General features: G+C 42.8%; 1 protein-coding gene across 4 annotated transcripts; it reads right to left on the bottom strand.

The window, feature by feature from the left end:
• Positions 1-3,757: 3,757 nt before the first annotated feature.
• On the bottom strand, positions 3,758-115,469 carry rxraa (retinoid X receptor, alpha a). 4 transcript variants are annotated; one of them, XM_085793872.1, is made up of 11 exons: positions 115,149-115,469; positions 86,571-86,684; positions 47,247-47,485; positions 30,766-30,916; positions 27,645-27,824; positions 19,737-19,921; positions 12,399-12,528; positions 10,951-11,083; positions 8,978-9,069; positions 6,018-6,123; positions 3,758-4,387 (listed from the first exon to the last, which is right to left on the bottom strand). In XM_085793872.1, exons 1-11 carry the CDS (start codon positions 115,174-115,176, stop codon positions 4,240-4,242), a joined length of 1,506 nt encoding a protein of 501 aa, XP_085649998.1. In that variant the 5' UTR covers positions 115,177-115,469; the 3' UTR covers positions 3,758-4,239. The 4 variants fall into 4 exon arrangements, with proteins under 4 accessions (XP_085649998.1, XP_085650000.1, XP_085649997.1 ...); XM_085793874.1 differs by having other exon boundaries at positions 19,737-19,906; XM_085793871.1 differs by having other exon boundaries at positions 47,238-47,485; positions 115,149-115,464.
• Positions 115,470-123,229: the final 7,760 nt, after the last annotated feature.

Genomic DNA, 123,229 nt, shown 5'->3' with positions numbered 1-123,229 from the left:
GTTTTTTTTCCTTTTCTTTTTTTTTTTTTTAAACTTGAACATTTTACTGTCTATGCAACAAAGAAAGCAGTGATTGTGTCACAAGCTCAGCTTTTCCTGATTACATTTTTTTGAACATACAATTGCCAAGCAACACATATTTTGGAGGGTTTAAAGACTCAACCTTTTTGTTTTCTCTTTCACTGGTTTTTTTTTCTTTTTTGAGGTCCCATGAACTGCTGAGGAGCTGGTTCGTTTTGAGTTTGGAGGTGCTGTGAATCTGCTGGTTGATCTAGAGTAATTTCACAAAGTCGAGGTCGAAATGAAAAACAAAAACAAAACAAAACAAAAAGATATCTGTGAAAAAGAAAACACCATAAAACTCTGAGTTGAAGAACACCTGGTGTGGAACAGTTTGGTCTGAGAGACTTGTCCCCTCTTTCAATGTCGGAAATACTCAAGGAACAGATCTTTTGTTATATATTTATAAATATATACACATATACATATTAACAAAATATAGCTTTATGTTATAAAGCATTCATGTAGGTTCTCATTCTGTGTGGGTGATCGTTTCTGTTATCTCGCCCAGAAGATCCTTGTCTGTCCATGTCCTGCAGGGGAGTGGGCTCCCACATCATCCACTTTATGGCTTAAGATACCTGCAGTAACCAATCACAGTAAACTGAGAGCAGGAGACCTCGTCACACTAAACACAACAGGAGGATTCTCATTTGAAACTCGGGTCACCCTGTTGGAAACAAGAAACATTTAATTGCTTAGTATCTGCTTTTTTTTTTCTTCTCTTTTTTGATTAAGAAACGTTGCCTGGTGTTAGCTGTGCTGAGCTGAATGCGAGCAGAGCTTCTCTTTGCTTCAATTGATTTACTTTTTTCTTCTTTTAACAGACAAACAAGAATCGTTTTCCAGAATATAAATACTGTAAACTGAGCTCAAGCTGGCAGTCAATACTGTCACCTGGATAGTTAGTAATAACACAGACCACCTCATGGAAACTGTAGTAACAATAAAACAATGAGCCCAGAGGTCACACTGAAGTTATTGCTACTTTTGTTTTCAGACGCTGAGGTTTCCGTCTGATCCAAAAGAACATCGATGATAATAACACTGTGAGAAAGTGCCATCTTGTTGTCTGATTAAATACTTGTAGAAAAAAAAAAATTCAAGTAATGTTGCAGTGCTGCTTCTCTTCCACTAGAGGGAGCTCACAGCTCTTAAATCTCACACCAAATACCCCACATACACTCTCTCTCTCTGTCTTATCCAAACTGCTCTGAGACTGAAAGTAAAGGTCGTACTCCTGCTTGAAGTATACAGTATCTGACATTTCAATGCTGGCATCTGAACCGGCTCTTTGCTTTTTCTTCATAAGGAAAAAGATCAGCGGATGTCTGGGGATCAGTTTCTCAGAGGTGGATTAACGCCCCACTGGAGGCCCGTCTGTGATGCACGTCTGTGAGACCAGCCCCCAAATCACCCTGAAAAATTGACATATGGTCACTGCTTCATCAGTGTTTTGGCCCGAGACACAACTTCTATGGAGTCCTGAGAGTGACAACAGATACTTTTTCAGACTTTTCCTTTTCTCTTCTGCAGAAATGATGTTCAATTATTAAAGTTGGCAAACTGACACAAAAAAAAAAATATATATATATATATTAATCAGAAACCGACAGCTGTTCTGTACCAGCTCCTGTTACTGCTCTGTAGGATGGCTGCCACTTGATGATTCAAATGCTTTCAGTGAAAGATGGGAACTGAAAATGCTAAAGAAGTAGAGATAAAAAACACACACACACAAAAGCACATGGAACAGAGATTCTAAAAGTCTGCCTTAAAATCAATATTATTTTTCATTCTTAAAATCCAATTAATAATAACCCAGTTAAAATTTGAATTGATTAATTTTATGTTCATGAAGTTTAATTTAAAAGAAATGTTTTTTATGTGGCACTGTCAAGACTCCATACACTGAATCAGACCATTAACCAATGTAGAATATCAATGAAATCCTTGAGTTGAACTGTTGAAGTCATTATCTCACATCTTGCTGTTATTATCTGGCATGTCCTTTACCTCCTGCTGCTCCACTGTACCACAAAACACTGTCAACTGAGGCTGATGGCCGTTTGTTTTCTGTGTCACAGCTAAATAAACCAGTCATATCTGAAAAGTGGGGGGTGGGGGGTAACCTCAATAAGATTTCTGCACCAGGAAAGGATTGCAGTGTGGACCCACACCTCACAAACACTTGTTTTAAAAGGACTCAGACCTTCCTAAGCCGAAGCAACGTGCACCCACTCTGTGGACAATCTTTGGAAATGCACTTGATGCATAGTTTTGCAGCAGCTGCAGCATTTAGAGAAAAGGAGAAAAAAAAAGCAGAATATGGGCATAAAGCATATTTATACATAACATGGAGACATTTAACATTTCAACTTGAGTGACACTTGGTTGTCCAGAGAAGTGCAGAGAGAGCGAGTGCGTGCGTGCGTTCCCTCTGAGGAGGATGACCACCAGGGGGTTTTTTCTGGGGGGGGGGGGGCAAATTCCACCTCAGAGGTTTCGATCACATCAGCGTCAGCTCTCCGTTTAGGAACCCGACTCCACTGTCATGAGGTTAAGTGCCAAGTAACAAACAAATAAACAAAAAAAAATGGCTCTGCTGCAACAACACGCACTTCTCCCACATCACGGTTAAATGAGTGTCGAACTGAAGGTCTGAGGGATGGAAACAGAGGTAATTGTGCATTTACTGTTGTTAAAATGAAAACTGAAAAATAGCATCAATACTGTCTACGGCTGTAACTTTCTGTACTGGTAGATATATGAGGTGTTTTACCAAAAAAGAAAAAAAAAGAAAGAAGCTGAGCCCCGCTGCTGCTTGGAGCAGGGGGCCGTCTCTGAGTGTGGAGGTGTAAAATGGTGTGCTCAAATTCACATGAAATGACGTGAGGAGGATGGACGAGAGACGGAGAAGGAGCTCAGGGGGCTGACGGAACAACAACACCTACTCCCACCCCCCACCCCCCCACAGATGAGAGTTTCCAGAACATCTGAGTTGGACGTGATCACTCGGTGAAGGCCAAATGTTTAAAATAGGATGATAAAAAAGTTGTTCCGAGCTGCTGCTGGTCGCCTCTCACCGCCTCCAGTGAGGCTCATGTAGCCTAAAGCTGGTGTGAGGCTAATTTAACAACAGCCAACGTTTTTGTTTTTGTTTTTTTCCCTCACGTGCAGGAAAAGAACAGCGTCGATTGTACATAACGAGCTCTCCCAACTGTTTATCCATCAATAACTGAAGGGCTGATTAGTGGACTAATAGAAGTCGTCCTCCCCCGATGCTGCACAGTGCTAATAGAGTAAGACATGTTGTATTTGTTGGAATTGGGCAGAGACCTGAGGTTTGTGAACACTTCCAGTCTTGTTGAGCGACCTCTGAGTTCTACTCGTCCAGAAAAGCTCACACTTCAAAAGAAAAACAAAAAAAAACAGCTAGTGCAAGACCTGATGTGTTCAGTCGAGTCAGGCAGTTCCTTTAAGCAGACCAACCCCCCACCCCGCCCCCCCACCGCTGTCCCTCCCCCCCCACCGCTGTCCCTCCCCAAAAGTAAGTTCAGTCCTGAAAGACGGAGAGGGCTCAGGTCCAAGTCTAGACAGCCCCAGGCTCTCCGAGTCCACGATTGTCCCGATCACAACGTTGAGTGTCCAAGTATGACATCATCACCTTTTTCTTTTCTTTTCTTTTTTTTTCAATTATACCTGGAAGCATAATCGTTGGTGTTTAAAACCTGATCATCTCTGCGTTTGCTCATCAAGGTGTAGGAACAGCAGAGATGAAAACGATGGCTCAATACGTTTCTTGTGTCCTCCGTTCTTCCTCATTTTCAGTCCCACTGTCGTCACTCGTGATGTCGTGTGAATTTCATATATATATTTCTTATTTATATATTTTTACAAAGTATAAAACAGACCCATTGACATGATGATTTCATTGTTGTCGAAACACATCGAAAGGGAGGAGAGAGAAAGAGAGAGAGAGGGGAGGGAGGAGGGGAGGCGAGGTTCTCCGTCCAAATTGTCACATGATCTGTCCCTTGCTGGAGACAGGATTTGTCTTTTTCTTTTTTTAAAAAAAGGACCCTGCTCCGTATCCATGGATGGTGGGAGATGTCGGAGGAGAGGGAGGAGGACGGGGGAGTGGGGAGGGGGGCGTGGAGGGCTCAGCCCCTCATGCTATTATGTCATTTGATGTGGAGCCTCTAGCATCTCCATGAGGAAGGTGTCGATGGGCGTGTCGCCGATGAGCTTGAAGAAGAACAAGTGCTCCAGACACTTGAGGCCTATGGAGCGCAGCGCCGGTAACCGCAGCAACAGCTTGGCGAACCTGTCACAACAGAAGAGCAAAAAACAAAACAAACTAAAAACACCGGACTGACACAGAACATCGGCGTGATGCGTCTGACGGGGGAGAGGGGAGGACGAGGAGATGATCCCCAAGCAACAACCAGTCTGGGTGCAGACTACATGACTACACACCACACACACACACAGCCAGTGTCATCAGAGTAATGTGCAGCTGTCACATGCTGGGCCTCGTGCAACAGCCACTCATATGAACACAAAGCTCTACCTGCAAGTTTGTTAAAGGGATAGTTCACCCAAAATTCAAATTTCACTCATTATCTACTCACCCTCATGTCGACTAAGGGCTGGGAGAAGTTTCAGAGTCCTCCGTGCCTTCTCTGAGTTACGGGGGGGGGTCCGCGCAGCAGTATTTGTCCATATAATGGTTGTCAATGGATACCAACTTTCTTTGTGCAAAAAGACACACCAAAAAACATCCAAATACCTCCATACTGCTCGTCTGTAATGTCCCTCTTGTATTGAAGCCCCAACATGAGAAATTGTTCCGCCGGTCAGTGGCACTGACACAGGAAGAGCAGTGAACTGAGACACTGGGAGCTTCCGCTACAAACAAGCTTAAAATATAGACTTATTTAATTTTTTTCGGAACAATTTCTCATATCGGGGCTTCAATACAAGAGGGGCATTACACACGAGCAGTATGGAGGTATTTGGATGTTTTGTGGTGTGTCTTTTTGGACGAAGAAAGTTGGTATCCATACACAACCATTATAACTCAGAGAAGGGACGGAGGACTCTGAAAATTCTCACAGCTCTTAGTTGACATGAGAGTGAGTAGATAATGATAATGATAGAAATTTGAATTTTGGGTGAACTATCCCTTTGAGAGAGGCATTAATTTGACTCATAATTGAGATTTTCAGTTTGTTCAGGCTTTGTTTGCTGATCTTTTTTTAACATTTGTGTTCATTTTTGTGAATGAAATTTCGCCCACAAACACAGTGGAGCGGCTCCTGGGGAGCGGCTGGCATCCATCAGGCTAAAACGATCAATTTGTGCAGTTTGGGAGAGTTTGACGACTCCAATTTGGAAGTTAAATACAAGCGAGCCTCCTGGAAAAGGTAAAAAAAGATACTGAGGGCACGAAGAGAAAAAAAAAATCCCACTTATGACAGAGCTTTAGAACTTATTTTCATTCTGAGATTTACAACACATAACAAACAAATAAATAGGTATAGTTAGGGGAAAAAATCAATTGATAAAACCACAACATCTGGGCAGGAGAAAGTGTGTATTAGGAGAGAGTTTGCTAGAAACAGCTGAGCTTTGTGGAATTTAAAATGATTTGAATCCACACCACAGCTACAGTAATGCACTGCATGTAGCTACACAAGCACTCAGCCACATGATAAGAGGACTGAACTAAAAGCTACTGTATTGATCAGAATGATTGTGTGGATACTGTATGTAGCAGCTGCAATCTCTCTCTCATAAAAGGCTTGTGTGCACTGAAGCTCAGGGTAAATAAAAGCTGTGTGCCCTGCCTCTCTTTTCATTTCTCTGTCTCTCTACCTGAGGACTGCACGCTTTCCATCAGCAGCAGAGTGTTGGGGATGTGTGCATCATCATGTCTGTGTTGGTCTTCATACCTGCCAGGCTGCTCGGGGTATTTCTGTTTGCAGTAGGCCTCTAACGACGCGTAGACTTTCTCTCTCAGGGCTTCTACCTCACCCGGGTTGGATAAACCTTTAGAGTCTGTGGAGACGCAGAAATAAAACATAAACAAGAATAAGAAGGAGATTTGAGCATGGTTTTTTTTGTGTTGTGAACAACTCAACCGGTGTAGCTGGGAGCTGAGTGCCTTGCTCAGCGGCTCCTTGCAGGACTTCATGAAGGAACACGAGACTAAACTGACAAGTTGAGTTTTAACCTCACAGCCTCATTGTGGACGTCTGTCATCTCATCCAATTAGGACTGTGATTTCAAAGCTGCACTAATATAAAGCTTCACCGGACGACTCATCTGTGATTAACAACACAAACACGTCACTGATTAACATTTCTGATGAACAAAGCTCCGCACAATTGATCAACACTGAATGAACATTTGTTGTTAATGGCCGGACCAGATGACACAGTGTGGGAAAAGGGAGGACTGAGGGCCTTTTTAGCCTCAACGTCCCCTTCTCCTCGGCCCCCGCCGGTGCTCTCTCTCCCTCTCTCTCCCTCTCCTCGCGGACCCTAATTAACAGGGAATAAAGCTGAGAAGTGAACCGGGGCCAGTGGGTCTGGACGCGGCCTGAACAAAATGTGGAGCACAGAAGATCAGTGTGCGGGGGCGGCGGTGGTTGTGTGGGACAGAGGGAGGCTCCCACACCGGGTCATTAAAAACCGGGGTCACACTGTTTAGTAAACTTTGGTGCCGTGTGGAGGAGATTTAAATACAGAGCAGAAACACTGACAGCAGGAGTGACATGCCACTGCACAGCCTGCTGCCAGTGTTTGGACTGATTTTGGAAAGATGACATGACATGTATATATATACCGTATATATACACACACACTATATATAAAACTGAATCAACGTATCTCAATGAATATGTCTAGAAGCCTTTTAGACATTGTGTTTCATAATGACTGTACTTGTTTTCCCTGATTGTGTGATTATTACTTATGTGCTGTTTTCCCTCGTGTCTGCTTTATTTGCTGTGTGACATTGTTTTACTGACTTTATGTGCTGTGTTGCCAATGTTATGATTTTATTATGTAATTAGTATGAAGGTGTTTTTTTTAATCTTGTAATCAGGGTGCTATTGAAAAAGAGACTGGCTTCCTTGAATAAATAAAGGTCTGTCTATCTATCTATCTATCTATCTATCTATCTATCTATCTATCTATCTATCTATCTATCTATCTATCTATCTATCTATCTATCTATCTATCTATCTATCTATCTATCTATCTATCTATCTATCCATCCATCCATCCATCCATCCATCCATCCATCCATCCATCCATCCATCCATCCTTCCACCCACCCACCCACCCACCCGTCCGTCCGTCCGTCCGTCCATCCGTCCATCCGTCCATCCATCCAATACATGACCCTTACATGACCCGTTCAGCTGAATTGCTGCTACTCAAAGTTCCTCAAGTCTGTACATGTATTGGTGAGACTGCCTTTTGTTATGATGCCCCTAGCTCTTGGAACTCACTACAACACATCCTGAAATTAGACACACTCCCTTCACTCACTCACTCACTCACTCACTCACTCACTCACTCACTCACTCACTCACTCACTCACTCACTCACTCACTCACTCACTCACTCACTCACTCACTCACTCACTCACTCACTCACTCACTCACTCACTCACTCACTCGTCACAGGACTTTAATCATAGATAACCGTGTTTCTAATTGTAATTGTTTCAGATGACTGTCTTGGTCTTTCTTGATAAATGTATATAGTTGTGTGCAATCAGTGTCAATATGTTTATGGCTTGTCAACTTGATGGCATTGAAAATGAGGGTAACCTCAATGTCTCCCGAGAATAAATAAAGGTTATAACTCTCTCTCTCTCTCTCTCTCTCTCTCTATATATATATATATATATATACACACACATATAGATAGATAGATAGATAGATAGATAGATAGATAGATAGATAGATAGATATTGATGGAGAATATAAATGTATATATAATCTCTGCTGCATAGAGGTGGTTTTACAAGTCATATGCAAGTTTCAATTCTAACATCCTCAAGTCCAACATCAAATCCAGGTCCTTGTTGCATAAATGAGGTTGAGCTGAGTCACCGTCACTAAAACCTAAACTCATACTCCACCCAGCATCTCAAATTTGAGCATCAATACACTTTATAAGGGCTGGAAATTTCATGTAAAACATTTGCAGTTCCCTCACTCTTGACATCACCTTCGATTCAGTGCTGCACAAAGGATCCCAGTGGTGACATGTTTTTATTTATTTATTTTTCTACTGCAGCATAATCCTCTTCTCCATCCATATGCTCAGTCTGTTCCAAACATATGGCTGAATACGCTGCCTCTGTGTCCTGCTATCATCCTTTCTGAAGCTATAAACCTCCACCTGAAGATCCACATTTCGGCAAAAATATGTTTTTTGGAAAAAAAAAAAAAAAAGTACCAATGTGCAGTAGGGAAGTGGATTAAGCTGCAGGTAAAGTTTGAGAAGTTTCTGTGGATGTCTTGGTTCTAACTGTGAAAAGTTGTCACCACTGGAATCAACTGTGAATAAATTCAAGGTGAGTCAATGAGGAAGCAACACCATTTTCCAGTCCCATTTCATATGCAGAGAGTTTGTGCTGAGGATCATTTCAGGCTTAATAAGTCATCTTTTACTCAAGTAACATTAAGATCAGTTGAATGCTGCTATAACTACTCAGAGGGATCTTTGAACTTTATAATAAAAGCTCTACTTGTGCTGTGTTCTGATAAGCAGATGATTCTTTTAGCTCAAAGTGGAATAAAAAGAGCGTTTTCAACAGTGTGTGCTCTTCTAAAACCCACACATCTTCCAAAACACCTCATTTGCACTTTCACAGCAAATCAAAATGTACATACCTGGATTGAAAAGGACTATAGCTCGAAGGCACCCCAGTTCTGTCTTATCCATCTGCATGTCCCTCATTTTAGACACCAGCTCTGTGAGCACTCTGCAGGAAGAAGACACACACACAAAACAAACACCCACAAAGTTAGAGTTAGAGATTTGCCTCATTTAAAATCAGATGTAGTATACAGTCACAAGTGTGTTTAATCCTTCTCTGCTGCTAGACTACGAAAAGAAAAGTTTACAGGAAACCATTTGAGTTGAACTGGTAAGTTTTTTTGTAAATGACACACCAGAGTTCATATAAATTATCCACATCTAGACAAGGACATTAAAAATATGCTTTAACTACCATCCAGCTCACGTCTATTTAAAAACAAATAGTACACACAAGCGTCCCCTCAGCCCACAGAGGCACCGTTAGATCAGTGGAAAAGTTTACAACCCTGCAAAGTAATTATATTTAGTACATGGTTTTCATAAAAGGAAAGCCACAGAGTAAACACAAGCTGTAATCTAACACCCGCACTCCCACTGTCTGCGTGTGACATCACTGGTGGGAGGGTCGGTGCGCCGAGTCGCTCGAACTCCTCACCCCTCTTTGACTCGGTCACACCCTCTCCCCGGCGCTCTTTATTTTCCCTCACACTCCGTTTCTTTCTCCACCCCCCAACCCCCCCCTCGCCCTTGGATAGTAAAGTCAATTGTGGCTCTTAGCTCATTCTAATTCAATTTGCTCTGAGGAGGAACAACAGGGCTAGAAAAAAAGAAAAAAAAAAAAAACAGAAAAGGAGACGACTCAAGTGTTTAAGTTAATCAGCCTCTTCATTTGTATGGTGAAGAGAGAGGGGAGTAGATAAAATAACATTATCAGTTCTCTGTATCTTAATGCTTGCCACAGTTAATGCAGAGAGTGAATATGTCCTGTGGCTGTGAGCGCTGATGAGCCAGCACAGAAACAGAAGCTGCTGATTGGACGAGCAGAGGCACGGGAGAAGATATTCAAAGATACACAACAGTTAGAGTGGCTCTAATGAAAGCACCTGCAGCTTGTGTTGCCAACGTGAATTAATTAATTCAGAATAGTTGAGAAATATTACTGAACACTAACAACATTTAATAAATAATATACAGTTTGCTTGTTGTATCTTTTATAACTTTCTGTATGTGAGCTCAGCTCCTGGTGTAACGCTGCAGACTGCAGTGTCAGACAGCTCGCTGCCCTGGAACGTCAATAGCAGTCACCAGGGTGGTTCCTACTTCCTACACACACATACATACACACACACATCTGACTTCACTGTGACTGGCTTGTCTGTGTTTGCTTTTTTTTTTGTTTCATATTTTTTGAGCAGTTCAGTATTCCTGTGTGACCCCTGATGCGTACAGGTGTACATATTTAATATACTGGAGCCAATCAATAGTTCCTGCGCTGCTTTGCCTTTCATGAGGCAGGCATGGGACTTTTCAGACTAGGTGTAACATTTCAGCCAAAAAAACTTTAATATGCTGTGAAAGATTAAACCACTTTTTAATAAAGAATTTCTGATGTTGTAACTAATGTGTTATTAGTAGTTAATACATTTTCATAGGTCAGTAATAAGGCATTAATAAAACCTAAACAAGACAAAAAAATATGAATGTGGTCAAACAAAAGGTGTCATTATTAATTGATTCTTACTGATTGATAAAATATTAATTAACCATTAACTAATTAAATCAAAACAACTTATGAAATACAGTGAATGATTACATCACACTAAAATACAACTCTCTTTCAATGGGTTATGTAAGTTTATAATAAATAATTCATACTTTAAAAAGCAAGCAGTTATATGGCTTCAACAAGAGTGCAATTGGATCATACATTGCGAACAAGCTAACAGCTAACATACAGTCCACCTCACTCAAACACTAGCTGCTGTACTTTGCATTTACATTAGGACATCAGTGGAGGAATGTTAAGAAATATAGTAATGATGACCTGTCAAAGATGGCTCCCACTCCGGCACTATGAGCGCTGTTGCGGTGTACATGCAGCCCGGTTGCCAACAGAATTCCGTCTTTAACCGCTATCGAACGGTGCGAAAATGATGCAATGAGGAGCTCATTCCAACCTGAGGGAGAGAGAGAGAGAGAGAGAGAGAGAGAGAGAGAGGGGGATCGAGGAAAAGTATGAGAGAAAAAAAAAAACTCCAAGCAAATCCCTGTACAGAAGTTCACACAGCATTCAAGCAAAATGAAACTGACAACAAAGGGAGAATTTCAATGAATCAATTAAGCTGTGCGGCAAAAAGCGTGCAGCTTTCTCAAGCACAGGCATCAGGTTATTACTAAGACATTCGAGTCATGCTTTCTGAGGGACAAGCGTGTAAAAGGGATGAACTGCGCCTGCCATCACAATAAAGACAACAGCCTTGATGTGCCAAAGCAGGGGCTTGACACAGAGAGCACTGAAGACACAAGACGCTGCCTTTTGAGTGACAGGGCTCCTTTAACTGTTCTGCCTGGCAACACTTGCCTCTTCTCCCCAGAGTTGAGTTGGGTATGAGAGGAGCTGGGATGCTTTTATCTGTGATACAGCAGAACTAAAGCGGTTATTTATAGAAAACCTGAGAGCCGAGAAGAGACGAGCTCTCCAGAATAATGTCTCTCTCTGCTTTGCTGAAGTCTCTCCATCAGTGTATGAGCGAAAGATAAGGAACGATGGGAGGATCTCTCTATTTTTTCAGGGTAAGGAATGGGTGTGTAATAGCTTTTTTTTTTTTTTTTCCCAGAGGTGGATTTAGAATATAATGGCGTAATTAGGAGTGACAGGCAGGCAACAAGGGCAATGTGTTGGGAGAACCCAAAAGACCTTCCTGCATGTGATGTTGGTGAATATAACAGAAGTGACAGATGATTCACTCTCTGTTTTACGTTGCTGCTTCTGTGATCCTGAGCGGTTAACTTGCTTTTTCCCATACAGCAGATACGCACAATGAGCCCATCTGACCTTGATGCGTCTGACGTTTGTTTCAGTCACATGACCCACAGAGTTATTCAGCACATTAGTCTATTCAAGTTCTATTTCCCTTACATTTTTCTACCCAGATACAGAGAGCTAGCATTCACTCATGTCTGTTTTCTCATACTGTGGGAGTTTTTTTTATTCTTTATCAAATTCTTCTATTTTCTTCCCACTGACATTCTAACATAAATGTGCATCCAATGTTTTGCAGGATTGTACCATTTGAGCATAAAATAGAAGTTATATAGCATTTAGCTTTTCAGTCCCTGTTCAGTTGTGCATTATTGTATGTCAACTCCTGGTGCCAGGTGCTTTGTATTCATTTATCTTGTAGTGGGGGTCTTTTTAAGACAGAGTCTTGGGTGTCAGTGTCTATTTATGTACACCAGTTCTTTATGTTGTTGAAGCCCTTCGTGACTGACCTGCTCTTAGAAGGATGACCTGGTCGTCCAGCGGCAGCTCAGAGAAGTGGGGGATCCTCTTGGCCCACTCCACCAGGGTGAAGAGTTGTTTGTCGGCCGCCTGACAGATGTTTGTCACTGGGTCGTTGGGCTGCAGGGAAACAGACAAACACACGCAAATCTGGATCTTAGAACCTGAGGTTGAAATGAATAGGTGTCATATTCTTGTTTTAGCCTGTTTCTCTTGGCTGAGGTTTCAGGCTGAACACATTCTGACACACGCACGCACACACACACACACACACACACACACACACACACACACACACACACACACACACACACACACACACACACACACACACACACACACACACACACACACACACACACACACACACACACACTTTAGCCAACCTGAGTACTACGCTGTGAATAATTTCCTCTGAAGAGGAGCAAGTGGGAAGACAAAACAAACAGTGATTCTGTCCCAGTTCGTGGAGGAAATACCTGCAGAGAGCTGCTGGTGAAAAAACAACTTTCACTGTGCAGACTCTTTCTTTGGGGACCTTTTAGCCGACACACAAATCAGCCTTTTGGACAGCTTGGGGAGCTCAAGAGGCCCCTCTTGACACTCCTCTGACACTTCACCACAGAACAAGCTCTTAGGAGCTTGAATGGGACAATTACCAGACCAAGCAAGGCTTTGTAAAACTGGGAAATTATTGCGTACAATGAATATTCATATTTACTCAAGGTAATTGTTACAATAATCACTGTGCAGCTATTCTCCAGGTCATGTTACAGATACTAGACTCAACTAATTAGCTAGTTTTGAGCTAGTTTTCTACTAAAAACTTAAAAGTTCATATATTTTATGGTGTTTTTCAAAAGATTCATTGTCGTAATTGAAGGTCAACATTTCCAGTTAAGTCAAAGAAACCATTAGTTTCTGCTAAATGTTAAAAACAAGCTTTTCTTGGTAGAGGAGGCTGGCTAATACACGTTGTAGTACATCGTCCATTTAGTGCCTAAAATAGGAACACTAACTAGTTCCCCAGTGATATAAAAGGTCCAGGTGAATTAAGGAAAGCTACACTCTTTTATTGATTCCACTTCATTAGACCTACTTAAGCCTCGGAGAGAGGAGAGCATAAAAGCAGGAAGGAAGGCTGTGTGCGGATCTTACAGCTCTTAGACTTGGACATATCTATTATTATGGCCATTATGGTCTGAAACATATTTCTAAGAACTCTTCCTATTTCACCAGCAGATGAACAGTTGTGAAACTGCCTACTGCTTTTTCTTTTCTAGTGCATTTCTTTTTATCTTTTTTTTACGTTCCCGTTGTGTATGAAGTGAGATTTCCTTATTGTCTCAGAACTAGGTCTGTTTATCAATTGTTCTATCAAATCTGCTTTAATTATTTTATTACATATTATTTTATCTTTTATTCATCACTCAGAAAACAGCCAGCCAATCAGAGGAGAGGCTCAGAGTCTCCTCTTTTCTGATTGGCTCACTGACCTGTTGTTACTAGAGCTCCACAGAGAAGAGAGAAAGACAGAGAGAGAGAGAGGAGATGCAAAGCTACACTGAGATCGTTTTTGATTCCTCAACAACAATCTCTAAGAAAACATTTTGTCCACTCTCCTCTAATAAGCAGGCATATTTGTCTTATGGATCAAAATATGAGAGAGTTAACAACAGTGGTGTCACGTAAGAGAAACTGCTAATTTGTCAAACATGAAATATAGCTACATATAAACACCCTGGCTTTAATATATGCACTGAGTGCCTCTCATGTAACTGATCATTTCTATGTGCAATCACAGAACTAGTTCAAATACAAGGACTGCCTGTCCTTAACTGTCCTCATTCATCAGATTGGGAGGCAATATTCCTTAACCCACAGGGAGTTTATGAAGAGTGGTGAAATACTAATGCAACAGACACACTGACTGTGTGACTGACTCAAAACAATGCAAATCCATCTGGGCAGAGGGGGGAGAAAAGAAATCCAAAACAATACTGTCAATCTCCAACGAGTAATTTATCATCATCCCAGGAGTGCATACCCCTGACATGTAAGTGAGTCAACAAAGACTCCATGCACACGCGTTTGTGCATAATTTTAAATCAAGTAAACATCCTTAAATTCCAAGTATCCCTGTGTGAACTCGCACTCTGACAAAAACTCAAGCAAGTTCTCCCCAACTTCCTTTGCCAAATCCCACAGATCGATGGTAAAAGCTCAGAGGATCCCAACATCAACTGCAGCTCTCCAGAGAAGATTAGTTCAAGATGAAGGAGAAAACATCCCTCCACTCACACTCTCCTTTAATAATAGGCAGGCCAGAGACTCTCCCATCCTCTCCTCCACGTTCCCTCCCTGCGGTTTGAACCTCACGCTGACTGCCGAGTATCACAGATATGCAGCTGAAATATGAAAAAAAACTTAAACCAGACACAAAGACTACACTGTTTTTTGAAAACTGAAAGTTGTCTCTTTTTTTTCTTCAGGGGAAGAAAGAAAACAGGCAACTTATGAATATTTCAGCATCTGATCTCCGTGGGAGACGTGGACGGCACAGCTCAGCGCGACAGTTTTTCGTGAGCCGTGCTTCCTCTAAAAAACACATAAACAGATTCGGCTAATTCATTCCAAAGGGCAGCCTGAGCCAAAACAAAGAAAAACAAAAGGGGGCTTCAGTGTGCGCCACGGTCGAGCCACCCTTCTTCATAAGAATACAAGTCCCAGGGTTCTCGTTAAACACGACAAGCCTCATGAATGTTGTATGACTATCTTAGCCGTGTTTACACTGACCTGGTTTCTTTGCCTCTGTCTGTGGAGATGACAGGGGAGAGGAGCTTACACTTCCCTGCAACAATCCTTGGGCATCGCATTACTGTACTTACTGTGAGTCACAGAGCAGCATTTAGGATGTTATCGAGCCACAATGGAGCAGCCCACTGTGACCTGTGAGGGGAATAACATTAACCCCCGTGTATGAGAGTACAAAACTCCACCTGGGAATACAGTATATCACACCTCAACTGAAAGAGCTGCTTCTTCTTATTCTACTGTGAAAATAACTCTGGATAGCGGAGACTACATACAAAAAACAAAACAAAAAAACATGTGAGACGAAAAGTAAGAGAAGAAATTTTAAGTTGCTCGATCTCAGGCTGTGGGAGCTGATTGTCTTCACTCCCAGCAAATCAAAGGATTTGTAGTACACTCCACTGACGTGGTCGACCATCCCAACTTAGAGAAAATGCCAGGCTTGCATACTGTCCTATGAAATTTTCATCACTTGAGGAGGGGAGACGAAAGATTTGCCTTTCAATTTTTCATTATTCCGCTTGAACCAGACCATACTAGCGTGACAACAGAGAGAAAATTGGGTACTCATACCGATCAGCATGAAAATGAATTACTCAAGTGCTCCACTTTTTTTAAACTGGAAAAAAAAAAGAAAGTGTCCTCGTGTGTCGGCATGGGGATGAATCATCAGCTAATTATCATCTAAATAACAGCAATGTCTCCTGTCTTAGGTTCAACAGAATTATGAAAACAAACCAGAAATAACACAAAAACACATCAGGAAAGAAATCAAAGTCAAAGTCAATAGACCCCCCCACCCCCACCCCCCCAGGATTAGTGAGTGATAGCATCTTTTCCTCTCCCCTCTCTCCTTAAGAGAAGACCTCTAGTGTGATTGAAGGCACATTACTGACGCTTGTTTAACTCCTGTTCTAGGTCACCATGAGATAAACACACTTTATTCAGCCTGGCCAGACCCCGGTCATTAGACAGTGGCGGTGGCCTATTCATGGTGTACACTCATGGCCTGGGCCCTGTGATTAATTATAGCACGGGGCAGCGCCTTTCAATGGAGACCTGGCAGAGGGGGAGGCAGGGGGAGGACTCAGAGCGGGGGAGTCCTTGTGGTCAGGAAGGCCTGAATGCCTTGATCTGGCACCATACTGGACTCAAAGTCAAGTTCAATATTCAAAAGGTTTTAGAAAAATCAAAAAAACAAAAACCAACAACAATCAAAATGTCTGGTTGGTATCTTTCCTTCATTTTACTTTATTTCCCCAGGTTTTAGATACAGTGTGTTTCATGAACTTCTTCCTACTGGCAGACTAACTGCCCCCATGACACATGATACAGCCCACCCCTTTCCAGCTGCCAGTGATGGACATCGGCAGGAAGGCGTAACCAACCAGCAAGTGCGTCAACACTAGTAGCAGCCCTTCCTGACTTCCTAACACCACTAACTCTGCTTGTACCAGTACCGAGATCCAAACAGCCCTTCTTTGTTGAAGTGGATGGAAACATTACCTGCGCACCACCTGCGCTCCTCCTGAGCCTCTTGAGATCTCTTCTACACAATAAAGATGAACAGTGGTTTGTTTGTGCAACCAACAGCACTCTAAATTTCACTTTAAAAAACTTGAAACCCAATTTCTCTCAGCTCTGTTGTGTTGGGACGGCAGCCAGCGGCCGAGGAGCGAATATCTTAAAAGCTTGGCACAAAAACTTTAAGTATGTGGACTTGTAGATTATGGACCTTAAAGCGTCAAGAAAGGAAAATGCTCTGAATATGGTAAATTGACCTTTAAAATATTTAAAAGCAAAAGTCTTGGCAGCAGAAACAGGTATAAAGCAAGGCACATAACTTGAATAATGCTCAAAAAGACACGCTGTGGAACCTTGAGAAATAAAATCATGATGTTATTACCAACAGGTTGGTGAACCACACAACTGAGAGGGTTGATACGGCTGAAATCAATATTAAAATATGACTGGAGATAAATTCTTACATCAATACGCAAAGTATTCACAGCCCTTTAGTTGTTACACACGCGATGGATAAATTTAACACTTTTGCCAATAAAAAGACAGGTTTTTAAATTCTTTTGGGGGGGAGTTTAGGTATCTTACATCTCTTAACAAGTTTTTTAATTTTTTTTTTAAATAAATTCCAGTCAGATTTTTTTTTTAAATGAAGTGCACAGAAATCCTACATACAGTACTCCACTTCATCACAATACATTTGGAAAACTGTTAATAAAACTTCATAATGAAACTAATCTAATCCCATATATTTCACATTTTCAAAACTTAATTAATATAATGAAAATGTAACTGAAATTACAACTTGTTCAGCATCAATGTTGATAACATGACATGACACAAAACTTCTCCACATCTGTGCTGTTTTCATCTTGTCTACCTTCAGACAACCTCGTCTCCTTGGTGTGGGGCAGACAGTGGGCATCGAGGGACCCACCGGAGCTGAGCCCAAACACACTCAGTGCATTAGTGTGTCTGAGCTGCCGGCCGCTCCCCTGCGAATCCCCCACTCCCTTCTCCCTCTCCCTTCTCCCTCTCCCTAATGTCAATGCTCATCTCCTACATTTCCATCTGGCCCCCAAAATAGCTCCCATTTACTCACATAACAGCCTTCACATTTCTACCTTTACTTCACAGGACATTTCCCTCCCCTGAAGCAGACGGATCCCAGAAGAAGCCCGTCCTCTCTCTCCCGCTCCCTCTCTCCCCTCCTCCTTCAGTCTCACCCTGTCACCCCCCCCCCCCCCCCCCCCACCCACCCACCCCCACCCCTGCCTCCCTCCTCTCCTCCCTCCTCCTCCTTTTGGTAGACTGATGCAGAGCTCCTCTGTTTCTCATGTTCCAGCAGAATTCCTGAGAAAGCTGAGGCTTTGTGGGATGCTTTCAGGAATAGTCTGCTTGTTGCATTATTCATCACTCTTAGTCTCCTCTGTGTCAAAGACAGCCCACAGTGCCCAGATGACACTGAGGGGATAGATGAGGAAACTCACAGCTCAGAGGGGGAGCCAATGCCAGATGAATAGGTAAACCAGCACTTTACACCAGGAGCAGTCCCATCCAAAACAAAGGGGGGGGGGGGGGCTCTTCTCAAATCTGATGTTCATTAACATCTCTACCAGCAGACAGCGGGGTGTCAGCGGTTTATTATACTGGAAACTGAAACAATAAAAATTCTTTAAAGAAAAATTTTTAAATTAAAAATGACTAAAGTATTATTTTCTTTTTCTTTCTGGACTGGATTCTAGTGTTTAACACTAATACAATAACTCTGGACTATTACTTTGAAAAAATGACATACGATGTAGGAGCAGCTGGAACTAAAGAAAATAAAATGTGGATGAGAGTGGGACTGCTCCAGGAAGAGTTCGGAGCCATAAATCTGGAAAAGGTTTTGTTTTTTCTTCAGTATGCTCGACTGGCAGCAGCTTTACACGCAGTCAGAGTTTGATTGGTCATTAACACAAAAGGCAATAGATTATTTCATATCATGTGCATAATACAACACTGCAGATTGGTATTAGTAAACATTTTAAGGACGCTTGTAACATACAAGTTAAAGCTTGTTTCTGTCTCTGTGACCTCAATGACACATTTCAGATCCCTGCGTTTATTGGGAAATGGTAAAAGAGAGAAACAGAGGAAGTAGTGTATATTTTACACTCAAATCTTTCTGTTTCTTCTACTTTCTTACTTTGTGTCTGTTTTCCAAATGCAGCACACCATAAAAACGTGCACTACCATATATGCAATAATTCACAATGAGCCGCTCTGACGTAATAAAAAGGTGATAATGAAAGAGAGCCAGTTGTTTTCTCTACCTGGACACCTCAAACGTGTTGTTTTTTACCTTAAGGCCTAAAATGACCACTTCATTGGGGAAAACTGAAAATGTAGAGTATTTTTCACACAGAGTGGAACAACAATCAACACAACATCTGCAGATTAAAATCTTTTTTCAACAGCATTCTGTTGAACTATGTGTGTGCGTGTGTCCATGTGTGGTTGTGTGGGTGGGTGCACATGTGTGAGTTTAAGTGTGTAGACTATGTGGTAAAGATGGCATACATGTTTACTTGCACTTGCACTCTTCGATTGATTTCTAATTGATTTTTATATCACTGTTTTTACTGGATACCTGTTGTGAAGCACGTTGAGTCTGCCTTGTGCGTGAAATATGCTTTATGCACTTAAACAGACCTTTTTATACTGACTCAGTCACAGCAGTGAAATTATTTCCAGACAATTTCTGAAGTGACCTATGCTGTTTGAGCTGTTTACAACTTAAATAAATGAAAATGGAGAATAGTGGGCAGTTTGTCAAAGAGCTACAGGAGTAAAACAAAACTGTCCACCGGGGTCATTTTAGACAGATAAGCCACTGTGTGTATCCGTGTGTGTAAATGGGCATTGACATTACACAAAGTCATGACAGTCTGGAGAATGACACGGTGTGTAAGTGTTTGCCAAGGAACATAATAAAAACACCAACTCACCGAGTTAGATGGCACACCAAGGTTGGTCTCGATGTAGGTCTCTGTTTTGGGTTCCACCGCCTGTTCTGCTTCCAGGATCTTCTCCACGGGCATGTCCTCGTTGGCACAGCTGGTGGACTCCACCTCGCTCTCACTTCTCTCCTTGGCTCGCTGGCGCTCCTCCTGAACGGCTGCATGTAACAAAACTGGTTCCGGTCACTACTGCTGTTTTTTCGTTTAGTTTTTTACACTGTTAATGTGCTCATGAAGATGTGTGTGTGTGTGTGTGTGTGTGTGTGTGTGTGATTTAAAGGTACATTGTGTAGGAATTACTCCCATCTAGTATTGCGGTTGTATATTGCAAGCAACTTAATCGTATTTTTCTTGCTGCATTCACGTGAAATTGGGCAGATGGCCGCTGCACGTAACGGCATAAACAAGCCTCTATGTAAACAAGTGGTCCGTCAGCACGAGGCAAAACAATACACGTGACAATATGTTGTCATGGCGATGTGGTATTATTTCTCTGGACTTCTGTGACTAAAATGACATCTGGTTTGTTAGCGACGGCCGTCTGCCCGACTGCAGGTGAATGCAGCATCAGTGTAACGCTCCATTCCTCCTCACTGCGTTACCACGGTGACTTTTCACAGACGCCACCTCCACCTGAGCTGACAGCTCCGGTGTCTCTGCTGAGTTTCCGTGGTTTCCTACCGTCACGCTGCCACTGAACGTAAAAACATGGAGACACCACATGGCAGCAGCACCGAGCTTACCCGCTCCATGGAGATATGAATGATATGAACGGCTCATTCAGAGCTGAAAGGAACACTTCACTTTGTTGATGGGGGGATTACTGATGAATGAAAAACATACTTTTGAACCAAATAATCGATTTTCGTGAATAGATAACAGGAGAAGTTACACAATGTCCCTTTAAGATTGTTAAGACTGTGTGGCTGCAGTTACTGAGCAAGTTAATCATTGTGGTTATGGATGTTAAGTCTGTCTTGAAACAAATAAACAAATGATTAGTGGTAAGTGACAATTACAATAATGTTGCTCTGTTCATTAACATGTTAGTAATAAAACCCTGCAGCCTCCTCTCCTGGGTAACCAACATATCCCAAAACTCACTGTGCACTGGTAATGAAAGCAACCAACAGTATTTGGTCTCAGCTCAGACTACAGGATTTTTTTTTTGGTGATAGAAAGTTGTGTTGTCCCGGTTGCTAGACAACAGCAGCTTCGCTCTGTGGCACAAACTGTAAGGACGGGCACAGCTGGTGAAAATCCACCGTGGACCATTTCAGTTTGACCCCTGATGTGGCCCCTGAATAGAGAGACAGCTTATGTCAATGCTGCGCTCATCTTCTTCGAAATCCACTTTAAATGAAACCATGCGCACTTCCATATTTTTAAAAGAAATCCTCGACAGAATGACTGAAGACTTAACAATAATCCTTGTGTTTCCTCGAAACAATAGAAACGTCAGAGCTGTGTGTGCGCACTTGTTCACAGTTTGCAGTACTTTGTTTTTTCTAGAAACAATTTCAAACAATGGTAAGTGCACTGAGACCCACAACACCAGATTATATTTTCTACTCTGAAGAAAAATAAATAACACTGGATGAACATGGCGTGAAATTCTGTTCTGCAATACAAATGTAATCATATATGTCACCGCTTGAATTCTTGCTGATTTTGTGAGGAGAATTCGGGTACACATCACCAGTAGCAAAACAAACACACCACTTGGCCTTGTTTGTATCCGCACACATGTACGTCACATGTGTGTGTGTGTGTGTGTGCATGCACGTATCGAGTGTCTGCACGCGCGAGTGGCTGCTTCGGTCTGTGTGTCTTAGTAAGCCAGTGAATAGTGCATGACCCTGTATGTATTATGCCAGTAAACATATCCAAGAGAGTTCAATCATCAATAATTGCTTTGACAATGCAGATGGAATATATTTGGGACCTTAGACCTACATTATGCACGACGCAGCAGCGTGGAAATGTTCAAGGACTTCTCTCCGCTTCCTTATCAAAGAGATGTGTTTTTCATGTAGTGTTCAATGACAAACAGCCGGCTCCATTTTATACACAAATCATTTACAGACGCATAAATAATGTATGGGCCTGTCACTCCTTCATTACATTACGTGTGGTCACCCAAACAGCTTAAACTAGAATTACTGCCTCGTGGTAGTGTTCCTCTGCCAACCAGCCAACTTTAAATCAATGTCTGTCCTGCTGTAGTGTATTTTTGGTCAGAACATTATGATGTCACCGTGAAGTTGACCTTTTTTTTAGACATTTGCGCAATTTTTAGTCATAATTAGCATATATTCTTGAATTACAGCCAAAAAACTGTGACCTTTTATCTTTAACCACCAAATTCCAATCAGCTCATCCTTGCCTTGTGTGTATGTTTGTGTCTGATGTAATGAAATTCCCTGAAACATTGCTTTCAAAAGAACGGCATGGATAAGAGGTCACAGTGACCTTGACCTTTCACATTTCACTACTAAAATCTAATCAGTCCTCCCTTTAGTCCAAGTGGATATTTATGCCACACTTGAAGACATTTCCTCAAGGCGTGCAAGAGATATCTCATTTACTAGAGTGGGATGGATGGGATGAAAAGAAACCCTGAAAACACAGTGCCTCCAGCCACAGTTGTCGCCAGAGTGGAGGCATAGTAAAAAAGCCTGACCGCAAATGAATAAAGACTTTGTCCCGTACATTTTTTTCCGTGTCTTGTATAAAAACTGATTGAAGCAGAACTGTGTTGGTTTTGTCACCTGATTGGCTTGGCGGAGGAAACACAGGAAATGGTTTATGTGCTGCGCAGACATGGAGACTCACTGTGGCCGAGGCAAGAAGAGAAAAACCGCACCCCCACCCTCCCTCACGTTGGGATGGAAAAGATGCATGTGTATGTGTTTTGTCTTTTTCAACAGGCTATAATTTACATAATTCAAGACACCACCACCAAAAAATAAAAAAATTAAAAAAAGGACTACTGCTTTGTGCAAGTTTCTCTTCCCGCGCGTAGATTAATAAAAAGTTTTCATCTCGACGTGTTGTGTGATGGAGGGTTTTTGGAAATTCAGTGTCAGCATGGAAGCTTTCATATGCACCTGGAGAACCACCCAGCCACACACACACACACACATCACACATACTGGGTATGCAGAATGATCTGTCTCCTCATGTTTCCCCTACTCTGGTTTCTTTTCCAAGCCCTGAATCAGAGAGGCCGTGGTCTTGTTGGAGGGGGGGTGGGGGGGTTATTAGACGAGGAGAGGGAAAGGGGCCCCACTTTAGAGGAACTGCTGTCTGGTGGTGGAGGTCAGCCCAAGGGTAGAATACTTGTGTTGGAGTCAGGGAGAGGTGAGGAGGGCTGAAATCATGTTAGCTTTATCCCCCCCCCCCCCCCTCTCTCTCTCTCTCCTCCTCCTTCTTTCCTCTCCTGACTGGGAGAGCATAAATTCATTTAATCCTGTTTTTCTGTGGATTCGCTTAGCCTTTTGGGCTACTGCTGCCTTGTTCTCTAACCGCAGCCCTCGGGGTGCAGGGGGAGGCTTAGGCAGCGCTGTGAGTGAGGCGAAAGGCAGTAAATGATAATATCCTTGAAAGGAGTAAAGAGCCCAACAATGATATAAATAAAAGCAAGAGAGAGGGGAGGGGAGGCCATGTAAAGGTCAAGACAAACTGGCCTCCGATAGAATAGCGACCAAAATGTATTTGTCCAAAAGACATGTATTCTTCTTGTTCACGCAGGCCTATGTCCAACAAACACACCTGCACACACACACACACACACACACACACACACACACACACACACCTGGCTAACACCTGCTAACACCTTTGTTTTCTCTGGCTGTAATGCACATAGCGGTGTATGATCTATGTTCTGTACATCTACATTCTGTAACCACATTGACCATAATTCCGAGAGGCAGTGATTGATTTATTCAATGTGCGAAAGACTGCTTAATGGCACTGCTGAGAGTGCTAATATTCCTAACACCCCCATAGAGTGTTAAAATTCACACCTCACTGACAGTTTTTTTTTTTCTCTCTCTACCTCTCACACAACTTGACTATCTGCTCTGTAATCTCTCCTCTGACGTGTTTAAATACACAGCCCCGCCATGAATCACACACTCGCCGACTCAATATTTACAATCCAGGGTCACTCTCAAAGACTGGGGAGCGATGAGTGTGGCATCAAACGGCAGCATCCCTTTTTAACAATGGAGGTTCTCAAGAGCCCATCTCATTGACTGTGGGAATATAAAGAGGATGCAATCATTCAAACAACCCATTAAAAGGGAAGGTATGAAGGAAACTGCTGCAGTCTTTACATGCACGGTGCAGTGTGCCCCGTTTCAATGCAGATAGACAGCTAGAGCCTTATTCATAATTTTTTCCCTTTTCCTATGTATTTCCTAGTAGCCAGGAAAGTGTTAGTAGTGATCCAGTGGAGCAATGCACCTCTGATGTCAGAAAAACCTAAGATTTACACTTACACCTGCTCAGGTTTTTAATAAAACTGTCCAATCCTGAACCACATCCATCACCGACTGTGCTCCAATCACAGATCAGAGAAAAACTTGGTCGTTCATGGAAAACTTTCCACGAGTGCGTATAAGCCTGAAAACCAGATCAACAGAGGAAAAAAGACCTTGAATATGACAAACAGACTGCACATGTCTGATGGACAGGTAAAGCTGCTTATAACGCTGCAACATCTGGCGCTGATTTAAACTGTCTCTACTTCATCAGTCAGTCACCGGCTCAAACTGTTGTGTTTGGTTTGACAACCTCTTTGCATCAAAGTTATTACTCTGCAATAGGGGTGTAACGGTACATGTATTTGTATTGAACCGATTCGGTACGGGGCGTTCGGTTCGGCACAGCGCTGTGAACGAGTGAGTTTCGGTACAGAAGTTGTGTGTGTTTACAGTCCGCCTGCAGCTACACGTGCAGCCCGTTTACGTCGTGGCTATCGCTAATGCTACTGCTAATGCTACCGCTAGCGAGAAAACAGAGGCTTGAAGACCCTCCTGCTTGTGGGAGGAGTGGAGGTGGAGGTGGGGGCTGTGGCTCCTATCTCCTCTCTGTCTGTCTGCCTGCCTGTCCCTCTGTCCGTCCGTCCCTCCGTCTGTCTGTCTCTCTCTGTGTCTGTGTTGCGCACAAGCTCCAGCAGCTGTGGATCTGCTGCAGATGCGCCCAGAGCAGGCGCCGCGCACGTCGCTGCTGTGTTGACACTACGCACTGTGCCGTCGTGATGACCCGCGTTATTCATTCATTCATTCATTCATTCATTCATTCATTTATTTATTTATTTGCGGCCGAACGGTTGCATCGTTAGGCAGCCGTTGTGGCATTTGCCCACATTGCCCTATGGTCAGTCCGTCACTGGCTCGAACTGTTAGTGCTGCACTTTACATGTAAGAAAAAAAAAATCATTGTAAGGCTGTATGTTTTGTTATTTTGAGAATAATTTATTGAACTTATTAGGCAGCACTTTACAACAGTAGCCTTTTATATTTTTTTCATATTTTGTATAATGGCTTGGTTTAGTTTAATAAGTTTATTTGTATCAGGGACAGAATGTACCTACAACATAGCATTAGTAGGTGAGTAAAATAATTACATTTGACTAAAACATGTAAATTTGGTTTAGAAAAATTCCTAATAAACAACAAGCAAATTTATGTTTTGCATTTTGTTCTCTTACCGAAAATGAACCGAACCGAGACCTCAAAACCGAGGTACATACCGAACCGTGATTTATGTGTATCGTTACACCCCTACTCTGCAATCGTTTGTGTGGTATAAAACAACTCGACGATGCTGATTCAGAGTGGTCAGCTGAGCGGTAAGATTCTGTGTTGAGAGACTTGTGAATTCAACTGTGCGGTAACAGTCAGTGCTAGATTAAAAAACGCTTCAAGATAACTCATCTAACAATTATTTTGCCACTGGGATGACTAATTATAAGATAGAAGAAACTAAACTGTTGAGAAATATGAGCTAATCTGCCAGGCAGTATTTGTCATCAGGCTCAAACTTGTTTTCTTTGACTAACTTAATGACTGAAATGAGTATTTTGTAACTTACAAGGTGAGATTAGTATTTCTTGAGAATACAAACCACAGCTTTAAATGTCACAACTGTAGAAGATAACATTAGTTGCAGTTGTTGCTGGGATGAGTTTCAGTTTGACAACTGTGAAATGTAACCAACTGTGAAATGTAACCATGTACATGTTACTTTAATTTCTTTTTATATTTTACAGTTTCTACTAAAAGAGGACAGGGCTGCATCTATGCTGGGGGTGGAATCATTTAAGTGTGACTGTTGGATCTTGAATACACATTCTGTCCACATCTGGATGTGGACTTAAAGCTTTAAGGAGGAGACATTAAACATGAAATGTTGTTGCCAGGAGCCTGTCCAAAGCAGCATCAGAAAGTAACACTCAGCTTGTGATTTGTCAGTTGTGCTGTGTGCTGTAGAGGAGGTGCACTGATACAGACCATAAGAGACATTCACATATTAGCCTGGTTATATTTAACCCCTTAACAAAATACACATAAACATTTAAAAATATAATTTCAAAGGGAAAGTTTGATCAACAGTCTCTCCTCCGCAACCACACGGACCATCTGTGGCTCTCTGTACGGCTGATTAAATCCCTGTATCCATCTAAACAGGACAGGAGCAGTATGTGCATTCCATTAGAAGTCTGTAATTTGAGGAATGCAGTGCACATTTTCACTGTGCCGTGCAATTACAAGCCATTATCCAATTTTAGTATTTTGATCAAATTTTGAGCCTTGCGTATCGTGCAAATTAAGCACATAAACCTTGTGTTTGTGAAAACAAGCTGGTGCTCAATGACTCGGCAGGCTGTTCCACATAAACTCTGAGGTTGATGCTAATTATTAAGAGCACGTATGGTGACATCCAGAGGATGCATGGGGAGCAGAGCTTCACACAGCTCCGTGGTTGTGTTTTTATTACTCCAGTCTACATCAGTGATCTCCCTCAGGACTGCCTGTTCTCACAAACCCTCGCTCTGTTTCCACAACCAGTAATGCTGAGTTCCTGGGGCTGCAACAGCTGAATGCATTATTTCCCCAAACGTAGAGTGCGAAACAGAACATTTTTAATACGGCCAAGCTTATGGCTGCGATGCACAGCATGATGTAGAGCAGAATCCCAGCAGCCACTGCCTCTGCAAGGTTTGACACAGGCAGGTAAGAGGAGACTCAAACATCCACCGTAAAAGTCAAACTGTATCTTGAGTGCTGTATTTCTTTCTTTTGCAACTCGATCTTACCTTTGTAGTTTAAATTAAACAATATGAAGTTGTGGGTTTGCTAGAGAAAGCACTATATTTTGTTGTCATTACCAAATTCTTTGACTTACAAGCTTTTCCCATGCCTCTATCTGACGTTAACACTTTTAAATGAATGCTCCTATAGTAACAGGGAGTATACTGGCGTCTGCTCAGAGCGTCTGATCCACAGCAGGTTGAGAACCACACACCAAATCAGATTGGATTAGTTTGGAGTATACGGCCAAGTGAAGTCAGTCTGGACAGTCTTGTCAGTATAATACCAGAGAAAGTGCACTAAAAAGGGAATGAGATTATGTGATTTAACTGGCTGTGCTGGGCATATGACACCCTCTGAAAAATAGGTCATTATCAATTATTATGCAGGCGTTCAACATGTTCATGAAATATAATATATGAAATATACTTAACACATTTAAATACATGTTCATGATGTGTGTGACAGCTTTAAACATGTCTATTAGTGTCTTAATATGTATCTGTGTGGATTAGTACAGATTTGAGGAAATGGGTAAGTTGGACTTTATCCTCAACGGTATGTGCTGTACCTTCTCTCTTCATGCCCATGGCTAAACACTTCTGGTAGCGGCAGTACTGGCAGCGGTTCCTCTGGCGTTTGTCGATGACACAGTCCTTGTTATCGCGACAGGTGTAGGTCAGATCTTTGCGCACAGTCCTTTTGAAAAACCCTTTGCAGCCCTCACAGCTGTACACCCCATAGTGTTTACCTGTGGGGGAGAGAGAGAGAGAGAGAGGGAGAGGGAGAGGGAGAGAGTTGCTTCATCCAGTAAGAACTATAAACTTCATATTAAACAGTCAAATTTGACTTTTTGTCTGATTGACACATGAGCGTATCAGGTTTGGTGGAAGGAGCAGAGTCTGATAGTGGAACTTATCTGCTTCTCGATGACATCGAGGTTTATTTTTCTAGAACGATCTGAGGACAGAAACCTTTTCACTGATTCTAGACAACCACCTGCTTCTAAGGTAGCTAAAGAACTGTTAAACATTAAAATGAGCAGTGTGTATTTTGAGGTTACGCTGAGGTGGTCGGGGAAGAAATGAGAGGCACACTGAAGGCAAATTGCATTACAGCACTGTTCTCACATAATGTGGTCTTACCCCCCATTCCTAACAGCTCCTTCTCTTTATTAATGACAGATGAAGTCCATTTGCATTCTCCAGTAAACCAAGTCTTTCTCAGCACTCTGAATACATAAAGCCTCCAAGTTGAATGAAGCATGACTTGCTATTAAATATTGTTTTTTCTCCCCCATGGGTCTATGTAGGACTGATGACGCAGGATGACACTCAAAGTGTCGAATGAATTACATATCCAGCTAAGCTTCTTCCTGGGGCAGAAAAACCTCTCAAGCTTGTCCACATAAAAACATTTCAACACAGGCTTATTTGTTAACTATGTGAGAAAAAAAAGATAGGCAACTGCAAAGAAGACCATGTTAGTCATTAGCTTTGGGCTAACAGTTAGCCATAGGCTACATGTTCTAGTGGTTAAAGTGGTTGAGCTTGTTCTTGACCAAAATGATAGCCCTGATTAGAAGAGCCCTCTGGTGAGAATGTGGTGTTCGAAAAGGTCACAAACCGTCCAGGGCAGAACACTAATAATGCCACCTCTGTCACAGCTACTTGAGAAACTACTTGAGAGTGTGGGAACAACTTTTCCAACTTTTTCGAAGGTAAAGCAGCAATTTGGATGGAAAAACTGTGACAACTGGCAACATAAAATCTGCATCAGCAGTATCAGCACAAAAGTAGAGTACGGTAATATTAAATGTAGTGGGTTTATTCCACTTTCAAATAACAACATTATGTGGATGGATATTTTGCTGCTTTTAATGCGTTTTTGCTGGTTTTACATCATGTAAGGCCCAGTTGGGCAGGAAAAAGGTTTGAAAGGGTTTACTGTGTCAGTGTTTTAATTCACACAACAAAACACTCAACGCTGCTAAATATATCTTTATTTCCTGATCTAAAGGCCCTCCGGTAGGCTATGTGATGTGGCAGCATTTGTGCTATCAGCTGTTGTGTAACCACAGTTTGTTCTCTAAATCTGCCAGTATTTATTTACTAAGAGGAGACACAGCTGCAGAAACAAATAAATAAATAAATAAATGGATAAACACACACCCACACCACGCCAATGCTGGTGGCACCGTGTTCCATGGTAGGGAGGGACGCTATGAGACGATGAGTGATGGTTTGCGTCTGGTTTCCCTGAAGACACAGCGCTTCTCTATTTCAGTCCAAGTTGAATTGAGGTTTGGTTTCATCAGACCGTATTGCCTCATAATTTCATGCGCTTTTAAGCTGCATGTGCTCGCGTGCATTTTTGTCAGGAGTGGCTCCTCTCTGGCCTCGCTGCCATTTAGCCCAGATTTGTGAAGAATTCACCGACTGTTGTCCTTCCAGGAAAGATCTCCCACTGCAAGACGCTGCAGTATGTAGTTCTGCCAAAGCGGCCCATGGGGCTTGTTCTCCGAGCATAGTTCATCTTTGGATCTTCTTTGGAGGTTTCCCAGTGCGGTCAGAACACTAGTTTTAGTAATACTCTGGGTAGTCTTATTTTATTTTTTTTTCCATTTGGTGATGGAGTATCGTGTAATCTCAGCTGCAGAGATATTATTTTTATACAACTTCCCAGATCAGTGGCCTCCCACAATTCTTCCCTTAATTATACACAAAGTTCCCTTGGCTTAAGTTTGATTCATGTGCATTTTCAAACTGCAATTTCCAACCAATTCAACCATGATAATTAACTCTTACTAATGTTGATATAGTTGATAAACCTTACATTAAGGGGAGACACTACAGGTGAATAGGGTAAACATTTTAAATAACAGATATCACCATGAAACTTACCAAGTTTATCACTTACATTAAGACAAATATGTTTTATATTACAAGTTTTGTCAAATCTTATGTTTAAATATGTAAATGAGGCAATATCTGATGAAATATGCACTAATTTATATTTCCAGAACTGAAATCTGAAAAATGGATAAAGCGCCTTTCAAAATCCTTGTTTTATTTTGTTGACATATTAGAGTCAGAAGTTTTTACAGAGGGGATTTTGGATTTCTCTTTTTATCACTCTGTAAATGAGAAAACACTTTCACCAGCCCTGAAAAATCCAATTTTGCATGTTTTTAGGTATAAAGGAGGAATAAATCTGGAAGGTTTGGTGTCTCTAAGTGCTGCTGAAGTGAGCAGAGTCTGAGGAAAATCTCATTTTGAGAAAACGGCCTTTAAAGACTGTAAAATTCCATAGATTGTTCATGTAAACCATACTTTACGATTGGTTGCGGATACGGAGGAGGTGACAGTTTTTGGAGCCACATCATTGTTCAGGAGAGAGAGAGCTTTACAATGATACCTGACATGACATGGGTCAGACAACAGGCAACAGGGACAGTATGTCACAGTAGCTGTTCACTTTTGGTGAATTTAGGAGAAATCTACCAACAAAAGAGACAAAATGAAGTAAAATAAAAACTTAATGTGGATTTTCTACCATTTCTTTTGACTTTTCTGAGTGAATACATGTTAAGGAAGAAAAATAGCCCAAAATCTCCAAATTGATCAGTGCGTGAAAAACCTGTGTGTGTTTTGTGTTCCACAGGGTGCTGATCCCAGTCTGCCGTCACTCACCTGAGGAGCGGTCACCACAGATGGCGCAGATGTGTTTTGTCATGGACAGGGCTGTGCCTGAGGGCTGGGCTGGCACCTTCATCACACCGTTGAGGCCCAGCGGGGGCTTAATGTCCTCCGTACTGCTGACCGAGTTCATTGGAGAGTTCAGCTGGAACATCAACACACACAAACACACATGCCGACAGGTCACAAAACAGCCCGCCAGAAAAAAATCAACACACCTCCATAACACAAGCCCCCCCCCCTCACATAGCTCAGCTGACGCGGCATGCTTAGTTGATGACATTAACTATTGAACAAGGGCCAGGTCTGCAAAAAAAAAAAAAAAAGGGGGAGGGGAGGGGAGGGGAGGGGAGGGGAGGGTTTGGTTACACATACACACAGAGATATCAAATCTGAGTACAGTTACGTCACACAGATTGTCCTGAACAATTTGCTAAATTCAGAGAGTGAGAAGGATATTATGACTTGTGACACTCAGTACAGATGGTCTGAGGTCCAAGCAGCAGCTCTTTCTGCCCTCTTTCACTACCCCCCCCCCCCCATCCTCCCTCCTGTTCCCCTCTGTTCCCGATCTAAATCTGGCGCAGCAGGATCCTGCACCACTCCACCCCAGGAACTCTTTTATTCATGCTCTCAACAAGCCCCGCTGGCTCCCAAATGTTCAGCACTAGCATAACTCCACTGCAAAATTTAACAGTACAGAGGAATAAAGAGACAGCATTTGTTTTAGCAGCAGTGCAACCGCAGCCTTAAGTCTTACTTCAATTGCCGCCTGCCTCCCTTCCTGAAAAAGATGAGATTCATCTCAAAGTGACCTCCATTTGCCTTTTGATAGAAGTGGAGAGCAAGGGGAGACTAATTATTCTAACTAGCAACATGCTGTTTCCAGAGGAGATAAACGTTAGGGGGGGGTGGATATAATTTATCCTAAAACAGTAAATTTAAAGGATGGAGCAGATGCTAGCTACCCATTAGCACCATGTGAGAGAAAAAAAAGGAAAAGTGCAACTGTGCTTGACTAGGCTAATGAAAAAATGACATTACGCCGAGGGAAGAAAAGGATGAAGAAATGTAATATATTCAGACAAGTGGATCTCTAACAAACACACCCACAACAGAGCGGTGAGAGACGGGACAGAGTTGGCAGAGCAGCCACACAGACTCATATAGCCAGACGTGTTTTCATTAAGTTGCCGCGTATGAGACGTCTGACAGCACACAACACTTTTTGGCTCTAAATTTAGCTTACTCTCCAGCAGAGAATCCCCGTCTCTGTCTGTAGGGATCGGTCAAGACAGGAAAAACCATTTTGTTCTCATAATGATGAGACAAACATGACAGTCTGAGCGAGTGAATACATTAGCTACACAGTGGAAGAACATGGAGTTGTACACAGTGCTGAAAACAATGCCCTCTCATTGTGTCAAACATGATCTCTAACCCAAACAGGGATGCTGACACATGTTTCAACACCTCTGTGTTTAGTGCAGGAATTCTGCGACAGAAACTATGAATTATTTTCAGAATTGAGTATGATACCAAAAATTCCCATGACTTACTTGGTACATAAATCTCTTTTTTTGGGGGCGTAATGAGACGTGACACAAATAATAAAGTGTTGCTGAAACAATTAGTTATGCAAACAAACACACATAGGATTGTAATGGTTTTTTTCCACTATTTACTGAGTTTCTGTAACACATCAGTTCAATAAAAAAAAAAAAATCTTTGAAAAGAAAATGAGATATGCGATATGAAGGACTTTTTCATAGAGCTGTGAATACATATATTTTAATATGAACAGTGATGGTCTGCTTTGTATGGGTAAAGCTCCCAACAGGCCTTGATAGCGTTTTATGTTAGACCATCCTCAAGTAAAATGTCCCTTTCATCTATGTATGCCACTTCTGTTAAGACTCTTGAACAACACTTGCTGTTTAGCTCATTGCCCTGCAGCTAATGCAGCGGCTCGGCTTCTTTGAAAGTAAAATGTGCTCGACTACACGTTTCTTCTTTTCACGCTCTCCTGTTCCCTAACTTGCACAGTCAATACACAGCATCATATTATTATGAGATTAATGTCGTGTCACTTGAGGAAAGTATTAATAAAACGCAATAAACAGAGGTTCTACTACATTGAGACATCAGAGTAAATTTAAAAATCTGTTATATTATAATCATGTGCTGTCTCCATCACCCTTCACCCCTGACTTTTCTAGTGGAGCAGTTATCTGATGACTCTGCAGTGTTTGGGTTTGTAACTGATTTTGTGGAGGGACGTATCATCTGGTTCTGAATGAGGCCAACATCAAAAGGCACGGTGATTTCAGGAGGAGGAGGACAGCCACACAGCCCCAGTGTATGCTGGGAGAGGACATTAACATGATGGAGGACATCAAATACCTGAGTGTCTGCACTGCCCTGCACTGCACTTCCCATAATCCCTATAGTTTTAGGAGTAGGTTCGTTATTTGTCGGTGCAAGCCATTTTTAGAACGGCGGAGCAGAGCCGCGAGCTGCTCAGAGCTATGCTGCGGAGGCTAATGGGATTTCTTGGTTTCCCTCATCAAACTCATCAAATACACAATCCAACAACTCCAAAACGCTCTGGTGGACAAGTTGTGACCTGCACATTCACCACGCTATGAGATAATAACAGAACATTATGAGACAGAGTTGTTTTGGAGGTAAATGCAGAGACTGCTTGTCGATAAACTGCCCCTGCCGGGAATGCGCATCAGCGGTTTTGCATGAATTTACCTCGAAAACAACTCCAAGTCAGTTGTGGCTAGTTGACTGTACGCTGTGGTCTGCTGGAAGAGCAGAGACTCCACTGATGGAGAAGGTTGTCTCTGTAACCGGCTGCAGACCAGGGAGCTTTGAAGTAGCGGTGATGAGGAGGGCACTGTACTGAACTAACTGTTATCCATTAAGGATAATCCTGAACCCCCCCAACGATTTCCACCACCTACTGGGCTGCAGCACAGCACTTTCTCAAGCAGACTGGTTCAGCTTTGCTGTCACAAGGACCGAGGCACGACATGCTTCCTGCCCACAGAAAGAACTATTTCAACTCGACACCTCAGTCTGACCACAAACTCTCAGCGCAAGTGTTTCTGGTCAAACCAAAACTCCAATCTGTTTGCACAACTTTGTACGCTGTATGTTGAGCCATTTCATTTTGCAATTTGCTGTGTTGCAAATACAACAGACACATGGAACCATAAGCGCAGGCATAGGACAGAGTAGAGTACACATAAGCGTGTCCGCAAGGTCTTACTGCTGCTCACTGGGCTGCTGTGGCTCCTGGCTTCTCATTTCACCTTTGGAAAAACTCTAATATTTGATTCTTCTTAAATAGCTTCAAAGTTAGAAAAATGTCAGCAATACCATATACAGCACATTTTGGCTCGGAGCTACAATATATCATGCTTACGCTGAGTGAATATTACAGGCCCAGGCGCTTTACCATCACATCAAATAGAAAATTCTAGATGTCCACTGCATCATTTTATACACACTGCTGCTGAATTTAGCATGACATATGTGGTGTCATGGGAACTTGACTCGAGAGCCTGACTAGAATTTCAAAAAAAGAAAGCTTATGGCTTTGAATGTTTGCCTGCGTGTAAATGATGGATGCAGCGGTGGCTTTTCTGTGGGTTGAAAAGGTTAAAGCCCCCCCCTCTACATGAAAATGTTCAATTGGCACCCTGACACCCACCTCTGGCCTGTTCTTCACACCTTATTGATATAAATACACACTGAATGCCACATGCACACAAAGCCTAAGCTTTACGAAAATATATAAATAAATACACAGATTATTCTTTAGTTATTATCCAGCAGAGCTTTACTTGTAGAATTTTATATATAATTTCATTATTAATAGGGGGAATAGGAATCTTCTGCAGAATATCAAGTCAGCATAGTTTACATTAAAGTGATACTGCTATGTGCTATTGAAATAAAACAGGTATCACTTGCGTTATTTCAATTATTATCATTAATAATTAGTAATAATAGTAAGCACAAAAACAGTTATTTATTGTCGGCTTTTTGTTGTTGGAATACGGCTTTGTGCTGAAAAAGCCTTTCTTAGTGGAAAGAAGATGGTTTTTAATTGAGCGTCTCAGTGACACAAAGAGACCGACAAAGCTACATCATTTGTGTTGAACCAGATTTGGCGGCATGTGCACACACCCACATCTTTGTATGCGCGCTCATACACACACACACACACCCAACGCTAGGTCTTACCTCAGTGAAAGTGCTGAATCTAGTCTTCCTCTCCTGCAGCGTGGCTCTAACACAGCTGTCTTCTCAGCTGAGATCGTCTTTATCAAACTCTCTGTCTGCCTGACAGAAAAGACTCTTCCACTCACAATCTATTTTCAGTAAAACTGCAACTCAATCTCGGAGACATCGCTCCCCCACGGTGGGGTGGGGTGGGCAGACCGGGGGGCCTTTCTTTCTCTTCTGCCCATGGCGATGGAGGCAAGGCGGGGGGATTAAAGGGGCTCAGGACTGGTTCTGGAAATAGAACACATGTGCCTTCCCCTACAACACATACATGTGACCCTTCCATAGAGTGGCACGCCAGCTGTGTGTGTATACAGCCATGTCGTCTCAGGAAACCCCTCGACAATCCTGTCCTCACACACACACACACCGCCTATGACTATTTTCTTTTTAACGAGGAGAGTTCCCTTCAAACTTTTACAGGCTGAGGGAGAGAGAGACAAACGGGGGGATATTTAACATCAAGGAGTAGAAATGTAGGACATAAGATTCCCTGCAGAACAATGTCCAACATGAGCGCCTGGAATGCTACAGCTGAATAACAGCGCTTCATGTGCTGCAGGTGTTACGTAACATGTTGTGGAGGGACATTCGATTGGTACATCCAGTACAGCGGTGGTCTCTGTCTGCTTGTGGGTGTCAGATTCTGCACAGAACTGATATATGTGATTATAATGTCCTGTACTACCCGCCGGCTTCAGCACACCGATGGGACATTCAAACATGTACAGGTGAAGAATTAGTAGTTCACCAAAAAAAGCTGTGTTGATCCCAGAGAGCTGTGGTTTGTAGCTACAGGTTCTCAGATACTGAAGGTTGCTGTATTCATAATGCATGAATTGTGAAGCTACTGTTAGAAGATATACTCTCAGAAAAAGAAGAAGAAATGCACGCTGCACTTAATGTTCTGCACTGAATGTTTTTTGCCAGTTTTGTTAAAACACAGTAAAAGTGAACTACAAATTGTTTTTAATAGTGAGACATAATAGCTAGTTACATTAGCCTTTTGCAAAATAAAAACTTGCAAATCAAAACTACTCATTAATAATGAACTTTTAAAAACATTACCAAATTAATATGGAATATGAAAATGGTAGAAAGAAAGATGGAAAAGATGGAACCATTGTAAATTGTCATTTTCATTATAAATCAGTCTGCTCTGCTTTGTACTACACCTACAAAGTCTATTGGGTGTTGGAATCAATGAATTCAAGTCACTTATTGCCCTAAAATGTATAAACTGTGTTTAATACTCTACAGCCGATCTCAGTATTGGCAATAAAAAAAAATGAGATCAGTGTATCCCTGAATCAATCAGCAGTGAGATGTATAATGAAAAAAGTCATAGTATTCTTCCTCAACTTCAATTTGTTTTAATAGAACGAAGCATGATGGCGGTGGAGCAGGTCCTGTAAACTATTAGTATGCTGTGACAACACACATGGTGGTGAAATGAAAAGAAAGGAGCCGTCCCTCGAGTGAACAGAGGAGAAAAGGAAAGCAGACAGTGGAGGCCTCTGCTTAAGACGGGCTTAGCTCCATTTCAGAGAGTCAGAGCACAGACTTTGCCCATAAAGACACTTCAAAAGGAGACATCAAATCCTACAGCGAGCGCACCACTCCTCAATGCACAACCCTCGTGTGGAACTTCAGTTGCTTTTCCAGTTCAAGGGCACCTTTTCTTAACACAGAGAAAGTTATCTTCACAAGTCTTCTTTCAAAAAAAAAAACACGCCCTCACAGAGTTCCCTCAGAAATCTAGGCAGTGGCACGACGTGGCCAAGAATAGAGCTGTACAGTGGATCAAAAGTCTAGGAAAGTCTATCAGTCGCTAAACTGTTAAGAAACATTCACTTTGCTCTTGTTTCCAAGTCAAGAAATAAATGATGTCCAAAGGCTAGAACATGAGGTATAAGAGAAAGGGAGTATGTGTGTGTTTATGTGTGTGTGTGGGGGCAGGATACAAATCTCCTGTTGACAGGAGACGACACCTCACCAACGGCCTCCAGAGAGGTGAGGACAGGGATCAGATCATGATGTCACCTATTGATAACCCTGTGTGACCTTTCACCTCTGACACCTCATGACAATCACTTCCTTCTAAAAGCACACTTATCTCAGCAGACAGCACCAAGTATGAGAGGAATGAATCTCCCCTCGTCCTTCTGCTGTGTGTGTGTGTGTGTGTGTGTGTGTGTGTGTATGTGTGTGTCTCTTATCTGGACACGTATCAGCAAAGACTGCATCAGGTTTCACATATGGGGTGTGTAATGGCGCTGCTCTTCTGTGGCCTTCAGGGTACATTCACAGTAAGGCGCCCTTTGGGATCAATTACGGCACTGTTACGACTTTGAAAGACACCTGTTTCAACACATAGGCTAGTTCACAAACAAGCGCAAATCAACAACACACGCACACACGTGGGCGTGAGCACGCAACACAATACACTCAATAGTTCATCCTGCACCACCTCAGCTATTTGTGGATGAACTTGGGGGTCATCCGCTATGCGTCCGTCATGAAACTGTAAATTTAAACTCAGGATATGGAAACAGGATGGACGGATGAATTCTATCTAGCAACTACAACATGCTGAGTGACAATTCACACCTCTGCAACATTAAGAGATTGAAAGAACTCATCTGCAGCCCTAATGATTATTGAAAAGAAGAGGTTAATATGTAATTTGTATTCCTCAAAGCATTTCAATAAAGCATTTCAAGTTTGAAATGCATTGAGGAGAGTCTAACAAGCATAGCGATACAGATTTCTTTGGTGCCCACTGTACAATTATCTCAGTGGAATCATAAAGCAAAGTTCAACATACTTTCAAATGTTTTCGGAACTGGAAATTGTGACGGCCACATTCCCTCACCCGATCTGCATTTCAAAGGGCATTTAAATCCAATTCAAAACATGATTTTTACAACAACAAGAAAAAGCCAAGATCAAACGCTCTGGTACCTTTTGAAATAAAAAGAATATTAAATGATTCTATTAGCAGAACAGTAATGAATGCTTCACTGATGACTTCATTCATGGTTAACCACTCTTGCAACAATTTTTACAGATCAATAATACGATGTTGTGTGCCCTGTAGGGTTGCCAGGTTGTGTGTTTTTGCAGCCTTGAGGACTTATTTGATGTGGAAAAGAACACAAGTTTTATTTATAAAGGCGTCTACACTTGTAAATGTTATTAGACCATTAATAAACTGTTGTTGATGTTGTGCAGCTTTTGTCCAGAGTCTTTCTGGATTAAATCAAGATAATACGACAAAACATTTTAATTTATTTGAATGGCTTATTAATGACCTGTGAGTGAATACAGTAAATTATTTATTGACCATTAATAACGCTTTTAGTGACAACACACAAATCCTTCCAGAGAATGCCCCAATCTCAACACAACGCGCTCTCTGCTCTCTCCCAGTGGGTAGAATTTAGGAGAGGCAGACATTATTCTCGACAGCTCAGGGGTTCCCAACACTCACCCCATGCTGCGCCGCAACAGATAAAATGAATCATCTCAAGCACTGCTGGCACTCGTGTGTGTGTTTTGACAGAAACTTTTGTTAAAGCGGGGAAAAAAAACGGATATTAGACGATCAGTGGCATGAAAGGCAGCGAGCCTCGTGGTGATACGCCGAGTGACTCTCAGCTGTTGTCTCACCTCAGAATGCCAGCGTCTGTGTGCGTGTTTGTCTAAGTGTTTCTGACATCCGTGGGAGCGTGTGCGCACAAAGGAGTGGGTCCACCGCATGCATACATGTATTTTTAATTTTTGTTTGTGCCAGTTGTGTACTGTACTGTGTGCGTGTTTGTGTCTGCATGTATGTGTTTTCTAGATTACTGAATGCATGAGCATGTGTTGCTGTTTTGTCTGGGTGCATGTGTAGAACTGTGCCCTTTTAGCTTTGTGTGTGTGCATGTCTGTGTGTTTTGTGTGTGTATGAGTTCCAGACCGACTGTTTTTATAAGAAACAGTGCTGCTGTGGGCACTGACATCTCCACTGACACCAGCTCTCTCCAACTTCTCTGCCTTTTTTCAATCTCCCCCTCACTATAAGAATTCTTGCTGAATTGTAACAACTTTCTTTTCCTCTGAGCGCACACTAATGATACATTTTATGGTGGATTTTTTTTTGTTTGATTTAAACAAACAGGGAAACATGTTCATGTTTGGTCTTCAAACCTGATTCAACAACAAGAACAAGAAAGCATGAACATGACATTATGTATGTATGGTCTCCTTTGAAGCAGCGTGGCTCATTTGTGGGGTAGAAAACACAGGAATACTGTATTTTATAATAGCAAATAAGTGATTGTAGCGCAAATTCAATATTTCAACTTTTATCAAATCAGTGTTCTAACAAGAAAGAGACCTCTCAATCCGTATAACTGACTTTTGTATTCAGGCAAAACATAGTCACCATGGTACTGTAGCGTGTATGCACATCATAATCAGGGACTTTCCCTGATCCACTTTAAAGTGAAAGGGTGTGTTGTGTTCATGTCCTCCTCTGTATATTTGGCTGTTCCTTATTCAAAATTGAAATGAAATATCATGACCGCACAATATCTATCTCATCTTATCTCTCCCATAAAGTTATCATCATAAGAAACATGTACAACTTCCAGCACGGCACTGTGTGATGATCACCAAACTATTTGGCTCATGCACCTTATAATTTAGGCAGCACTGACCACTGCACTTTAAGGAATGAACACCCAGTTTCCATCCTTATCAGGGAAAAATGTACAATTACTCATGTGGTGCATGACTCACTGTGCACTGATACCATATGCATGGATATCTTTTATTAAGCAGAGTGCATTATATTCTGCATTACAATGATTGTGACTCAGAGTGTGATATCATGCATAATATGACAACCATATGACAATACACTGTTACATTATTAAGAACTTTACTAGAAACATATGCGTTTCCACTTCTTTTGCCAACTTCACAATAAACCACTGCAGTAAGTTATGAAAGCTGTGATAATGGCTGGTTGATACAGAATTATAGATATTTATCATAATATAACAGTTACACAGCCTTGACATTTTAACTGTGTGGTTATTTTAAATAATGCACACCCTACAATTAATTAACTGTTTTCAGACAGCTTTCTAGTCAGTTGTGCATAAATAAATTAAAAGTCAACCCAAGCCTGTTTTCCTAAATGTGCTTTGCCTGAATTTGTCTGCAGTTCGTGTTGCTTGGTGTACAGAGAACAGTCTGCATGGTTATGTTAAAAAAAAAAAAAATCCAAAAGTTCCAACTGCAGTGAAGCATCTGTAATATTGAGTTATAAGCCTGTATACATACAGTATATGGGACTATGGCTCTGTTATTCACTGACAAATTGGCAAGTGATTCATCTGTCCATTAGTCTTCCAAGCAATTAACTGACCATCCACTTCCATTGTCAAATAAGCGATTAGTATTTCCATTTTCCAACGCTAAATCAACTGTCAGTATTCCGCCAGTGTTTCTACTGTCCACTGGTGTGTCCTCCAGCAAGTCATTGAAGACTGTTCATTGTTTAACATCACTCGCAGATGGATCAAGAAGTATTTTCAGTGTCAAGAAGAGAGCCAATCCAGAGATTAATTCTCTAGTACGTCCATTATCAGCAAGTCATTCATCATGGTTTTCCCAGTGTTCTGTGTTATGCTACATGAAAATTAAATGGTACTTTTTTTTCTATCAAACAGCACATAATCCAACAGTAATTCAAATAGTATTTCAGTGTCAAGCCACCAGTGATATTTAGCAGTAGTCAGATTGATTGCATCCTGCAAGTGATTCCGTATTTCCATTGTCTACCATCCAGCAGATAATGGACTGATAAATCCACTGGCACGTCATTGAGTGTTAAACAGGCTAATGTTTTACTTAGGTATTAGCATGTCACACAGCCACTGGTTAACTGCTATTTTCCCTGGCTGCTAATGTTTCCATCGGCGTTATCCGCTGGATAATTGATTTGCTTTTCAAACAAGATGCGAGGGGCTGATTTACAGCAAATCTGGCAGAATGCGGTCCCATTGTCGAACACCTACTGTTTAACAGATCAAACTAATCTGGAGCTAAATTTTATGGCCTTTGTATGGGGAAAAGGTCAGTCCGGTGTTATTAGTCTGGAGCTTTTGTTGTAAACGTTTAGTAATGACACAAATTAATCGGTGATGAAAGGAAAAGAGGAAAAACCTTCCCATCATTAATTTGTTGTTGTGAACATCTTCTGTGTGAGAACTTCTTCCACCTACTGACAGAGACAGACCTCCCTCTTTTTTATCTTTCAGCATTAACATGTCAGATTTCAATAATTGCACATTAAACAAAAAATAATGTGGTAAACCCTGAACCCCTCTGGTACCTCAATGATACTTCAAAAATGCTGTTTGACCACTGTTTGACTCCTTCATCCCGTTTTTACAGAGCATAATACTTTTTCAGTGGTTTTTGCTTTCACTGTGTTGAGAGAAAACTGAGTCTATAATGACTTTCTGTACACATTTTACAGGTGTGTGTGCTGTGAAAAAAGGTAGAATTAGTCACACAGAAAGTGTTATTACACTTCACAGACATGCCACAGTGTGGATGTCTGTCCACAGACAGTGTCGTGTTGCTGTAAGATCACACCACCAGATGCAATTAAAGCCCTAAAGGGATTATTTGAAGCTTTAAAATAAATATGTGGCCCTGAGGCATTCAAACCGCAACGTCTCAGGCCTGCATTAGGAGGCTGATCTCTGAAACTCTAACCTAATGTTACCGTTTCTATCCCTTATAGCTGCCACCTCCTAAATGGCTTGTCTCCTGTGTGGCCCCACACAAGTCAGAACACACTGGAGGACTATTATGGTATGTGTGACAAATAAGGATGGCTCAAAATAAAAGCCAAGTACAAAAAAAACTAAAACGTTTCCATTCTTATCCAATTATCATTATTTCAATCAATATAACAAATGCTTTCTCTCATTCGCTAATCGTACTAGTGTGCGGTCGTGATTGTTTTATCTAAACAGCACTTCTGACGCCATTTTCAAAATAAAAGCCTTCCGAGGAATGGAATTTGTCCACTCCACTGAAGGAGCAGTTTTAATATGAAACAGATGTGAGGGAAATGTGTGTTAACAGCAAACAGCAGCAACAGCAACGTCAACGTGGTGAACTGGAAGCTTCTTACTAACATTTTCTAAACTTGAGCGTATTGATGCCACAGAGTAGAGCATGAGGTGAAGGCCTGTCTCTAAGAACAGGGAGGTTGTCTAAGAACTGAAGAACTGTGTACTAAACTTTCAGTGAAGCACAACTTAATTAATTCTACACATTAGTTACACTTCCCTGAACGACCAGTGCAGGGGGGAAAAAAGTGGGCTCTAAAACTGCTTGTAATTGCTACCTGGAGACAGCTTTGGCAAAAAAAAAAAAAAACCCTCCTCCCCCCCAATCCATTTGAGGGTTGATTGACGTTAGAGAGCCTTAACTGTTCCCCTGGGACCCTACACACAGCCCCTTTGTGCAGCCATTAGAGCCATGCAACCATGATGTCATGCAAAGTGACTACAGCAAGGTCCATCAAAGACCAGAGCAGCGGAATGGACCTTTATTACTCCCACACAGGAAAAGGGGCTGAGGTCTATGACTCTCTCTCTCTCTCTCTCTCTCTCTCTCCATTTGTTCCTCCTATGTGTGTGTGTTGTGTTTCAGTCTCCTAGAGACCCTAACCTAAACACAACATACCCAAAAGCGGCGGATGACATCAGCACCGCCGCTCATTTATAACTAATTAAGAACGTGTTCCATTTCTTGTAAAACATTTACACCTTTTTCATATTAGTGTTTCTTCTGAGTCTCACTCCAAAAACACTCCAGCTTTATATGTATTTGTAAGCCATGTCGAGAGACACTGGAGGCCTGTTGTAGGTTTAGGATTCTCAGGGAAGGTTTTTTTTTTTCTCGGTGGGAGCCAGAGGGGTGCAGACGGAACCGCAAAATGGAAAAATGGGAATCGGCAGTGGCGCGGCGATAAAGATCCCCATTTTCTGCGAGACAAAAAAAAAAAACACAACAACAGCCAGACAACTTTGGCCATTGTCATTCAAAGTGTAAAATGTGTTCCAACCTCTCTGTTTAATCTCTTCAAGCTGCTTGAAGAGTTGCGGCGTCTGTGATGGAGGGATGGTCTTCATTGTCAGTGAGTTCAAGCCCGCAGACGTGACCGTCGGTGGGTCTGATCATAGCTGTGGCCTGGCGGCGCCCCCAGATCAGATACCCGGGGAGATGTCTCGCTGTTCCTCCCTTCGTATAACTCATACAACAAGCCTTATAATTGCAAAACCACTGAATGAAAGTATGCATTTTGCATTATGGGTAAATTATTATATATATCCTGTCAAAATGTATTTGCTCAGAGTGTATGCGTGTCCCTCTGTGGAACAATGCAGATGCTTTTCTGCTATTCAACAATATACACATGAGATAACTGGGATGCACAGAATAGATGCAGCTAACTCAAGAATTTCCCAGCGGGTAAAAAAAAAAAAAAAAAAAAAAGAATAAAAGAAAAAGCACAGCCACAGTATGTCAGTGTGTCTGGCTGTTTGGGACTGAACTGAAGGGGAAGCACTGTTGTTGGAGATGTAAGAATTGGCTGATGATAAAGGACCGTCTCCCTCTTTACATGTGGTTTGGCTTTTAGAGGACACAAGATTCCAGTAAGAATAGGACTTTTGTTCATCCCGTCCCCCGGCTTTCATCAACTTGTCATTTACATCTTTGATGTAGAGGATGTTCAAGGCCCATTCTTTTTGGTTTGAACCATTTTTATTGGAAAGTACAGTTTTTATTGTCTTTTTGTGAGAAAACATTTTCACCTCGATTTTTATAATGTTGAGCTCTAAACGTTATGGTTTAAGCTCCATGATGATACTGATTATTGCTGATAGTGGAAAACAAGTTGTTCTAGCGATGAGAACAGCACAACATGTAAGAGAAGAAATAAAAAAAAAAAAGAAACACAAGGAGCAACTATTGTGTTATTTCATGATCATTAGGAAGAAAACCATTTATTATATGCAAAATCTGTGTGGTCACGCGTATGTGAGTTTACAGTGAGCGTGTGTGAGTTCAGATGTGTGTGTGTGTGCGGGGGGTTAGCAAAGGTGGGGGTCTTGTAATGGGCTCTGGGCGGTTAAGTAGGGGAAGCGGCTGAGCTGTGACCTCGTTCCAGTCAACTGCTCATGAAAACAGCAAGTCAGCCGAGTGTTAAGAGCAAGTGGCATACGCCGTCTGACTCAAATCACGTCTCATCAAAAGTGCCGCGCCTCACGACCACAGGGCCCTGCCACCATCTTTAACCTCTTAGCCACACCACTCTCACATCAAACTGCCGTTCTCCACCCTCACTCAGCAACAGTCGGCTCAGTTACGCAAATGTTAATGGTTAAAAGCTCAAATCCTCAGACGTGATGATCTGTCACATTTAGGGCCGGACACTGTTACTGTGTCTGACTTTGAGTCATTTAGATTTGACATTTTAAGAGATATTTTTTCTTGAATAAAATGGCAACACTTCATTTCATATACTGTATATAAACATTTAAACATGCTGCATGAGCAATTGGGTGCCAAGATCATGCATTAATTAACACTTGATCTTAACTACAATGTACTGTGCTATTAACTATTTACTACTTGTTTTAACCAGCTTACTTTATAGGCAGACTTGGAGTTACATGTTATAAATAAAACAAATGTTCATTTCAATTTTGTTTTAATGCAATCAATGCTCATCCTTATTCTGAATGATCATAATGCTGCTTACTTGTGATGTTGCTAAAAGAGGAGTACATGGTCACAGGCTGAACTGTTTTTCTGCACCGGCATTCATCACCAACATCAGACTAAGCTGCTGAATGCTGCGCCACCAGTGAAAGAGAGTTAGTTGTACATGACAGATTTAGTTGTACTCCGGAGCCTTCAGGCCGTACCTGCTCTTACAATTGCCGATATCGGCGAGGACAAAAAAACAAGTATATTTATCCACAAAAACAGTTTCAAGGTCACTAGTGAAACTGCTGCCGCAGATTCAAGACAGACTAAGTTGATTCAACTGCAACGTTTGTTACCTAAACATCCAACCTGCATACAAAGTGTGACGCTCCGGGACAGAAACAGTGGAGAGGAGATGAAAAGTGTGGGAATTAAAAAGTGCAGAAGAATCTGAAAGAGAGGGGGAAGTGGGCTTTCTAGCAATGAAAGATTCTGGCCGCTTTCTGAAAGTGCCCCTAATCCACTCTTAACTCCATTACATGTGGGACACTTTCGTTCAGAAGGCGCTGATAAGCCCAACAATAGTGAGGAGAGCCCATTCCAAATAGCATCACATTGCCAATGCACTTTAACACAATTATTAACAAACACAAAAAAGGGCAACCACTGCATTTTGGGGGGAAACAATTTCAATTTTAGATATGGCTCCAGACGGAAACTGGGACACTGCAGGCTTTGATGTCTTAATTGTGTGAGTGTGTGTGTGTGCGAGTGTGTGTGTGTTGTGTGTATTTAATACCAAAGAAACCAAGGCTTATTGATGGAACAAAACCAACACAGAGAGAGGTAGAGGAAATGGAGACGATGTGAAAGAGACAAGGAATTAAACAACAACAAAAGGGAAAATAAAGAGGGAAATGGGACAGTAACAGAGAGTAGTTGAATGAAGGGACAGAGAAGAAAGCAAGATATGATGGGAGGGAGAGAGAGAGAGAGAGAGAGAGAGAGAGAGAGAGAGAGAGGGGGATAAAATGCCTCAGTTATAGAAGAAAGAGTGACAGAGCTGAAGTGCTGTGGAATCCCAGCTGAATAGGCCTTGATTAACTGTGGCATGAGGTCAAAGCAGGGCCTCAGTGTGCTGGGGCCTGGCAAAGGCAAAAATGTGTGTGTGTGTAATTGTAAGAAACTCTAATTTGCACGTCTTAGACATATGAACATGGAGACATGATACACAGCAGTCTGTGTGGTTGGGTTTTTACTAGGTTGAGAGTAAATCATACAAACGCCTCCTGTTACCAGGCTGCTGAACATGTCTCTGAATGTGACAAGCAGCTTTTTACATTTGTCAGTTATTTAAATGAGTGTTTAAACAGAGAAGTGCACAGCTACTCTCAGGCAGGCACATGCAGGACTGCAACAAGATCAATTAGCCAACAGACATAATTAATGAGCATTAAAGGTACTGATAGGTGTTTTAGTTTTCTCCTTGCTGGCTTTTTCTCCCCTGCCAGTATTTTTGCAAAGCTAAGCTAATTATCTTGTGGCTACACTACATTTTTCATGACCAGACATAGAAACAGTATCGTTCTTCTCATCCAGCTCTCAGTAAATTAGGTTGTTTCCCCAAAAAGTCGAACTATTCCTTCTTCTCAAAATATCGAAATGCAACATCGCAGTGCGGGAGCTGCGACTGTATATATTTGAGTGCAGCTAAAGTGTGTCACAACACACCACAGATGAGGCATTGAGGTGCTGCAGAGTAGAGATGCCTGAGCCAACAGATCATATTCTCCAGATGGAGGGGGACATGCTTGTTTGGTACAAGACCCAACAAAAACATGACTTTTTTTTGGTTTTTTACAGTTTAAATGAAATGCAAAAATGACGATCCCAACTAAAACTTCGACTCATTGCAATTGCAATATCTGCCAAAAATAATTGCAATATGATTTTCATTTTTTTGCATATCGTTCAGCCCTATTAAGCACCGTTACATGAGAAATACATCACAGACGACCCTGTTAAGACTTTGGCTGCCTGGCTTAAATTCAAACAAATCAGACATCAATAATCCACAAATGTAAGGAGAAATGGAAAAATAAATATTGTTGATGCTCACACTCCTGCCACCTGGTGCAAAACTGTAATCTAGATGCTTTACCACGTGAATGCATGACACGTGATAACATCTCTCAAACAAACTTTTGTGTGTTTCCCACAATTGCCTCATTAAATCCAATGTCATGCTCTATACAGAGCAAATAACCTTGAACACATATTTTCGCATGCTGTCATTTCATACAATGGTGCATGCATGTGTGTTCATGTGTGTGTGTGTGTGTGTGCGGCTGCATATTTTTGAAATCTGTCACAGGCCTTACCTGGGGGCTGACACTGGGGCCGTAGCCCATGCCCGGCGAGTTCATGGAGTGAGGGCCCATGGGCGAGCTGATGACGGAGAAGGGCGAGGCCATGCCATTCATGGGTGAACTGAGCGTGCTGATGGGAGAGTGGAGGGAGCCAGAGGGCCCCATGGACGTCGGGCTGAGAAGAGACGGGTGCATTCCCCGGTGGGATGTGGGCGAGCCCAGGGGTGAGGAGGTCATCTGGCCTGAAGAGTCTGTTTAGAGACAGAGAGAGAAAAATATAAAGGGAAGGACGTTAGAATGAAAGGCTATAATCTCAGTGAGGACAGAGTGGCACATTTTGTCACTGGTATCTGTTATGACTCATGACGATAAAATAACAGAGCAAATGTCTCTACCTCATGCACCACAAGACTTCATTTCAACATATAATGTGTGAAACCTTTATTCTTCACGCGCACATTTGAATTTTTAAAAACAAATTCACACTCTTAAGTTTTTCTCGTCCAAATCCGTTGGCACCGAGATTTCAGCACATCTGGCTAAGTGTGAAAGCCGTTGTTGAATCTGAGCTCCGTCCAGGAAAATTGACATTTCAGCAAAAACACATGACACAATTAAATCTGGTGATAGCTTGAGGAAAAAAAAAAGACACAAGAGTGAATAGAGGCTTTCTATCTCATGGGTCTGTCGCTCAAACTGAAGAGTTAACCTCTTCACAAGTGCTTCCCTACGGGATCTACCAGCACAGGATGTATATCTATAATGCATGTGGCTGATGAGTGGGGTTATTGGCTCAGGAAGTAACTGTACTTTCCTAGAAGTGACGTTACTATACAGCTAAACTGCAAATCCGCTCTATAGGAAACATTATTGCTGGCTGGATTATGTAAAGAGGCAACATTTTTTTTTAATGAATAAAGCACCGGAATTGCTTGGAGGTGGATTGAGGTGGATGGCAGGGTGCAACGTGCACAACTGTCACACCAGAGACCAGGGTTCGCTCCCAGAGTCTCAGCTGCCGTTTAGACAACAGGAGCATTTTAGTTCAATCGTAGGAAAAGACTGTTTTTTGGTAAATGTAAATAAACACGTTGTGTCTGACGTCACTGAACTATTTCTGTAAGAAAACCCTCACATCACATCTTTCCTCGGCTTTAACCAGGAGCTGTGAGGAGTCTAAACAGAGGAATATTGTACTGTAAAAACTCACTGTTCACTGATGCTGTGGTCATTACATAAGGAATATTAATGTTTAATATGCAACTGTCACACTTTTGCTGCTGAATTTTAATTGTCTATGAATTAATTTTCTAGGAGAGAGGCCGACAAATTCTAAAAAGCGAGAATGAAGTCAGAGAGTGTGATAAAGGATAAAGTCGTGTGTAGAGGCGCTCGCGTTCCTTCTCCCTGTGACTCCCAGTCTCTCTACTCTTTACCTCGTATGAGCGGGCCATCTTCCCATCAGCTGTCAACGCAGAGGATATGAGACGGACGGGAGTGAGAGCGGAGACGGAGGATACTGCAGTGTGTCGCTGAGAATCTGGCACCGGGGTTGTGTCTGCGCTCATAACAACTCCCTCGCTCCTGTCCCGCCTTTCAACGCCGCCCTTTCATAGCCTTCATTTATGATCATGTCTGTCTTTGCTGCCGCTGTCCCTCTGCTACTTCCATCTAATCTGTATATCACAGGAAGGACTGATCCACTCGCCTCACACCTGCGTTTCAAACTTTACTTCCAAAGAGAGAAGAGTTGCAAACTGACCAGATTGTTGATAAGCTGTCTACAACAGGGGTGTCAAACTCATTTTAGTTCAGGGGCTACAGTACATACAGCACAATTTGATCTCAAGTTGGCCAGACCAGTAAAATGACAGCATTATAACCTATAAATAATAAGAACTCAAAAGTGTTCTCTTTGTTTCAGTGCAAATAAATACAATAAAAAAAATACAATATTAAAGGGACTATGAGGCGTTTTGGAAAGCTAAGTGTTTTCACACTACATTTCCCATGAGCCTCCGTGCGCAGTCCGCGCACGGTGAAATTCTTGGACCGGCGCAAAACGGACAAAAGTGAAAGCATTTGCCAAGAATGTTTTTATTAATCAAGAACTAAAGTCGGAGGTTCGAAGACGATCAGATAACGTCGTAGTTCCGACCATAAACGATGCCAACTAGCGATCCGGCAGCGTTTTTCCCATGACCCGCCGGGCAGCGTCCAGGAAACCGAAACCAGGAAATGCTGGGCAAGCCAACCACTAAATAATAATATCAAAATAACTATAAAGACAAAAAGATATATTTATCAAAAATGAACCCATTAACAAGTGTGGGTAACGTAGATTCATCCACATTAAAGCAGAAGTAAGTGGTCCGGTCGTTTTCGCTAATGCTGCGTTCCAGGCAGGCTTTTGAAATCGTAAATTACAGCTTCAAGTCACAACTTACGACTTTGTAGTGTTCCAGGCAACCCACTCGTGTTTTTCCGACCTGTTTTACCGGTGAAAGTCACTATAACGGCCACTCGTAACTTCCGACCGGTGAACTCGTACCAGATCGAACTGGTACCACTTCACGGTCGGAAAAATACGAGTTTCCTTGAACGCACCATAACAGTCCTCGTCCCTACGTCGCCACATTCACGGCGTTCCTTGGCTGCACACACAGCCCTGCATGCCGTTCTCTCTCCTCATTGGATAAAAACTGTAGGATACGATAAATGTTTTCTCTTCGGCTCAGAGCAGAGCAGAGGGACTGACAGACCCGTGTTTCAGTCCAAACACTCTATGTAAGTGATTGCTGTCGGAAGATATAACTATTTAAGACTTATATTAACACAAATATATCACTTACTTCTGCTTTAATATGAGACTCTTTTATAACCAAATACAAACTCCTCGTACCTTTAAGATGTTTACAAATGTTTATGAACAACCTGAAATTTCTCAATTAAAATATGTGCATTTTCAACAATATTATGCCTCTTCTATATGTAACTTTCCCACTTGGCAAATTCATCCCACAGGCCGGATTGGACCCTCTGGTGGGACGATTTTGGCCAGCGGGCCATATGTTTGACACCCCTGGTCTACAATAATGAGACAGCTTTTCTTGCAATGTAAAAAACTGAATACATTTTGATTTCATGCTGTTTGGCTTTGGGTTTAATCAATAAAATAACTGGCATGTGAATCAGCAATGAAAATGCAGCATAACTGTTTTATGTCTATCTTTGCAGCACTCTGATGCTGAATGAAATGACAGTGTAGAGAGCAGAATAAAGGGCTCATTACATTTTTCAAGCAGTAAAAAGACACTCCCACATTCTTATTTTATATCTCAACTGTTTCTCCCCTCCAGTTTTCGGTGACATTTAAAATACCGTACAGCCGGCTGGAACAATTTATTCAAAACACTCTCTCACTCTGCAGCTGACATAAGACAGCTTAGGTTCACTAGTCTGTTGTCCTCACATACCCTCCTTTTATACCCTGTCCTATTTTGACACCACAACTTTGCTCTCTCTGCAGCGGGGACACGGACTCGTTACGTAATAAGTGAGAGAGTGCAGCTTGTCCATCACACTCTGTCCACGTTTCATAAGTGACCAGGTTCCTCTTGTTTCCGCACAGTGGAATAAAACTGATGGACGGCTCAATTAGCCCACGGAGCAGAGCGAGGCGGCCAGTTCACGGCAGTTTTTTCCTGGATCGCTCCGTCTCTGTCCTCGCTGACTTCACTGTAACTTTTGTGCGTATGCGTGTTGAGTGTGTTCTCTATAGTGTGTCATCATGAATGCATAAGTAAAATTTTAAAAAATAATAATAATGGGGGGGGGGGGGGGATTCATTGCGCCCTTCTCCCTGCATCAGCAATCCTCGGAGCAACAACCTCGCTGCCAGCTGAGCCAAGCCAAACACTTCCTGCACATCCTGCCTGCCTCACGAGCACTTCCTGTGAGCACACACACACACGCACACACTCACATAGACACACACATGCCCCCTCCCTCCATCCTTTCGAAAACAAACACACATCCTCCTTAATAAAGGGCTAACAACAGCTCTGAATCTAGCTGCATTAGTTCTGTGTTTAATCCTCCGACTGATACCCCTTGAGCTTATATTCCTCTGATTACGTTTTTTTTTTCTTTTTTTCCTAAAATGCGCCCACACACATAATTCCTGAAAAAAATAATATAAATAAATAAAAGCTCTCCCTGAGCCAGCAATTCCCATAACCCTTCTCCAATTGGGTTTTAATTCAGGCAGATAAAGCGAGCTGTGGTATTAGGGCTGCCAATCTGCCATTGTAGGTCTCAGCAGGGGGGAGCTCAGCTGACAAGAGTCCCAGCAAGGCCCCACCTCGAGGGAGATGACAGAGACAGGCTGGGAGGTAGATCGGCCTGTTTATGTCTCTTTCTCTCCCATTCATTCCTAATGTCTCTCCTCCCTGCACCTTATTTTTGGAAGGGAGGAATAAGCAGAGCAGAACATTAACTGAAAAATCTCCAAAATCCTCTCTGATGTTCTTTTTCCAGATGTAGCCATGTGCTCATATCGTACGTGAATGGTCTTATTTGGGCAAAGCTCCCCGAACATATACATATCTCACAGCGAGATGTGTGTGTGTGTGTGTGTTTGCATGTCAGTGTGTGTGTGTGTGTGTTTATTCTTGTTGGAGTTGGGTTGCCAGTGTAGGATTACAGCGGGATGAAAAGGACTCTGTCCTAATCCTCCCCGGAGAGGAGAGGAGAGGAGAGGAGAGGAGAGGAGAGGAGAGGAGAGGAGAGGAGAGGAGAGGAGAGGAGAGGAGAGGAGGAGAGGAGGAGAGAGAAGAGGAGAGAGGAGAGAAGAAACAAGCAGGGAATAGGAGGGAAGAGGGAGAGGATGAGAAAAAACAAATAGAGGCAAGAAAAAAGGAGAGTGGAGAGGAAACAAGGAGAAGAAAGGAAAGAGGAAACAGAGAAGAACAGAAAAAAGGAAAGTCAGAACAAGAAAGTAAAGGAACAGACAAGCTGACAGACAATCTGAGAAAATGAAAGAAAACAGAGCGCAATGAGGAGTTCTGTTTCACTGCCTCTCTTCATATACCTGATTTCATATCAACCTGTTGAACTGGAACATGACACATGTTTTACAAGCGGCCTTGAGAAAACATTGCAAGCTCTGGCAACCGTTTGTACTAGGGCTACCTGCAAAAAGCATAAAATAAACATGCTTACTAGATTAGATAAGAGTGTATACAGAGCAAATTGGATGAGTAAGGGCAGCGTAAGGGAGGAGGGGGGCGAGGGGATAAAAAAAAATTCTGGAGCATCCAACAAGTGAGTGGCCGTTGTCCAGGTTTTCCTTTACGCCAATACACATAAAGGAACGCCAATGCACATAAATGTTTGGACGGCGGCTGCAGGAGTTGAGAGGTGCATCTGAGTGCCTCTGCCTGTCCATTGGCTTTTATCACTGGGCAGCAAAAAGCACAGCTGACAGCTACAAATAAGCAAATTAGGGCCTATCTGACTGGAAGGAGTAGACAGAGTTCTGCACTTATCACTTCCGTGCTGCACACACGCATCTCCGATTTCTAAACAACGCTTCCATCCCTTGCTCTTTTGCCTTCTTTTTTTTTCCTTCCCTCTTTTGTTCTGCTGCTGGGTGTGATCACATCGAGGAAATATTCCAGTTTGTGTTCTGGCTGGTGGTGCGTATTATAACAAGGTAAAATTTGATAAATGGATGATTGATATAACAATGGGTGATGAGATGAGACGGAAAACAGTTGTGTGACGTTCCTTGAAACATCCCATGTTTGTGTGATAATATTCTACTGGCTGATCTGTCGTGTTGTGATTAATGACAGTCCTCTCTGGAAAAAACGACATCTTCCTTTATTCCTTCAGCAGCCAAGGATGAAATAGCACAAATTATCGGTGGCAGGTGCGGTCTTGGTATTATATGATTTACAGGTAAGTCTAACATGTTTAAAGAGAGGATATAATCCTCTTGAAGGAACTTTTAAGCCACTAAAAACTCAAATTACCACCTCATGGTTATGTGCCTCTGCCATTCAGTAGTTAACAGGAAATATGGTTACTATCTCCTCTATCTACGTAGGTTATAGCATTAAATAATGGCCAGATGTGTTTTTGTAGCACATTATCGTGTCACAGCGAAGTTGTTTTCACTAAACTGTTTCATAATTAGCACAGGAATTTGTGAGTCACATCCAAACATGCTCTGACCTTTAACCTCCAAATTCGAATCAGTTTACCCACAAGTCCAAGTGAATGATTGTGCCAGATGTAATGAACTTCCTTCAAAGCCTTCCGGCATTCATTTAAGGTGAGGCAACACCATTGTGACCTTGACTTTTCACTTCTGCCTATCAGTGTATAAAGGGTTGCCTAATTATTAAAGGGATAGTTCACCCAAAATTAAAATTTCACTCATTATCTACTCACCCTCATTTCGACTAAGGGCTGGGAGAAGTTTCAGAGTCCTCCGTGCCTTCTCTGAGTTACGGGGGGGAGGGGGGGGGGGGGGTCTGTGCAGCAGTATTTGTCCATATAATGGTTGTGAAAGGGGCTCACTTTTCTTCGTCCAAAAAGACACACCAAAAAACATCCAAATACCTCCACACTGCTCGTCTGTAATGTCCCTCTTGTATTGAAGCCCCAACATGAGAAATTGTTCCGAAAAAAATTAAATAAGTCTATATTTTAAGCTTGTTTGTAGCGGAAGCTCCCAGTGTCTCAGTTCACTGCTCTTCCTGTGTGACCGGCGGAACAATTTCTCATGTCGGGGCTTCAATACAAGAGGGACATTACAGACGAGCACTATGGAGGTATTTGGATGATTTTGGTGTGTCTTTTTGGACGAAGAAAAGTGAGCACCATTCACAACCACAAATACTGCTGCGCGGACCCCCCCGTAACTCAGAGAAGGCACGGAGGACTTTCTTTCGGGTGAGTAGATAATGAGTGAAATTTGAATTTTGGGTGAACTATCCCTTTAAGGTTTCCCTTGAGGAGTTTCACAGTGATCCTGATCTTGACCTTTGAACTCAGTTCATCCTTGTATCAATTGAAAGTGAAATTTGAAGAAAATTCTCCTGAATTGCTACCCTAGTTATCCAAGCAGAAACTCCGAAAACATACTGCCTGTGTTGGCTGACGCTGAGATGGAGGCGTCAAAGACTTTGCGAGGAAGGTTTGTGTGAATCATAGGACATATAAAGTATCTGACTTAAATGCCAGAAGCTACAGTTACTGTGCAGTCTTCACCTGTGTTACACAGGAAGGTGTAAGATATCAGGAAACGCTCATGTGACTCATTTTTGGAAAAGTCAAATGAGTCAAAAAGGAGTTGTTTTGAGAGGAAGTGACAATTTGTTTTGTCATTTGAGGACCCGGCAGAGAGGAAGAGGAGCCTGATGTGAGGTCTTTATAGTGCCACTGAGTCACTGATATCTTATTTGTTATAGGGGAGAGTATATCCTGAAGGAACACAGCGGAGCGCGCGCTGTCAGCTGCAGAGCTGCTGGTGAAAGTGACAGATTGAGGGCCGAGACGGCCACTGTAACACAAACCTACACAACACCCCATAACTCTCTCATTCTTTTCATCTGCCGTCTTTACCAACAGCTGCTGGTTGGCTCATTCATCAGTTTCCTAAGGGCTCCCTCACCTTCATTGTTACCGTGGGCTCAATACAATAAGTTTAACAATCATCGCTGGCTGGTGTGTGGCATTCGGGATCAGAAGCATGTGCCTATGCATAAGCAGACAGATGCTCGTTTTTCACTCTGTGGCTAACTCTCCTCCTCTATTATTCATCTTCTAGTGCCACAGTGGAGATTTAGTGGATCACAAGGGCGTGGGATGCAGCAAAAACAGCGAGGGAGCGCTCATAAATCTCACTAAATCTCATACTTTACGTCCAGTTGCTGTTTTGCCTATAAATCTTGATGCTCGTGACAGTTGAAAGGCAAAAAATAAATAAAAAAAATGATAAAGCTTTAGGTAGTTTGTGCTCACATAATGATGCATACAGCAGTGCAAGCTTTAGGTTAATACTGCTATAGCTTCTGTCCAATCCCAAACTCTCCTGAGACTTGGCTGGATTGTTCACTACAGCACACACACACACACACACACACATGAGCACACATGCTGTCTCCGTCCAGATCCTTGCACAAACAATGGGTTTTTCTATACCACCCTGCTGGCAGCGGCTCGCCGGAGGGATGATGGCATTGGTGAGACAGCGGCCAGGAAAAAAATGATCATTTCATGGATTGACTTTGGCGTAATTGAAGCAGTCATGAGTCACTTGCACCTACTCGGCGGCGCATTAGCAAACTGCGGTTCCTCTCACTGAGAAAAACTGGATGAGGCTGTGGCCTGACAACAATAACGCAACCGCCTCCTCCTCCTCCTCCTCCTCCTCCCCAGCACCACCCGTCCTGCCCCTCCTCTCTGTTGATTTGAGACGAAAAGCTGACTTTTTTTTTCATTATTATTATTCACCGAGATGTTTTAGGAGAGGCAGGTGAGTCAGTTTTTGAAGTGCACAGAGCACCACAGCACAGTGTGGATGAAACGCTAGTCATTAGCATTTCTCCGGATGTGTTCTGAGGAAAAGATTCAACTAAAAACCCAAGAGATTTAGTCGGTTGCGTAAAAACCCAGAGCCCCAAAAATAACACAGGAGTTGGTCTAACAGCTTCATTTTTAGAGTTTTTACCGCTGATGTCTATATCACCATGACGACAGCAGGCTGATGTTTTACTCAGTCTTCCTTGAAGCTGTGTGCGTCTCTATGTGTGTTTCGACAAAGCCATGATTATTAATGAACTTATTGTCATCATCGCACTTTCAATCGCTGATTAAAATTAAGTGCTAAAGTCAACATGTTTTGAGTGTGGCACGTGGGTGTGTGCGTGTGTGTGTGTGTGTGTGTGTGTGCTCATTAATCAGAGAGTGTGTCCCTACTGTCGTCCACAAAACAAACAGGTCCAAACAGTAAATATTCCTGTCTGATGTGTTTACTCTGTGGATAGGGGAGAGGTAGTGGGAGTGTGTGTGTGTGTGTGTGTGTGTGTGTGTGTGTTTAAGATGGATGGGAGTTTGTGCAGTCCTGTCAGCATGATGACTGGTGACCAGAGTTACATTAGCAGTGTGCTTTTTCATGAAATCAAAACATTTTTGATAATTTAAAGTTATTTTTATACTTGTTCTCCCACTAAACTGTCAGAAAACAAAACAAAAAGCATCTTTGCTATTTTGCAATGAACAGAATGATGTTTTTATACCACTTTCCATAACAACGATCTAAAAACCTAAAGCAATTTGAAGATAATGGGACTTGTTAAGGCTGCAACCAGTGAAAAATTACTGATGATTCATTCTCTGCATTCTTAAATTAAATCTGCTGCTCAGGAATGACTAAAAAAATAGGACATAAGTTAATTTACAATTATACTTAATTGTATATCCATATTGCCGTCATATTTGAGTGTGGCACATTTAAAGATTTTAAGAGGTCAGCAACTTGTCCATCTGAAAACACAGGTACTGTGACTGCCATTAGCATATTTCTACCAATTGATCCCATCTGACATCTACCTATTTATTTTTCTTAAGGAAAAAATCTTTTATTTTTTTCTTTTGAATACCTAATGAGGCATAATCCCTATAGACAATCACCCAAATCACAATGTTAAAGTGCCTGGTTATTATAGGAATTATTGGGTTTTCTGTATAATAACAGTGTCATGTCTTGAGCCTGTACAATGCACACAATACTACTGAATACAAACAAATTGTATAAGTCTCAGTTTTTCCCTCATAGTGAACCAAGGTCTTCTGCAGTGTCTCTTTGTGCTTTCACTGTGGCTGTGTTAAAGCAGAAGTAAGGTGAATGTTTGTGTTAATATAAGTCTTAAATAGTTATATCATCTGACAGCAATCACTTCTATAGAGTGTTTGGTCTGAAACACGGGTCTGTCAGTCACTCTGCTCTGAGCCCAGGAGAAAACTTTCCTTGTATCCTACAACCTTTATCCAATGAGGAGAGAGAACGGCATAAAGGGGCGGTCCTCTCTGTGTGTGCAGCCAAGGGATGCGCCTGAATGTGGTGACGTACAGTAGGGACGAGGGCGGGGACTGCTAACTCCATCGACTGACAAGAAGTTAGCCAAAACCACCGGATCACTTACTTCTGCTTAAGTGAGTTGGGGAAGCACAATAAATAAAAACATTTGTTTTTCTTTCTGTATATTTTTTCATGTGGCCAGTTTTCAACAGAGCTGTTGAAATGGACACTTGTGAGTGGGTGGTGACTTCACAAGGGTTTATATCGTATTTTGTCAGAATGAACAACAACCATAAGGTCGCCTCTTAACTTGAATGTCAACCTGCGAGTGATCGGAGCTACTTTACGAGGTGATGCAGAATACATCTAAGAAGAAATGAGCAGCTGCAGCTGCAGCCACATTTGATCAAAACCTTTGAAACATGTAACTATGCAAAGGTCATCGCAGCTTTATTAAATGCACATGGGAGGCTTGACAAAAACATGGGGTTAGCCTAGTTCTTAGTCATTTGCCCCAAACTTTCATTACTTGTAATCCCACATTCTCATTACACAGAGCGAGGCGAATGAGACGGAAGGTGCAAAAAGCCACATAGTGATGAGGGTGTCTGCTTTAACAGGAACTCCTTTCATGATAAGATACGATCAGAGAGAGCAGCTGCAACGACACAGTAGCTGGATCTTTGTGACAGCTCTAATCAAAAGTATCCGTGCCTTCTTCTCCTTCACTGTCTGACTGTTTCTGCCCCTATCTGTTGGCACCCATGATCCCACTTGACGACTTAAAAAACGGTCTAAATGTGCGATTAGTGGCAGAAAAGAACCAAAACAGGCCACCCGTAATTTCACAGTAGGTGGGCCGCTAACAACCATCATTTGATACACTGTGTTGATATAACCCGATTCTTTTTTATGCCTGCTGAAACAACTGCCCTCATTAAAGACTTAATTCTTTCCCTCCCACCTCCCACATTTTACTCTTTTTTGTCTCTTACAGTACATGCTCCCTTTATTTTCTTCCCCATTTCAAATAATTTCCCTGATAGCGCGTGGATGAGAGCCGGCTCCTGAGGCACGCCGGTGCCCTCAGTGACTCCGAAGTGTCTGAAGAGGCCGTGGAGCTGCGGCTGGCTGTGGCTAGGTGCCAGCTAAGCCACAGATTACTGGCGCTATTGCTAACTGTGCCCCGACAGCCAACACTCTGATCTGCTGATATGGCCTAATTGTTCTCTTTAGCTGAGCGGTGATATAGCATCTCTCCCTGGGAGCTCAGAGCCGGGGCCACCAGCTGGCTTTGTCGGAGCAGAGCTGTGCAAAGATGAGGCTGAAACCATGTTACTATAAGAGTAATAGCAGCCTGGAAGTACTTCAGAGTGAAGTATCCGACATACTACTTGTCATGTTTGAGCTTAACTCCTTTGACAAGACTGATCTGAAAGAATTTGGAGAGATGCCAGAAGCTATGTTAGTGTGCAACATACTGAACATACAGATACAGAGGACATATCGATGATTCACTTGTGGGAGTGGTTCAGAACTTTCTGTTGATGTTTTTTTTTCTCCCTGATTTGAAAATAGTGGTGTCCAACAAAAAGGTGAAACTTTTTACAGACACATTTTAAGCCCATATAATAGTATGTAGATGCAGGTATAGGCTATGGATGACAAGAGCTCTATCTAGTAAGGGTGGTGATGAAACAAAGTCTTCTATTATTATATCATACACAGAGGCCACTCAATGTTCTTAAGAGAAAGAAAGGAAGAATAAAGAATAGGACTAAAAAGCATAATAAGCAGTGGCTGCAAAACTTTGTTCTAGGCATCTGCACCAACACTATTACTGTGTTGTAAATAGTTGAAGATAATAAAGTTCCAATATCTGGCTCCATTCATAGGAGTCATCTGGTGAAATATGAGTTTTCATAGAGTTGAAGTGCTTTACAGAAGGTTCTTTCTTTGATTGCATAATCAGATTGAGGTTCCCTAGATGGCCTCAGAGCAGAGGGGGGGTCTCCACCAGAGGTATCACCTATTATGGTTTATTTGGACTCCAACTCTTCACCCGTCTCTACTCAAAAGAACAAATACATATTTTGCCACATCTGATATTTTCAAGAGGGCATTAAGTGCAGAGTAACACACAAGATACAAGAAAACAAAACAAAAAAAAACATACTACAGAGCTGAGGTAATATACAGATGAATAATAGCCAGCATGGTGAATGCATCACACTGACTTGTCCTCTGGTTGGGAGCTTATGCCATGAGCAACAACTGACAATAGCAGTTGATCAAAGGCATAGCATGGAGTGATAATTACCAGCGCAGCCTGCAGAGCAGCCGACAGGAGGGGAAGATTACATTTGCAACTGATGCTCCAAGGCTCTGTTTGAGGGTCCATTACCTTTTCAGTAACATGACAGCTTAGCAAGGAGCAGGGGAACAATAAGGTAATAAACTCCAGGATGTTAAAGAACAACAAGATTTTTTTTTTTTTGAGTATAGCCTCAACCAGGTGAAATACAGACTTTGGTGGAGTGATTTCTGAAGCCTGCAGACTGACGGTCGTGTGAAAGCTTCGGCTTGGTAACCCCTGCTATTATAGTAAATGAGTTGGTTTGCTTTCTGAATTATAGATTTGAATATATTAAATTAAAATTGAAAGTACGATATTTATATTCTTGAGGCCCTCTGTGCAGTTATGTCTGAAACTGGTGTGTGAATCCAAGAACTGGGGGAATGAAAGGCAGCCAGGAAGCTATGATTCATCAAGCTTCCTCTTTTGTTGCGCCCTGAGATAAAAATCACAACACAGGCCCTTATCTGGCTCACTCACTGCCAAAAGCACACTTGAAGGCACATGGCTGAGCATATACAGTACATGTACGCACACACACACACACACACACACACACACACACACACACACACACACAGACATACACGCTGTGATAATAAAATAACTGCAAAACACAAGATTCAGCATAATTTTAACAACAACAGCTGCAAAGAATCTGATACCTGCTTTTGATTACTTTAATGTTTTTTTTGTCAGATCCGTTTTCATAACTATGACAAAATGAAACCGGGCATGGTGATGCATTACTGATCCGGTGCTACAGTGTCAAGTCAATATCACACATATACTGAAATGAAAAGGGACTAAATAATGCTTTGCAGAAAGGTAGGGGGAGAAAAACACATTCAAAATGGAAAACGTCAGTGTTAAGTGGCTTATAAGATATTTTTGCAGATGTGGACAAGAACAGTTCTACAGACAAAGACCGGTCAGTCTTTCCAAAGCCTTTCTCTGCCACATGCAATTACTCAAACAGGCTATAGTTCTCGCAATAAGTCAAATGTATCAAAAGACCGGAATTATGGAGATTTTTACCGACCTACGTGGACTTGCATTGCAAATTTCAATTAGCTGTCTGAACCCAGCAACCACTAGCCTGTAATAGGTGAGGAAATACAGCATGTATCTCATAAAATTAATGCTAGGTGACACATTTTTTGCAGTATGGTCTCCACTGTTGGATATATTGACCAGGCCGAGAGCGCCGGTAATAGACATGTAAATGAAGCGGAGGAAAAACAGCCACCCATGGGGAGGAGCGGGTAAGAAATGAGTCTACAAGGTGTGTCCTCTCGCTTTCTTAGTACGTCGTTGTGACTCACCAGTAATAAAGCCATCAGTCTGCCCAGATTAATTATGCCAATTACTAAGGAGGAAGAACAAACTGTTCCTTCCCTCTGCTGACACCAGGAAGAGGAATTTGCCACTTGAGGACTCGCTCCGAGGCGGCGGATGATTGACAGCTTCCATTTGTACAGAGGAAACACTGAAACACATCAGAAGTCGAACACTGTGTGTGTGTGTGATCCTGGACAACACTTGCATTGGGCCCAAGGCAGATGTTGGTGAATACGGCTCCCCCATGCAGGATTGCAGCCCATAAAAAAAACGCTAACTGTTCTCTTACACAAAGATGGACATGTTTAAATGTGATAACAAATCATTTTCAATTTGACTCAGATGAGGCAAAAAAGGAGCAGGTTCACATTTTGGGTCACAGAAGTAATATCAGCGCCTTTTTTCAGTGGGAAGCTGGAATTTATTGACTACATTACAAGCCTTTGAGACCCCCCCCCCCCCTCTCTCTGACTTTCATTTTTTTCTCCCCCCTCTCTGATTATTATTCTTTTGTTCTAGGCTGTGAGGTGCTGGTCTGTTTGTAATGAAATCCAAATGGAGTATAGGGTCTGGCTCCCGGCCTTGAGCTGGAGTTGCACCCCTACCCACACCCCCCCCTCCCCCAAACCACCACCACCACCACTTCTTTCTCCTTCTCCCTCTTGGGAACGAGCCTGAGATAAAGGGAAACAGGAGGATGGGCAGAGACAGATTGATCGATAGATGAACATGCAGAAAGAGAGATAGGGAGATTTATAGACCGATAAGAGAGATTCAACAACCGGGGGGGGGGGGGGTGGGAAGGAGAAGGAGGAAAACGACGCGCGAGAAAGTCTGTGAGAGAAAGCTGCAGATCATGGGGGCCAGTCAGAGGGAATAAGGAGGGGGGGGGGGATTTCGGCAGTGATGGGAAACTATGTGTGTACGTGCTGCAGGAAGAGGCCTCGCGAGCTGGGGGGAACACACGCGCCTCGATACAAGGGGTGGAGGGGTAGAGGGGTGTGGGGGGGGGGGGTCTATGTCCTGAAGTGTGTGTGTGTGTGTGTGTTCTGTTTGTGATTGTCACTGGAGGAGTGTACTTTGGATCGGTGAGTCAACTCGCAGCAAACAAATAACACAAAAATCCTGCGGGGTGGAGCGACGCCGTATCCAAGATAAATAAACAAAATGAAAATATGGCTGCATTGACTGATGAGATCCGACCTTAACGGCCACCCGGCCCCGCAGCCCTCCAACCCCCCCCACCACCACCCCTCTAGCCAGATTGCACACAGACAGTCTGTCCAGTACACACAAAATCAATTAACTTTTGGCCCACTATCAGCAAAATAAGTCACATGGACAACTCAAACAGCTTAAGTCAACAGTGTAACCGTACTCCACTGAACACTCGGCCTCTAATGTATATTTCATGGACAGTTTCAGCGAGCTCCTAACTCACACTCGGAAAAGTTCATCCCACCTCACTTTGGTGTTTTATGGAGTCCTACAGTACAAGTCAGACTTTCTTTCAACAAGCCTGTTTTGTCCAGTCAATAGGACAATAGTTGCAAAGTGGCAAAACCAACCAACCTTTAAAAAATAGGTTGGTTGGTTTTGCCACTTTGCAACTATTGTCCTATTGACTGGACAACTATTTCTTGGTTTCCCTCATCAAACTCATCAAATACACAACCCGACAACTCCAAAACGCTGTTGTGGACAAGTTGTGACCTGCACAATCACCACGCTATGAGATAATAATGGAACGTTAGGAAACTGAGCCGTTTTCGAGGTAAATACAGGGTAAATACAGAGTCTGCTCGCTGAAAAACTGTCCCTGAACGCAACACGCATCAGCAGTTTTGCATGAATTTCCCTCTAAAACAGCTCCGTCTCGTAACGTTGTGTTATTATCTCATAGCGTGGTGAATGTGCAGGTCACAACTTGTCCACGACAGCGTTTTGGAGTTGTTGGATTGTGTATTATGAGTTTAATGAGGGAAACCAAGAAATTCCCTCAGCCTCCATAGCATAGCCCTGAGCAGCCTGCTGCTGCGCTCCACCGTTCTAATAACAGCTTACACCGACAATTAAAGGTAACGAACCTACCGCTATGACTATAGCGATTATGGCAATGGGCCAATTTGCCAAAATGTTGAACTATCCCTTTAAATGATCAATAGATCATCATCATTACATCCATCAGCTTGTTGTCGAGAATTATCTAATTGAAGTGAACATCTGTACAAGACAGAACAGGCCAGAAAGCCGCACTGGATTAAAAAAAAAAATGACAAGGTTTTTTTCAGTGCATATTTTGGTTCCCTGCATCTGCTGCTGAGTCTTTGCTGCCAGAGAAGAATCATCACCGCTGATTTAAAGTGTCTGAGCCTGCAGAGATGATTTCCAGGAAGGTGTCAGATCAAACATGGTTCTCTGGTGAATAACCACTGTAGGTCATTCTTTAGGGGGTTGGAGGCTTTTTCTATTCTTTTTTTTTTTTGAGGGAGGGGGTTGCAAAAGCAGTCAAGTGAAGTGTCATGAGTATCGGCAGCCTCTTAAGTGGAGCTAGTATCTATGTGGATGAGAGCCTGTGGATGTATGTCTCTTTATCTCTCTGGTTTTCTTGCGCTCACGTTTAATTTCCCCCCACCCCCTCCCATTCCTCTCCTCTGTCCCTGTTTCTTTCGGTTTCTTTCCACATCTTTCCTACTGCTCCTCAGAGGGACTCCCCAGAGGTGGAGGATAATCCCAGTTTGGAGCAGCGAGTCTTTCATGTCCTGGGAAGACACACTAGCGAGAGAGTTGCCAGCTCCCTTTCCTCTGTGCAGATACCTGCATCAGCTTGGCGTCTCTCCCTGCTCCCTCTCTCTCCCTATACTCTTCTTGTGTTTTCACCCATTCTTATGTTCCTCTTTCATTACGGAGACCCATTGGTTCTGCCGAGGACGTGACGAACGCTACTAGCTTGTGTTTAGACTCAACACAAACACCGGGGAGTCGATCCATCTCCAGGTGTTGGGAGTTCAACAGCAGCGCTAACTGCTGCTTCGCTCTCGTCGTATGCTCTGGGTAATTGTGAGGAGCCCCACTAGGAAGGTTGCTTCAGCGGAGTGTGCAGTAGATTCCCAATGCAAAACATTCCGGCTGGAGAAACAGTTGGACTCGAGCCCTTGTGAAAGACATTTTCAGTTTTTAAAACAAGTTAACTCAATGAAACCTTAACAGCTTGTCCATACGCCTAACCTCTTACCTCCAATTACCTTTAAATCAATTGTGGACCTGACCCACAGCCTGACTTCTACCCTTAAATAACATTCTTACATTTACCTCACTCAGTTACAAGTCCTATAATAAACAGGGACCTCCTTATTTAACCACAACAGTATACACTTAAAAATGAACTGCTCAGCTATTGCTCATCTGACTGCAACTCGTGATTTTCACTTCCTTTGGATATTGACATGGAGTGACTTTTTCTATATGGTGAATTTGTTTGCGAAACACAATTAAGAGGTGCTAAAGGTGCAAGTAACTGATTTTAAAGTTCACTGTTGTTGACCACCTAGCCTTGGCTAGCACTGCAGGTCATGTTATTCCACCACACCAAACTCGCTGAGGCTGCAAAGCAACACATGGAAGACTGTCATTGGCTGCAATCAGCAGACAAGCTATCTATAGTAATGTTTGTGTGATTCATCTTAAAGGGATAGTTTAACATTTTGGCAAATTGGCCCATTGCCATAATCCCTATAGTCATAGCAGTAGGTTCGTTACCTTTAATTGTCGGTGCAAGCTATTTTTAGAACGGCGGAGCAGAGCCGTGAGCTGCTCAGAGCTACGCTATGGAGGCTAATGGGATTTCTTGGTTTCCCTCATCAAACTCATCAAATACACAATCCAACAACTCCACAACGCTCTGGTGGACAAGTTGTGAGCTGCACATTCACCACGCTATGAGATAATAACGGAATGTTAAGAGATGGAGTATCAAAAGTATCAAAGTCAAATCGTCCCATCGCCTGCCTCTAATTGTAAATACCGAGATGGTGAAATCACACAAACAAACACACCATCAGAACACATACTGAATCATGCATGCATACCATTGCTCCTACATTTAGTCAAAGCTAATCTATCATATGGAAGCAGACATGACATGAACTCATTGAACTCTTAACATGAACTCATTGAACTTTTTCATATGGATGAAAAAGTTGAATGTATTTGATCATGTCAGCAACGCTCAGCTGTAAATACAAACACAGGCAAAGCTTTCACACTTTTAAAAGGCAACAAAATGAGTCATTCTCTCAGAGTCTGACTGCTAAACAATGATCCCTCAGTCCTATCAAATGCTTTGCCTTGCTGCAGGGAACTTTTTTTCCGATGATGCAATGACACAACGCACATTTGCTGTGACATTTGTGCTGGGAAAGTCATTTCTGGAAGGTCCGTTCCCCAGCGATAAAATCCATATTTCTTCTTGCTTGTGCCTCTCCTGGTCTGGATGCCCATGAATTACGTGTTGGGGTTGGCTTCGCGACAGCGGCCAAATAAAGTGGGTGTTATGATTGGCATGGACAGCCACGCTTGAGAGAAACAGGTGTTGTTCATTGGCTCGCACCGATGTGCCCATAGCCGCGGAGCCGCTGCCATTGGTGGAGGGAGGACACCACCGCTCTGGAAGGAAGCTCGCTTGATGGCTGGCATGTTTGTGGGCACGGGGTTGGCCTGGGGGGAGGGAGGGCAGGGGGTTGTGGGGGGGGGGGGGTTGATGGGGGTTGCCGCGGAGAACAGACCACCTGGATCACGGGCCTCAAAGGCCGGCCTGACAGAGTCAATCTGAACAACAGTGAACAGAAGACAGCCAGTCTGCTGACTTCCCCTCTCTCGCATTTTCACTGGCAGCTTTCCAACAAACACATGCTGTCCAGCAAGACTTTCAAAAGGAGCTTCAGCTCGGGTTTTTCCACCAACCTAAGGGGGATTTTTTTTTTCTGTGTGTGTGTTTGGCTCTACCCAGTGAAAAGAGAACGTAGATTAAAAGGTTTCAAAAACACCAAGAATAGTCAAGACTCATTACTATTGAGAACAAGGCTAAAAGGACAGTGATGTGATGATGCACTTGAGAATAATACATCACTCTTGAAGAGAATAGGGTTGCAATCTTTAAATTATTATGAAAGAAAAGCATGAACCTCTTTTGTGCAGCGCTCACTTCCTTTGTTAGTCTCCCTCAGGGATCGAACCGAGGGAAAATACAGCAGTTTGACCTTTTTATGCGTTTTTAAATCCAAGTTTGGTCCTGATTGGATAATGGATAAAAGATGGATGATGATGAATGTCATTCAAAAAGTCTGAATGCGTTTCAGAAGAAGCTTCCAGTTGCATCTGCTCCAAATTAAGAGGGAGTTTTTTTTTGTTTTTGCTTTAGCCAGTGTAAAGAGGAAGTAGATTAGGAGGATTGAAAAGACCAATAATCTTTGTTACACTTTTTTATCTTATTGTGTTTGGTTGGAATTATAATGCTCAAGAGTGGAGAGATATCTCTGAATCACTTCGGTTTATAATATAGTCCTAAATAACCAATTAAAATCTTAAAGTGGAAAGAATTTCAGCCTGTTTAAAAAAACAAAAACAAAAAAAATTTACTTTGAGAAATTAGTTTATGATTTAAGGCGGATGACATTGTGAGGATCCTTATGTGCTGATGACAAAAAACTACTAGTAGGAGTTTGTGTTTGGAGTGCATAAAGAAGCATGGCGATGTGAAAGAGTTCAGTGTACTCCTGCTGTTGAACATCCACGTGGGCTGTCACACATTTAATTCCTAGCTTCTGTCATCCGCCTCAGTCTCCCACTGCCGTTACACTACGGAGCAAGGCTGACCTGGGCTGACCCAGACATTCGGCCTCTGTCAAGTCTAAGCAAGAGCTTCAGACGTGGTGCAACAGGAGGTATTTCTTCAATCAAGCCCCCCCCCCACATACACACACACACTTTCTCTTCTAATCTTCACCCTTTTTCTTGATATTCCCATCTTTCTATGCTTTGACAAGTTATTTTTCCTGCCCCTGTGACCCTGCATCCTCATCTATGAGGTCATTCAGCCATGACTAACCGCGGTCCTTAGGGTAAAGAGGGTGTGGGATTCCTTTTCTTTTCCTTGCTGCCTCCAAGGGTACTGTGTGGGGAGTAGAGGGGGGGGGCAAGAGAAAACATCCAAACATCAACAGAGGAGAGCGGCTCAGCCAAGTTAGCAAACTAATGGGAGAGGCCACTGACAGATAACTCACATACACAGACACAGCTCCTCATTACCACACACATGCTGCAGTGTTTTATTTGGACGCGACTCGGTGTGATAGGCTGAGGCTCAGATGCCTGGCTGCCTATCTCTCTTCAGCTGAGAGAAACTCTGTCCTCTCACCATGGGAGTGTCAGAACAGGACGGTGAGGAGGACAGGACTCCCGCGGTCATGCGGTGCCTCTTGAGATAAGTCATGAATCTTTCACAAACACACACACACACACACTGATATCCCACCCACAGAGACATGATTAACATGCCAATTAGACCAGGAAGCAGCGGGCCTCAAGGCCTTGTTTTTTTTTTTCCTTTTTGTTTTTTTTAAGCCATAAATAGAAACGAAACACACATGCAAACACACCGTGGAGATACGACACCATGCATGAAAGCACATTGCGCACAGGCATGGATGCATAAACATATAGATACCATGAAACGATCAACTGATTCTTCATTCCAATACCCACCCACACATTATATACAGATTTAGACTTAAATAGACTGATTTCATTTGCCTCTCATTTGCCTCCTATAACCAAGTATCTGGAACATATAGCACGCTAGAGCTGAAACAATTAGTCGACCGACAGAAACATAATTGTAATGATCAGTTATTTTCATGAATCGTTACTTAATAATTATCATGTTGAACATTTCACTTCTGTCTGAATCTACATTTACAAGAGAAAACAGCTGCATCTTATTTTTTTCGGATGAACACAGTTAATCTGTTATATTAATGTTAAAGTTAAACATTGGCTCAAGCAGCAGCAGAAATGTAAACATCTCTCAAGTTATTGTCAATACAGCACTTTACTAATGTTTAATGCTAAATTAACATGTGTTTTAATCCGAAATTTGCAGCTGTGTTTATTTACCGTATTCATGGTACCTTTTCAGTGTATTATCCACTGTATTTGTATCATTGCATTTATTGTATTCAGTATATGTTATCCTATTATAAAGCCTAACCAAGGACACAGACTGCAAATTAGCTGAAGCTAGACATCTTGTATGCATTACATTTTCCATTTTGTGTGGCAATGTTGTATGCATCTTCCCTGTTAACTAAACATTAAATAAAAATACAACAAAATAATCAAAAAGTAGTCAAGTTTCACTGCTTTTCAGATACATAAAAATGCATTTAATATATTTATCAATAGCGATTTAGTTATATTCTTAATGCAATCGACTGTGATTGTGGAATATGGTAGTGAGTGACATGCAGCGGCGTCATCGGAGGGACAGAGCCTGGGATGAAAGCAGCGCCGCGTGGCTCGGCCTGACGCTGACTGATAGCTGGCTGTGGATCCTGAGGGGCATCGGGAGTTTAATCACCCATAACCGCAATTACAGACATACACGTCAGACTCATAAAGCACTGAAACAAGATGAGCGCCTCCCTCCTCTCCTCCCCCTGGCGCACATCAGCCAAATTCTACTAACACTCGAGGAGGAGCGAGGGAGCTGAAGGCATACGCTCAGAGAGATGAAGGGAGAGAGATTCTTATACCTAGTGCATTGCATTACAGGGGGAAAACTGCAGCACATTAATTAGTGCTTTTAATACACTTATGAGCCATAAAACAAGTTGTTATGCGCTGGCTGTGTAGCGGCGCTGCCTTGTTGTCAAAGAGGAGAGGTGTGTGTTCTGCTCTGACTGAAGATATTTGAAGATCTCTAAGAGACTTGAAATAAGAGGATTCAAAGGACCGAACTGCTGCATCAGTGATTGCACAAAAAAACATTAACATATCAAATACGCAACACCACATCCACACACTTGGACGCGCATACAAGCACACACTCCTAATGATCACATAAAAAGCTCATAGTACACCGTAAGACAGGCCTTAGGATGGATTAAGATGCGAGCCTTTATCAGTGGGTTCCCACAATCCCCAGTAGAATATCTCAGCTTTCTCTTTTTTTCTCTCCTCTCTCCATTTCCCTCATACCTCAGGGAGAGTGCTGGGAGGGGGAAAAAAAAGAAAAAAAAAAGGAGAGGACGATGGAGGATGGTAGAAAAGGAGAAATACTCAAACAAGTATGCTAATGGCCGGTCCATAGACAGGAGGGCAGCTCCTCTCACAACCCCTGATACTTGAAAGTAAATCAGAGAACAAGATTTCAAAGTCATCTCTGTGGTTATAACAAGTCAAGTACAAAAAGTGCATGATGAAGGGGAAGATTAGCTGTGACAGGTGAATGAAACGCGCTGCCAGCAGTCACCGGGTCAAAAGTAAGGATGAGAATTTAAAAAACAGGTCCATACTGTCTGATAGTGTCAAACTCGTACATCCACGCTGAGGGAAATGTGCAACAAGACGGAAGTCGTGGAGGAATTCACTGTCCAAAGTAACGCTTCATTTCAACAAGCTAGATCACAACAGTTGTGACTGTAAAGGATGGTATTTCAATAAAGGTGGGCATTCACTATCAAGGACAAATATCCTATGTTGTAATAATATCAACAGCACAAAGGCAAAGTTCTTTTTGACTACAGTAAGAAAGCCATACCATAGTGTAGGCTCTACTCGAGCAGCTACTCCAGGAAGATAAAATCAGTCACTCTGGTGAATTTTACATCATTTTTACTCTTTAGAAACACATCTGCTGAGATGCTGCAACAACTTCATGATGACTAGAAGCTTCTCTGCCTTTTCTCCCTCCACACTCAGATCTGATCAGGGATCAGAAGGAGAACGGTTAAAGAATCAGACAAATAAGCCAAATCAATAATTCTCATCGGCATCAATAATTCCCATATTTATCTGCAGAGGGTTGACAGGACAGTTTAGATGAAAGAGATTAGCTCTAATTTTCTATAGTGGGAGCAGCACGTTAGCAGCAGCTACAGTTTATCCATCAGCTCTGCCATGGCAACGCTGAGCACTCATTCACAGATGTACTCAGATGCACTCAAATGTATGAGTGTCAATATGGTGAAAACAGACTTGAAGAAAAGATACACTTCCAGACAGTTATTATTATAACAAACAAGGTTCAGGTTCTTGTTTCAACCAGAATAAAGTGTTTGAGGCGACACTGAGAACTCCATACATCAAAAACAGAGAAAAGCAACAATCAACATGCTGTGTTTGTGCATCAAGCAGCACTGCACACTGGTCCAGGAGATGCAGGTCCAGTCTGCCACCAACAGAGGGCCAGTTGACACCTCCACTCTCTGATGCTGGAGTGCAGACCAGCTTCAGAGAAGAGACACAAACTTTGAACTGAGTTGACCGGGGGAAAGCAGCGGGTCACAAGATCACCAAGGCAGTTAATGGATGAAACAGTGGCTGCACACGGCCGACTCCCCCTCCCTCCCACACATGTCCCCCCCTCAATAAATAACCCTCCCTCCCCTCCTTTCAGGGGCGATGAAACTATATGGACAAGAACATTGGAGGAAAACATCCCCTTTTCCCTCGTCGTACACACACACACACACACACACACACACACATACACACACATCTGAGTGTTTTTCCTCTGCTAGCGACAGTGAATCCCCCCACACACATGATCGGCTGCGATTGACTCGTCAGCTGCACAATGATGCGAGATAAAGAGGGTGAGCTGCCCCGCGTGTGAAAGGTCAGCGGTCCTTTTTGGGCTCAGGCGAGCATACACTGTGTAAACAAGACAGGCTGGAGGATCAATCACACCGAGCGTATTTATTGACTTAGTTGGCCGAGAAGTAAATCTGCTTTACCATGATTCAGAATTAATCGCATTGGAGAAAAGGAGGAAGAGAGAGAGAGAGAGAGGAAGGGGATGAAAAACAAAGACGGGGAGAGGGAGGATGGGGGAGGCGAGTCTCTTTCTATCCAACTATTTTTAAAAAGGGGAAATATTATAAAAATAAAATGTTAGGTACTGTAGGCAGTGACGGGTGCTATATTCTCGCCACGTCCTCTTGAATATTCAGATGCGTGGTTGATGGAAACACTTGTTCACGTTTTTATCTCAGAGATGTACTTCCAGCTGAGTGGAGACAGAGAGCGAGGCGAGTGGTCTGGTTAAAGCCTCTGATGCATCATTAGCTGCAGTCCGGCCTCTTATTAGCTACATTGAGAAATTGCTCTGCAATTCGCGGCTTAATGAGGGAAACCGGGAAAAGGAATATCAAACACTCTGGGCTCTACTTTCGTGAACTAGGTGCAGGCGGAGGGGATCAGGCCTGCGCCTCGCCTTCGCTTCGCCAACGGGGAGTGGTCAGGAGCAGATTGCGATTTTCCTTCGAAACGCAGCGGAGCGCATCCCGCCTACTTCCCTCCCACCGGCGCAAATGGCATAGAGGGAGGAGAGAAGGCGTGGAGTGGGTTTGACACAGCCGAGTCAGATCTTCACCAATCAAATGAGCTCCTCTCCTCGCCTTTAAATCCGCCGCGCGCGGAAGGCGGACGTTTGATTTCACCGTGGAAGAGAAGATTTGAATCAGCACCTACAGATTACAGCATAGACATTCAGCACATCTATATCGATTGTCCCGTCACACTGATGACAGATCAAAGGCTGCACAGATGAAAGATGAGGATGGATTACTGCTGTGTTGACACTACACGATTATCTGCTATATTTATGTATTTACTTATTGATTTATTGAGCCGCATCGTCACGCGACCATAACAAATAAAACTGAAAACAAATAAACTATCATCTCTCACAGCAAACCACAATCAGCCTGGCATCATAGTGAGCAGATATTCACATCTCCATCTCAGGTAAATTCTAAAGAAAAAAGAAAAAGAGAGACGCTCCGTGATGCCTCCATTACGCACAGCTGTTTGTTTATGTTGTGATCTGTGCACACGTGTTTAAATATAGGTTACTAAATATGAGTGTCTTTATTAATGGAAAAGGGGTGTGTGTGTTTTGTTTTTTTTTACTGGGCAACAGCTCTCAATCTGTCAGAGCAAGTGAGACGGGAGGAAACTGATGTTCTGGTCCGGTCCAAGCTGGCAGTGTCCGGTCGCGCGAACAGACCTCACGGGCTGATGATGCAAAAGTAGTCTGGGAGGGAGGAGGGAGGAGGAGGGAGCAGGTCTATCTATCTATCTATCTAACCTATATTTAAACACGTGTGCACAGATCACAGCATAAACAAACAGCTGTGCGTAACGGAGGCATTTCAGTTTTATTTGTTATGGTCGCGTGACGATGCGGCGCTGGCCCCTAATAAATAATTAATAAATAAATAAATAGCTGATAATCTGCAACGGCACAGTGTGTAGTGTCAACACCTGCTCTTGGGACATCCACGGCTGTCTCAGTCCCTCCCTGGTTTCATCTGTGTTAATTCAGTCAGGCTGAGTTTCCATTACGCAAGCCTTTGATCTGTCATCAGTGTGACGGGACAATCTATATAGATATAGGTGTATGTGCTGATTCAGATACAATAAATAGGGGTTATTGTGATGATGATTATTATTATTATTATGATTATTATTAATTGCATTTAAATGTGCCTGGAAGTGTGGAAATCTGCCTGTGAGGTCTTGGTGACGTGGGCGCACTGCGCGCTGGGCAGTCAAATTGCCACTGCGCTGGCTGCGCTTCGCCTTGCGCTGAGATTAGACCAGGTTGGAGCTGGCGAGCTTTCGGCGCACTCTCCGCGCGGTCTATCTGCAACAAATTGTCACTGCGCCACGGCAAATCTGTCGACACCTCCCCCTGCTGCGCGACCACTCCCATCTCAGCGCACAGCAGTCTGCCAATTTACCGAATCCGCTGCGCACCTTGTTGCACTGGACGATAATACCACTTCGCCAGCTGCGTCAGGGCTCGCTTCGCTGCGCCACCCTGAGTTGCGCCAAGAAATTAGGGCCCTCTGTCACATTACGCACACTCCATAGAAATGACACTCTGAGATATGAAAACATCATGAAACGCTCCATGAAATGACATCAATAAAACATTTGTCTTTGAGCATTTTTGTTTCTGTTCATGTATATGACTGGAGGTTTGTAAATTCATGCTGACCGAGTGTGATTCTATAATTTCCCCTCATTTCTGAAGCGCGGCGTCCCTTCAGCTTCCCAGCAGCACACAAACAGGAAGGCAGGGCCCTTTTGTCTTCCTGGTTTGTTGCGCTGAGGGACCTATAATATAGGACATGGAAGTAAACACGCACAGGAAATACAAACTTGCACTGTCTTATCCTGTACACAGGTACAGATTTAATTCTGGATTACACAACAAAACCTCAATCCATCATCTGTTGTGAGTGATGCAGATCGGTCCAGGTCCGACTGAAAACCAGCCTTCCTCAACATCACCCACGGTACCTACATGTAAATCCTAAAATAAAATGCTGAAGCACTTTTACTGTAGTAAGACACACACAACAGCCTTTGGATAACAAATTGGCATTCATATTAATCAGTGAGACTCCACAGAAGTCACCCACACGTTTCTCCTTCTCTGACAGAACTGAAAGGAAGGGAGCTGGTTGCATCATTCAGAAGTAAAGTGCAGTTTGATGTGCAGTATAAAGTAGCAGATAAAACATCCTGAAGGATTTATTAGTGTCAGTTGTATGCCTCTGGTGAAGAGAAAATATGATAGATGTTGTTTACAGTCACTTTCATGTAGACCCTTTTCTTCCTCCTGAAGCCACTGCTCCACATTTATTGCGGCTTTGAAGAATTCTCTGACAAAGATCCTAAATAAAGGAAAAGCCTCCCTCTCCCGGTGCACCGCAAACTGATTCTTGTGTACCGACTTAAAACGGCTCTTCTTTTTGCTTCATGTTGGAACTCGGCTTTTCCCTGTTTGTTCAGCGACCTGGTCTGCCAGTAAGTTGGACGTTGCTCTGCCTCTCCGCATGCTCTTGCGAATGTGAATTTTCCCTGGAATCTTTCGATATTTGATATGGCACGGTCTGTGAACACTCTCCCGCTGTTATTAATGTCATCCAGACCTGAAATCTGTTGGACAATCTGTACATTTCTTGCTCCATTGATATGTTTTACGGCGGGCGGCCCCCGGCTCTCAGGTCGGTACTGATGGTGTTGAGGACCGTCATGTCAATGTCATGTGGTTCTGCTTGTCCTGGTGTGTTACTGATGGGTCTGTCACAGCTGTCTGGAGACTGATGGGTGTATATTTCAGATCTGACAGCCATGTTATTGTTCTGAGTAATGTCTAATACTGTTTTGACGTAATTGACTTTCTTTCTTGAGGGGACTGGGGGACCTCAACTGAGTGGACAGCCCATCGCCGGGTAGAAGTACATTTGTTTTTATGTCATCTAAACAGCATGTCAGAGGCTGATTGACATGGGAGAGATTAAAGTGGGAGGGGGCCACTGGGGCCCAGCGTCCGACTCCTCAACCTGTCAAACATTTTGGGCTTCACCCTGTAAATCAGCAGCGTAAATCAATCTACCAGAGGTTAATGTCCAAAAGGGATTTTGGATTTCAAGTTGATACTAACGTAACCCCTCAGAACAGAAAAGTGCTCCAGTCACATTAATGTGGATTAAACCACCACTAGAGTCGCTATGGGAACCGTTAAGGATGATCCCATCACTCTTGCGGAGCCCCCACTGGTCACTTAGATGCAAAATGAGCCCCCAGTTTCCCTCCAGTGCCAATCAAACCAATATGAAAGTGTCCCATCCAATCAGAAAGAGGGGAGGGGAGGGGAGGCTAAAAACCAGAATATATTTTATTTTTTATTTTTTTATCTCATCTATATTAAACAGCTGGATGTGTGGAACCCACACAACCACATTGTCATTTTCCAATACAACAACTTTTCATTTTCTCTTCACAACCTAGGGATAAATATTCATTTCATAGGCAACAACAACACAGATAAGCCACGGCGGATCTTGTTGCAGCTGCTATATAACATTGAAATGAGCATTTACAGAGATACCAGAGATATAAGATATCTTATTTACAACACATCATAAAAAAGGGAAGTGCAGATCCACAGGTTATGTAAGGTTTTATGAAAATCTAGATCTCTGTTTTGGATTCTGCTGACATACAAAAACAAACACCGCTCGGCCCGATGCGGCTCCACATTAGGTAACAGTCTGAGAGATGAAAGATCAATCAGACATTTTCCCAGCCATTAAAGCGGGGGCCAAAGTCAACCGCTCATCTATTTTCTGCAGATAGTATCAATATCTTAAATGATAACCCAGGCAGTCATACAGTATAACTAAGAGCTGTAAACGCTGTTTGTGGCGTGCAGCTCAAAGAAGGGAGTATACTGTTCAGGTTATGATCATTATGTAACCTGCAGTGCTGCCATGCTCGGGCATTAATTGTTGCACTCCTGCATGCTTAATGTGTTCAGAAATAATGACTATGCAGACGAATAACGAGAAGTTAAAAAAAAAAAAAATCAACAAATGCTTAATTATCACATAACGCCAAGGTGCCGTCAGTGATAATAGACTTGTTTGTTTTTCCATAAGCTCTAAACGCTCCTTTTAAGCCCTGTGACCTTTGGTTGACAGATGGAGGGCGGGAAAAAAACACAGCCATCTCTTGTTGTGTTCGGCATAATGATGTCACTCTTATATACGTGAGCCTCGGTTCCTGCGTTAATCATGTCTCTGTAAGTGCTGCGTTGATGTGCGTCTATGAACATCAACAACAAATACGTCTCTCCGTCCCTACATGTGGATTTATTTGACACTTGACACCGTCTGTCCGTTTGTCTCGTTGGGTCTGGAGCGCCATGCCACACAAAGTCTGAATAATGGAGCTGGCTGGATCGCTAGTGTCGGATGAGACGCCGCCGCCGCTGCCACAAAACTAGCCCGGCTATTGTGTAATCAACAGGCACATAACACACGTGCCCGGCGCTGTGTATCACAATACATGGAACAGATGGCAGAGGGAGGCTGTTAAATAAACACAAATACATGCTCATTATCAGCTTGGGTTACAGGCAGCTGCTGCCGCTCGTTGTTGCCTTTGACATAAACGTTCTATAAAATCACACCCAGATACAACTCTTTACATAGGAGGGGCTTGCAAAGGAATCACAGCTGACAGACCAATTTTCAGGGGTGGACTGGTGTGTGTGTCTGTGTGTGTGTGCATGAGTGTGCAACAACGCTATAAAGCACAGCTGTCGGTGGGATGAAGAGCACGGAGGCTTGTAAATACAGTAAATATATGTAAACAAACACATGTCTGAGCACAAAGACACAACCACCTCACTTGAACATCACTATACACACATTGCTCCGGCAAAAAAAGCAAATGCAAAGGTATCATTAGGCCTGTGGCAGCTTTTTCTTTCCGGTGCTGAGCTCTTGTCCTGGTGCCGTCATCTCCTCCTTGACGAGCATTAACAGATAGGGACTAAATGTTCCAGGTACAGCTTGATGGTTTCATAATATTTAGTGCAAAACTGTCACGTAAATGATTAACTCCTTCCTGGACGAGCCTCCCACCGCCTTAGGGGAGGGGGGAGGGAAGCAAGGCAAGGCAAGGCAAGGCAGGTGAGCGTGTCAGCGAGGACAACACACACTCATGACACATTCAGGATGAAATGTCAGGGAAAATAGCAGAATATTTGTTGTCGCAGGTTCTCTCAGAGCTGAAGGTGATGTCTTCAAAATAGCTCAGGGTTCTTGCTCCCACTCCTCTACAGTCCTGTTATGTATCCAGTAGTTGATTCCACATGGCGCTGCCCTTCCAGTCACCTTAAAAGTTTGTGAACCAGGAAATCTTATCAGTATGATTCATAAAGGTCTGGCTAACTGAACCACACAGGCAAAAACCATGTGATAAATAACAACCAGAGATATGTCAATGCTGAGCCGCTGAGTTTTAACTTTGCCCCTCTCTCTCTCTCTCCTCCAATCTCCACCACTCTCTGAATATTATTCTCCCTCTTCCCCCCCCCATCCTCATTTCAAAGTCATGCCACCATGTGCTGCACAACCACGTTAGTCAATTAGCTCAATGTCAGTGACTGTAATGGACTTGTGGACATGATGCCCCTGTGGCGGTTGGTGCGCTTTTCTTTTTTTTCATTTTTTTTTCACACAGGCTGTACTGCATTGCACAAAACCCATTGACTGAAGCCGACTGCACGGGCATGCACTAAAGGTCAACTTTCTGCAACAGTTCCCCCGCCATGCCCCGGGGTGTCCCCTCCCCACCCCCTCACCCCCCGCACCCCCCATGCCCAGAGCACATGGGAGAGTGGGCAACGGCACTGATGGATTAAAATGACAATTCCTTCCATTTGTATAGATTTTGGCATCGTTTCAATGAGTAATCATAACACCGCACTCACCACAATCACTTGTTGAACCATCAGATTTTTTTTAGGACTTTAGCCAATCGCTTTGAGACGCTTGCTGTTGTAGCACTTTCACTGCAGTGGCTTAAAGGGATAGTTCACCCAAAATTTAAATTTCACTCACTATCTCCTCCCCCTCATGTGGACTAAGGGCTGGGAGAACTTTCAGAGTCCTCCGTGGCTTCTCTGAGTTACAGGGGGTCTTGACGTAGCAGTGCATGTCCATATAACGGTTGCAAATGGATACCAACTGTCTTCGTAACAAAAAGACACACCAAAAAACATCCAAATACTCCATGCTTTTTTTTTTTTTCGGGACAATTTTGCATTTCGGGGCCTCAATACAAGACGGACATTACATACGAGCAGCATGGAGGTATTTGGATGTTTTTTGGTGTGTCTTTTTGTTACGAAGACAGTTGGTATCCATTTGCAACCGTTATATGGACATGCACTGCTACGCCGAGACCCCCTGTAACTCAGAGAAGCCACGGAGGACTCTGAAACTTCTCCCAGCCCTTAGTCCACATGAGGGGGAGGAGATAATGAGTGGAATTTCAATTTTGGGTGAACTATCCCTTTAACACGATAGTGGTGAGTGTGATTTTATCATACCTGTTAGATATAATGCAATAAACTGGCTTTAAACTACCTCCATTATTGTTTTACTCCAAGCACTCCTTCTAGACTTTGAGACCTGCTGCTGCTTCTCAGTTGTTGTCATTTGTTTGGTAAAACAGGGGCTAAAGCTTTAGTGTCACCACGGCAGCCACACGGGCTCCTGGCGGGGGCCGGCAGCAGCTCAGACCAACACCGAGTCCCAACAAGATATTTCCATTAGCTGCTGCATTACCATCACCCCCCCCCCCCCCCACACACACACACACACACACACACACACACACACACACACACACAACACACACACTCTCTTTCTCCATGCACCTCAAGAAGCGGCTCTCTAAAGGAAAAAGCACGTGGGACTTGCAAAAGCCTCCCCCCCTCCTCCCCCCGCCCACTTCCACCTCTCACATCCCAGCATGTCCTGGCCTGCATTAGTGCACTCGGGTGGGCTTGTTGCTGTGCAGCACAGACATGTGACATTGGGAGGTCAGGCCTCTGCTGCCCTGCCCGGCTGCCCCCCCCCATCGCTGACCTCCACCCTCTACACCCCCTTTCGGTTCCTGGTTTGCCCTTTTACGGTGGAGCAGCGAGGGGGCGGAGCCTGGCCGAGCCGGGGCGGCAGGTGCTACGTCTCTGACCTTCCACTTCATGAGATCGGCTTCGGTGACATTCGGATCAAGGGCTCGCTCTCCCTGCCCCCCCCACCCCCCAACTCCCCTCCTCCCCCCATCGCCAGGCTGGCTATAATGCCAAGCGTGTCGAATCACTTTAGCATCAAAATACAGACAGCCCCCCCCCCCCCCCTCTCTTCTAACTTCTCACCCCTTCTCTCTTCCGCAACAACATCCCTGTTTGTCTCTCTCTTTCTCTCTTGCTTGTCCTCCTGTGGGTGCAAAGGGAGGGGGGGGGGGGCGCCAGGAGTGTGATGATCTGTAGCTGCAGATGCCCTTCAAATTCCCATCGACGAGGACGGAGGCCACTGACTGTCGTGAGAAGAGGAGGAACAGCCATAACCCCCCCCCCCCCGACTACAACAAGCTCCCAGTCCATTCTTAAAGCACCTGAGCTCCCCCGTCTCCTACTTAACACACAGGCCAGTGAACAAACACGACACAGGCAGGAGTCGGACGTGTAGAAATCTAACGCAACTTTTGCTGTAGATCTCGTTTAAACGACGAGAGGCCGCGTTATTAATCATCTTGACCTGACGTTCGAGCTGCAAAGTGACACTGCGGCGTTTCGAAGGCCAAGGAAAATGTTCCCGCATTCTTGTGTTGTTGTTCTTCACGGTTACCAAAGCAGCTTCGGCTGTTGCAAGCAAAGCATAACAACCAGGAAACGCATGGTTCCGAGAGAAAATAAGACTTAATAAATAAATCACAGAAATTGGCCTCTTCCTTTGGTCCGGCCTTGTCCAAATATCTGGCCCTGCTGCTGTTAGCTGATCCAGATGTTCCATGTTCAGATGTTCAAACTTTTTGGATGCTCCCTGATCTCCGTAAAAAAATGAGAAGAGGAAAATCAAATAGAGGCAGCTCACATGATGGCATTTCTCACATTTGCACTCTTGTTCTTAATCATGTTCATCTATCACAACACATATGGCAGTTTGGTTCTTTTTTTTCCTGTCCTCCATTGTATTTTTATAATCTATCCCTGCCTGCGGTGTGTTTTTCAGCACACAAAGAACACATTTCCCAATGTTTGTTTACCCAGCAGAGTCCAGTGTGTCATGATCCAGCCTAACTGTTCTTTTGCAAATGGGGCACACATGCAGTTCTTTAACTTCCCGGTCCTTCCTTGTTTATCTGTGGTAAGAGGAGGCAAGTGTCTCTCAACAGTTGAGTCAGCCTCTCTGTGTTCAGGGTCAGGGGGGGCCTGGAGCAGCCGGGAGAGCCGGGGTGACACTGCAGCATCTGATTCTGGTGTTTCTATCAGCTGGCCGCAGCATGAAGCATAATCAGCTCTGAGATATCTGGGCTGAGATGTACATATTCATTCATATTCATGCCATTCGCTAATTTGCCCATATATTTCAGCGGAACCCGACGTGCTTCGCCGTGATTAACATACTGTTCTATGTTAGGCAGTGTGGGGCCTGAAGAATGAGAACTTGCTTATTCATGATTAATTAATGTTAATAAAAAATGCAGGGTTTCCTTTCCTTTTTTGTTTTTTCTTCTTCTTCTTCTTCTTCTTCTTCTTTTCAGATCCAGCCTGTAGTGTAAACCTTACTCATGGGGTCAGGTTCAACTCCGAGGAGAGCTGGAATCTGTGGCGGAATGAAATTTTATCTTATCTGTGTAAAATTGCCTGGAAGAGAATATGTTATCTACCGGCTAAAAATAATTGAAGATTGCAACGGAAAATGCATTGATAATAAAAATGTTTTCTGAACCAATACAAGAGCCCTCTCTTATTTATAAGGGACAATGAACAATGGATGAATTTGTATTCTGTAAAAAAAAAAAAAAAAAAAAAATGTAGCCATTAAATTATGCTGTACTCCTGATAATTCAAAGTTGAATGTTGTTTCTTTTTTATGGTACCATGATCCAAATTTAAATTCATTACCACAGCCTTTGAGAATTTCATCCTAGTTAAAAATTCAAGTTCAACTCTCAGCCCACGACTCTACCGCCCTTAATTACACTGTGGAGATGACAATGGCTGCATGGGAGTGGGGATACGACCACTTCCTGCCCGTCCCCTGTGTCCCGGGCCGCCTGCTCACCTCGCTCTCCGCTGGGTTTGAGCTGTAACAATGAGATAGTATTTCACTCTGATGGTGCTGTTGGGAGATTATAGGCTCAGAGAGTTATCAAAGGCTTAGTAGCTCTGATTTCTAGTGACCCGCCTGTGGACGGCTGCCGTGGCTCTGTGCAGCACACAGACCTCCACCTCTGCAGATGCATCCTGGCGGCGGTGGTGGCAGCTGGCCACCAGGGGCCATGTCACTTGGGGGAATCCCGCTGACAGACATGATGGACTGGCATTATGAGTTTTCATCCAGTCCCCATTAGATAAAAGGCAGAGTGCAAAGTGGTTAGCAGCAGAGAGCCACACAAAAAGAGATAGAACGGCTTTACTCGACAAATCAAGTTATAAATGTATATTCCCTCGCTTTCAAATCAATAAGGTGTTATTTGTATTGACTGACCCACAGAGACCGGGGAGCTCTCTGCGGCTCTGTGTTGCATTTTAGCATCTTTCAGCTCACTGGCTGCGACATTATTGTTTTGGTTCACTCTCTCCACTCTGGGTAACCTTGTGACCAGCCACAGCAGGCAGCTGTTTTCAGAAAAATAAATAAACCAATGACACACTACCTTCCCAGCGCCAAACAGACAGTAGCAGTCAGACAGTCGGCGTTTGGAGATAGCTACTGTACAAAGCACAACATCAACTAGCAACTGAAGAGCTCGATGTTTCCTTCAGACACTGAGATAAAAAAACTAAACAAAACAAAAACAATTCAGAGCTCATGATGCAGCCCGAAACACAACTCATACTCAACAATTACGTGTGTTTAGAGCTTTTGGCACTGCCAACGAGTGACTATAAATCTATTCATGCAGAGTTAATTTTGACCTTAACTTGCAATTAAATTAAAACAATGTTATTTCAAAATGTAAATGAATAAGTTCATATGAATTTGTTTAATTTATGTGAGAATAAGTCAAAAACATTTAGAATTAGACAGTAGATGTGCTATGTGTGTTACGTGATATTTTGTTAAAAAAAAAAGAAAGAAAGAAAACAGCGCAGCAAAAAAAGTCAAATTTTCCAACAATCACACTATTTTATGAGAATAAGATGAGATATAAATCAAGTTGGATTAATACCATCACTGTTCCACTGTTTGTGTATATGGGACCAGAACTGAGATCAAAATCTTCCCCATGTAATATAATTTCATGAGAGTGTTTCTGCTTCCCGTCCCATTTTTATTTTAAACAAACATCTCCTCTTAATGTGAGGATAAACTGTAGGATCATTTTAAAGAACGGAACAAGGAAGCATACAGTAGTGGTTCTTGGAAACTACAGCCGACACATCACAGTATCTGATAAGTTTAATATGAATTCAAAATTCAAAGCCAATTAACTGAATATTTTGGCAGTTCTTATCCGAGTTTTGACAAACTCCAGTCCTCCGGTCTTAAATAAACCACCTTCCATTGAATCACAAAACACAGATATTAACTGGTTGCTGCTTGAGACCAGTTGTGATAGTTGGAATTTGTGTATAAAAAACAAAGCGTGGTGTGTGTATGTGTGTGTGTGTGTGTGTGTGCATGTGTGTGCTGATGAATGGGGGCCAAGGCCCATAATCTGCAACTTGGCATGCAATGGCCCCTCTGGTTTCTGACCTAGCAGGAAGCAGCCAGGGACAGCGCTGACTCCGGCCAGCCAATTAGAGCGCAGGGAGCACGGGGAGCATGGAGCACGCCGGGGCTAACGAGCTCCCTCTCCGTGACCCTCCTCACCTCTGCAGGACCCCGCCATGGGAAATATGAGGAGCCGGGAGCCACTTTAGCTCACCAAAACCTCTCTTTGGGCTGCCCCCCTCCTCTAGTCTCAGACCCTGCTGTGTGACCACAAGGTCTACAAACACATGCTGCTCCTCTCCAGAGCCCCACCACATGGCTTTTTTACTGCCATGCTGATGCAAAAAAACACTACATAGAAAAACAATGAGCACATAACGCGCACATTCCTCGCTTGGAGCTGGAACTCTGTCGCTTGCATCTCCCTGTAGTTTACTCTGGCCTGGTTGTAGGTGGAGGGGCAACGGAGCGTCTTTCCAAGTCCTCTGAATAGTAAACGGGCTCCAAAATTAATTGGCAGGATTTGTGAGGCAGTGAGATAATTCCGAGGCACTCGAACGGAGTGGGACTGCCGTGAAACACTAATGTGGCTTGGCTTTCGGCGTAATTGCTGCTCATTTAAACAAAAGGACCATTAATAAAGACAAGAGCGACCAAACCAAAGCAAATGATAGATACACCTGGTGTGGGAACCTTCAGCAGGTAGAGAAGAGCTGAAGACGGGACGGTTGAATCGGGGCGGTGTGTTTCCGGCAGGCCCCATCCAGAGCTGATGAAATAAAAAAGAGGAGGGGGGAGAGGGAGTGGGGGGGGGGCAGTAATAATCATCTACGTCCAACACCCCCACCCCCTTTTCTCTCCAGGCAGAATTGGTCCTGTCATTTGGACCCTCCAAACACGGACCATATGTGAGTTCAGCCCTGGCAATCAGACTGCATTGTGGAGCAGGCGGCTGAGTTCATCAGGAAAAAATTAGCCCGCCGCTCTGCAGGCCTCGCTCCCATTGGCCAGTCACGCGGCCCGCTCCGTTTGAGGGCACCCCAGACATTCCTGCGGATAATCTTTTCCATTCCTCTGCTCAGCTCGGTGAGGACAGACCAAATCACAGCACAAGGCCTGCATTGTGAGGGCCCTTTTCAAAAAGCCCTGTTTTCAATGCCGTCTCTCTTTTACGCTTTCCCTCTCTCTCACCTCATACACCACAATTCCAAAAAAAGAAGAGAAAAAAAAGACGTTTTTCCCATCATGACTCCTTTCTCTAATAAAAAACACTAAATGATTGCTTTTTTGAAATAATCCTGCGGAAAAACAAGGTCCCGAACACTACGTTTCTCACGGTCCCTTTCCAGTAAGAGTTTGTTTTTGAAAAGCCCAAACAATGTAAAACCGCTGAAACCGGAGCCTGGCCACATCAGTGTGCAGCCTGGAGTTCAGCGGATCGCTGCTGAATACGGCTCCCCGGGCGAGGCTCACAAGCTTTCCCAGAAAACCTCCTGCTTGGTCACCGCTACACGCCTCACGCCTCCCACAGCAGCTTGTCATTGTGGCCGTAGTCGGGCGGCTGGAACGTCGAGATTGGAGGACAATCACACAATCTGGGGACACTGGTGGATTTATAGTAACACGTTCCATAATTAGACCCATGATTATTACAGGGTCTATAAACTTTAGACTCCAGGCTGTCCACCCTCTGCTGCTAACAGTTGCTTCACTTTTCAGTACACACTGCTGCTCGGGAAGCACCGCTGAATTTGTTTAACAGCTCCTGTGTCGTGAAAAAAAGCAACAAGGAAAGATAGTAAAAAAATCCCACTTTTCAACACTTTCACTCCTCCTTTCCACTCGGTTTGCCCCTGAGTCTGAGGTAGACAAAATAACCCGGTGTGACTCATATAGCCACAACATAAAGAAGGGAAACCTTTGTCTTCCCTCTTTGTTTTTCTTTCTTTTTCCTTCAGAAAGACTATACCTCTTAATACAGATGCTCCTAATTGTGCAGAAAACACGCCCACCCTTACTGCAGGCTGTAACAGTAAAAAAAAAAAAAAATGTTGCAATCAATCAAGATAGTTGTGTAAAATACACAAAGATGGGGGTGAGGTTGGTGGAAAAACTGTGCACCTCAGCGATCATGCTCAAACTTGTGCATGAAAAAGTATTTGCCTGTGCAGGAGAGAGTGGTGGGTTCTCATCTTGTCTCCACTGAGACAAAAAAAATAGTCCTTGATCTTCCAAAGAGGAAGATATTTGGATTTACATTTTCTATTTGCTTTTAAGAGGCCTAAAAATACAGTAAGGAGAAACTTTATTTCCCCCAACAAGTGTTAGATAAATATACATCTGCTGAGGCAGATGGGAATTATGTCCCTGCTGCTGGTTTCAGTTCAGTGTCCTGCTGTGAACTTCATGTCACTTTGTTCTTACAAGATGGCCTAGTACAAAACCACCAGCCCATGTTCACGACACTGATGTGACATGCCACAACTATCTATTCATGTTTTCATTCCTTTTTTAAAGAATGGTCTCTTTCAAGATTAATAAGGACGACTGTTTACGGTCCTTCAGGAAAGAACTATGACTATAATAAAAACATATAGAAATCTGATCAGTTTAATCATATTGACAAGATGGACTGTAGCATTGTCAGATAATGGGATGATTTAAAAACACAGCAAAAGACAGTATGGTTTGATCTAATAGTATGTACTTGTACTGTAAAGCACTCGTGTCTTATATTTTAACAATAAAACATGGAGTTGTTTTCCTCATTTGTCCTTGTTCAGGAAACAGTTTGTAGGGTTAGGACTGATTTTACAGAACATTTAATAACATTTACTTATACGTTTTTAAATCCACTGAACCACTTCACAGAGCAAATTCCACTAATGCAGCTAAGAGCTCTTCAAGAAGGATAGAAATGAATTAAATCAAGCAAACCAGAAAGGAGTCTGGATGATTGGTACTCTGTGCTACATTAAAACAAGACAAAGAGATGAAGCACAAAGTTTCTATAAGGAAATGCTCATGTTCTATATTTAAATGTCAGACAAATAAACCTGTCCGATTTTACCGCTCCCTTGTTCTGAACAGTTTTAACTCGAGGATAAAAAAAGCAAAAGTACCCAACTTCAAACTCACACAGCTGCTGCGGCGGAGCTGTTTATATGTTTATGTGACTTTGTCTTGCCGTACAAGTCATGCTCTCCTCACATGACGGGCGGCTCAGCTGCTCGCGGCTCTGACACTGCAGAAGGAGCGCGCCTTGGGGATCGAGTGATAAATGTGTCAGAATTAACCACATGTTCTGCACAGGTCGGTCCCCTACTCATTAGACAGTGGGGTTGGGATGTGGGAAGTGTGTGTGTGGGGGGGGCAAAAGGAATTTGGAGGAAGGGGGCTGATCTGAGAGCACCTCTGTTAACTTGTCGATCACTGGGGGCTCCACATGCAAAGACACCATTAATCACGAAATCCAGACAGAGTGCTGCCCCCCAGCCACACCTCCGGCTGCAGGCGATGCTGTGTGTGTGCACTGTACAGCAGCAACAACACACACTTTACTTAAGCTATGCTGTATAATAGAACCAGTTCAGATACATTATCAAATAAACTCTTGTCTGTCTCTAAAAAAGGCGATTGTATATGTTTATAAAGGGGAGTTCTGTCAGGATAATATCATTAATTTGGTTAAAAAGGACATAATCATTATCTCAATTACACCCAATAAAACTATATAACGACATACTGAAAAACAAATCATTTGATCTGCCTTTGATGTCTCGAAAGTAGATTGAATTAAATGAACTGAGATGTTATTTTGGATGAGCAGAGTCTCATTAGGTGCATCAGGTCATGGGGCGCACTTTTTTTCTAAATAACAGGCTCCTCATGACTCATTTTTCTAATAAAAATGTTGTTTCTAACATGCAACTAGTGGCCCAACCTCGACTGCTTATAGTACCAAAGGACCAACAGTTCGGTTCGGTGCGCGGCGCGGCGAGTGTTACCTGTGGATAGGCGACGCTGATGGAGGGGACACACGCCACTGAAACAGGAACATACTTCGCCCGAGCGTCCTCGCTGCATGGGAGGAGTCAGCGAGCACTGGGGCTTCAGGAACCCTGCAACCAAAGAAGACCAAGAGAGAAATAAGAGACGGAAAATGCAAAGAAAGAGGAAATCAAATAAACAGGATGTGAAAGAGGTCAACAACCAAAACGCAGACATTCTGGATTCAAAGTCTTTATTTGGTGTTCGAAATAATTTCATATTCCACCATCAGACCCAGCCAACCTCTCACATTTAAAAGCTCAGTGACCTCTCCACCAACCTACACACCGGTGGGCCAACGCCACCCCCACTGCTCCTGTCTACAGACGGTGACTAGAACCTGCAGAACACCGGTGAGGTCGGCCCTGGAGGAGGACAAACAGAAGAAAAAAAAAAAAAAGCGGCCGGGGAGCAGGAGCGAGGTTAGCGTCTCTTGTGTGTGCAAAATGCCAGATTAAGCACGAGTGCCTTGAGGGGCTGGACGAGGACGAGGCCGTCTTACTGTCTGCCTCTGGGGTCAGAGAGGTCATTCTCAATAGGGAAGTCATTATCTGACACAATGAAGCAACTGAGGAGGCTGTACCCCCTCCGGACCGGCGCTCACCAGCCGCTGACATCATCATCCCGCCGGTGAGGAAGAAGAGCAACAAATAAACCTAGATTGGCAAAAAAATAAAAAATAGCTGCAATTTTGTGAACTACCACATGAATTACAGCAATTACAGCACCATGATGTTTAAAGTTTGTGGGGAATAAAGAAAAGAGGAAGTTGGAATCAAACAGACCATTTATTAAAGCTGAATTGTGTAAATGTGCCAAACTCATAAACCACTAATCCTAACCGTACTTAAAGCGGCTGAGTGGCATTTGATTTCATGATTGACACCGCCGCCTCCAGCCAAAGTGGAAACTTCTGTGCGCGTACAACAATGTGTGTGTGTGTGTGTGTGTGTGTGTGCGTTTTCTGAGTCAGCCAAGGATTCGCTCCTGTCTTTATCGACCGGGGTGGCTCATGCGGATCTCATTGGCATCGGCAGGTCTCCGCAAATCCAAACTTTATTCATTCCTCATGAGGACCTTTTAGATTTCCAGCAAATATCAAGAGCAGCAGGCAGAGGAGCCCCCCCCCCCCCCCCCCCCTCTAACCCCCTCCCTCCCCGTGTTCTGAGCTCAATAAAGCGCCTTTATTTCCACCATGAAAAACATGTCACTCCCGTCGAGCTCAGAGAATGACATTTAAAACAGGCAGAAGGGAAACTGAATTAGTTCCCCATGATAAGCTGTCGAGGATGCTGATACTTTCTCTCCTTGCGAGGGCGTGCGAGTGTGAGTGTGTGCCATGTGCATGCGCAGGGGGGAGGGAGGGGGGTGGGGGTGGTGCTGGTGTCAAGCTGAATGCATTTTTCAAAGCATTGATTAGGATGAAGCACTGACAAGGCAGAACAAGCCATGAATTACACGAAACACTCTCATTACAAGTAAACATGCATCTCCTCGTATACTTTATCTCTTTGTTTCGGAGTAGAATGATGCTATTGTTGCCATCAAATGTTGGAAAATGTCAACTCCAAACAACAGAGAAGACTTCGACATGCAGTTTTATGGCCGTCATTAAGAGTAAAGGCATGCTGGAAGGGCATGAATGATAGAAAAGGCAATGATGATTTATGTTGGTAATTCTACATAATGACAGTTTAAAAACTGACTGGATTTGAGCCGCTGCGGCTGTGTGTGTGTGATTAAGTTCTGAATAAGCCGTAAATTTGTCATCAATCTCGGGGGATTAACATGTTTAATGTGAATATGTTTTTTTTTTCTCGTCTTAGCTTTGGTGTCATCTATCAATTGAAGTCAATTCAGGGTGATTTGCCAAAATTCTGGAGATATGTGTCAACATGTCCTCATCCAAAAACACACAAACCCAAGTTGTTTAAGTGACGCATAATAGTAATTAAAATAACTCACACGTTTCAAATGAAGCTGTAGATCATCCAAAACTAAGGAAATAACTCACACACTTTAACCTTCATGTCTACATGAAAGGCTGTTAAATTACTGATGTCGTTTGACATTTGTAATTTTCATTCCAAGAGACAACATCAGCATCAAAAAGACGTCAGAATCTGTTAACCATTACATTTATTTTATCATCTGTGCAAAAGAAGAACCACAGCATTCCTCTTCTGTCATCTTTATTCTATTTCTCCTTCGTAAATGTATCTCAGTGCAGACAGAATAACACCAATACTCATTGGTTCAATTTTGCTTCAAGAAAGTTCTTCCACCTTCTATTTTCTGACACATTTTTCCCCCCATAGTTGTCAAATGAATCAATCCTCTATGAACACAGCACATTCCTGAAAAGGGGTCAAAGGGCAAATAATGGAACACATGGTATAGAGCTCTGAACAATGTCACCCAACATTAAGACATTAACATATGAGCCCGAGCTCCCAGTCAAGTTTGATTTCTCTAAAATCAAGAGTAAACGGAGCAGACAGCAGCTCCTCCCCAAAGAAAAGCCCAACCCTGCGAGCCATCCACTGGGGTAATGTTCCCACGAGACACACAAGACACAGTAATGTTAAAGTACTGGCTTCAAACACTTGGAATTTTGACCAAAGCTCAAAGATGGAGCTAGAAAATGGAACAAATTAGTTTGAACCCAAACCCGACCTCAGCATCTCAGAAAAAGAAACTTTATCCTTTGTTATTCAAAATAAAAATACACATCTATAAAGTATAAAACATTTATTTTTTGTGCTAAGTTTGTGACAACACCAGCACCATTTCCAAGAAGTCACATTTCAAAAAAAAAAGAAAAAGAAAAATGTAATCAGGCATTCTGTTTCTTGACAGCTGTAATAATATTATAAGAAAAAAAGAAAGAGGAGCATTTGAGTACGTGTCTTTTTCCTGTTGGCATCATAAATCAGTTTCAGTGAAGGGCTTTACTTTTCGGGCCTTGAAGTAAATGATGAAAGTGCGGCAGTTGCGTGGACGTGTATGTGCAGGTTCAGGTTGTGCTGTCATGAGTAGTGAGGTTGGTACATGTCTCACCATTAAATTGTCTCTGTCACACTGCATCATTATGTCTTGACTGGTATTCTGTGGCAGGACCTTGATTACAGAAATGTTTGATCTCAGTCTTCACTTCTGAGCTGTGAGGATCTCATTGGCTTTAATAATTCCATGATCCAATCTGGCAGGGCTCAAACCCCCCCTTTCCCTCCCTCTAACAGCCAATCAGCATTATCCTTATACCGGTGATCATGGGGGATCAGAGCAATGTAAACACGCTGGGGGTTTCCTCATTAAAGATAGCCTGCTAATGAAATTGCATCCAGCATTTACAACCTTGTGCTAATGAAGGCAAGCCTTTGAGATGTTCCGCTAATGAAAGAAGGGCTTTTTTTATTGATATAAGGCTAATAAAAGAAAGGCTTAATGACAAGGTTCTAATGAAACAAAGGTGTGTAAATTTGCCATTATAACAAAACTCACTGGTACGAGCCCGGCTGAAGTATTTTTCATTAAAGGGACAATTCTCATTTATCACAGATGCATCAGTGAAAGCGCTTCCAGACTTTACAAGATCCCACAAACCAAAGTCTTTGAAATACATTCAAGCATTTATGAGAGTTTAAGGAATTGCAGCCGAGCTCTCTTAAAGCGTAACGATTGTTCACGTCCCGTGTTGCCAGGGTGATCAAGCCCAAGGTCAAAGTTCATTGGGCCTTAATGCATCTCCCAGGTGCAATAAAAAAAGCCTTTCCCACATGGGACTCATGGGGATAAGGTCCTGGTAGAGTGCACGGAAGGACGGACAAGGAGAGGAGCCATCAATCGCCACGGTTACCGTCGTGAATGCCATTCACCTTCAGCGCTGTGCTATTGCGTAAGGACAAAGGACTTGACTGTGAATGACCGATGAATTCAGAAATGACTGAATAGCGAAACAATAACTATAAAAATACATAGATAGACTGTGGAGATTAACCACCGGAAATGATAATTGATCTATTGATGATACATCAAGAATTCCTTCTGACTGTTTTTTCTTTTATCATTTTATATGACTTTATAAGACTCAGTGTATTGGGAGTTTGAACTGTCAGTCCAACAACACAAGCAATTCAAAGAACTCAACTTTGGCTCTATGAGCTTTTGACTCACATTTCTCTCTATTCTGTCATATTTTCTGGATGATACAATGGATTCATTGGGGAAAAAAAGAAAAGAAAAATCATTGAGATATCTCTCTACATTGAAAGTAACATTCAACTGCAACTATAATCAGCACTGTAGCAACATTACTTAACTTAACTCAGGCTTTGTTTGTGTTCCGTGGTCTTCTTTGAAAGGCATCGAGTACAACACTTAATTGTCTTGATGTCTGCTTCTCTCTACAGAGAGCTAATCCCTCGCAGCACCCCCACATTACACCAACAGCTGCCACTCTGATGAAGCCTACGTTCAAACAGCTCTACCTTTCTCCTTCAGTGCGGTTCAGGACCCATCAGCTAACAATCAAACGCTCCTCCATCCCTCTGATCCTGATCATCAGTATGGAAAGCATCTAGCCCTGCCCCTGAGCAAATCTGCTCCATCAGCAAACTGTCTTCCCTCCCCATTTGATGATATCCATTTCGAAGGAGAAAAAGGGCCACAATTCAACATGCCTCCCAGCTCTTATTTATCTCAGCCAGAGCAACGCCTGAGCAGATCCATCATCACAACAACAAAGCAAACCTCATAAAGGCTACTGGAGGCGACGCTGTACCTAGATGCTGATCATACAAACACACTTGTTAGAAAACCAGCTTTGACAGATTTTACACACACGTGTAAATCCCTTTGTTGGCTCCCTCTGTGTGTTTCTCTGCTTATCTGGATTGATTACACGCCATCTCGCAGTTTCAGGACCACAAACGCCAGGCTGAAATTCCACCAAGGGGTAGACCACCTTACAGAAATCCTGAGGGACCATGAGGAGACAAATCGAACACAGGAGAGTAGGTCTGCTGAGTTTAAGGACATTTAGGTGAGCCCTCAGAAAAGTAAGAGCTTTAACATTGAATAGAATTACACGCCTTTGCTGTATGTTGGATGTTTTATTGCTGTATTACACTAGCCTGACCCTGTTATCAAGGTCCATGTAGCTTCCGCACAGAGAATCTGAATTCTAACCTACATTTCACTGCGGCTGCAGATACCTCAGACCTTTAATTTGATCTGCCTTGGATGAATTAGTGCAACACCAAGCACCTGGGGGCATCCTTTAGTCCTAAATGGAAGGTTAGACAAAATCTGCAGAAACAGATACCCATGAAGACCTTGGCTGGAAGACATAATTCTCAGGCTCAGCCACAACAAACGAAGCCGCTCGCGGCAAAACTTCCTTTTTTTTTTAAAAAAAACGACGAGGACGTTGGTGCCGTGAGCCGTTCAAGAAAAAACAAGAGCGCCTGCAAAATGTGCAACTCACATTTGTTTATCACATTCTGAGTCACAAAACCAACCGCTGTCGAGGTCTGCGCTGGCAATAAAAAGTTAACTGGACAGTTTTATTGAATGACTTATTAAGCGACTGTGTTTTTGCGAGACCCAAACTGAGGCGCTTTTGAAATGAACAAGAGCACCTTTCTGTAAGTACTGTTTCAAAAAAACAGAAAAGAAGCATGCCTTCCTACTTTGTCTGAAATTGAGTCTGCACTCTCACATAGTCTAAGAATAATGAAAAAAGGTAGTGGTGTGGCTTTTGAAGCTGCAAGGCGTCTGCAGAAAACATACATGTGACAAAGATTACCTTTGTAAAAGTGTACGTTTTTAGGGACTATGGTTATTATTATTGAGCAGCACATGTCTACCTGCAAACCACAGGCTTCTATTGTTATCAAAGCCCTTTGCTCAGGCTTCTTAAAGTCATTGATGAAATAATCCTTGACTTAATCAATAGCTTTCAATCTTACACATACAAGTTGATTCAACTAATTTAAAATACGTATTAAAATAAAATAATAAAAGCAAGTGATTGAGTCTGTATTTCTTTCTCACTCACAAAATTGCTTGTTACATTTTAACATGAAGTTTAGGAAAACTCGATTTTTACTTTTTATCTAGGAAACAAACTGCATTGATAGATTGTTTGACACATCATTACCTCAACACTATTATGTCCCTACTGTATACATTACGGCTTTGTGAAGATACACAACTTTGGCTCAGTTAAAACAGATATAATAAATGATAATACAAAAATTTGCCTCTGCAGTTTTGAATCAGCGCTGCTTCTGCTCCACTGCCCTTGTTGACACCACGGCTGTGACGACTCTTGCAGAGCCAGACATACTTTTGACACTTAGTAAAAATGAACACATGTCTGGAGACAACTAGCTGAAAGTGTGGTTGTGGTTGTGGCAAAACTCTGCCGCTAACAAAGCTCCGCCCACACAGGCCTCCTTCCAATTCCGTTGTAATTTCTGGTGTGAATAACCAACTCCACCACCTCTGCACGTCTCGAGATTGGTTGGTGTAGAATTTTTTTTTTTTTTACTCTCGGTTTGATTTTCTTTTTTCACCCAACACACACTTACATATATTCCAAAACCAAAGTTGAGTGCCTCCAGACACACAGTACACCTGCACATCTACGGGCTGCAGAGCTGACTTATGACAAGAACTATTCTGAGTGTTTAATGCTGAATGACGAATGGATGTTTTTTTGGCAGTGGCTCCCGTTTCTTTTCCCAGTCTCCCAGGCTCACCTTTCTCACACAGACGTATAACTGCACTGCATTCTCTCAGGAGTGTAGAAAACGCTACAGTGCCGGGGTTAAGCTGAGATGACACCAAAGCAGCAGTTTGTAATAATTTATAGCAGTCATTTGTCTCACTTGCTGTGACGTGATGAAGCCAAAGGCACGCCATTGGTGGGCAGCCACAGACAGACAGGGAGGAAGGGAGGGAGGAGGCGGGGGGGTCGGGGCTAGAAGAGTGTGGTAAATGAGGTTAGAGGGGAGGAAAAGAAAGGGCCGGTTCAAAGACTGCTTGTGCACATCAGAACCTTTCTCGGGGGCAAATAGGGGGAACAAGGGCCTCACTGCAGCCCCGGCAGCCAGAGCAGCTCCTTGGGCAAACGGCTCTAATCAAATTTGTGTGATTGGACTCAGAAAAAGCTGCGAGGGTAAAAAAAAAAAAAAAGGGGGCTCCTTTCAACCGGGAACGGACACAAGGAAGCATTTAAAAATCTACTATCCCTCTGCTGATCTTTACAGTAGCAGTTCACATGACCAAATATCTGCAAACGCCAACAGCCCTTGGCACGCTGCACACTGGCTCTTTTCTCAGCTGTGAAATATCACCACCAGAAAGGGAGAGAGATAAAACTTTGTTTTATGTACTTCCTCTAATGAATCACTGGTTGGAAAATTCATCCAATACTTTTTAGCATTCAGCTTCAGTCTGCTTTGCTTCAAACCTAGCATCAAAACTTGTTATTTTAAGCCTTGATTAATGTTTGATTGGATATACTTATGGCCTTATTTCACAGCCTGACATTTTGCACTGATCAAAGAGAGCTATTACCTCCAGCGACTAATGTCAAAGAAAGCATGGCCTTCAATGTATGGAGATGAATATTCTTTGGGAAAGAGAGAAGAGAAACGTTAGTGTAAAGATGTTCCAAGGCTTTAAGTGAGGCGCGGTACGGTAAGAGCGACCTGTGCCCCACTCGCTGCCTTGCCCGAGCCCTGGTGGAAGCTCCCGAGGCACGCTTCCTGTTAGCCTGCTACATTGACTCCACACGCCCACGCTCCGATCTCTACGGGAGCGTTGCGTCTCCCATTAACCTCCTCCCGCCGCCGCGGCCTCGTACATCTTGAATGCGACATACTGAGGATGTAAACAGGTACAAACACCCAAGGACAAAACAGAAGGAAGGACTTGTGCTGCCACCCACGTCCTGTTCTTCTCCTCCAAACAATATGTTCTATAACTCTGACCCAGATACACTAATCAAGGCTGATGCGTGCTAAAGTCAAGTCTTATATTAGCATGTGTTCACTCTGCCTCCACTGGTGTAAGACCTTCTGCACCCCTGTGTGGCAAACCTGAAGTCTGACTCGCACGACTCCACTGAAGTGACTGATAAATGTGAAATACATGATCAAAAGCTTTTTATAAACTTGTTTTTAAAATGATTAACTGTATAAACATTGTTGTTAGGATAAAGTGATTCTAATATGTTTTTTTTTTGTTTTTTTTTACATAATTAAGGTAATGACGTGCATTTCAAAAAATGGAAACAGCCAAGAAACCAAAAGAAAGCCATGGGAAAACTGTATGTTTGTCCATGCTATGTGAAACATATGAATTGGTATACAATTCAAAACCTGAAACAAAAACATCTGGAGCCACAGCTGCTCTGGGTGTGCACTGAAAAGCAGCACAACAATAAAAAAACACTGAAATTCAGAATACAGTAAAATAAGAATTACACAAGACCGACCGTTTGCTGGGCAGTTATAAAAACAGGGATTAAAGTGCACTATTTGGCTAAAATATCTCTTTAAGATGGAGCCATTAAATATGAGGACCGGGGGATTTTAAAAACCAGTTATGCTGATTCCAGCCTGTTGATGGTTTCCACCCTGTTTTCCAAAAAAAAAATTTAAAAAAAATGGAACAATGCTATCCAGAATTTGAAATATATATCAAGTTGGTTGTAAAGTCCACACCTCTGATTCAGTATCAGTGGATGTCATCAATCCAGGCTGAAGAGGGAAAGGCTTCCACAGGAAAACAGGACTTGCAGAGCAGGGTCAGGAGACAACAGGTCTCTCTCACTGAGTAAACCTCCACGTATTAACATATCATATCATATTAACGACATGGCTTAGGGTTAGGGTTCAAGGCTCCAAGCAATTTACGAAGGAAGCTTGGCGATTGAGGCAAGACGTCATTTCTTTTAGTGTGATGCTGAAGGCAGAACAGTCAGCAGGGTTTCTAATAGCACCTTGTGAACCATCAAGTTCAAGGCCAAAGCAAGGTGACAATTAAAATGAGAAAGACTGGAGTGAAAAGAGCACTCCTCAAGTGCGCCATTACAGCGACAGTGTGTGGTCTCTCGCTTTTTCCAACACAGCACAGCTAAAGAAAACATTGTGTAGGCTTGAGCAAGAGGGAAAATATATAAATTATGCACTTCCAATGACCCATGCCTGTCTTTTTTCCAAAAACTTTTAAAGGCAATTTTCCTTCTCACATTCACAAACTTTCAAGGATATCAAGGACCCATGGGAGCCCCCTGAATCAAAGCGTTCAAAACACAAATAATGTGAGGACTGAGCTAATCCAGTTAGACTATTACATAAATCTCTGCCCACAAACAAGTTGTTTTGAAAAAAAATTAACCTAGAAGATGACATTGATTTCTCTTAACATCTGAGGTAATTATGGAAAAGCAAAGGCCTAATTAATCCTCAGCAAGCAAAACTCTGGCTAAGTATCTCAACTTGCTCTTTGGCACTTTATGCATGTTATGTAAAAATTATGAAACACTGTACGGCGCTGGTCCACTCCTTACTGAGGCTTAAAAGCAAAGCAGTAAATTACTCTTAAATGGGCCAATTCTGCAAAAAGCATTCATGATAATAGACTTCCATTGAATTTCATGAGTTAGTCATGATCTTTTTTTTTCACTCCTGAAAATCCATTCAGACAGGAAGAATACTCCTGTACCCATGATAAGGTGGCTGTCCAGACATTTACTGTAATAGTTAGGGTTCATTTAGTGGAAGGAGCGAGCTTGTGACTGGAAAGCAGCCGATTTGATTCTCCAGAGTGGTGAGATTGAATCTGGGGGTAAAGTGAGAGACAATGCTGCCATGGTGCCATAGAGCAAGACCCCTTAACCCCACCTGCTCCAGTGGATCAGACTGTGGCTGTACTGGGGCAGCCTGCAGATGTAAAAGCGTGTAACCCTGATGATGTGATCAGGGTGTTCCTACAAAAGAGAAGCTGCTTCTCGGTGAAACTACCTAAATAAAGACAAGGACACAAAGAACAAAGCATTCTTTTTTTTCCACAAGGCCTTGACAATGAGCGCTTTAACACTCAGACTACATGAATTCATATATGCCCAAAGACAACAGCTTGTTATACCACTGAGAAAATAGCCGGTGTGGATAACAGAAGCGAAATGTGTAAAGTCACTGACATGAAGAGTGTGCAGTGCCGGCTGGAGGAGTGAGACAGCTGAGGCCGAGGCTTGTTATGGGTTACAGTATTATTCCAAAGCCTGAGTGATCTCTTGTGCTCTTCAGGAATGGATACATGCCGCACATTCCAAGAGGCAACCAAGTCATTCCACTTGAGGCTGCGACAAGAGGGCTGCAGCTGCTGTTGAAGGAGGTGTCCACCTGCAGTAGCTGTACGCATTGATTTCTCCAGCTATCCGTCCATCTGTGCTGTTCTCAAAGCACAAATGATAGATTTTACACACTTACCCCTTTGAGTTCTCCAAATACTCATATGGAGAAAGTAAAATTTAGCCTGAGATAACTTGCACGGCTCCTCTGATCTTTCTCGTCACTCTGACTCCACAAGTGTGCACCGATTACATACTGAACCTGCGGGATTTCTAACTCTCCTCGGACTGAAGTAGAGAAAATTGCTTCAAATTGCCAAAAAATATGACCAAGTATTTAAAAAAAAAAAAAAAATTCATTCAGAAGAAGTGACAGCTTTTCAGATTAAAGCACTTTTTTTTGAAGATGATGTCACAGCTTCAGAGTGAGACTTGCAAAACATTACTGAAATCCATTTAATGAATTTAATGACTCAAGTCAGACATGCTGCAGTGAAATGGGACACGAAGTGGCTGAAAAACTCACGCATGGTGGTTTTCTATTTACTGCTGTGAGGCACATTAAAGGAGACATATTCTGTCCCCTTTCCACAAATTAAAATAGTTCCCAGGTGTCTTAAAGACATGTCTGTGACATGCTTTGGTCAAAATACCCCAAGGATCAAACATCACAGCTCTTTTCATCCTCTCAAAACAGCCCTGTTCAGAACGGCTGCCCCTTTAAATGCAAATGAACCACTGCTTGCCCCACCCCACCCCTTCTACCAGTCCCAGGTAGGGGTGGGATTATGCAAATTTGAAACCTAGTATAACCACGTGATTTTCAAACTAGGCAGTCTGCACATTACAGATTTTTTTTGTCAATTCTCACATTTTGGAGGCCAGATGGCAAGACAAAGAGCCTTCAAAAAGTAATATTTCCATAATATATCCGCTTTAATAGTTAGTACACAACACAAACCGCACAGGGAAACAAACCGCAATGAATCATATGTATGTTTTATGTACAATAACAAACAAACAGTATTCCACTGCAATTCCATGGCAGTGTTTTGAGATACTGATTCTGACAAAGTGAGATTCACATCTAAAGAAACAAGGCTGAAAAAAAGTGTTGTTCCACCACGAACAACAAGAAAACAAACCCAAGGACAAAATCCTTCCAAGATTCCTCACAATGCTGCTCTCTGAAACACATAATAAACTGTGAAATCTGACCTTCATTTGATAATGACATTTCTGAAACGGACATGAGTCTGCCTAACTGTGGGTAAAAAAAAAAATCCTGAGGATTTCAAGGATGACGACATGACTCATGACTCCAGTAACATCCAATAATTCTACTGTCACAACAGCAACCGCTCTTGCAAGTTAGCGTCACTTCCTTCTTCTGACAGATGCCTTGTTGTTTAAAGTTTGCATTGAGTTGGTAATTGAGGACCGAGTTATTGGCCACACAGTTTAGAGATATTAACACATCAAGAGGAGAAATAGAAACGCTCGGATCAGTCGTGAAAAGGAACAGAGATACAGACAGCAGCCAGCATGGGGGCGAACAACAGGGAGAGGGGATGGAGGGGGGAGAGAAGAGGGAGAAACATGGATGAGAAGAGGGGATAGAGGGAGACCAGGAGAGTGGAGTGTGGGAGAAAGAGAGAGTGAGAAAGAGAGGAAAAGAGGAGAGACAGGCAGAGAGGGAGGCAGACAAAACTAGGTCAAGTCACATGACTGGGATCGACTGCAGGCAGGATTAAATATCCTACAGCATGTGGTCATTTACACAACAAATGTAGATTTCATTTTATAAATTATTTCTCTTCCACGGGGGATGAGGCTTGGCAGAGAGAGTGTGATTCTACACTGTATTCGGGGCTGGAAGCGAGGCTTTTCAGTGAGCACAAAAACAGAGCATTAAAGACTTGAGCGAGCTGTTCCCTCTGAGACAGGAAACAAAGCGAGAGCCTGAGATAGCATGGAAATGATCATAACAGGAGGGAGCATGGTTCCAGCATGAGACAGCTCCATTGTGACAGGCTAATGGCCATAACATACCCTGTCCAATTATCCTGGACAAATGCAAAGGACAGTGACAAAAAAAGAAGGAGACGTCAGAACAGAGACGTCAGAAGTGACAGCTCTGTATTGTAAAGTGGATGCGAAAGACAAAATAACACAAGTTAATAAATGTTTCATGTAATGAACTGTGTTTCACCACCATGAATTTCATTAGACTCCATGCTGCAACGATCAGTCATTCATCATTCATCAGGAGAATAATCAGCAACTATTATGATAATCAGATTAATGAGTTATTTTTTTTAAGAAAATGTGTCAAGATCCTCTGGGTTCAACCTCAGCTGTGACTATGTTCTATGATAAACTCAGCATGTTTTAGTTTTGGACTGTTTACTGAAGTCTGAAGACTAAAGTCACCCTGGGCTTTAGGAAATTGGAATGGACATTTTCTTATTTCATATTTTAAACAATCAAGTATATATTATTATTATTTCCTGCTTTCAATTAGATTCAATTCTTCATAATTATTACTTTTGACAACAGAATGTTATGTCCTTGTCTTCAGAAAACAAATCCACGCACAATCAATAAATGATACCAATGACTTGTCCTTCAGAGAGAACTAAAATGACAGATCTATTCCTGAAGACATCAAATACGTTTTGTTTTCTTTTTAATATAGTGCTCAGGATAATAATTTGGGATGTAAGTGACACCCAGGACAGAAGCTTAAACTATATTTAAACTCATATGCCCCTTTTTATGTGGCAATTTTGTGTCAAACATACCAGGTGAGAAGTGGTCAAAGATTTGTGTTAATATTTTTAGGGCTGCCCTCAAATAGTCGTCCAAGCACTGGTCAACTGAAAAGTCATTAGCCGACCAAAATTTCATTGGTCGATCGAAATTATTGTTAGTCAGCTAATCGCCATAAATGACAACCTATTGGTCGACCAAGGGGGGCAGCCCTGAATATTTGACTGTAAGCCAACAGTGAATAAAGTTTGCATCAAATGCACAATGCATCAGATCAGTGGCGACTGATGTGTTTTTATCGTGACCGGAAAGCATGATGCAGAATGCCGCTAGTGCTCCATCTACCCACCACCACCACCACCACCACCACCACCCACCCTGCTCCATCCAAAGAGGAAACTATAGCTGCCAATCAAGCGGAGGAATACAGGCTAAACTGGTCATAAACTCAGTCAATCCCCTGGAGTCCAGCCTGCAGAATACCATTCATTCATTCACATCTGTGGTCAGCTGAGACTCGGACACACACTCAAACACACACATACGTACATGTCGCTATGGCTACCCCCAATTTCAGAGAGTGAACCCCCGACTGGAGATTCCCCACCAGTTCTGTGCCAATCAGTGTGATGTAATATGCTGCTGACGACCCAGACTAACACATGGCTCCTCTCTCCAATCACTTTGACCCCCGGGGCCTTTCAGATCACGGGGCCTCAGCACAATGCATTCAGACCACTGAGTTTTCAAGTGCAGATGAACGGAGCAGCTGCTGCAGTGAAGATCAAATCTACAGTTGTACAACAAGGAAATGATGTAGAGGTGACCTGATATGACAGGTTACATGGACTTACATCAATGAACTGAGGGCTCAATGATGCAGTTTTGAAATGGTCTGTATGAAACCGCATGTATTTATTTATATTGATATGTCGAGGTGATTGATGTTCTTCCTCTTAAATACAAAAAGTGATAATTTATTACAGATACAGTAGTAATGACTTTACAATATGTTTGCTTTCCCTTTTTTTAAGTCAAATGCACATCTCTACTATAAAATGAGTAAACATGTTTGTTTTTTTTGGCACTGCTTATGTTTCCTTAAGTCAGTACCTCATTGTGTACACTCTCTAAATACAAAGATTTATGACTGTTTTCTTAGCTCAAATGTAAACAGTCACTTGACTTGGAGGAGTTCATGGGGTCATCCTTCGGGATGAATAAAGTTCTATCTATCTATCTATCTATCTAAAATGTGAAATTGTTTGGAGTTTTATTTGAATTTTTACCGTGCAGACCAGAGCGTGAGCACGGGATCTAAAAATCTACTGAAAAGAGCAATACGAATCAGGTTTATTTTAGGTCTGTGAGGTCCTAGGTGGAGAGGTGAGGCACCGTTTGAGAGCTGGAAGCGCACTGCCACTCCTCCTACCGAAATGTCATCGATGACATCACCGCACGTCTACCTGCAGATGCCTCGGGGATACAATGAGCCAGTGAAGCATAAAGCTGCTCCAAAAATACTAAATCTGCCTTCCAGGGTAAAAACTCTTATCTCAAATAACAATTACTGACCAAGAGAGGCAGACCGTCAGATCGACTTAGAGATGAGCCGTGGTGCAGCCTTTCAAAAAAGTAGCTTCCAAAAGAGCAAAGTTAATTTGGATCAAGGGACATGGCAAGTGGACTGAGCAGAGCAAGGTCACTCTGCTGGGCCCAGATGTCTGCATGCATAATAACCTCCAAAGTCAGTGTAGAGGTCACATCCACATTTTAAAGAGTGACACTGTCATAATGTGATTTTAGGACGGCCAGGCCACCAGTGAGATACATCTTTCTAAGAACACTCAGATCAATAACAGCTGGCATGTGTATGCTTGTGCCAGTGTTAGTACAGTCTGTGGATCTATTAGGGCTGAAACAATTGATCAATCCTATGACTGAGTCATTTATCAAGAAAAAAAAATCAATATTTTCTGGTTCCAGCTTCTCTGACAATCTACCACTTATTCTGTGTTTTTTCTTTTTTTAAGAGGGTTGGTCTCACAAAACAAGATATTTTATACCCTCTTATGGTTTTCTAACATTTTCCAACAATTATTTGCAACAGCTTTGGAATAATTGTGATGGTTTAATAAATGGCTTAATTTGTTACAGGGAGAATGGAGGCTCTCTGCCTTACGTGTCATTTATTGCGTCTCATGGCTGAAAATCAACTTTGTACGATCGGGAACGGCTCTCATCTCTGCGGCACCGCTACACAAATGCGCTCTGTAACCCGCAATCTCTTCTTTATGACAGATAAGACTACACAAATATACATGTCATAACATCATGATAGGCTATATAACATTATCGACTGTCTATTGATTGATTTCTCACCCATTTTATTTTAATCAAAAGCACATGGCCGGGAAGAGGGTTAGTAAAACAGTGGAAAAGTGACTGGACTTCCTCTTTAAGATGAATTTATACAGCAATGTAGTACACACAACCTTCACTGTTTTATGTAGAGCTATAGGCCTAATAAAATAATGATTATAATAATTAGGCTACCATTATCAAATGCTCAGCAGCATCAATCATCATCTTTAACCAAAATTAAAGACATTTATTGCAAAAACGCATTGATTCTAATTGGGGTCATTTTTGACCACACTCATGGAAGAGTGTAGGTATTGGTTGCTCATGAATCCAAGGGTTAAAGGAAAAAAAGGAAACTGTTTAAAGAAGCAGATTCAGTTTAAATTGCATCCATGATGTATTTCCTGCCATTTCCTGCTGTAGTACATTGTAACAAATGTCAAGGTAAAATGTGAAGAAAATGGAAGGTTAACAGTCTTTCTCCTGCAAAAGCCAGATTTTTTTCCCCTATCATTTACTTGAACTAAATTCCACGGATTTTTTGTTTTCAATGTGAAGAAAGGAGTGACCATCTGTTACACGCCAGTGCATGTAACATGTGCGCTTAGCCAGGCAGAAAGATGTAGGACAACTGCAGAGCAACTCATGGGTTAAAAAAAACAAACAGCAGCAGCATCATCATTCAAAGAGACGATGGAACGACTGACATAATAACCAGATAATGAATCAAACATGCTACAGATACAATACAATCACTGTAGAAGATGAACCCTCCAGCTGATGATTATAGATTTTAATTAAACATTTCCTTATCAGGTCAATCCTAACAGCATCTTCCATATTTTCTTCTTTACTGCCATCTATCCTTTTCTTTCTAAGCACTCCCAACCCATCCTCCCTTTTTTTTCTCTCCCTCCCTTTGCCTCCTTCCTCTGATCACTGGCCTGCTCCTGCCTGTGTGCGCTGTGAGCTCTCCGGGGGCCCGGCATCAGTAAGCCCATCAGAAGGGGGGAGACGGTGATGCACCTCTTTTGATCAGCGCGGTCGCCACATTAGCATGTACCTCTGCGCTCTCCTGTTCTCCCCTCCGCTCTGAGTAAGCTACCTGCCTGTCAGCCCCCGCCGCCCCACGAGGAGCCTCGCCCAGGTGAAGACAGAAGGCGCTCTGAGCTCGTCTGAATGTTAATCGCTAATGAACGCCGGCTCGCAGCACCCTGATGATGAGAGGAGAGAGAACCGCTCTACTGATCTTACTGAGGAGGAGATGGACAAAAGCCTGGCCGCGCATCTCTAATGTACTGGAAGGGCCCCCGTAGCCCAACTCAGTGAAAGCCAAGTGCAATGAATCGACTGAAGCTGTTGATTCAGTGCTCTTTTTGTGGTCTCTCTTGAGACTTCACACCTCAAAGGCAGCCTCATGTTCACACTCTTTCTATGTCCTTTTCAATGAACAACAAACTAAAACATGAAATATCTCATTTAGTTGTTGAAAGAACACAAAGGCGGCCTGTTTGTGTTTTAATCATGATGTACAGTGGCTCTTTCATGATGCAGGAATGTCACCATTAGTTCTGGTGAAAACAGAACACAAACACAAACAGAAAAAAAAAATGGAGGAGTTCTTTTTGCTTTTTTTTTCTTCCTTCTACTTTTATGAGAGGTTGTGTTTGGCCCAGGTCTGGCCCAGGTCTGGATCCACAGGCGGGTGCCCTCTCACTTGTGTGCCACTTAATTAGCCGGTCTTTGCACAAAGGGGGAGTTGGTCACATGGGCCCAATTTGGCCCCCGCTATAAAGTCTGCAAGGGCTTGCCATGCATTACTACAGAAGTATTTACGTGCCTGCCTCACCGGGGTAAGAGACTTTGAAGATGCGGAAAAAACAGGACGGAGAAGAAGAAGTGAAAAGGAAAGAAGAAAAAAAAGGAGGGAGAAAAAAATATCTGAAATGAAAGGAGGGGACCCTTAAATTCCAGGGAATTTTTCCAGATGTTGCACAAATATTCTGCTGAGGCAATCCAGATGTGCTCACTCTGTTTATTCCCTCCTTCTGCTCGCCGTTCCAAAGACTTTTCTCTTTCTTCCCCCTTTCCTCTCTTTCTCTTTCTACAACCCCTCCTTCCCTAAAGCAGCCCACATCAGTGTTCCCTGATAGTGCCTTTTAAGTGAGGGCTTTAATAGCCCCCAGGGCACCTTAGCATCCACTAGGATCCTGTAATAAACATCCACTCTCATTCTCTCCTGCACATGTGTGTGTGTTAGAGTGTGTGTGTGTGTGTGTGTGTGTGTGTGTGTGTGTGTGTGTGTGTGTGTGTGTGTGTGTGTGTGTCAGAGAGAGGGAGATTAGGTGCCTTGTTTTATCGCTCTTTGGATCAATTAACAATTAACTCTGTTACTAACAATAGCCACGCTGGTGCAGTGGGGAAAAAAAGAAAAGTGAAACAAGACCTAAATAAAAACACGCTTCCTACTTCCTTTTCCCAGAATCCACACTGATCCGGTTTTGCTTCCCCCCCGCCTTCCCGTCCCTTCTCCCCTCGCCTCACCTCCGTACAAACACTGTCATGTCTGCTGAGGCTGCTCCTCTCCTCTCCTCTCCTCTCCTCTCCTCTCCTCTCCTCTCCTCTCCTCTCCTCTCCTCTCCTCTCCCACAGAGTGTGACCCAGCCACAACCCCTGACCTTCCCTCTCCCAGACAGCACACTGACTCTCAGCTGCTCCGCTCCACGCCGCTCCACAGGCACCAGTTCATGAATCAGTGTGGGGAGTTGGTGTGTGTGTATGTGTGGGGGGGGGACTCACAGCCAACACCACCCCCCCCTTCAGATCATACATGTTGTAGCATCACCCGACAGCGCACATGGCACGCACAGGCATTCGTGTGCAGACCTGTGCACAATGACACATACGCATACCCACGGATGTACACATTCTGATCCTGCTGCCACACCTAGCTGATTTATCCTTTAATCAATAATCCATCAATGACAATAATCCCCATCAAGTTTTCATTATCTATTGATTGTTTAAGTCATATATCAATCAGGATTTACAGATGTTCTTATCAATTAAATGTCACACAAATCAACTAATTTAAAGATGGCAACCTGGGCCTCACAAAGTGTTATAGGCATTTAAATGATTAGTCAATAATAACAGGTGAACTTTACCTAGTCCTTGCCAAAAGAAACACACACTCTCTCTGACACACATAATATACATACATACAGTACATAAAACTATCCAGCTCAATAACGGTTCTGTTCCGCCAACAACTCAAGGCTCAGATCTGTCCTATTTAATCTGCAGCCCTTCTCCTGTTTCTCGTTGGGGGCTTGAAACAGAAGAAAGCATCCTAAACGTGACACTTGAACTTGTCAAAGCCGTTTGTGCAGGCAACTGTCAGCGCTTTGGTATGCAGAATGCTGATGACAAAGACGTGGCCAGCGCCTGCACGTCTCTCCGTCTAGTAAAAAAAAAAACCTGGTTGCTCAACTTTCCTCTCCTGCTCAGCTGCAAACAAACTGATTTATGTATTAAAAGGAAAAAAAGGGGGGGGCGGCATGTGCGTTGAATCTATTGTGTTAAGAGAGTCGAGGAGAAATTACACACTGTCATGGAGCAGTGATACAAAGGCCCCCGGTTCTGTACATAATCCATTTACATGACACTGAGAACATTTTCCTTGGTGGCACAAAGCAACAGTTTTCTGGGCCTAACACGCAGGTTAACAAATTCTATAGCCGGTATCAAAGAGCATTCAACTCAGGCACCACTTAATGCGCTTCCTGCACTCGCCCATTCTTCTTGCTTTCAGTGACTTAACTGTAGCAGTGGTGCTCATTTAAAAAGAAATCGCACCATGGTCAAGAAGATGAGTTGAAATTAGAGCAATTTTTGTGCTGTTTCATAATTTCTAATAATATATGCCGTCATTGTTTTCGCATTACATGGCTCTATTGGGTGATGTCAGCAAAGCAAACACTGTCTGCAAAGCTAAATTCCCCTTTAGGGGCAATAAAGTGAGGAGAAGCTAAACTTTTCATTTAAGTTGTGCTCTTCAGAGATGGAGAGATAATGATGATGATGGTGATGATGATGGTGGTAGCACATGTTCATCTGTCAATATCAAGATGACCATGTTGTTTTTCCAGACAGACGGCCCCATCCCCCTCTTTTCTTAACACCCTTCCACCTTCCTGCCATTGAGAACATTCCTACAACCAGACGGCCACAGCAAGGTGTGTAACCGTGGGTGACAAAGCCCTCCAGACTTCTGTTCAGTTTTGTGTGCACATGCGTACAGGTGTGTGCCTGTGTGTATGTGTATGTGTGTGTGTGTGTGTGCATTGAGGCCAAAGGGGCCACAGTCTGGGCGGATGTATGAACATGCTAGACCTGCAGGCGTCAACAAACAGTTAATCAGTTATTCTCTTCTGCAGGCAGAGGAACAACCCATACAGGAACCCTGTTATCTTATATGAGATCTTTTTTTTTTTTTCTCGTCTGTCTCACATGGTAATTTGTTGAAATAATGTGAATGTTATAATTCACTGAGGATATATGTATTTACGCTTTGTATTTCATTCCGAGATAACCTGTGTCGGCCCTTTTTGCGTCCCCCGGCGTTCTTCCTTCTCATCAGTAATCCAAGCTGTTTGGTGCCTCCTGTAATGGATCTTCTGTTTATCATAATTGCAGTCACAGCCTCTAATCTTACAAACTGATTTGAGGGACCACTTTTGCCAAAGTTGAACCTGAATCCTTTTTCTTTAGTGTGAGAGAAGGACGGGAAAGTTGAGGAAAACTTTCTGATGCGGGGTGTCCTGATCTGGAAAAACTCAGGCTGATACCTGATTGAACTAGAGCTTCGGCGATCCTTAATCCAGGCCTGAAGGGAAAACTGAACCTCCAACGTGAGGCAACCAAGAAGTGTAGGCCCAACTTGATAACAGATAACAGATAACAGCGGCTCACGATGACATACAGTGCATGATAAATACATGAAACTGCTTTAGCCACATCACATCACTGATATTTATAGATGCTGAACATCAGAACGGAGGCTGGTACAAGTATAGAAATCAGGCGTGTTTGTGTCAACAGGAAACCTGAAACAACAACATGAGTCAGTTTCTGCAGATACTGTATGAGAAGCTAAAAATAGGCATGGTGGTCATTTATAGTGGTTAGTTAGCTGAGCTACACTAGATAACACAAGATACTTTGAGATGCAATACAGCCTATTTAGATAACCACTTGCTTTGACACAGGTGACATGTTAGCTTACTCATTCATTGCAGTGGCGTGTGCTTTACTCTATCACACTACAGAGCTGAGAAGCACTCACAAATCTTTCTAGTGCCTCAATTGGCCCTAATAGCAAATAAGGAAGACATAACTGCACCTTATATAGACAATTAAGCCCAATTAACAAATTATTTACAAATTATCTATCTATCGATCTTTTTAAGCAGGGGTAAACAACTGCAGGAAGTGAATGAAGAGGGAAACTTATCATATAATGAATGAAAGAAGCTACAGATGCTGTGGTGGTTGTATGTGTTTGTGATTTATCAACACAAGTTTCCTGTCAAGGACTAATAAAGTATATCTTAATCTTAATCTTAATCATGTCGCTGATGCTATAGCCTCCTCTCCACATAGACACACCTTGCTTTGCATTAACACGAGGATAGAAGTGAAGAAAAGGATTATTTCAAATGTTTCAGAAAATGCTCCAAAATTCTGAAAAAAACATTAGCAGTCATGATATAGCCAAGGACTTCTGACTGACATTGGGGAAACAGCAAAGTGAAGTTTTGTGTCTAACAGGTAAGTTTTTAAATAACTCGTTTTACTGTCATACCCACAAGCTGCCTGAGAACGTGTGTAGTGTAAAAACATCACCATAGAGAACTGAGTCACTGGCTATTATAAGCTACTTGTGTTTTGTGCCCATAGGCCACAGTGCCCTATTCTGTCTAGGTCTAATTTAAATTATGGCTGTTCCCAATATAAATTAATTTTCTAGGTATGAAAGCTTTTCTGTGTGTTCAGAGCGGACGAAGACGAAATAACTAAATTTCAATTTTGGAGCTGCGATTGTCCTCAAATTGGCGGTATGAGGCCGGCTCATTGGGGTCAGATCTGGCTTTCATGCCGGGGCAAAGCTCTGCCTGACTGGGAGGAAGAAAAATGGGGGGTATCTGTAGCCAATTTCATGTGTGTAACTTGGAAAACCATGTGGTATTTAAAATCGTCTTTCCTCTATAAATACAAAAACATTGAAGATTGACTCAACGTTCGCAATGATTTACTTCATCTGGCTTCATCTTCACCTTCAAACTGCTTTCTCTCAACTTTTTGAAAAGCTGTTGCGGCATTTAATCTTGAAAAAAACAACAAAAAAAACTTGCTAGCAATTAATCTCATGTGTGAAAACATACTGGAGCTACTGTCATGATACGTATTTATTGGTGTAAATACGCACAACCTTCACCCTTTGCTCTCTCCTGCTTATACCCAAACAGCAGCCTTTGCAAACACACCCACACACACACACACACGTGCGTACACACACAGAACATAATTGAATGTTTTTTTTGTTTTGTTTTTTTCTTTAAAGGGATTTCTGTGGCCCCATGCCCGGCAGTGTGTGGCAGCCCCGCCCTTCGCCCCCACCTCTTGGCATCTGGCAGGGTGACAGACAAACGTAAAGGCAGCGGCGGCGGCGGCGGCGGCAGCGGCTGGGGAGCCGGGGCGAGCCCAGAGCACACTGGGACACCTCATCTCGCTGGCCGTCTTAATTATCCTCCTCTGTTTCTGCTGCAGCGGCCAGTGTTTACATGTACATACACATGGACGGGGTGTTTTGAGTGCGAGCGTGTGAGAAAAAAAAAAAAAAAAAACGACAGGGAGGGTATGTAGTACACCTGAATATACAGTTTTATGAAAACAAGGTCTCAGCTGGAGTCCATAACTTAATTCTTTTTCTTTCTCCGAGGAGCGCAGGAACATCAAACACGTCCTTCCAGCTTTTGATCATGTTACACACTGATGATATCGCAACCAGTGTAACAGATACATATTATTACACTACATGTGAAGCAATGATCCAGTGGAGTCTAATCTTACTCCTGTGACCTACTGTATCATCCAGAAGCAGAGGATGAAATCTCACTCACAGCTGCCACGTTGTTCTAATCTACACGACTGGATTAAGTCAAATAAATCAACATTTCTTTATCTGTGCTTCTCATTGGGGCCAATTATAAGCGGTATGGGGTGAAAAAAGTGGGCATAAGGAAATATAATGACATCAAGGAGCATAATATGTATCTAGGATTCACTTGATTCGTCATCCCTCTCTAGCGAATACTCATCAAAGCTTATACACTCATAACTTAATTACAAAACACATCATAACCGCCAAACAGCCGAGATATTTTCATGCATTACCGCGATCATAGAAGAGGAGTCGACAGTTGTTTTTATTATTGAAAACATGGCAACTTGAGGATTGCGGAGAAGAGGAGAAGGTAATTAGTCTGTCTTCTGTCAGCTATTGCTTTTTTATGGTTTCTTGGCAGCGTTTTAATTTCTCAGCATGCGCATTGATATACCCTTATTTTTCTTTTATTATATACAGTACTCGCATTGTTTCTTTCTCAGTCCTCTCTCGCTCTCTCTTTCTCTCTGTGGTTGTGTGATGCACATAGAACAGAGAGAAAAGAGTTCTGGCTGGAGCAGGGCAAACTGACCTTCCTCTCAATGCGAATTATGAGTGTGATCTGGTCAAATCCCCACAGAGACTACGTTTCCACTTCAAAAGAGTGGCTGTACGCACCCTGAATACTGCCAGCCCGCAGAAAAGCCATTCAGACACTCCGAGGACCTGCAATAAAACCCTGAAACTAATGGTGCTCAGATGATTCCAACAACTGAGCAGCGAGCGTTCACTGCGAAGGTTTCAGCGAATCCAAACTGTGAATGTAAATTACTGCTCGACAGAGAGAGAGAGTGGTTGATTTAAGTCATCTACCAGGAAAAACACAGATCATTTCCCAGTTCTGTAAAAAGAAACGAAGAATTACTGCTTTTCTCTGCCTTCAATCATTGTAAAAATGACTATTTCGGAGGTCTTGGACAATGGGATGGGATTTAACAAAGCAGTGTAAAGATGTCACCTTGGACTTTTGGAACTTGTGAAGGTCATTTTTCACAACTTTATAGGCTAATCCGTATAGTTCCAGCTCTGCGGTGAATCGCAACAAATCAAAGATTGTGGAATCTGGCATGACAAATGATAGGAGAGAAAAAAAAGGGGAAAGAAATATGAGGAGAAAGGAAGACAAAGAAATAAAATAGAACAAGCTACTGTCTTTAAAACACTTTAAACAACAGACTGAATGCCAAAGGCAAATTCCTGAAATGATGGAACATATGGGGAGCAAAGGTCAAGGTTTGAGGTGCAAAGTTCAGTGTGGCCGTTATCAATAAAGACCTCCTGCGAGCAAAGGACCTCCTTACACAAATAATTAACGAGCGTTTGAGTCATTCCATGATTTGTGCGTCAGAAAAGCCTCGGAGCACTATTTCTGATTTGTACTATGTTTAGAACGTAAACAAGTGTGGGCTGCAGAGCAGAGAGGAGAGCATGACAGGCTAAAATATGTGCCGTTTTATCTTAAGCCAATGCGGCTTCTTCTTAGTCATGAGGTATAATTAATACTTCATACTGATCAGCACAGGGGGGGGGGGGGGGGGGGGGCACTGGCCTACACTTCATGGCAGTTTACCGTAATTAAAAAATACACTAGCTGTGTTCATACTTGCAACATAAATCCTTTTTTTTTTTTTCTTTCCTCTTGCACAGTTTGGTTTGGATGTTGGCAGGGGTGAGGGGTGGGAAAGTGGAGGGTGGGCACATAGAAGGCAGGCACATTTTCTTTGATTTGCTTGAGTTAAAGGCCTCGTGGGTGAGATTGAGAAAGAAAAAAGAGAAAGGAGAGGGAGAGAGAGCTGTCACTTTAAGCCATTAAGTCTTGCTATAAAACTCCTCCAATAAAAATGACAGCTGCAGCCCCTTTTCTCAGAAGGGGAGCAAAAGCATCACATCAGGAACACAAAACTGGACGGCCGTAAAAAGACAAACTTGGCCAAATGCTTTTGGCAGTGTAATTCCACAAGCCCACTCCCACCACACACACACACACACACACACACACACACACATACACACCCCTCTCGGCACCCTCCCTGTATTACCTTTGTTCCTGAGTTACTGCCAGAAAAGGAATGTAGCTGGAGCTCAGGCTCCCACAAACACACACACACACACACACACACACTCACCATGAATGTCACTTTCTCATCAAAGACCATGAACTTCATTGATTTTGGGAGTGACTGTGTGTGGGGGGGTTCGGGGTGTGTGTGTGTGTGTGTGTGGGGGGGGGGCACCTGATGTTCACCGAAACAGAAAGCACCAAAGACTTTAGGTGCACCAAATTCAGGAAAAACCACACACGCGTGTGCACACACACAGCAACACACACCTTTTTGGCAGGTGGTAAAACAGGCCTTTGTAGTGAACAATTGGGCGCTTTTCAACGGTATTAAATTAATTATAATCTATCAAAAGAGGATGTTTTGTTTTATAGAGCTCCATAAATCATAGAGACATGAGTCACTTTCACTTAAAACTTCGCTAAACTAACACTCAGCAAATTACATTTCTCTTTATAAACACACTATTCAGTGTTTTAAAGTGTGGGCTAATGGTTTTAGACTTGATTACACTCAATCTGCTTTTTTTCCTTTTTTTTAACTAAACATGTAACAGTTCATTAGGCTGTTATTCTGATGTTTGTTTTCATTATCTCAAATCTTCAGTGCAAAAAAAAAATAAAAACAGCAGCACATTTCACACTGTGGTCCAGTACCTGTTGTTTATAAAAGGCTAAATTAGTCTCTGTGGGCTTTCCAATCTGGACACCATGCTGTATGACACCGTATATCCTGAGATCCTGGATAAGGAAGATCTCAATAAGAAGCAGACATGAGCAACATTCAGCTGGTCAGACTTCATTACGTTCAACTACCAAGGTGCTGACATATCAGCCACAAAATAATCAACCAAACAGAAAATCAATAGCTGCACATGAACGGGGAAGAGGGGAGGAGGGGGGGTAAGAAGGTAAAAGGTTTTTTTTTTTCACTGTAGCATTGTTCAAACACTTTCCCTTCCTTCCACAGTCGCGCTGTTTGTTTCACTGACATCATGATCAGCCTCTGCTCTGACAAAAGGACACATTCTCCTCTCAATGTCGTCTCCCCAGCCTCCATAGCTTAATGTCAGAGTGGTGTATACAGTGCCAAATGGGGGGGTGTGGGGTGTGGGGGTGTCGTCATCACTGCCAACAATCAATCTATAATTGTAAAAACGTACTTGCTGTCATTTCAAACAGTTGCATGTCAGAATTCCTAATGCGGCGCGACACATAATTACGTTGAGTAAGCGGCTAATCGATACGTTCAAGGACTCTGCAGATAGCGGCGTCCTTGAAGTGGCCAATTAACAATCAGCGCTCAAGTGGACCTTTGATGGAGCAAGTTTAAATATAAATGGTGATTTAAGGGCTGACAGATTAGGACCATAGGCGATGAGAAGCCTGCTGATACAGCATGTGGTGTGGCTCTGAGGAAAAAGATTAGATCCGAGCGCTGCTGGACAAGTGGCTCCTCCTCACTTAAACAATTAAGTGGCGAGCCTTACATCAACCAGATAAGCCTCCATGTGGATGTGTGTATTTGCTATAGTCAAGTGTCTGTCTTGTCTACACTCTGGTGCTGCGTTTTATAGGCAGACTTGAAACTTGATTCACTTTCAGCATTGGACACACAATACAGTGCACCTGTAATAACAGCCCGTCAGTGTGTGTGTGTGTGTATGTGTGTTGGTGGTTTAGCGTATTTCTGGGAAGCCACATAAAGGGCGTTGTGGCGACAGTGTCAGTGAGCAGGGGTTCTGTAACAGAAGAAGAAAGTGCGGCCCAGCGTCTCAGAAGTCCCCGTGAATCTCCTTGGTGCGTACAGGCAGCTGATGATACGTGTCGAGGTGTAACACGACGCCGTCATGAAAGAGCAGCAGAAACAATAACAGGGCTTCGCCTTCAGCTCTGTGCTGTGTCTCTGCTGCAGGGGACAAGGGTCTGCTCTGTTCACTACTTGCACAAACTTATGGCAGTGCTGCAGCATTAATGATTCCCAGTGTGCTTGTTGTTGTTGTGTGTGTGACAGTGTGGAAATTAAAGGGACAACGAGGAGTTTTGGAAAAGCGAAGCGTTTTCACACTACATTTATGAGCCTCCGCGCGCACCGTAAAATTCTTTTGACCGGCGCAAGACGTACTCATGTTTTCATTCATCAATAATTAAAGTCAGAGGTTCAAAGAGGTTCAGATACCACCGTAGTTCCGACCATAAACGGCGATTCAGCTACGTTATTCTCATGACTCGTTGCGAAACTGAAAGTAAAGAAACGCTGGTCGGCTCGACCAGCATCTCCACCACCACTAATAATAACAAAATAACGATAGAGACAGAATGATATATTTATCGAAAATGGGCCCATTAACAAGTGTGGGTAGCGGAGATTCATCCACATTAATGTGAGACTTTTTTATAACCGATTAGAAACTCCTCGTTGTCCCTTTAAAAGCATCCATTAATAAAAAATTAAGACTCCATCTGAGATTAATGATTTCAAAACAGTTAGACATCAACAGAATTACTTCACTTTTTCTGGAAATACAAACATGTCCCGTTAAATGCATGACAGCTGTGTAAATGCCCTTTTTGTTTCTTGAGAGTCCTTACTTTCTGTAAAAATTAAAATGAAAAATGAATGTGAAAGTTGTCAGTCTGCCTCTGCAACTCAACAGAAATAGCTGTTACTGTGTCTCCTCTGCAGCCTGTTGCCAGTGTGCAGGATTAAACTGAGCATTTCCATCACACACAGAACAGGCTTCTGGTCAAACTCACAATGACAGAGTGTAAGTCTGCACTGTCCCCACCTGTGTCACCTGTTTGTAACTGGTGTGTTAACTTTGCATGGTCTTAAACTGAGCACAGAGGTAAAAACTAAAACTGCCCTTGATGAGTCAAACAACTTAAGTTAAGCACCGCTACAAGTTCAAATCACACTCTTCTTGTGTTATTACTTTTTTAACCACTAGTTACACATACAACGGAAGCAAATTTAGCCGCAAGTTAAACCAAGCCACGTGAAAAACAACATAAAGAGAAAAAAAGAAAGAAAAGAGAAAGAGAGAGAGACAGAGACATGCACGTCTAACTTTCACTAAAGGGTTAATGGAGGAAACCACACACAACATGGGCACGAGACGCGATGCTACAACGCGAAATAAATAAATAAACAGCTCGTTGGATTAAAAAAAAAGTTGCAAAAGAGTTAAAATTTTCTTCAGCGCTTCTTGTTCACGCACACAGCAGACGCTGAGGTGGAAGCTTCATCTGCGTTTACACTTTATCGTCGTGCAACTAATTCAATTTAAAAAGGAAAAAAAACGCCGACAGTTAAAGCGCACGTGCAAAGTTAAAAACAAGTAGGCTGCATTTAATTGCAGCGCACGCGAGGAATGCGCGCGGCTTATCCAGAGTGAGATGTCACCTCGTATCAAAGCGACATGTCATCGGCTCATCAGCAGCAACATTAGGAAACCTAACATGTGTGCGTGCGTGTGTGTGTGTTGTGTTGTTTGAGAAGAAAGTACAAGTCTAATTTATTTGAAGGTTAATAAAAGTAGGCAACGTCCGCTGCAGTTCAACAGCTCCTAACATGTTGGAGCTCCACGCGCTGTCAAAAGATAAAAGGAGGCAAAAAAAAAAAAAAAGGGAGAAAAAAACGCAGCGCGAGGACGTTTCACACTAATCTGCCGATGAAAGTCTCATCAAATCCTCCACATTCAGAACACAACGAGGCTTTGTCATTAGACAAACAAACTTACCCAATGACAGGAACGGTTTGGTTTCCATGTCTTGTCTGGTAGGTTAGCTCATGCCAGCTGAGACGACCGCGTTTGGGAGTTTTTTCACAGGCGGCTGCTGCTCGAGCAGACCGGGGACCAGACCCGGACCAGACCCGGGCTCTGCTGCTGCTGCTGCTGCTGCTGCTGCTGTTGTTGTCGTGGTCCTCTTCAAGAAGACGGGACTCGGCTCGAAGCGGTAAAAGTGACAGGTCGATGTCTGATAGTCTCAGAAGATAACCTAATGTTTCTACCTCTGTTTGCTCACTCAGCTGCTGCGCTCACACACTCCTCTCTCTCTCTTTCACTCTCTCTCTCTCTCTCTCTCTCTCTTTCACTCTCTCCCTCCCTCTCTCTCTCTCCCTCTCGTGCTCGGTGTACAACAACTCCAACTACTGGATCTGCACTGCAAAGGGGACCTGCGCAGGGGGTACTCCCACCGACGTCGACCGAGCTGCAGCGACGCCACACAGACAGAAACGCGAGCCTCGTCGTGAACTTTGGAATTTACACACACGAAAGAAAGAAAAAAACAAAACGCATAAATACGCAGCGCATTTCTTCCGAGTTATTAAAAGTCTGCAGTTTTCCTCGAGGTAGAGGTTGTTATTCCACATCACGTGGAGCCCTTTCAGCTGAGCAGCAACGTCTTATTCTTTTCACTGCTTATCTCCTGTTATTTTAACCTGGTCACATCTGTTGAACCAGGGCTGTTGGCTCAGGAGATAGATGTTTCAACTGCAGTTCCTCACTGCTCAAGCAATTAGCCTTTATTATCTCTTTCTAGAAGCTGCTACAAGATTTTATAAAAAGAAAAAAAAAAGTGAAAATATAATAAACACTAATGTGCCCAGGAGGGTGATGATTTGATAGCATTTTATCTGATATGTCTGATATCAAATCTGCTGCTGTGTCTAAATCCTGAATTGGGCTGAGCTTTTGGAGATTTAGAGGGATCAAGAAGAACATTAACATTTACCTAGATCAAGACAAGACGAACAGCATTCATTACAAAGTGTCTACTGACACTGTGAGGAAAGGAACAAGCTGAACAAATCCAGATACAAGTTATGGAAAGCACAACCCAATCGGAACAATGTCATTGTGTTTATATTGTGTAAAGCAACAACAACAACAAAAAGTAAATCCAGATCATAAGATTGCGCAAGTCTACACCATCATTTTTCTCAACACTCCCTCTCTGCATCTGCTAATGTTTATGAAATCTATTGTGTGATCTGCCAACATGGCAAAAAAAAATGTATGAATTTATTGCAGATGCATAAAAAGTTTGGGGCAGATTCACACAAGTCCCCCTAGGCTAGCTTTACAGCAAGCGGCACCACGCTCGATTTGCATAACTCTCACTGCATATGTTAGATCTAGATGATTTCACTGCCATTGTTCTGGCTGCTATATCTGTTTATGTCTAATTCAAGCCACATCCGTCGTGCGTGCATCTTCTCGCCCCAAATGCTCCACTCCTGCACATTTCAGGAGAGTGGAAAATGTCCCTGCTTTGAAGGAGAGCACTGCAGATGCAGGCTTTACATCCACCAACCCCCCCCATATAAAATCCCTTATGCATGCACTGCATATAGGAGCAAATGCAGCCTATAGTGTATACATAAGCCTCCTGCAGTTATCCTCTAGGCCCCTGTGATGAGCCTGCTCCCATTAAACACCTGAAGGTGTTCACCACGTTTGTACTGAGGCGAGATACATAATTAATGCAATGCATGGCATATCAAAGATCAAAGGCAGTTGTGCAAAAAAAAAGGGAAAAGTTAAGTCTGACTGGGCACTGATTCAAGGTGTGTTACTGTGTGTGGAAGAGAGAGCGTACGTTTGTGCATTTTTTGTCTGTGTGTGTGTGGGTGCGCAGATGTTTGAAGAGAGAGAATGTGAGTCCCGGGAAAGACAAGGACTTGCTATTGTGTGATAATCTCCTTCATCTATCTTCAGAGTAAACAATTATCAATCATCGCACACAGCGTCTGATGATTGATAGTCAGACGTGTCATGTTTGCACCATGATGTTAAGTGACTTAATTGGCTGGGTAAATGCTCATTGGACGAAAGGGGCAGGGAGGGAGGGAACTGGACATCCTACTTGTGCTCTCTTCAGAAAGCAGTTGTGCCTCAGGTCGTGGCTCTGTAATCGAAGACAGACACAACACGGCCCTTTCTTTAAACACCTCGATCAGGCCAGGTCCTCTCATTGGCCCCGCGACGCCGAGCTATTTAATCCTGGGCCTGCATGGGCCATGATTAATAGCAGTCTGACCCTTCACCTCCATTCATATAAATTCTCTGGAGGCAGTTTGGGCTCTCCTCAGAGCCTCGCACCTCTGTGCTCGCGGAGGCCTCAAGCCTATACGCTGCACTCTTAATTGCGATATCACTTGGCTCAGTTTTTTACCCCTTCTCTCTCTTTCTTCTGCCGTCTTTTTTCTCCACTTTAAGCAATGTGTCTGGGCCTCAGGGGATGACAGACCACCACTGTTACGATACGCTCTGCTATGGTTGCTTTGACAGCGCCCCCTCCTCCTCCTCTTCTTTCTGCCTCTCCTAAAGTGGGTGATAAATGAGACAAGAGCCTTTTGGTCTCCTTTGTACTTTGACCATTCATGACAAGCTCATCCGTAAAAGTGATTATGGCCTCTTTCAGTGGCATTGACAATGGTTTCCAATCCTGAGGAATGTACGGGTAAACATACACGGCAATTTTATTTTTTTCGATTATTTGTTTCAGCAATGGGCTCTTTGCACAACTCCAATACTTGCTGAACTTAGTGCTGCTCCTTCATTTCCTGTCTTACATTATTGGACAACCTGATTAATCCAGGTGTGTCTGACCATTGTGACTACTCAGACACACCTGGATTAATCAGGTTGTCCAATAATGTAAGACAGGAAACAAAGGAGCAGCATTAAGTCCAGGAAGTAGTGGAGCTGTGCAAAGAGCCCATAGTCAGAAGATTGTGGAAAATGCACCAAGTGATGGTCCAAAAATGAAAACGTGTTCATTTTACAGAGATCGAACTGAGAAAAAAAAAAGCTAATTTAACAACCTGGAACTAGTGGAAATTTGATACTTTTGCTTGATAGTGAACTTAATAAATTAATCAATCATCAAAACTGTTGTAGCATAGCACACTTATTGGTGTTCAGGAATACCATTAAAAATCGAATTAAGCCAACCTCATATAAAAGTAGAAGCTATAAGTGGTCAGACACAGATTTGATTTGGTCTTTATTAGGAGCATATGTCCAACATTTATCTTTCTCAATCCCGATTCCACTTTTCATGTAATCAGTTGATTGAGCGCTGAGGAAAAAGGTGTGCTGCAAGGAACACAAAAGCATGTGAGATCATTAGGGCGTTTGCCGAGGTGTTCAGCATTGTCCACCCTGAGGGAAGGTCTTGATCGTCACAGCCCCGAGTTCACATTCCTTAACCCCGGGGTCAGGGCTTTGTCTGAGGATAACACTGAGGCAACTTCCCCTGCGGAAATCAACAAGAGCTGACAGACTGAGCGCTGGAGACGCACACAGAGGCAGGAAGAGGGACCATCGCACACACAGAAGCACAAGTGTGGTCATAAATGCAGCTATTTTGTCTTAAAAAACCAGGGAAACCGTAAAGACAGATGTAGGAAGACCGTAGCAGTGGGTGTGTGAAATACACATCGCATGTACGTGATTTAGTTTTGTTGATCACTTTCAAATGTGCACTGCGCACATGAGATTCTTTAGTATATTTTTCTTTCTGCAGCCACTGATTTGTGTGAAGGTCAATTAGCTGAGTCTTTGTGCTGTGTAATCCCCATCACTATAAACATACATCACTGGACAGGTCCAGTTAATTGCAACCATTGGTTTCCACCATCATTACCATTAGTAATGTTGACATTTCAGACAACAAACTGACTGCTAAGATCTGGGAGCACACTGACAAACTGTATATGTCTACTGTGGTTTGAAAACAAGCTCACAATCCAGCCTGATTATCTCCACCAGTGGGTTCCAGAGTGGGGTCCCCCAGAGGTCACTGAGGGGTCCCTGCAAAAAGTAAATTATTTATTTGCACTATTCTCACTAATTCCACCTTTCAATGAAACAATGACAGAATATATGACTGTTTTCTGTTCTGAACAATGTCAAAGCAAAATTTCTACAACAATAGATTTAGACCTGTGGTCTAATTGATTAAAGGGATAGTTCAACATTTTGGCAAATTGGCCCATTGCCATAATCCGTATAGTAGCAGTAGATACGTTACTTTTATTTGTCAGCTGCAAGCTGCTCAGAGCTACGCTACAGAGGCTAATGGAATTTCTTGGTTTCCCTCATCAAACTCATCAAATACACAATCCAACAACTCCAAAACGCTGTCGTGGACAAGTTATGACCTGCACATTGACCACGCTATGAGATAATAACAGAACGTTACAAGACAGAGTTGTTTTCGAGGCAAATGCAGAGACTGCTTGATGAAAAACTGCCCCTGACAGGAATGTGCATCAGCTGTTTTGCATGAATTTACCTCTAAAACGACTCTTGTAACGTTCTGTTATTATCTCATAGCGTGGTGAATGTGCAGGTGACAACTTGTATAGATAGATAGATAGAGATAAAACCAAATATGAGCATACCGGACATGTCATTATGAATAATCCCTTATTATGTAGGAAAGCTCTGAGCACATAGGATGCCGAATTCCAAGATCTCAGCATATTGACTTTATACAATATTCAAATTTACCGACTCTTGGCCAAATAAAAAAAATTAAATAAAGAGCAGATTTTAATCAAATGAAATATTTTTTTAATTTGACTAAGTCAGTAGTGCCTTGATTTTGAAAAATAGTGTAACTTTGACAAACTTAATACAAACTTCATGGTCATTATGATCACAACTACAAGTAAAATTCAGGGAGTCTGTAAATTGGTGTTTGTGCTCTGGATGAATGGAAAACAATGGAGAGCTAAATGAAGCAAAAAACACTCGTATAGTCTCTTCAAGGACTGGAACCGTGTTTTAGACTAGATCTTTCTAGAACTTCTCCCCATATTATCATTATATTTCATATCACACAGTAGAAATAAGTGCATAAAACTATTAAAGATAGATTTCAGAAATAATTCAGGTTTGAAACGACGTGCGCGCAGAACAAATTTCACCTCATATGCACGACGCCGGCTCTGCCTGCTCTGTTTTCACAGACAGAGTTCATTTCATTGGAGGTGATAAGAGCTTTGTGGATATCTGCCCATCAAATTGAACTGATGGATGACATGAATCCAGGCGCGGGGCCAAGAAATGGTAGTTTGGAAAAAAAAAAAAAGATCACACAATATTTTCCCAAATGATCCAAGCCCATTCTGCTCAGGGCTGTTATCAATATTGAACATTACATCAGCTGTATCACTGGCTCACCACGCCGGGTTTTGAACGCCGCCACCGGCAGACGAGACTCCCTCAACGGGAACGTCTGAAGCTCAGGCATGCATCATTCTTTAATATCATATTAAAGTGAAATTGGCTACGTTTAAACAGACACGGCGATAAATCTCGTCAGCACTTGGCAGAAGCTGGTTTTATCACTAGGGGGGGAGGAATCACCGTCCCTGCACAGCATCATCTTCTTACCTACGATTGAGTCCAGCATTATTGCTTGATGATGAAGCTACTGTGCTGCTGGAGCCGACAGACTGAGAGGCTGAATTATGGCTGTGCAAAGGGTTGAAGGTGTAGTCAAACATTTCTTTTTTTTTTCATTTTGGTGTGGAGTTGAAGAGGACAGGTGATATAAGTGCACACTGAAAGGTTATAATTCATTGCATAACTCTATTTTGCATTTTTCAGTGCATTCCCCCCCCTCAATAGCATATTCACATTATGTAACATCTGTCATCCTCCAAGTCCCCAGTCAGTTCTGGCAGCCAAGTCAGAATTCACACTCTGTATGTGCAGAATACTACAAATGTATTATTTCAGCCAAACTCAAATTGTGGACCGTCACCTGACTGGATGCACTTGAGCCACTGATTTACATTTTATAGAAAGCAATTTTTTTTGGGGAGGGTTGCAGTTTTGTCTTGCAAAGCTCAGCTACTTTGCATTGCATTGTTGCTGATCCTGCTTCCTAATCCTGCATTGCTCTGCAGTATTGAGACTCGCAATCGGGAGCACATCCTGCGACAAAATATTTCAGTCCTATAGGGGTGAAATATTTTGGAGGCTGGATACACCATTGGCTGGACAAAGTGTCTATTTATGTGTTTACTTTACCATTTTTTTGCGCTTTGCACTTCATCTGCAAATGTTAATGGGGCAAATGAGAGATTTGGAAATGTTATTCATCTGAGAACAAAAAAACAAAAAAAAAAACTCACCATTAGAGGTAATTAGGGTAAAACAGCATAAAATGTATAGGTCTGGAGCTGGGATTTACATTTTGCAGTGACATTCACTTCAAAGAAGCCTCTGCATGTCTGATATTAGTCAATAGATTTGTCCTAAGTGACTTCCTCTCCGGTCGCCACAGTGCAGCTGGGAGAGAGTGCGACACTGTTGGACTTCAGCTGGATAAACATTCCCCGCTGAGGCCAGAGATCTTGTGTACACACAGGGTACAGCGCGCGTTCAGAAAAGGAGTGGGAAGGGGGGGGGGGCTCACAGCCGCGAGGATGGATGGTCTAACCAGGCCAGAGTCCATGTGGGCACACAGCAGTCTAAAATATGACAAGAAGAGAGAGACCATCACCCCCCACACATCTGCTGAAGCCATTAAGCTTGGATGAGCAGATACCAGCACGGGTTATAAGGCCGTGGACGTGGCACTTCCCGCTCTCCTTCCCTCCCTCCCTCTCGCCTCGCCGCGTGTTTTTTCGAAGACACGCGCACGTGCACGCCTGATGTTAAGTGATCCTGAGGCCGCCTGCGAAGGAAATAGACTCAATGGTGCTTGAAAAGAGGCAAGAGAGTCATTTCACCGAGAAGAGCTTCAGAGTGGAGTGAAGTAAGAGGACACCTCTGCTGTGGCTCCTTGAATGTTCACCTACAGCGTGGCAGTCACCCACCCACTCACACACACACACACACACACACACACACTCACACACACACAGGAGTGGTGGTGCTAATAATAAACCTCAGTGACTCACACATGGCAGATGTGATAGAGATAACACATTTTTCTTTGCTGAAATCAAAGTCATTTGTTCTGTCTTTGAAAGCAGGCCTGTGGAGATATCAGGGTAGACATTAGCGAGTCCACGCAGCCCGCCGCTAGCCCAGGGGAAGCCAGGAGTAACAGTGATGCTATCTGTCTGGATTAACCCCTCATCACAGCCAGCTCATGTTGTCGCTGCCAGTTAGACACCGCACGCTTACTGTATCTTCATCTTTTCCAGGTTTTAGACCTTTGTTTGTTTTCATCTTAATCAGCAAGATATCAAAAAATGGCAAACAACAGCGGGGTGTGATCAGATCACACAGATTAGATTATTTATAACCTTGTGAGATGATGTTTTATTTCTGGTCACGACTCTTCGTACATAGAGTACAGCTACAGATTTTACACTCCTGAGTTCAAGGCAAGTCTCTCATTTGAGGGTGAGCCCATTTCTGTCAAAACTGACACTGGCATTGAATGTCAGATACAGAAAATACTTCTGTTCTGATTATATTCTGCCATAATCCTCCAGTTATGCTCTATTTTACAAAAAAAAAAAATCCATTAAATCCAAATCGTCATGTGGTTGCAAATTAATGTCAATGGATCAGAAAGACACTGGGCTCTTACTTTAAAACTCTTCCGTCAGACATGTTAAACTTCATTTGGATGTTTTGCAGAGGTTATATTTTGAATCTTTGGTGTTGGTATGAAGACATTTGGAAGATGCAGAGTTTTGGTTACTTAAAAAATCAATTTAAAACCCACAAAACATCAGTGTCCGCTGCTGTCAGGTTGTATAAGTTTGTCAAATTGATGCTCTCAATTAGGGCTGGGCGATATAACGATCTCGATACGGGATCGCGATAAATCTTTGAAC

This window comes from Trachurus japonicus, chromosome 12 (genome assembly GCF_045865225.1).
Source record: "Trachurus japonicus isolate A0001 chromosome 12, Traja_1.0".
Taxonomy (NCBI): domain Eukaryota; kingdom Metazoa; phylum Chordata; class Actinopteri; order Carangiformes; family Carangidae; genus Trachurus; species Trachurus japonicus.
Note: the sequence above shows the minus strand (reverse complement) of the source record. Positions and strands in the feature narration are given on the sequence as shown.

Coding starts and splice junctions, on each gene's coding strand:
- rxraa (XM_085793871.1), bottom strand. CDS start 115,176: ATGGAAACCAAACCGTTCCTGTCATTGG. Junction 30,917..47,237: donor TCAGCCCCCAGGTAAGGCCT/GTGACAGATTTC, acceptor TTGATGTTCCAG/CTGAACTCTCCAATGAACTC. Junction 11,084..12,398: donor GGTCATCCTTCTAAGAGCAG/GTCAGTCACGAA, acceptor TCTCTCCCTCAG/GTTGGAATGAGCTCCTCATT.